The sequence below is a fragment of the Rhinoderma darwinii genome (assembly GCF_050947455.1).
Source record: "Rhinoderma darwinii isolate aRhiDar2 chromosome 1 unlocalized genomic scaffold, aRhiDar2.hap1 SUPER_1_unloc_3, whole genome shotgun sequence".
Taxonomy (NCBI): domain Eukaryota; kingdom Metazoa; phylum Chordata; class Amphibia; order Anura; family Rhinodermatidae; genus Rhinoderma; species Rhinoderma darwinii.
The window spans coordinates 1-109,936 of record NW_027461667.1 but is presented as its reverse complement, the minus strand read 5'-3'; the positions used below and the strand labels follow the sequence as shown (position 1 = coordinate 109,936).

Here is a 109,936-nt window from a genome sequence, read left to right as displayed (position 1 = left end):
CCTGACCCACCTTCTATGATCTCCATTTCTACTAAAGGCTTGCAAAAGATTATCGAGAAAACCCTACAACCTGTAATGCGAGAACTTGCCGATATTAATCAGGAAGTCCACCACATTGGAGCTAGAGTTGAGCTACTTGAACAAACTGCTCTTCTCACTCACGGAGACGCGACCTCCTCGGCTCTTCAGGCTTGTCAAACTCATCTGAATTCTCTTCACACCTATCTGGAAGATCAGGACAATAGGGGGAGGCGCAATAATTTGCAGATAAGGGAAATGCCGGAAAACTTCCCTCCGCATGAGACCATGTGCATGACTAAGAAAATCCTGGACTTTGTCCTCAACCGTGATTCGCCCCCAGACCTACAGATTGAAAGAGCACATAGGGCTCTACGTCCAAAACCCAAACAAGGTGAACCACCAAGGGATATCGTATGCAAGCTACTGTCTTTTCCTGTCAAATAAGCGGTGCTCCGCAAGACACGGGATATGCCTGACCTTATGTTTGAGGGACATAAACTGACTTTCTTTCAGGATATTTCCCCGACCACCCTATCCAAACGTAGGTCTCTAGGGATCGTCACGGACCGCCTCCGATCCCTAAAAATACCGTACAAATGGCTTTTCCCTTTTGGACTATCCTACCATTTCCAAGATCGGTTGTTCATTGTTCGCTCAGCGGAAGATCTAGAGAAAGCTTGCCCTCCACTAGACCGCGACCATACCGCCATCCCCTTTTGGCAACCTTACACGGATGTAGCCTATCTTCCCTCTCTGCCTAAGCCTGATGTCTGGCTGAACCCCAGACCCGCCCAACTAAGAGACCGGCAAATAACCCTCCATGATAGACTTGCGGCCCTGCTTAGGATTGTGTTTTATTTGAATCCATGCTAGGTCTGTCTAGGGATATGTTTGTGTACGGATTTATTGTCCTAACGTCAATTTTTTTTTCTTCAGGTGGTTTAAAATCTGTGCTTTAACCCCTTCCCGCTCCTTGACGTACTATTACGTCATGGCAGCTGTATCGTTAGCGCTCCATGCCGTAATAGTACGTCTCGGGAGTAACGGCCGTTTCGGCCGTCCTCCCGACACATACAGGAGCTGTGACGCTGCTGTCTTGTTCAGCAGCTGTCACAGCTCCTACAGCGGGGACCGATCGCTGTGTCCCCGCTGATTAACCCCTTAAAAGCCGCGTTCTATAGAGATCGCGGCTTTTTAGGGGTTAAGCTGCCATCGCCAGCCTGCTACGCGATAGCGGCCGGCGATGGCGACTATGGCAACCGGACACCAAACAATGGCGTCCGGCTATGCCATCGACGGAAGCCTAGTGGGTCCTGACAACGTCAGGACCCACTATGCTTGCTTCAGTCAGCAGCTGACAGTTCTAATACACTGCACTACGCATGTAGTGCAGTGTATTAGAATAGCGATCAGGGCCTCCTGCCCTCATGTCCCCTAGTGGGACAAAGTAATAAAGTTAAAAAAAAGTTAAAAACAGATGTGTAAAAATAAGAAAATAAAAGATTTAAAAGTAATAAAAGTAAAAATCCCCCCTTTTCCCTTATCAGTCCTTTATTATTAACAAAAATATATAAACAAACAAATAAACTATACATAATTGGTATCGTCGCGTCCGTAACGGCCTGAACTACAAAATTATTTCATTATTTATCCCGCACGGTGAACGCCGTAAAATAAAATAATAATAAACCGAACCACAATCACAATTCTTTGGTCACTTCACCTCCCAAAAAATGGAATAAAAAGAGATCAAAAAGTCGCATGTACCTAAAAATGGTACTGATAGAAACTACAGTTCGTTACGCAAAAAATAAGTCCTCGCACGGCTTTATTGATTGAAAAATAAAAAAGTTCTGGCTCTTAGAATAAGGTAACACAAAAAGTGAATGATTGTTTACAAAACGTATTTTATTGTGCAAACGCCATAAGACATAAAAAAAAACTATAAACATCTGGTATCGCCGTAATCGTATCGCCCCGCAGAATAAAGTGAATATGTCATTTATAGCGCACGGTGAACGCTGTAAAAAAAAAACGAAAAAAAAAACAATCGTACAATTGCTGTTTTTTAGTCACCACGCCACCTAAAAATAGAATAAAAACTGATCAAAAAGCCGCATGCACCCCAAGAAAACTACAATGGATTCCTCAAGGGGTCTAGTTTCCAAATTGGGGTCACTTTTGGGAGGTTCCCAATGTTTTGGCACCACAAGACCTCTTCAAACCGGACATGGTGCCTAATAAAAAAGAGGCTTCAAAATCCACTAAGTGCTCCTTTGCTTCGGAGGCCGGTGCTTCAGTCCATTACCGCCCGAGGGCCACATGTGGGATATTTCTCAAAACTGCAGAATCTGGGCAATACGTATTAAGTTGCGTTTCTCTGATAAATCCTTTTGTGTTATAAAAAAAATGGTATAAAGAGGATTTTCTGACAAAAAAAAAATGTAAATTTCACCTCTACTTTGCTCTAAATTTTTGTGAAACACCTAAAGGGTTCATAAACTTTCTAAATGCTGTTGTGAATACTTTGAGGGGTCTAGTTTCTAAAATGGGGTATTTGATAGGGGTTTCTAATATATGGGCCCCTCAAAGCAGCTTCAGAACTGAACTGGAACCTAAAAAAATAAATAAATGAGGCAATACTTCGCTTCTTACATTATACTGATAAGGAGCCGTGCCCACCCAGAGATGACCCCAGTTTTGACCGTTTGTATAAACGGAGACCCCTATTAGACCGTTTCAGTGCCCGGTTTTCCCAAGCATTCACCCCCGAGAGGTGTATTTCTATTGATGAGTCCCTGGTACATTTTAAAGGGAGGGTTCAATTCCGCGAGTACCTGCCGGGTAAGAGGGCAAGGTATGGCGTGAAGATGTATAAGCTGTGTGAGAGTGCATCAGGGTATACATACAGGTTTAGGATATATGAAGGAAAGGCCACCCCCAAACCAGACTGCATCCTGGACTACAATAGGTACATGGGAGGGATGGACTTGTAAGATCAAGCCCTGAAGCCCTACAGCGCCATGCGGTGTGGTATAAGAAGCTGGTCGGGCACATCATACAGATGACATTGTACAATGCGTACGTGCTACGTCGATGTGCAGGCCAGACGGGAACTTTCCTGGAATTTCAAGAGGTGATTATCAAGAACCTAATCTTTAGGGACCAAGAAGGGGGGGCACCCAGTACTTCTGGAAGCGAGCCCACACGCATCGTACCAGGGCAACACTTTCCAGGAGAAGTTCCCCAAACTGGCAAGAAGGGAAAAAGTCAAAAGAGGTGCAAAGTCTGCTATAAGAGGGCGATAATGGATGACACAATATATCAATGTGACACGTGTCCCGAATAACCAGAGCTCTGTATGAAAGTGTTTTACAATTTATCATACATCCCTTTGTTTATAATTTACCCCAATTTTACTTACCCTGATGCACTCCGCACAGCTTATCCCACCTCGTCTTTCCCCTCTGGGCCCTGCTGTGTGTCCAGGCGGCTGATAACAGCCACATGTAGGGTATTGCCATACCCAGGAGAACCCACATTACAGTTTATGGGGTGTAGGTCTCCGGTCAAAATGCTCACTACACCTCTAGATGAATGCCTTAAGGGTGTAGTTTTTAAAACGGGGTCACTTCTTGCGGGTTTCAAATGTACTGGTACCTCAGGGGCTTCTGCATACATGACTTCGCACTAGAAAATCCCCAGTAGGCCAAATGGTGGTCCTTTCCTTCTGAGCCCTCCCATGGGCCCAAACGGCAGTTTATCACAACAAATGGGGTATTGCGGCACTCAGAACAAATTGCGCAACAGAATGGGGTATTTTGTTTCTTGTGAAAATAAGAAATTTTCAGCCAAAACTACATATTATTTGAAAAAAATAATTTTGTTTTCATTCCCAGCCCAATTCAAATAAGTTCTGTGAAAAAACTATGGGGTCAAAATGGTCACAACACCCATAAATGAATTCCTTGAGGGGTGTAGTTTCCAAAATGGGGTCATTTGTGGTGGGTTTCCATTGCTTTGATACCTCTGAGGCTCTGCAAATGCGACATGGCACCCGAAAACCAATCCAACAAAATCTGGACTCCAACAAACATATAGCGCTCCTTTCCTTCTGAGCCCTCCCATGGGCCCAAACGGCAGTTTATCACCACAAATGGGGTATTGCCACACTAAGGACAAATTGGGCAACAAAATGGGGTATTTTGTTCCCTGTGAAAATAAGAAATTTTTATCACAAATGACATTTTATTGGAAAAAATGAAATTTTTTTCATTTCAGAGCCCAATTCAAATACGTGCTGTGAAAAAACTGTGCGGTCAAAATGGTAACAACAACCCTAAATTAATTCCTTGAGGGGTGTAGTTTCCAAAATGGGGTCACTATTGGGGGATTACTACTGTTTTGGCACCTCAACACCTCTTCAAACCTGGTATGCTGCCTAAAATATATTCTAATAAAAAAGAGGACTCAAAATGCACTAGGTGCTTCTTTGCTTCTAGGGCTTGTGTTTTAGTCCACGAGCGCAGTAGGGCCACATGTGGGACATTTCTAAAAACTGCAGAATCTGGACAATACATATTTAGTAGTGTTTCTCTGGTAAAACCTTCTTTGTTACAGAAAAAAAATGAATAAAATTGAAATTCAGCAAGAAAAATGAAATTTGCAAATTTCACCTCCACTTTGCTTTAATTCCTGTGAAATGCCTGAAGGGTTAAAAAACTTTCTAAATGCTGTTTTGAATACTTTGAGGGGTCTAGTTTTTAAAATGGGGTGTTTTATCAGGGTTTCTAATACATAGGCCCCTCAAAGCCTCTTCAGAACTCAAGAGGTACCTTAAAAAAAAGGCTTTTGAAATTTTCTTAAAAATATGAGAAATTGCTGTTTATGTTCTAAGCCTTGTAACGTCCAAGAAAAATAAAAGAATGTTCAAAAAACGATGCCAATCTAAAGTAGACATATGGGAAATGTGAACTAGTAACTATTTTGAGTGGTATAACCGTCTGTTTTACAAGCAGATGCATTTAAATTCTGAAAAATGCAATTTTTTCAACATTTTCTCTACATTTTGCAATTTTTCACCAATAAACACTGAATATATCGACCAAATTTTACCACGAACATGAAGCCCAATGTGTCTCGAGAAAACAATCTCAGAATCGCTTGGGTAGGTTTAAGCATTGCGACGTTATTACCACATAAAGTGAAATATGTCAGATTTGAAAAATGGGCTCTGAGCCTTAAGGCCAAAACTAGGCTGCGTCCTTAAAGGAACAGTGTCATGGCAAATAATTTTTTTATATGTTAAAGATGTTAGTGCTGTAATAAAAACGTTTATATTCATTTGTGTGTTTGTGTTTTACTGTTTCTTATTTTTACACTTTTTCTTCCCTATGGGGGCTGCCATTTTTTGTTCCATTTCTGTGTGTGCCGATTAACGACACACACAGACATGGAACACGGCAGCCACAGTCCCATAGGGACTGTGAACGGCTCCCGTCCCATTCACGTCCGTGTACGGCGTCTGTGTGGGAACTGCGCATGCGCCGCTCCCACACAGTCCTATTCGAAATTGGCGCCGTCCGGCGCCATTTTCCTGTGGACCGGAAGTCGCGGCCGGACAGTAATATTACTACTTCCGGTCGCGGCTTCCGGACTTGTGCACATGGAACAGCGGCAGCAAACGGAGCGGACGGGCCAGAGGGAGCCGCGGCGGCAGGAGCAGGTAAGAGATTTCAATGTATGTTAGTGTTTGTGTGTGTTTACTACTGTATGTAAACCTACTACACTGTGGGTTACCTCAAAAAATGGCGACACGCAGTGTAGCAGGTTAAACCTTTCAAACCCCTCGTTTATCCCGGCACTAGCCAGGATAAAGGAGGGGGGGATGCTGAGAGCTCACTAGAGCGAGGGCTTTTAACCCAATGTTGCAATGCTGCAATTTTGGGAACAGCCCCATCTAGTGGCCAAAAATGGGTAGTATTATAAATTAGAAATAATTTATAATATTACATGGCTCGTGCCAAAAAAAAAAAAATTTGAACAATGTTTAATCACCCACACACTAAATGTTTAATTTTTAAAAAAAAAACATGTTTTTAGGGCAACACCATGCCTTTAACCCCTTAAGGACGCAGCCTAGTTTTGGCCTTAAGGCTCAGAGCCCATTTTTCAAATCTGACATATTTCACTTTATGTGGTAATAACGTCGGAATGCTTAAACCTACCCAAGCGATTCTGAGATTGTTTTCTCGTGACACATTGGGCTTCATGTTCGTGGTAAAATTTGGTCGATATATTCAGTGTTTATTGGTGAAAAATTGCAAAATTTAGAGAAAATTTTGAAAAAATTGCATTTTTCAGAATTTAAATGCATCTGCTTGTAAAACAGACGGTTATACCACCCCAAATAGTTACTAGTTCACATTTCCCATATGTCTACTTTAGATTGGCATCGTTTTTTGAACATTCTTTTATTTTTCTTGGACGTTACAAGGCTTAGAACATAAACAGCAATTTCTCATATTTTTAAGAAAATTTCAAAAGCCTTTTTTTTAAGGTACCTCTTGAGTTCTGAAGTGGCTTTGTGGGGCCTATGTATTAGAAACCCTGATAAAACACCCCATTTTAAAAACTAGACCCCTCAAAGTATTCAAAACAGCAGTTAGAAAGTTTTTTAACCCTTCAGGCATTTCACAGGAATTAAAGCAAAGTGGAGGTGAAATTTGCAAATTTCATTTTTCTTGCTGAATTTCAATTTTATTCATTTTTTTTTCTGTAACAAAGAAGGTTTTACCAGAGAAACACTACTATATATGTATTGTCCAGATTCTGCCGTTTTTAGAAATGTCCCACATGTGGCCCTACTGCGCTCGTGGACTAAAAGACAAGCCCTAGAAGCAAAGAAGCACCTAGTGCATTTTGAGTCCTCTTTTTTATTAGAATATATTTTAGGCAGCATGCCAGGTTTGAAGAGGTGTTGAGGTGTCAAAACAGTAGGAATCCCCCAATAGTGACCCCATTTTGTAAACTACACCCCTCAAGGAATTCATTTAGGGTTGTTGTTACCATTTTGACCGCACATTTTTTTCACAGCACGTATTTGAATTGGGCTCTGAAATGAAAAAAATGTCATTTTTTCCAATAAAATGTCATTTGTGATCAAAATTTCTTATTTTCACAGGGAACAAAATACCCCATTTTGTTGCCCAATTTGTCCTTAGTGTGGCAGTACCCCATTTGTGGTGATAAACTGCCGTTTGGGCCCATGGGAGGGCTCAGAAGGAAAGGAGCGCTATATGTTTGTTGGAGTCCAGATTTTGTTGGATTGGTTTTCGGGTGCCATGTCGCATTTGCAGAGCCTCAGAGGTATCAAAGCAATGGAAACCCACCAAAAGTGACCCCATTTTGGAAACTACACCCCTCAAGGAATTCATTTATGGTTGTTGTTAGCATTTTGACCGCACAGTTTTTTCACAGCACCTATTTCAATTGGGCTGTGACATTAAAAAAATGTCATTTTTTCCAATAAGATGTAATTTTTTACCAAAATTTCTTATTTTCACAGGGAACAAAATACTCAATTTTGTTGCCCAATTTCTCCTGAGTGCATCAATACCCCATTTGTGGCAATAAACTGCCGTTTGGGCCCATGGGAGGCCTCAGAAGGGAAGGAGCGCTGTGTGTTCTTTGGAGTACAGATTTTGCTGGTTTGGTTTTCGTGTGCCATGTCACATTTGCAGAGCCCCAGAGGTATCAAAGCAATGGAAACCCACCAGAAGTGACCCCATTTTGGAAACTACACCCCTCAAGGAATTCATTTATGGGTAATGTGACCATTTAGACCCCATAGTTTCTTCACAGAACTTATTTGAATTGGGCTGGGAATTTAAAAAAAATATATTTTTTCCAATAATATGTCATTTTAGCTCAAAAATTCTTATTTTCACAAGAAATAAAATACTCAATTTTGTTGCCCAATTTGTCCTGAGTGCGGCAATACCCCATTTGTGGTGATAATCTGCCGTTTGGGCCCATGGGAGGGCTCAGAAGGAAAGGAGCGCTGTGTGTTCTTTGGAGTACAGATTTTGTTGGATTGGTTTTCGTGTGCCATGTCACATTTGCAGAGCCCCAGAGGTATCAAAGCAATGGAAACCCACCAGAAGTGACCCCATTTTGGAAACGACACCCCTCAAGGAATTCATTTATGGGTAATGTGACCATTTAGACCCCATAGTTTCTTCACAGAACTTATTTGAATTGGTCTGGGAATGAAAACAAAATTATTTTTGTCAAATAATATGTAGTTTTGGCTGAAAATTTCTTATTTTCACAAGAAACAAAATACCCCATTCTGTTGCGCAATTTGTTCTGAGTGCCGCAATACCCCATTTGTTGTGATAAACTGCCGTTTGGGCCCATGGGAGGGCTCAGAAGGAAAGGACCACCATTTGGCCTACTCGGGATTTTCTAGTGCGAAGTCATGTATGCAGAAGCCCCTGAGGTACCAGTACAGTTGAAACCCGCAAGAAGTGACCCCGTTTTAAAAACTACACCCTTAAGGCATTCATCTAGAGGTGTAGTGGCCATTTTGACCGGAGACCTACACCCCATAAACTGTAATGTGGGTTCTCCCGGGTATGGCAATACCCTACATGTGGCTGTTATCAGCTGCCTGGACACACAGCAGGGCCCAGAGGGGAAAGACTAGGGGGGATAAGCTGTGCGGAGTGCATCAGGGTAAGTAAAATTGGGGTAAATTATAAACCAAGGGATGTATGATAAATTTTAAAACACTCATACAGAGCTCTGGTTATTCGGGACACGTGTCACATTGATATATTGTGTCATCCCTTATCGCCCTCTTATAGCAGACTTTGCACCTCTTTTGACTTTTTCCCTTCTTGCCAGTTTGGGGAACTTCCCCTGGAAAGTGTTGCCCTGGTACGATGCGTGTGGGCTCGCTTCCAGAAGTACTGGGTGCCCCCCCTTCTTGGTCCCTAAAGATTAGGTTCTTGATAATCACCTCTTGAAATTCCAGGAAAGTTCCCGTCTGGCCTGCACATCGACGTAGCACGTACGCATTGTACAAAGCCATCTATATGATGTTCCCGGCCAGCTTCTTATACCACACCGCATGGCGCTGTAGGGCTTCAGGGCTTGATCTTACAAGTCCATCACTCCCATGTACCTATTGTAGTCCAGGATGCAGTCTGGTTTGGGGGTGGCCTTTCCTTCATATATCCTAAACCTGTAGGTATACCCTGATGCACTCTCACAGCTTATACATCTTCACGCCATACCTTGCCCTCTTACCCGGCAGGTACTCGCGGAATTGAACCCTCCCTTTAAAATGTACCAGGGACTCATCAATAGAAATACACTTCTCGGGGGTGTATGCTTGGGAAAACCGGGCACTGGAACGGTCTAATAAGGGTCTCCCTTTAGACAAACGGTCAAAACTGGGGTAATCTCGGGGTGGGCACGGCTCATTATCAGTATAATGTAAGAAGCGAAGTATTGCCTCATTTATTTATTTTTTTAGGTTCCAGTTCAGTTCTGAAGTTGCTTTGAGGGGCCCATATATTAGAAACCCCTATCAAATACCCCATTTTAGAAACTAGACCCCTCAAAGTATTCACAACAGCATGTAGAAAGTTTATGAACCCTTTAGGTGTTTCACAAAAATTTAGAGCAAAGTAGAGGTGAAATTTACATTTTTTTTTTGTCAGAAAATCCTCTTTATACCATTTTTTTTATAACACAAAAGGATTTATCAGAGAAACACAACTTAATACGTATTGCCCAGATTCTGCAGTTTAGAGAAATATCCCACATGTGGCCCTTGGGCGGTAATGGACGGAAGCACCGGCCTCCGAAGCAAAGGAGCACCTAGTGGATTTTGAGGCCTCTTTTTTATTAGGCACCATGTCCGGTTTGAAGAGGTCTTGTGGTGCCAAAACATTGGGAACCCCCCAAAAGTGACCCCAATTTGGAAACTAGACCCCTTGAGGAATCCATTGTAGTTTTCTTGGGGTGCATGCGGCTTTTTGATCAGTTTTTATTCTATTTTTAGGTGGCGTGGTGACTAAAAAACAGCAATTCTACTATTGTTTTTTTTTCGTTTTTTTTTACAGCGTTCACCGTGCGCTATAAATGACATATTCACTTTATTCTGCGGGGCGATACGATTACGGCGATACCAGATGTTTATAGTTTTTTTTTATGTCTTATGGCGTTTGCACAATAAAATACGTTTTGTAAACAATCATTCACTTTTTGTGTTACCTTATTCTAAGAGCCAGAACTTTTTTATTTTTCAATCAATAAAGCCGTGCGAGGACTTATTTTTTGCGTAACGAACTGGAGTTTTGATCAGTACCATTTTTAGGTACATGCGACTTTTTGATCTCTTTTTATTCCATTTTTTGGGAGGTGAAGTGACCAAAGAATTGTGATTGTGGTTCGGTTTATTATTATTTTATTTTACGGCGTTCACCGTGCGGGATAAATAATGAAATAATTTTGTAGTTCAGGCCGTTACGGACGCGGCAATACCAATTATGTATAGTTTATTTGTTTGTTTATATATTTTTATTAATAATAAAGGACTGATAAGGGAAAAGGGGGGATTTTTACTTTTATTACTTTTAAATCTTTTATTTTCTAATTTTTACACATCTTTTTTTAACTTTTTTTTCACTTTATTACTTTGTCCCACTAGGGGACATGAGGGCAGGAGGCTCTGATCGCTATTCTAATACACTGCACTACATGCGTAGTGCAGTGTATTAGAACTGTCAGCTACTCACTGACAGCAAGCATAGTGGGTCCTGACGTTGTCAGGACCCACTAGGCTTCCGTCTATGGCATAGCCGGACGCCATTGTTTGGTGTCCGGTTGCCATAGTCACCATCGCCGGCCGCTATCGCGTAGCAGGCCGGCGATGGCAGCTTAACCCCTAAAAAGCCGCGATCTCTATAGAAAGCGGCTTTTAAGGGGTTAATCAGCGGGGACACAGCGATCGGTCCCCGCTGTAGGAGCTGTGACAGCTGCTGAACGAGACAGCAGCGTCACAGCTCCTGTATGTGTCGGGAGGACGGCCGAAACGGCCGTTACTCCCGAGACGTACTATTACGGCATGGAGCGCGAACTATACAGCTGCCATGACGTAATAGTACGTCAAGGAGCGGGAAGGGGTTAAGGGGTTAAAACTGTTTGCTTTGAATTTTAGTCGCCTGGTTGCCGGGATGACAAGAGTTCACGGGTGCATATTCTTATTCACTCGTTCACTCTTCTCCCCGCCGCCACGCCTCTCCGTCAGTCAGTGCTTAACGGACTAATACCGCACTGTGGATCAGTGCAAATATCTTTACTAAAACATTTGAAAACAATTTACTTCTTATTGTTCTCTTTTCTGTGTTTCTCATCTTTTCTCTTTCTCTCTTCATACTGGTGCATTTATGTCACGTATTCAGGTTACGACATTGAACGTCAAGAGTTTCAACTCCCTACTAAACGCTCCCAGGTCATACACTCCCTTAAGAAAATGGATTTGTCTGTGCTGCTGCTACAGGAAACCCACTTTTTGAAGGGTAAAGTTCCAAACCTTCCTAAAATTGCCTTACACTACATGGTTCCATCCATGCAATGATAGTGGCAAACGTAACGGAGTCAGTATAGCTCTAAGGTCTGATATTCCCTTTGAATTTGTCTCCCAGATTGCTGATGGCGCAGGCCGCTTTCTTTTCATAAAAGGTAGAGGGGCGAACACCCTGACTACCATTGGGAATACTTACGCCCCAAACTCGGGTCAGATTCCCTGGCTATCTGCGACATTTTCTCAGTTCTCTGAGGGCCTAACGCTTCTGGGAGGGGACTTCAACATTGCGCTTCAGTCCCTTCTGGACTCCTCTATGTGAACCTCCGCTCACAGCTACTCAGGTCTGATGAAAATCCGTAGACTCCTAACATCTTTACGATTGATGGATGTGTGGAGATCCTTCCATCCCACGGCTAGGGACTATACCTTCTACTCCCACCCCCACCAATCTTACCATAGACTAGATTACCTGTTCATCACGGATAGCTAACTTCCTTTAATAGATTCCCCCTCTATAGGCAACATTCCCCTGTCTGACCATGCCCCAATGTCCATGTTCCTCAACATACACACTCTTTTGCTTAGGCAATATAACTGGAAACTTAATGAAACTCTCCTATACTCTTCGCGCAATAAGCAGCGAGTTGAGGTGGCACTGAAGTCCTACTTTGTTGAGAATGATACACAGGATGTCTCCGCTAGCACTATATGGGAGGCCCATAAGCCAGTGATCAGAGGAATCCTCATAAGCATAGGTTTGTTTATGAAGAGAGAGCGGAAACGGGAGATTGATGACCTTCTTTCCCGAATATCTGACCTTGAAAACCAGCATAAATGGTCCGCAGCTCTAGGGGTTCTCTCCTCGCTTATACTTTACAGAGAAAGACTCAAACAATGTTTGAATTTGAGCACGGCAAAGGCATATACCTCTGCTACTCACAAACACTACATGCATGGTGATAAGGGGAGCAAACTCATGGCTTACTTAGCTAAAAAGAGAAGAAAGCAGAACTATATCTCCAAAATCCAGTCTCCTACTGGAGCTGTACTTGAGGACACCAATGACATTGTTGCTGAGTTTTGCTCCTTCTATCAAACACTGTATGACCTATGTCCTGGGGAGACGCCCAAGGAGCTTGCGGACAGAACTGAGATAATTGAGTCTTTCCTAGACTCCCTTTCTCTTCGTACCTTAACTGCTACGCAAAAAGCCCAACTAGAATCCCCTTTTACACTTAAAGAAATCCGTGATGCGCTCTCCAGTATGCCCTCTAGTAAGTCCCCAGGTCTTGACGGACTTCCAGCCTCATACTATAAGCAGTTTGGAGACGTCCTGCTGACATTCTGCCTCAGAGTATGTAACTCTCTTAACGCTTCTCAACATTTCTCTCCTTCAGCGCTCGAAGCACATATTTCGGTATTACCAAAAGAGGGTAAAGACCCGTCGCTATGCGGTAGTTATCCCCCTATATCACTTTTGAATGTGGATGTTAAATTATATGCGAAAATCATAGCTAACAGGATGCAATCCTTACTCCCTGTAAAGGATCTGCCAGACACAGCGCCCGTGGTTAATCAGTCTGCACCTGCTCCTAGGTCTGATAGCGTGACTGGATCTGCTACCACTCAGGCTGGTATTCTTAGGAGTGGGAGAACCTATCACAGCCTGGCCAGACGGTTCTAGCTCCCGCCCTCGGTCTATTTATACCTTCATTTCCTGCTGGTCTTTGCCTGTGATTCTTTCTTGTTTCCTGGCTCTGCTGCTCCTGCTATTACTATTGACCTCTGCTTCTTATCGACCCTTGCTTTACTGACTAAGCTCCTGCCCTGCGTTTGGTACCTCGTACACTCCTGGTTTGACTCGGCTCTTTCACTACTCTTGTTGCTCACGGTGTTGCCGTGGGCAACTTCCCCATTTCCCTTAGCTTCTGTGTACCCTTGTCTGTTGTGCACATATTGAGCGTAGGGACCGTCGCCCAGCTGTATGCCGTCGCCTAGGACAGCCCGTGCAAGTAAGCAGGAACTGAGTGGCGGGTAGATTAGGGCTCACCTGTCTGTCTCCCTACCCCGACATTACACTCCCATTCCTGATTGACCCAGAGGAGACGGGTTTTGTTAAGGGGAGAGAGAGTAAACACAATACTACGCGAGTTCTCTATCTGATCCAGTACACCAGGTCGAGAAATATCCCTTTGGTTCTATTGTCTACTGATGCAGAGAAGGCTTTCAAACGGGTGGACTGGACCTTTATTGTCAAGGCGCTTTCCCGTTTCGGCTTCCCACAACTCTTCATTCACAAAATCCTGTCTCTGTACACTTCCCCACATGCTAAGGTTAGAGTAAATGGCCACCTAGCACAGCCTTTCCAGATCTGGAATGGAACAAGACAGGGTTGCCCACTCTCCCCCCTCCTTTTTGTCCTCACAATTGAGACCTTAATCCAGAGTCTGCCTCAGGAGCCACTTCTGTCAGGGGTCTCCATTGGTGACAGAGTGCATTGCACAGCGGCTTTTGCCGATGACTTGCCTATTTTCATCACTAACCCCTCCACAGCTCTACCACGACTTCAAGAGATGCTTACCCATTTTGGTGACCTATCCAATTTTAAAATGAATTCTAGCAAATCCGAGGGACTATGTGTCTCCTGCACTCCGGCTCTGTTAACGTCTCTGAAACACAGCTCCCCCTTCCTACTGCGCTCATATTAGTATAAAATACCTAGGAATTAATTTAACTCCCTCACCTGAACACTGGTATCAACGCAATTACACACCCATACTCTCAGAGATTAAAGCCACTATCCTGTCTTGGCATATCCCATATATTTCATGGATTGGTAGAACCAACTTACTTAAAATGATTATTCTCCCCAAACTCCTTTATCTATTCCAAACTCTCCCGATTCCCCTCCCTAGAGCCTTTTTTGCTGCCATTAGACAACAGTTTTCTAAATACATTTGGAATAATACTAAACCCAGAATAGCATTTCACACTCTTATCCGTCATAAACGCTCAGGGGGGATAGGGCTTCCGGATATTGAATCCTACTACCACTCCGTACAATTAGTCAGGATAACTAAGTGGTTTGATCATACCTCAATCAGACTCGGGGTTCCCATGGAGGAGGCCACTCTAGGAATGTCCCTTACCGCCCTTCTGTGGCTTGACAAACCCAACGCAGCCTTTTTTTTTTGTCTCGCAACTCTCTAACCTCTGGTTCATATCAGACATGGATGAAAGGTGAGGGGATAAAATCTCTGCACCAAATTCCGTCTCCCCTGATGGCGGTTCGTGACCTTGTGCAGTTGCTATCTGAGAGATTTCGAGATTGTTCTTCCCTTCCCAGAACAGCATCCTGCAGCGCATACGATTCCATACTGACTAACGGGGCTGTTCCTACCCTCCCTGAATTGCGGTCTCAACCTGGTTTCTCGTCTGTCAATTTTCTCACTTACACTCACCTCAAAAGGTGTTACCTGGGAGCGTTTAGGCAGTGACCAATATACCGCCTGTTATCCTGGTTGGAAGCAACCCTCCTCCTTCGACAACCACCTAACAAGCTTATTACACTATACTATAATAATCTCATTGATGAATTCAACAATACAGCCCTCCTTTCTTAAAGCTTGGGAGTTGGAACTTAAAGGAATAGTGTCGTCGCAAATAATTTTTTTATATGTTAAAGATGTTAGTGCTTTAATAAAAACGTTTATATTCATTTGTGTGTTTGTGTTTTACTGTTTCTTATTTTTACACTTTTTCTTCCCTATGGGGGCTGCCATTTTTTGTTCCATTTCTGTGTGTGTCGATTAACGACACACACAGACATGGAATACGGCAGCCACAGTCCCATAGGGACTGTGAACGGCTCCCGTCCCATTGACTGCCGTGTACGGCGTCTGTGTGGGAACTGCGCATGCGCCGCTCCCACACAGTCCTATTCGAAATTGGCGCCGTCTGGCGCCATTTTCCTGTGGACCGGAAGTCGCGGCCGGACAGTAATATTACTACTTCCGGTCGCGGCTTCCGGACTTGTGCACATGGAACAGCGGCAGCAAACGGAGCGGACGGGCCGGAGGGAGCGGCGGCGGCAGGAGCAGGTAAATGATTTCTATGTATGTTCGTGTTTGTGTACGTTTACTACTGTATGTAAACCTACTACGCTGTGTGTTAGCTCAAAAAATGGCGACACACAGTGTAGGAGGTTACACCGTTCAAACCCCTCGTTTATCCCGGCACTAGCCAGGATAAAGGAGGGGGGGATGCTGAGAGCTCACTAGAGCGAGAGCTTTTAACCCAATGTTGCAATGCTGCAATTTTGGGAAATAGCTCCATCTAGTGACCAAAAATGGGTAGTATTATAAACTAGAAATAATTTATAATATTTCCTGACTTGTGAAAAAAATAAAAAAAATTTGAACAATGTTTAATCACCCACACACTAAATGTTTAATTTAAAAAAAAAAAACATGTTTTTCGGGCAACACCATGCCTTTAAGACTACTTTTTCTGACGAGGACACCAAGGAGGTTTTTAGAAATTCCCTTGGGACCTCAAGATGTATTAATTTGCAAGAATCCTCATACAAACTGACCTTTAGGTGGTACAAGACTCCCTGGGTATTGCATAAAATGTGTAACAAAATCTCCACAGACTGTTGGAGGTGCCATAAAGACCCGGGAATATATCTACACTTGTGGTGAGAGTGTGAGAAAATCTCCCCCTTTTGGTCCAGATACAAAATGTCCTCAACACCATAACTCATTCCTCTATTGTTATTACCCCTCGTGTAGTGTTCCTAAACCTGTGACCAACATTCCCTGGGGTGGCCCCCAAGGAGCTATGGTTACAGCTCTTCGCGGAGGCCAAATCTCTACTACCGTTGTATTGGAAGACCGAGGTTGTGGCACCAATAAGCCATTGGCTTAGGAAGGGAGCCCAGCTTGTGAGAATGGGGGAGCTCTCGCATCCTGAGTATCACTCTCATTTCAAATACCAAATTATCTGGGCACCCTGGTTTGAATTCTGTAAAAATAACTCCTTTCAACACCTCTGGGGTGCAGAACCCCCCCCCCCCCCCCCTGTGTTGGATAATGTCGATTGATATTCTAGTTTGGGAATACTTTCTAAACATTCCCACAAGGCCTGATGTTCTTGGAGACCTCTCTCCTTGAGCGTTTCTTTTCCCTCCTTCTCTATTGCCTTCTTCTCTACCCCCTCCCCCTTGACGTTGGGTGGATGTGGTGAGAACATACAACAAGATGCTCATACTTCTTTAATGTTCTGTTTGTATGATTTGTTCTGTTTAATATTGAGATAACGAATTGTACATACGATTCTTCTTATTGTGAATTCTAACAATTACCCGTATATTGTATGTAGTGTGGCTCTTATGCATATTGTAACTCACATATTGCCTCTCTGTAAAACCTCAATAAAATGTTATTTAAAAAAAAAAAAAAAAAGAACAAAATGGAATAAAAAGTGATTAAAACCTCGCAGGTGCCCCAAAATGGTTTTATTAAAAACTACAACTTGTCCCGCAAAATATATGCCCTTATGCCGCTTCAATCGACGAAAAAATTAAAAAGTTATGGCTTTTGGAAGGTGGGGAGGAAAAAATGAAAATCTGAAAAAATGGCTGTGGCGGAAAGGGGTTAAAATGTGGGCGTGGTCTAAATGAGATGACATCATGACGTGTGGGCCAGTCCCACCCTGGCAGGAGAAGACTCACGTGATGAATTACCCTCCCCACAAATGTGCACAGATGTGTAATGTAATGGCCCCCACATCACAGATTTACAGCAGGTGTTCTCAACATGGCTTCAACATGGCCGCTAGTCCAGTCTGTGTCCACAGTAATGCCAAACATACATTTATATCTGTCTCGTTACCTTGTAATGTGCGCGGCCGGTAGTTCTCCATCATGACATCCTCGTACAGATCCTTGTGTCCTTCTAGATACTCCCACTCCTCCATGGAGAAATATACAGCGACATCCTGACACCTTATAGGAACCTGACATACACAATGATACAGTCATCACCCAGACACCTCCAGTGCTGTTACTGTAGAATTTCCCAGCATTCCCAGCAGTGTCACCTCTCCAGTCAGCAGCTCCGTCATCTTGTAGATCAGGTCTAAGATCTTCTTCTCATGTATCCGGGAGTGAGGGGGAGGCTCTGTGATGGGACTACTGCTCCATCCTCCTGACTCATGGATGATGGGAGTCGTACAGTCACCCGATGTCTTCTTCACTATTGTGTACTCCTGTGTATGGAGAGAGACACTTAGAGAACTGAACACAGTATTCCCCCCTCAGTAGAAAGAGGGAGATTGTGACCCCGCTGTATAGAGCTCTAGTGACCCCACATCTGTAATACTGGAGACCTCATCTACAAAAAGACATTGAGAAAATAGAACGAGGCCAAAACTAAAGAGGAAATAATATTAGGGGTACAAGATGGACCATGTGCTCTCCTCCTGCCGTCATCTCCTATGTTTCTATATAGAGGTCATCCTGATCCTCCTGGTTCCTGGTCATTCTCATTGCTCTACAACATTACTATTGCTTCACTGGTGACATGACACATAAGTGACCATATTGGTGGCTGATCTTCAGCTTTTCTGCTGTTGGCTTGACATCACTTGGAAGGTCTGGACGCTGTTATACAGGACAATGGATTATTCCTATAACGTATTGTCCTTTCCCTATGTGTGACTTGTTCTATAGTGTAGAAAAGTTTACCTCTCCACTCAGCAGGTAGATGATCTCCAAGGTGAAGTTTAATATTCTTCTGCTCATCTCATTCCTGTCCTTGTCCATCCTTGGTGGGTCTTTCAGGAGAAAGAACGTTGTGGAGGAGAACATGGGGAAACTGGAGGAACTGGAGGATCTAGTACTGCAGACGTCTTTATGAGGAGAAGATGGAAAATCATACAGGGGACAACATCATGTGTAAAAAATAAACAGAACCTCACTTATTGATCATTGAGAGAAACATCTTCACAGAGCCGTCACGACATGGATTAAAAGGGGTATGCCCAACATGGAAATTTCTCCGCAGGATATGCCAGAAATGTCTGATAGATGCGGCTCCCACCTCTGGCCGTGCTCGGCTGTTTCTGGAACTCCTATACAAGTGAATGGAGAGAGTCGTGCACATGTGTGGTCATTTCTTCACCTGGATGTAGTCATCACCTCACCAGGCTATTTGGGGCACCCCGTTCTCCACATACAGGTGGGACCCCAGTTATCAGACATTTATGGCATCTCTCTCAGGTGAGAATTTGCAGCTTAGAAAAGTAAAATGAAGACATTTCCCCACACAATGAAGACCTGACTCCTTACAACTTGACACATGGCGGATACTGGGGAGACATTGCTCGCATCTCACAAGACATGATACACTATGCAGTCAGTGATTGATATGAACTTTGAGGTTCTGCAGCAGCTGAGGTGACATTATAAATAAAGGGAACAGCAGTGTGATCTCTTATGTTATGGCGCAGAAGTAGTTGAGCAGATAGATAACAGAATTTTTGTACTTACCAGTAAAATCTTTTTCTCGTTGAATTCACTGGGAGACACAGTATCATGGGTATAAGCCGCAGTCACTAGGAGACTGATACTAGGTAAGTATGAAAAAAAGTGTGGCTCCACCCAGTGGGCTATAACCTCTGTTGAACACTCAGCTCCTCTTGTACCAGGAGCAGTAGAGGAGCAGAGAAGATTTAACACAATATGTTTTCCATGAGAAAAGCAACCTCAAGAAGCCCAAAAACATAACAGTAAAGAAATAGGGCGGAACCTGTGTCCCCCAGTGAATTTAACGAGAAAGAGATTTTACTGGTAAGTACAAAAATCCTGTTTTCTCGTTAAAGTACTCACTGGGGAACACAGTACCATTGGACATCCTAAAGTAGTCCATTAGGGTCGGAAAAAAGAATCATAGCCATGCGAGCAGCCTAAACAATGGCTGTTTGCAACACAATCCGACCCAAACTGGCATCGGCAGAGGCCAAAGAATGGATCCAGTAAAACCTCAGAAAAATATGTAACGAGGACCAGGTTACAGCTTTACGAACCTGAAGGACAAAAACATGATAGAACACCTCCCAGGAGGCCCCAACTGCCCTGGTAGAATGAGCAGTGACCCGGAAGGGAGGTTATCAACCCTTAGCAGAGTAGGCACTTTTAACGGCCAACCAGATCCAGCTAGCAAAGGTGGCCTTTGAAGCTGGGCCAATCTTATGAGGGCCCTTAGGAACAACAAATAGGGAGTCCGACTTTCGGAAGGACTTCATAGCTGCAATGTGGACCCGGGTGGCTGTGACGACATCCATCCAATGTTAGGCACGTTCACGTGGATGAGAACGTTTAGAACAAAACGAAGGAAAGACAATGTCCTCATTAAGTTGGAAGGAGGAAGCCACCTTAGGAAGGAAAGATGGAAATGGACGTAGCACGACCTTGACCCTATGAAAAACTGTAAACGGAGGTTTGTAGGACAAGGCTGCCAGCTCATAAACTACGGATAGAGGTGATCGCCACAAGGAGAACTACCTTCCAAAATAAGATCCTGAGAGAAACTTCCCACAAAGGTTAGAAGGGTGCAGCCTGGAGAGCGTCAAGGACCAGATTGTGATCCCATGATTCGAGAGGAGATGGATAAGAAGGAGCACAATGTGTGACTCCCTGCAAAAAAGTATTAATTGGAGCGCGGAAAGTCATTAAGTGTTGGAAAAACTAGATAGTGTTGAAACTTGCCCCTTTATAGAGTAGCCAATCTAAGTCCATGAGCCAAGCCAACGTGGAGGCAGGCCAAAATTTGTGAGATGGAAAAACGGAGGGGGTGGAGCTGATGGGATTTACACATCTACAATAAGCCAACAAATCGCAATGGTAAATTCTTTGGGATTGAGTCTTCTGGGCCTTAATCATGGTCTGAATGACCGGATCAGAGAAACTTTTGAACTTCAAAACCGCAAATTCAATAGCAAAGCCGTCAAAAGCAGCCGAGATAAAACAGAGTGGAACATTGGACCTCTGGAAAAGAGGTTGTGCCGCTGAGGAAGCGGCCATGGGGCATCTGCTAACATGAGCATAAGATCCGCATACCAAGCCCTGCGAGGCCAGTCTGGGGCCACCATAATGGCTGGGATTCCTGCGTCCTTGACCCTTTTCAGCACTCGAGGCAGGAGTAGTAGGGGAGGAAAAAGATAAAGGAGGTTGAAGGATGACCAGGGTAGAACCAGAGCGTCGGCTCCTATGGCCCTGGAATCCCTGGTTCTGGTGACGTAGTCCGGGCACTTGTGATTAAGGTGAGAGGCGAAGGGATCCACGTCTGGGAAACCCCACCGAATGCAAATGCGCTGAAAATCTCTGGATGAAGAGATCATTCTCTGGGATCCAGGCATTCCGCCATCCAGTTGTCTACTCCTGGGATGTTGTAACGGTGGCAGCCGCCGATCATCACCGTCCTACTTCCCCTGGCGGGCGCCAGCTTCTATCACCTCCGTGCCTGCATCCTCCACCTCCTTTCCGGGGATGCCGGGGTGTTCTGGCCTCTGTCACTGCTGCTCATAAGGTGCACTCGCTCGCTCCTGGCCTTAAAGGGCCAGCACGTGCACCAGGAAAATCTCCCCAACCTATCCCAGCATACTAGGAACTAAAAAAGTGACTCTGCCCATTCATTCCTTGCCAGAACAATGTTGTGTCTACCCATGTTTGTCTAGCAAATGGTTCCTTAGCTGTATTCTGTTTTCCTGTATCCAGTATCTGTGTCCAAGTCAAGTCAAGTGTTTGAAATGACTGGTGAAGTCAAGTCAAGTGTCCGTGTCAAGTCTTCTATTCAGGTACTCTAGTCCTAAAGACTATCATTGACCCTTGTTTGGCCAGCTGCTACTTCGCGACAACGGGCCGGCCCAGTGAGTTCACATTCTCCACGAGGCGTGACAGATGTGCACTGCTGAGATTTCTGGGACATTTTGTTCCGTCCAGTGAAGGATCTTAGGGGTTTTCTTCCATACAGTCCTCTTTCCTGTACCTCCGTGATGATTGAGGTAAGCCACTGCTGTAGAGTGGTCTGTCTGTATCCGCACTGGAAGAGTCTGGAGACGAGACTTCATGTTGATCTGTAGCGGAGCTTCCGAATCGGATCAGATGCCCTGGACTGTGAGGCAGCCAAAGAAACCCCCCCCCCCCCCCATCCAGACAAACTTCCATCCGTTGTGATGACTTGCCAGTTGATAGTTGTAGGGTTTTTCCTGAAAGATGCCTGGGAAAGACATCCACCACAGCAGCTCCTCCTTGACTGAAGGGGGCAGACGGATCATCAGATCCAAGGACTCCGGAGACTTGTCCCAACTAAATAGAATAGCCAGCTAGAGATCGGGAATAAAATTTAGCAAATGGGACTGCCATGAAGTCCCCAAGACTTTCATGAAGCGAATGGAGCATTCCTGTGGAGTACTGTCACTGTCCTGTTTGAAAGGAGCCTTCACCAGAAGATCGTCCAAGTATGGGATAACCGCTATCACCCTGGATCTGGGAATAGCCATGGGCACCGCCATGACATTGGTGAAGACCCTTGGAGCTATGGCCAGCCCAAAGGGGAAGGCCATAAACTGGAAATGCTCTGAACCTACTGCAAAGTGCAAGAAACGCTGATGTACTTGAACAATGGGAACATGAAGAGAAGTATCCCTGATATCTATTGAGGACAGGAACTCTTCGACCTCCAAGGAAGAGACCACCAAATCGAAGAGACTCCACGCAAAACCTTTGAATCTTCAAATATCGATTGAGACGTTTTACATCCAAAATGGGTCGAAGAGATCCGTCCTTCTTTTGTACTCTAATAAGGGTTGGAATAAAACCCTTTGAACAGTTCTGGAGTTCATACTGGGACAATTGCTCCTTGATGGAGGAGGCTTTGAATGGCTTGAGAAAAAGCTTGGGCCATGGAGGGGCACCGAGGGGGCGTTGACAGGAAAAAACACCCAGGAGGGCGAGAAGAAAACTGTATTTTGTAGCCGGTCGACAATCTCCCGCACACAGGCGTCTTCAATGTCTTCGAGCCATGTCTCCTGGAAGAAGAGCAGCCGTCCCCCAATACAAGGGAGCAGCTCAGATGAGGGCAAATTTTAAGTATGTGGTAGCCCACTGTGCCGGAGCAGGTCTAGCGGGTCTGTTGCAAGGCTGCCAGGAGTTTCTACACCGGAAAAAATGTCTGTGCGTTTGGAAGGGAGTTCTGCCTCTGACGTGGGGCCGAGTACCAAAATGAACGAAATCATCTTTCTCTGCTGACTGAGGGAACTGGGCGTCGTCTTTGACAACATTGTTGAAGTAAAGTGCTTCTTCTTCCTGTAGCCTCAGAAATGAGTTCGACCAGGCCATGTCCATAAAGGAGATCCTGGGCAAACGGAAGAAGGTTTTCGTCCTTCATAGGGTCACTTCCTAGAGACACTGTCAGTATCCCAGTTCCTAGTCCAAATGGCCCAGTGGACAGCTACCGCATTAGCCAAGGCCTTAGCCGACCTTTGGGCAGCTTAGACAGAGACATCACAGATGCATTTAGACATCTGCAAAAGCTCTGCAGCCAGCAGGGAATTATCCACTTGGGAGTCCCCCGAATCAATTGTGTCCTGTAGTTGAGTATTAGTTCAATACTAGCCATGCTAAACAAATATGCTGCAAAAGGGAGTCTGACTGAAGCTGCGACCATGCTGAAAGTGGCTTTAGCCATAGACTCCACTTCAGCATCAACATGAACCTTTAAGGCGGAAGCATCTGCAAACGGAAAGATATTATCTTCATAAAGCCGGGCCATTGTAGCATCTACCTTGGGGTGAGCTGACCCTTTGGCAATACACTCATCAGAGAAAGGAAACATAGTCTGCACTGTTGTACAGATGCATAGACCGGTCAAAGTGTTTCCATGAATCAGAAAACAATGTCAAAACCCTTGTGATCTGGAAAGACCAGAGAGGGTTGCCTGTGGAGCTGCAATAACTCAAAGAAGTTGGTTCAGATATAGCTCTTGAATGAAAAGAATGGAGGACGCCTGTAGCATTTTTGTCCAAAGAGGAAACAAAGGAAGAATGATATTGTTTTGATTTCCGGGCCCGCTTTCGGGATGCACTGGGAGAACTAGAACGAGTGCAATCCAGGGAAGAACGTCTGGGGGCCTAAATGGACTGTGGTGCCTGAGAGGGATCAGACAATTGGGACGCTAACTGCTGAGGAAGGCGTTGTAAGGCATCCGCCATGGCCTGAGAAAGACGGGCGAGTTTATCTACCTCCTGGGTGAGCGAAGCCGTCCATTGGGGGGCAATATGCTCATTAACCATGCGAGATGGGGAGTCCGGTGATGCTTTAGGTGGAGTGCACTGAACACAGACTGGGTCAGCCTGCTCGCATGGAAACTTAGTACTGTACCACGAACACACAAGGTGCGTAACAATAGTGGGGGTGTTGGGGGTCTTAGTAGCTTTTCCCTTTGATGACATATTATGAGCATTTTACAAAAAAACACCATAGCCAATGGCTATCCTACCAGACCCCGTAGGTGCTGGGTCCCCCGTACAGCAGGAATGTTTCCAGCGCTGTATGACTTCTGTATACCGCTCAGTGTACTATGGCGTTCACTACTGGTAAGAATTATCTGACGAGAACAGAATTACCCCTCTCCTCCATCCAAAAACCTGCGCCGTGCTGATTGTACAGGGCAGGCATGTGACTCAGGTCCTGCTTGGTGAGCAATCCAAACGGGAAAATGGTGCAGGAACACAGTGGGGCGGGGAGGAGAGTGCAAGGGGCGTGGCCAGCTTGCAACCTAGCAGAGAATCAATGGCGCAGTCCGTGGAACGCCGTGGCTTGTAGTAAAAAGCAGAAGATAATGCTTAAGTACGTCTGCCAGCAAATGTGTTAGAAACCTCATTAGTAAGGACACAACATCCGAGAAAAAAACAACCCTCTATATATAATGCCGCAAAGCCTGCTGACATAGTCTGAATGCTCCCCCACCAAAGAGGCTCCCAATGGCGGCGGGAGAACTTAGCTGTCAGTCACCCTATAGGAAAACGCACACAAGTAGTGCGGCTGTCCGGCATCCTCAACCGTCGAGGGCGCTAATAGGGAACTGGGTGACCAGAGCGGTAACATTCAACAGAGGGGTGGGGATTCACCGATGTGGAAATAGCATCCGCCAAAATGCCGGGCATTCACTGAAAGGGTGGGAATCCCTACCGCTCAGCGCCCGCAGGGGAGTCAGCAAGTGGAACACACGAGGGACTCGTACCCTGAACCTGAAAACGAAATAAAAATAAAATATCTAGCAAAATGTCTGCCTCCTACGGACACTAGGCTAAAACTGAGGAGCGGGGTGCTCAGCAGAGGGTACAGCGGAGCCAAATATTATTTTTATATTTACCTAGTTTCCTAGTGACAGCGGCCTCTACCCATGGTACTGTGTCCCCAGTGAATACTTTAACGAGAAACATTGTTTTGTGGGATAAGATTCAGTATAAACTTGTATTTTACTCATTTAACCCCTTCCTGCACAGGACATTTACCGCTCAGGACTCAGTCACATGACATAGGGAAGACCGGAAACCATGCTGCAAAGGCCGGAAACCTAAAAGAACTGCGATTACGGCCATTTAACCCCTTCAATGCTGTGGTCAATAGTGACTGAGGCACCTAAGTGTTTGGGAGGGGGCTCCTTGTAAGACCCTCCTCACCTGGAGATTGTGGAGTAATGAGGAGTTGTCAATTTCAATTGTGTACAGAGAAAAAAAAAAAATCATAATAAAACATTTTGGAAGGTGAAGTTTTTATCGCCCCAAAAATAATGACAGGACTTATGAATTACGATGTTTTACGACTTCTTTCAGCGTGAAGTTTAAGGAGTTTAGAAACATTATTGTAAAGTGTCTTCCCATTTGCGGTCAGGACTGGATGACATTATTCGGGATGGTGTAAGAATTATTCCAGAGAGACCCCAACACGAGGACAACGTCTCCCCCGAGTTTATGTGAGGGTGAAATACGGAGTCAGACTTGTCTCACCACTGAAGGTTATTTCCACCGTGGTCATAAAAAGCCGATCCTGGAATTATAACAAAGCTACAAATAGTTCTTCGTCTTGTACAGATAACGGGGTCACTAGTAAGACAGATATAGATTATAACACATCACGTCATTTATCTCATCCGCTCTCTACAATGTCAGGTTCAATATGTCGGTTGTATAACATTAACTCCTTCCTGACCGCACACTGTCTTTTGGCGTCGCTGTAGATCAGGCTGATGAGCGCTCGCGTGTAACAAACAGCTCCTGATCCTAGACAAGCCTCCTGAACACAGCTGGGGTCGGAAAACATTCCAACCCCAGCTGTTTAACCCTTTGATTACCACTGTCCCTGTCCGTGACCGCTGCATGATCAAAGGGAATTCCGCTCTTTGATTGCATCACCAGGATTCCGGATCCCTCTGCAGTCAGTCCTGGGGACCTACAAAGGACCCCAGGGCTGTCTGTTCTGTTTGCCTGATGTTCGGGCACGCCATGTGCTGCCCGATCAGCAGCCTGTGTCATAGTGACACAGTGTAATGTATTATCATACAGGCGTATGCGAATACATTAAAAGTAAAAAAAAAAAAGTTATAAATAAAGTTCTCTCTTAACCTGTTCCCGCGATTGGGCGTGACTGTACGTCCAAATATAAAGTGAGTTCCCGCACTCGGGCGTACAGTCACGCCCTGGAGATAAAGCGAGCACAGGAGCTGTGCGCGCTTTATCTTCAGCGGCTGTCAGCTGTTATACACAGCTGATATGCCGCTGCAATGGCTGTTACCGCCGATCGCAGCCATTTAACCCCTTCAATGCGGTTGTCAATGACGTCCGCCGCATTGAAGTGGTTTACAGAGGGAGGGAGCTCCCTCTGTATCCCCCGGGCCCCCCGCGATGGATCGCGGGTGGCGATTGTTGCTATGGCAGCCAGGAAGCCGTTACTAGGCTTCCTGGTTGCCCAGGTACGTTAGCCTATTAGGTCCTGCCCGAGGCATGACCTAATACGCTAACTGTCAAATGAAGAATGACAGTTACGAAGCTCTGAACTACATAAGTACATACATAAGTAGTGCAGTGCATCGTACCGGGGATCAGCAGACCAGATCTTCAAGTCCCCAGGTCAGTGGAAAAGAAAAAGTAAAAGATGTAAAAAAAAATGTGAAACAGAAATAAATAAATAATAAAAACAACACTTGCCCTGTTTCCCTGATCAACTCCTTTATTATTAGAAAAAAAATGAAAACATGAAAAAAAACTATAAATAATAGGTATCGCCGCGTTCGGAACGGCCTGATCTACAAAAATGTCACATTATTTTTACCGCACGGTGAACACCGTAAAATTTTTTAATAAAAAACAATGACAGCATTTTATTTTTTGGTCATATTGTCTCAAGAAAAATGTAAGAAAAAGTGATCAAAAAGTTGCAAGTAACACAAAATGGTACCAATATAAACTACAGTTCGTCACGCATAAAACAAGCCGTCCCGCAGCGATATCAACGAAAAAATAAAACAGTTACGGCTGTTAGAAAATGGCGACACTAAAACATGATTTTTTTTTAGAAAAGAGTATTATTATTGTGGGAACGCAGCGAAACGTAAAATAACGATATAAATTTGGTGTCGCTGTAATCGTCTCGCCCCGCAGAATAAAGATAACATGTTGTTTATACTGCACGGTGAACACTGTAAAAAAAAAAAATAAAAACCGTGCTGGAATGGCTGTTTTTTGGTTTCCTCATCTCCCAAGAAATGGCATAAATAGTGATAAAAAAATCACATGTACCCCAAAATGGAACCAATAAAAATTACAGCTCGTTCCACAAAAAAGCGCGCCCTCACACAGCTCCGTCACCGGAAAAATAACACGTTATGACTCTCAAAACGCAATGATGCAAAATGACGGCCCAGACTCATTTTTAGGTCCAGTAGAATTTGACTAAATACCCCACATCGTCATTTGCTGGACCCCACAGGAGGACCCCGTAGATGCAGCGGAGATGAGGAAACTTTAGGGCCTTGTGCGGCTTATAGGTCTAGTGAAGAAGTCAAAGATTAGGCAATACTGGAGCGCAGATATTCTGTATAATACCCAATAATCCCGGCCTGTGTATAAAGGATTGGTTCAAAGCGACACCAATCCATGGAGTATTCATTCACCGCATTATTACATCATCCCATTATGCCCTGATGTACTCCGCCCATCTTACATATACTCTGATGTACTCCTCACATATTACATATACCCTGATGTACTCCACACAGCTTACATATACCCTGATGTACTCCTCACATATTACATATACCCTGATGTACTCCTCACATATTACATATACCCTGATGTACTCCTCACAGATTACATATACCCTGATGTACTCCTCACATATTACATATACCCTGATGTACTCCTCACATATTACATATATCCTGATGTACTCCTCACATATTACATATACCCTGATGTACTCCTCACATATTACATATACCCTGATGTACTCCTCACATATTACATATATCCTGATGTACTCCTCACATATTACATATACCCTGATGTACTCCTCACATATTACATATACCCTGATGTACTCCTCACATATTACATATATCCTGATGTACTCCTCACATATTACATATAACCTGATGTACTCCTCACATATTACATATATCCTGATGTACTCCTCACATATTACATATACTCTGATGTACTCCTCACAGATTACATATATCCTGATGTACTCCTCACATATTACATATACCCTGATGTACTCCTCACATATTACATATACTCTGATGTACTCCTCACATATTACATATAACCTGATGTACTCCTCACATATTACATATATCCTGATGTACTCCTCACATATTACATATACCCTGATGTACTCCTCACATATTACATATACCCTGATGTACTCCTTACAGATTACATATATCCTGATGTACTCCTCACATATTACATATATCCTGATGTACTCCTCACAGATTACATATATCCCGATGTACTACTCACAGATTACATATACCCTGATGTACTCCTCACATATTACATATACCCTGATGTAGTCCTCACATATTACATATACCCTGATGTACTCCTCACATATTACATATACCCTGATGTACTCCGCACATATTACATATACCCTGATGTAGTCCTCACATATTACATATACCCTGATGTACTCCTCACAGATTACATATACCCTGATGTACTCCTCACAGATTACATATACCCTGATGTACTCCTCACATATTACATATACCCTGATGTACTCCTCACATATTACATATACCCTGATGTACTCCTCACATATTACATATACCCTGATGTACTCCTCACATATTACATATACCCTGATGTACTCCTCACAGATTACATATACCCTGATGTACTCCTCACATATTACATATACCCTGATGTACTCCTCACATATTACATATACCCTGATGTACTCCTCACAGATTACATATACCCTGATGTACTCCTCACAGATTACATATATCCTGATGTACTCCTCACAGATTACATATACCCTGATGTACTCCTCACATATTACATATACCCTGATGTACTCCTCACAGATTACATATATCCTGATGTACTCCTCACAGATTACATATACCCTGATGTACTCCTCACAGATTACATATATCCTGATGTACTCCTCACAGATTACATATACCCTGATGTACTCCTCACATATTACACATACCCTGATGTACTCCTCACAGATTACATATACCCTGATGTACTCCTCACAGATTACATATACCCTGATGTACTCCTCACAGATTACATATACCCTGATGTACTCCTCACATATTACATATACCCTGATGTACTCCTCACAGATTACATATACCCTGATGTACTCCTCACATATTACATATACCCTGATGTACTCCTCACATATTACATATACCCTGATGTACTCCTCACATCTTACATATATCCTGATGTACTCCTCACATCTTACATATATCCTGATGTACTCCTCACAGATTACATATACCCTGATGTACTCATCACATATTACATATACCCTGATGTACTCCTCACATCTTACATATACCCTGATGTACTCCTCACATATTACATATACCCTGATGTACTCCTCACATATTACATATACCCTGATGTACTCCTCACATATTACATATACCCTGATGTACTCCTCACATATTACATATACCCTGATGTACTCCTCACATCTTACATATACCCTGATGTACTCCTCACAGATTACATATATCCTGATGTACTCCTCACATATTACATATACCCTGATGTACTCCTCACAGATTACATATACCCTGATGTACTCCTCACAGATTACATATACCCTGATGTACTCCTCACAGATTACATATACCCTGATGTACTCCTCACATCTTAAATATAACCTGATGTACTCCTCACAGATTACATATATCCTGATGTACTCCTCACATCTTACATATACCCTGATGTACTCCTCACAGATTACATATACCCTGATGTACTCCTCACATATTACATATACCCTGATGTACTCCTCACATATTACATATACCCTGATGTACTCCTCACAGATTACATATATCCTGATGTACTCCTCACATCTTACATATACCCTGATGTACTCCTCACATATTACATATACCCTGATGTACTCCTCACATCTTACATATACCCTGATGTACTCCTCACATCTTACATATATCCTGATGTACTCCTCACATCTTACATATACCCTGATGTACTCCTCACATATTACATATACCCTGATGTACTCCTCACATATTACATATACCCTGATGTACTCCACCCAGTTTACATATACCCTGATGTACTCCTCACAGATTACATATACCCTGATGTAGTCCTCACATATTACATATACCCTGACGTACTCCTCACATATTACATATACCCTGATGTACTCCTCACAGATTACATATACCCTGACGTACTCCTCACATATTACATGTACCCTGACGTACTCCTCACATATTACATATACCCTGATGTTCTCCGCACAGATTACATATACCCTGATGTACTCCTCACATATTACATATATCCTGATGTATTCCTCACATTTTACATATACCCTGATGTACTCCTCACATATTACATATACCCTGATGTACCCCTCACATATTACATATACCCTGATGTACTCCTCACAGATTACATATACCCTGATGTACTCCGCACAAATTACATATATCCTGATTTACTCCTCACATATTACATATACCCTGATGTACTCCTCACATATTACATATACCCTGATGTACTCCTCACATCTTAAATATAACCTGATGTACTCCTCACAGATTACATATATCCTGATGTACTCCTCACATCTTACATATACCCTGATGTACTCCTCACAGATTACATATACCCTGATGTACTCCTCACATATTACATATACCCTGATGTACTCCTCACATATTACATATACCCTGATGTACTCCTCACAGATTACATATATCCTGATGTACTCCTCACATCTTACATATACCCTGATGTACTCCTCACATATTACATATACCCTGATGTACTCCTCACATCTTACATATACCCTGATGTACTCCTCACATCTTACATATATCCTGATGTACTCCTCACATCTTACATATACCCTGATGTACTCCTCACATATTACATATACCCTGATGTACTCCTCACATATTACATATACCCTGATGTACTCCACCCAGTTTACATATACCCTGATGTACTCCTCACAGATTACATATACCCTGATGTAGTCCTCACATATTACATATACCCTGACGTACTCCTCACATATTACATATACCCTGATGTACTCCTCACAGATTACATATACCCTGACGTACTCCTCACATATTACATGTACCCTGACGTACTCCTCACATATTACATATACCCTGATGTTCTCCGCACAGATTACATATACCCTGATGTACTCCTCACATATTACATATATCCTGATGTATTCCTCACATTTTACATATACCCTGATGTACTCCTCACATATTACATATACCCTGATGTACCCCTCACATATTACATATACCCTGATGTACTCCTCACAGATTACATATACCCTGATGTACTCCGCACAAATTACATATATCCTGATTTACTCCTCACATATTACATATACCCTGATGTACTCCTCACATATTACATATATCCTGATGTACTCCGCGCAGATAACATATACCCTGATGTACTCCTCACATATTACATATACCCTGATGTACTCCTCACACATTACATATACCCTGATGTACTCCTCACATATTACATATATCCTGATGTACTCCTCACATCTTACATATACCCTGATGTACTCCTCACATCTTACATATACCCTGATGTACTCCTCACATCTTACATATAACCTGATGTACTCATCACAGATTACATATATCCTGATGTTCTCCTCACATATTACATATACCCTGATGTACTCCTCACAGTTTACATATATCCTGATGTACTCCTCACAGTTTACATATATCCTGATGTACTCCTCACAGATTACATATATCCTGATGTACTCCTCACATATTACATATACCCTGATGTACTCCTCACATATTACATATACCCTGATGTACTCCTCACATATTACATACACCCTGATGTACTCCTCACATATTACATATACCCTGATGTACTCCTCACAGATTACATATACCCTGATGTAGTCCTCACATATTACATATACCCTGATGTACTCCTCACATATTACATATACCCTGATGTACTCCTCAGATTACATATACCCTGATGTACTCCTCACATATTACATATATCCTGATGTACTGCTCACAGATTACATATACCCTGATGTACTCCTCACATATTACATATACCCTGATGTACTCCTCACATATTACATATACCCTGATGTACTCCTCACAGATTACATATACCCTGATGTACTCCTCACATATTACATATACCCTCATGTACTCCTCACATATTACATATACCCTGATGTACTCCTCACATATTACATATATCCTGATGTACTCCTCACAGATTACATATACCCTGATGTACTCCTCACAGATTACATATACCCTGATGTACTCCACCCAGCTTACATATACCGATGTACTCCGCACAGTTTACATATACCCTGATGTACTCCGCACAGCTTACATATGCCCCGATGTACTCCTCACAGATTACATATACCCTGATGTACTCCTCACAGATTACATATATCCTGATGTACTCCTCACATCTTACATATACCCTGATGTACTCCTCACATCTTACATATACCCTGATGTACTTCTCACAGATTACATATACCCTGATGTACTCCTCACAGACTAAATATACCCTGATGTACTCCTCACAGCTTACATATAACCTGATGTACTCCTCACAGATTACATATATCCTGATGTACTCCTCACATATTACATATATCCTGATGTACTCCTCACAGATTACATATACCCTGATGTACTCCTCACATATTACATATATCCTGATGTACTCCTCACAGATTACATATACCCTGATGTACTACACACAGCTTACATATACCCTGACGTACTCCTCACAGATTACATATACCCTGATGTACTCCTCACAGACTAAATATACCCTGATGTACTCCTCACAGATTACATATACCCTGATGTACTCCTCACAGATTACATATATCCTGATGTACTCCTCACAGATTACATATACCCTGATGTACTCCTCACATATTACATATACCCTGATGTACTCCTCACAGATTACATATATCCTGATGTACTCCTCACAGATTACATATACCCTGATGTACTCCTCACAGATTACATATATCCTGATGTACTCCTCACAGATTACATATACCCTGATGTACTCCTCACATATTACACATACCCTGATGTACTCCTCACAGATTACATATACCCTGATGTACTCCTCACAGATTACATATACCCTGATGTACTCCTCACAGATTACATATACCCTGATGTACTCCTCACATATTACATATACCCTGATGTACTCCTCACAGATTACATATACCCTGATGTACTCCTCACATATTACATATACCCTGATGTACTCCTCACATATTACATATACCCTGATGTACTCCTCACATCTTACATATATCCTGATGTACTCCTCACATCTTACATATATCCTGATGTACTCCTCACAGATTACATATACCCTGATGTACTCATCACATATTACATATACCCTGATGTACTCCTCACATCTTACATATACCCTGATGTACTCCTCACATATTACATATACCCTGATGTACTCCTCACATATTACATATACCCTGATGTACTCCTCACATATTACATATACCCTGATGTACTCCTCACATATTACATATACCCTGATGTACTCCTCACATCTTACATATACCCTGATGTACTCCTCACAGATTACATATATCCTGATGTACTCCTCACATATTACATATACCCTGATGTACTCCTCACAGATTACATATACCCTGATGTACTCCTCACAGATTACATATACCCTGATGTACTCCTCACAGATTACATATACCCTGATGTACTCCTCACATCTTAAATATAACCTGATGTACTCCTCACAGATTACATATATCCTGATGTACTCCTCACATCTTACATATACCCTGATGTACTCCTCACAGATTACATATACCCTGATGTACTCCTCACATATTACATATACCCTGATGTACTCCTCACATATTACATATACCCTGATGTACTCCTCACAGATTACATATATCCTGATGTACTCCTCACATCTTACATATACCCTGATGTACTCCTCACATATTACATATACCCTGATGTACTCCTCACATCTTACATATACCCTGATGTACTCCTCACATCTTACATATATCCTGATGTACTCCTCACATCTTACATATACCCTGATGTACTCCTCACATATTACATATACCCTGATGTACTCCTCACATATTACATATACCCTGATGTACTCCACCCAGTTTACATATACCCTGATGTACTCCTCACAGATTACATATACCCTGATGTAGTCCTCACATATTACATATACCCTGACGTACTCCTCACATATTACATATACCCTGATGTACTCCTCACAGATTACATATACCCTGACGTACTCCTCACATATTACATGTACCCTGACGTACTCCTCACATATTACATATACCCTGATGTTCTCCGCACAGATTACATATACCCTGATGTACTCCTCACATATTACATATATCCTGATGTATTCCTCACATTTTACATATACCCTGATGTACTCCTCACATATTACATATACCCTGATGTACCCCTCACATATTACATATACCCTGATGTACTCCTCACAGATTACATATACCCTGATGTACTCCGCACAAATTACATATATCCTGATTTACTCCTCACATATTACATATACCCTGATGTACTCCTCACATATTACATATACCCTGATGTACTCCTCACATCTTAAATATAACCTGATGTACTCCTCACAGATTACATATATCCTGATGTACTCCTCACATCTTACATATACCCTGATGTACTCCTCACAGATTACATATACCCTGATGTACTCCTCACATATTACATATACCCTGATGTACTCCTCACATATTACATATACCCTGATGTACTCCTCACAGATTACATATATCCTGATGTACTCCTCACATCTTACATATACCCTGATGTACTCCTCACATATTACATATACCCTGATGTACTCCTCACATCTTACATATACCCTGATGTACTCCTCACATCTTACATATATCCTGATGTACTCCTCACATCTTACATATACCCTGATGTACTCCTCACATATTACATATACCCTGATGTACTCCTCACATATTACATATACCCTGATGTACTCCACCCAGTTTACATATACCCTGATGTACTCCTCACAGATTACATATACCCTGATGTAGTCCTCACATATTACATATACCCTGACGTACTCCTCACATATTACATATACCCTGATGTACTCCTCACAGATTACATATACCCTGACGTACTCCTCACATATTACATGTACCCTGACGTACTCCTCACATATTACATATACCCTGATGTTCTCCGCACAGATTACATATACCCTGATGTACTCCTCACATATTACATATATCCTGATGTATTCCTCACATTTTACATATACCCTGATGTACTCCTCACATATTACATATACCCTGATGTACCCCTCACATATTACATATACCCTGATGTACTCCTCACAGATTACATATACCCTGATGTACTCCGCACAAATTACATATATCCTGATTTACTCCTCACATATTACATATACCCTGATGTACTCCTCACATATTACATATATCCTGATGTACTCCGCGCAGATAACATATACCCTGATGTACTCCTCACATATTACATATACCCTGATGTACTCCTCACACATTACATATACCCTGATGTACTCCTCACATATTACATATATCCTGATGTACTCCTCACATCTTACATATACCCTGATGTACTCCTCACATCTTACATATACCCTGATGTACTCCTCACATCTTACATATAACCTGATGTACTCATCACAGATTACATATATCCTGATGTTCTCCTCACATATTACATATACCCTGATGTACTCCTCACAGTTTACATATATCCTGATGTACTCCTCACAGTTTACATATATCCTGATGTACTCCTCACAGATTACATATATCCTGATGTACTCCTCACATATTACATATACCCTGATGTACTCCTCACATATTACATATACCCTGATGTACTCCTCACATATTACATACACCCTGATGTACTCCTCACATATTACATATACCCTGATGTACTCCTCACAGATTACATATACCCTGATGTAGTCCTCACATATTACATATACCCTGATGTACTCCTCACATATTACATATACCCTGATGTACTCCTCAGATTACATATACCCTGATGTACTCCTCACATATTACATATATCCTGATGTACTGCTCACAGATTACATATACCCTGATGTACTCCTCACATATTACATATACCCTGATGTACTCCTCACATATTACATATACCCTGATGTACTCCTCACAGATTACATATACCCTGATGTACTCCTCACATATTACATATACCCTCATGTACTCCTCACATATTACATATACCCTGATGTACTCCTCACATATTACATATATCCTGATGTACTCCTCACAGATTACATATACCCTGATGTACTCCTCACAGATTACATATACCCTGATGTACTCCACCCAGCTTACATATACCGATGTACTCCGCACAGTTTACATATACCCTGATGTACTCCGCACAGCTTACATATGCCCCGATGTACTCCTCACAGATTACATATACCCTGATGTACTCCTCACAGATTACATATATCCTGATGTACTCCTCACATCTTACATATACCCTGATGTACTCCTCACATCTTACATATACCCTGATGTACTTCTCACAGATTACATATACCCTGATGTACTCCTCACAGACTAAATATACCCTGATGTACTCCTCACAGCTTACATATAACCTGATGTACTCCTCACAGATTACATATATCCTGATGTACTCCTCACATATTACATATATCCTGATGTACTCCTCACAGATTACATATACCCTGATGTACTCCTCACATATTACATATATCCTGATGTACTCCTCACAGATTACATATACCCTGATGTACTACACACAGCTTACATATACCCTGACGTACTCCTCACATATTACATATACCCTGATGTTCTCCGCACAGATTACATATACCCTGATGTACTCCTCACATATTACATATATCCTGATGTACTCCTCACATTTTACATATACCCTGATGTACTCCTCACATATTACATATACCCTGATGTACTCCTCACAGATTACATATACCCTGATGTACTCCTCACAGATTACATATACCCTGATGTACTCTGCACATATTACATATATCCTGATGTACTCCTCACATATTACATATACCCTGATGTACTCCTCACAGATTACATATACCCTGATGTACTCCTCACAGATTACATATACCCTGATGTACTCCTCACAGATTACATATACCCTGATGTACTCCTCACAGATTACATATACCCTGATGTACTCCTCACAAATTACATATATCCTGATGTACTCCTCACATATTACATATACCCTGATGTACTCCTCACAGATTACATATACCCTGATGTACTCCTCACAGATTACATATACCCTGATGTACTCCTCACATCTTACATATACCCTGATGTACTCCTCACATATTACATATACCCTGATGTACTCCTCACAGATTACATATACCCTGATGTACTCCTCACAGATTACATATATCCTGATGTACTCCTCACATATTACATATACCCTGATGGACTCCTCACATATTACATATACCCTGATGTATTCCTGACATATTACATATATCCTGATGTACTCCTCACATATTACATATACCCTGATGTACTCCTCACAGATTACATATATCCTGATGTACTCCTCACATCTTACATATACCCTGATGTACTTCTCACAGATTACATATACCCTGATGTACTCCTCACAGACTAAATATACCCTGATGTACTCCTCACAGATTACATATATCCTGATGTACTCCTCACATATTACATATATCCTGATGTACTCCTCACAGATTATATATACCCTGATGTACTCCTCACATATTACATATATCCTGATGTACTCCTCACAGATTACATATACCCTGATGTTCTCCGCACAGATTACATATACCCGGATGTACTCCTCACAGATTACATATACCCTGATGTACTACACACAGCTTACATATACCCTGATGTACTCCTCACAGATTACATATACCCTGATGTACTTCTCACAGATTACATATATCCTGATGTACTTGTAAAGGATCTGCCAGGCACTACGTCTGTGGATACTCCCAGGATTAATCAGTCGACACCTGAGGCCAGACCTCTTAGACTGACACCGGCTCCCACCAATCAGGGTGGCAGGCTCAGGAGTGGGAGAGCCTATCGCGGCCTGGTCAGTCGGAGTTAGCTCCGCCCCCTGTCCATTTATACCTGCCGTTTTCTCTACCTCATTGCTTGTTATTCTTCTTGGATTCCTGGCCCCACTGCTGCCTTGTACCAGCCTGCTTCTGCCGTGCGTCTGCCTTGCTTCAGTTCCCGCTTATCCTGCTTCGCTCTGCCCCTGGCTTGCTTCCTGCTCCGTGCTCTGCGTTTGTATACTCCACTACATTCCGATCCTGACTGGCTCGTTCACCTCTCCGTTTCCTCACGGTGTTCCGTGGGCTACTGCCCCTTCCCTTGCTTGTTCCCTGTTTGTATCCCCTTGCACTTAGTCAGCGTAGGGACCGCCGCCAAGTTGTACCCCGTCTTCTAGGGCGGGTCGTTGCAAGTAGGCAGGGACAGGGCGGTGGGTAGATTAGGGCTCACTTGTTCCCTTCACCTCCTTCCTGCCATAACAATACTCCTCACAGATTACATATACCCTGATGTACCTCTCACAGATTACATATACCCTGATGTACTCCTCACAGATTACATATACCCTGATGTACTCCTCACAGATTACATATACCCTGATGTACTTCTCACATATTACATATACCCTGATGTACTCCTCACAGATTACATATATCCTGATGTACTCCTCACACATTACATATATCCTGATGTACTCCTCACACATTACATATATCCTGATGTACTCCTCACACATTACATATATCCTGATGTACTCCTCACACATTACATATATCCTGATGTACTCCTCACACATTACATATACCCTGATGTACTCCTCACAGCTTACATATACCCTGATGTACTCCTCACAGATTACATATACCCTGATGTACTCCTCACAGATTACATATACCCTGATGTACTCCTCACAGATTACATATACCCTGATGTACTCCTCACATATTACATATACCCTGATGTACTCCTCACATATTACATATACCCTGATGTACTCCTCACATATTACATATACCCTGATGTACTCCTCACAGATTACATATACCCTGATGTACTCCTCACAGATTACATATACCCTGATGTACTCCTCACAGATTACATATACCCTGATGTACTCCTCACATATTACATATACCCTGATGTACTCCTCACATATTTCATATATCCTGATGTACTCCACATATTACATATACCCTGATGTACTCCTCACATATTACATATACCCTGATGTACTCCTCACAGATTACATATACCCTGATGTACTCCTCACATATTACATATACCCTGATGTACTCCTCCCATATTACACATACCCGGATGTACTCCTCACAGCTTACATATACCCTGATGTACTCCTCATATACCCTGATGTACTCCGCACAGATTACATATACCCTGATGTACTCCTCACATATTACATATACCCTGATGTACTCCTCACAGATTACATATACCCTGATGTACTCCTCACATATTACATATACCCTGATGTACTCCTCACAAATTACATATACCCCGCACAGCTTACATAAACCCTGATGTACTCCTCACATATTACATATATCCTGATGTACACCACATATTACATATACCCTGATGTACTCCTCACATATTACATTTACCCTGATGTACTCCTCACATATTACATATATCCTGATGTACACCACATATTACATATACCCTGATGTACTCCTCACATATTACATTTACCCTGATGTACTCCTCACAGATTACATATACCCTGATGTACTCCTCACATATTACATATATCCTGATGTACACCACATATTACATATACCTTGATGTACTTCTCACATCTTACATATATCCTGATGTACTCCTCACATATTACATATATCCTGATGTACACCACATATTACATATACCTTGATGTACTCCTCACATATTACATATATCCTGATGTACTTCGCCCATCTTACATATACCGATGTACAACACACAGCTTACATATACCGTGATGTACTCCGCCCAGCTTACATATACCGTGATGTACTCCGCACAGCTTACATATACCGTGATGTACTCCTCAAATATTACATATACTCTGATGTACTCCGCCCAGCTTCCATATACCGTGATGTACTCCACACAGCTTACATATACCCTGATGTACTCCTCACAGATTACATATACCCTGATGTACTCCTCACAGCTTACATATACCCTGATGTACTCCTCATATACCCTGATGTACTCCTCATATACCCTGATGTACTCCTCACATATTACATATACCCGGATGTACTCCTCACAGCTTACATATACCCTGATGTACTCCGCACATATTACATATACCCTGATGTACTCCTCACATATTACATATACCCTGATGTACTCCTCACATATTACATATACCCTGATGTACTCCTCACATATTACATATACCCTGATGTACTCCTCACATATTACATATACCCTGATGTACTCCGCCCAGCTTACATATACCCTGATGTACTCCTCACAGATTACATATACCGTGATGTTTCTTCTCACAGATTACATATACCCTGATGTTTCTTCTCACAGATTACATATACCCTGATGTACTCCTCACAGATTACATATACCCTGATGTTTCTTCTCACAGATTACATATACCCTGATGTTTCTTCTCACAGATTACATATACCCTGATGTACTCCTCACAGATTACATATACCCTGATGTACTCCTCACATATTACATATACCCGGAATATACTCCTCACAGCTTACATATACCCTGATGTACTCCTCACAGATTACATTTACCCTGATGTACTCCTCACATATTACATATACCCTGATGTACTCCTCACATATTACATATACCCTGATGTACTCCTCACAGATTACATATACCCTGATGTACTCCTCACATATTACATATACCCTGATGTACTCCGCCCAGCTTACATATACCGTGATGTACTCCGCACAGCTTACATATACCCTGATGTACTCCTCAAATATTACATATACCCTGATGTACTCCTCACAGATTACATATACCCTGATGTACTCCTCACAGCTTACATATATCCTGATGTACTCCTCACAGCTTACATATACCCTGATGTACTCCACATATTACATATACCCTGATGTACTCCTCACATATTACATATATCCTGATGTACTCCGCCCAGCTTACATATACCGATGTACTCCGCACAGCTTACATATACCCTGATGTACTCCGCCCAGCTTACATATACCGTGATGTACTCCGCCCAGCTTACATATACCGTGATGTACTCCGCCCAGCTTACATATACCGTGATGTACTCCGCACAGCTTACATATACCCTGATGTACTCCTCAAATATTACATATACCCTGATGTACTCCGCCCAGCTTACCTATAACGTGATGTACTCCACACAGCTTACATATACCCTGATGTACTCCTCACATATTACATATATCCTGATGTACTCCTCACATATTACATATACCGTGATGTACTCCTCACAGATTACATATACCCTGATGTACTCCTCCCATATTACACATACCCGGATGTACTCCTCACAGCTTACATATACCCTGATGTACTCCTCATATACCCTGATGTACTCCGCACAGATTACATATACCCTGATGTACTCCTCACATATTACATATACCCTGATGTACTCCTCACATATTACATATACCCTGATGTACTCCTCACATATTACATATACCCTGATGTACTCCTCACATATTACATATACCCTGATGTACTCCTCACATATTACATATACCCTGATGTACTCCTCACATATTACATATACCCTGATGTACTCCTCACATATTACATATACCCTGATGTACTCCTCACATATTACATATACCCCGCACAGCTTACATAAACCCTGATGTACTCCTCACAGATTACATATATCCTGATGTACTCCTCACATATTACATATATCCTGATGTACACCACATATTACATATACCCTGATGTACTCCTCACAGATTACATATATCCTGATGTACTCCTCACATATTACATATATCCTGATGTACTTCGCCCATCTTACATATACCGATGTACTCCGCCCAGCTTACATATACCCTGATGTACTCCGCCCAGCTTACATATACCGTGATGTACTCCGCACAGCTTACATATACCGTGATGTACTCCTCAAATATTACATATACCCTGATGTACTCCGCCCAGCTTGCATATACCGTGATGTACTCCACACAGCTTACATATACCCTGATGTACTCCTCACAGATTACATATACCCTGATGTACTCCTCACAGATTACATATACCCTGATGTACTCCTCACAGATTACATATACCCTGATGTACTCCTCACAGATTACATATACCCTGATGTACTCCTCACAGCTTACATATACCCTGATGTACTCCTCATATACCCTGATGTACTCCTCACATATTACATATACCCGGATGTACTCCTCACAGCTTACATATACCCTGATGTACTCCGCACAGATTACATATACCCTGATGTACTCCTCACATATTACATATACCCTGATGTACTCCTCACATATTACATATACCCTGATGTACTCCTCATATATTACATATACCCTGATGTACTCCTTACATATACCCTGATGTACTCCTCACATATTACATATATCCTGATGTACTCCTCACATATAACATATACCCTGATGTACTCCTCACATATTACATATACCCTGATGTACTCCGCCCAGCTTACATATACCCTGATGTACTCCTCACAGATTACATATACCGTGATGTTTCTTCTCAGATTACATATACCGTGATGTTTCTTCTCAGATTACATATACCGTGATGTTTCTTCTCACAGATTACATATACCCTGATGTTTCTTCTCACAGATTACATATACCCTGATGTTTCTTCTCACAGATTACATATACCCTGATGTACTCCTCACAGATTACATATACCCTGATGTTTCTTCTCACAGATTACATATACCCTGATGTTTCTTCTCACAGATTACATATACCCTGATGTACTCCTCACAGATTACATATACCCTGATGTACTCCTCACATATTACATATACCCGGAATATACTCCTCACAGCTTACATATACCCTGATGTACTCCTCACAGATTACATTTACCCTGATGTACTCCTCACATATTACATATACCCTGATGTACTCCTCACAGATTACATATACCCTGACGTACTCCTCACATATTACATATACCCTGATGTACTCCTCATATACCCTGATGTACTCCGCACAGATTACATATACCCTGATGTACTCCTCACATATTACATATACCCGGATGTACTCCTCACAGATTACATATACCCGGATGTACTCCTCACAGATTACATATACCCGGATGTACTCCTCACAGATTACATATACCCTGATGTACTCCTCACAGATTACATATACCCTGATGTACTCCTCACATATTACATATACCCTGATGTACTCCTCACATCTTACATATACCCTGATGTACTCCTCACATATTACATATACCCTGATGTACCCGCACATATTACATATACCCTGATGTACTCCTCACATATTACATATACCCTGATGTACTCCGCCCAGCTTACATATACAAGATGTACTCCTCACAGATTACATATACCGTGATGTTTCTTCTCACAGATTACATATACCCTGATGTTTCTTCTCACAGATTACATATACCCTGATGTTTCTTCTCACAGATTACATATACCCTGATGTTTCTTCTCACAGATTACATACCCTGATGTACTCCTCACAGATTACATATATCCTGATGTACTCCTCACAGATTACATATATCCTGATGTACTCCTCACAGATTACATATATCCTGATGTACTCCTCACAGATTACATATATCCTGATGTACTCCTCACAGATTACATATACCCTGAAGTACTCCTCACAGATTACATATACCCTGATGTACTTATATAGGAGATAGGACACTTATAATGTGGTGACAGAGCCTCTTTACTTATATAGGAGATAGGGCACTTATAATGTGGTGACAGAGCCTCTTTACTTATATAGGAGATAGGGCACTTATAATGTAGTAACAGAGCCTCTTTACTTATATAGGAGATAGGGCACTTATAATGTGGTGACAGAGTCTCTTTACTTATATAGGAGATAGGACACTTATAATGTGGTGACAGAGTCTCTTTACTTATATAGGAGATAGGACACTTATAATGTGGTGACAGAGCCTCTTTACTTATATAGGAGATAGGGCACTTATAATGTAGTAACAGAGCCTCTTTACTTATATAGGAGATAGGGCACTTATAATGTGGTGACAGAGTCTCTTTACTTATGTACTCCTCACAGTTTACATATACCCTGATGTACTCCTCATATACCCTGATGTACTCCTCATATACCCTGATGTACTCCTCACATATTACATATACCCGGATGTACTCCTCACAGCTTACATATACCCTGATGTACTCCGCACAGATTACATATACCCTGATGTACTCCTCACATATTACATATACCCTGATGTACTCCTCACATATTACATATACCCTGATGTACTCCGCCCAGCTTACATATACCCTGATGTACTCCTCACAGATTACATATACCGTGATGTTTCTTCTCAGATTACATATACCGTGATGTTTCTTCTCACAGATTACATATACCCTGATGTTTCTTCTCACAGATTACATATACCCTGATGTACTCCTCACAGATTACATATACCCTGATGTTTCTTCTCACAGATTACATATACCCTGATGTTTCTTCTCACAGATTACATATACCCTGATGTACTCCTCACAGATTACATATACCCTGATGTACTCCTCACAGATTACATATACCCTGATGTACTCCTCACAGATTACATATGCCCGGAATATACTCCTCACAGCTTACATATACCCTGATGTACTCCTCACAGATTACATTTACCCTGATGTACTCCTCACATATTACATATACCCTGATGTACTCCTCACAGATTACATATACCCTGACGTACTCCTCACATATTACATATACCCTGATGTACTCCTCACAGCTTACATATACCCTGATGTACTCCTCACATATTACATATACCCTGATGTACTCCTCACAGATTACATATACCCTGATGTTTCTTCTCACAGATTACATATGCCCGGAATATACTCCTCACAGCTTACATATACCCTGATGTACTCCTCACAGATTACATTTACCCTGATGTACTCCTCACATATTACATATACCCTGATGTACTCCTCACAGATTACATATACCCTGACGTACTCCTCACATATTACATATACCCTGATGTACTCCTCACATATTACATATACCCTGATGTACTCCGCCCAGCTTACATATACCGTGATGTACTCCGCACAGCTTACATATACCCTGATGTACTCCTCAAATATTACATATACCCTGATGTACTCCGCCCAGCTTGCATATACCGTGATGTACTCCACACAGCTTACATATACCCTGATGTACTCCTCATATACCCTGATGTACTCCGCACAGATTACATATACCCTGATGTACTCCTCACATATTACATATACCCGGATGTACTCCGCACAGATTACATATACCCTGATGTAGTCCTCACATATTACATATATCCTGATGTACTCCTCACATATTACATATACCCTGATGTACTCCTCACATTACATATATCCTGATGTACTCCTCACATTACATATACCCTGATGTACTCCTCACATTACATATACCCTGATGTACTCCTCACATATTACATATACCCTGATGTACTCCTCACATATTACATATACCCTGATGTACTCCTCACATATTACATATACCCTGATGTACTCCTCACATCTTACATATACCCTGATGTACTCCTCACATATTACATATACCCTGATGTACCCGCACATATTACATATACCCTGATGTACTCCTCACAGATTACATATACCCTGATGTTTCTTCTCACAGATTACATATACCCTGATGTACTCCTCACAGATTACATATACCCTGATGTTTCTTCTCACAGATTACATATACCCTGATGTTTCTTCTCACAGATTACATATACCCTGATGTTTCTTCTCACAGATTACATATATCCTGATGTACTCCTCACAGATTACATATATCCTGATGTACTCCTCACAGATTACATATATCCTGATGTACTCCTCACAGATTACATATATCCTGATGTACTCCTCACAGATTACATATACCCTGAAGTACTCCTCACAGATTACATATACCCTGATGTACTCCTCACAGCTTACATATACCCTGATGTACTCCTCACAGATTACATATATAATGTGGTGACAGAGTCTCTTTACTTATATAGGAGATAGGGCACTTATCACAATGGCAAAAAAGAGAAAGGTCCAGCGATGTGTGGTATAAGTGGGGGAAACTCCGTTTCCACTTTATTGAAGATAATACACCAACATACAAAGAGATATGACGGATAACACCAGGAGAATAACGAGGTGGTTGAAATGGCAAGAAATGAAGCCTACGCGTTTCGAGCACTGGCTGTGCTCTTAATCATGGCTAAGACAAATGACCGACTGCAAGGTGAGGAAATAAATGTATCCTGGGAAAATGGGAGGGTGTGCCGAAAACGTAACAACACCCTCATTTATGGTAATTTCAACACCAGGAGACACGTTCAATGAAAAGGTACGTATAAATTGTAACCTGAGTGTATCTAATATATTGGAAATATTTATGAAGGAAATTCAACTAGAAAATGTGTTAGATACGTACTCTAACACAAGTCTCGGGAATATATAATACAGTATATCAATATATTAGATGCTTGCAGAACGTCATGAGTCTAAAACGAATGCATTTAAACAGAGAAATGAAAATAATTTCATGCAAAAAAACATAACATTGTAAGTGAAAATGAAAATACAGAAAAACAGGAATAATAATAAGCACGGAAAACAAAAAGCAAATATACATACGAACATATGATAATTTGACCGGGATAGTAAAGTCGGCAATTAACTGCCGAAAATAATACAAAATTGATACACTAATAAAGAAAATAGATAACCGGATGAAAATAATGATATATATATGCGCAGTACTGTAAATGGCACCAAACTAATAATACATAATGAAAACAATCCATGATCTATCAAATCTGAATACAATATAAGAGTGGGTGCCAGGGTGGAAAACAGAAATGCATATATAAAACCGAAAATATTTATATATAACTAACACCGGCCTAGTAAAAATAAGAAAGAAAAAGGAAAAATATCCATATATAGAGATATGTATAGATATATTAGATAGTTGATGAAATAGCTATAACCTACATATGAAAAATGTTAAAAAGTGTAAAATATAAAAACAAACTATCTTGAAAATGATTTTCAATATAATGTGGTGACAGAGTCTCTTTACTTATATAGGAGATAGGGCACTTATAATGTGGTGACAGAGCCTCTTTACTTATATAGGAGATAGGACACTTATAATGTGGTGACAGAGCCTCTTTACTTATATAGGAGATAGGACACTTATAATGTGGTGACAGCCTCTTTACTTATATAGGAGATAGGACACTTATAATGTGGTGACAGAGCCTCTTTACTTATATAGGAGATAGGACACTTATAATGTGGTGACAGTGTCTCTTTACTTATATAGGAGATAGGGCACTTATAATGTGGTGACAGAGTCTCTTTACTTATATAGGAGATAGGGCAGTTATAATGTGGTGACAGAGCCTCTTTACTTATATAGGAGATAGGACACTTATAATGTGGTGACAGAGCCTCTTTACTTATATAGGAGATAGGGCACTTATAATGTGGTGACAGAGCCTCTTTACTTATATAGGAGATAGGACACTTATAATGTGGTGACAGTCTCTTTACTTATATAGGAGATAGGACACTTATAATGTGGTGACAGAGCCTCTTTACTTATATAGGAGATAGGACACTTATAATGTGGTGACAGAGTCTCTTTACTTATATAGGAGATAGGGCACTTATAATGTGGTGACAGAGTCTCATTACTTATATAGGAGATAGGACACTTATAATGTGGTGACACAGCCTCTTTACTTATATAGGAGATAGGACACTTATAATGTGGTGACAGAGCCTCTTTACTTATATAGGAGATAGGGCACTTATAATGTGGTGACAGAGCCTCTTTTCTTATATAGGAGATAGGACACTTATAATGTGGTGACAGAGCCTCATTACTTATATAGGAGATAGGGCACTTATAATGTGGTGACAGAGTCTCTTTACTTATATAGGAGATAGGGCACTTATAATGTGGTGACAGAGTCTCTTTACTTATATAGGAGATAGGACACTTATAATGTGGTGACAGAGCCTCTTTACTTATATAGGAGATAGGGCACTTATAATGTGGTGACAGAGCCTCTTTACTTATATAGGAGATAGGGCACTTATAATGTGGTGACAGCGTCTTTACTTATATAGGAGATAGGACACTTATAATGTGGTGACAGCCTCTTTACTTATATAGGAGATAGGACACTTATAATGTGGTGACAGCCTCTTTACTTATATAGGAGATAGGACACTTATAATGTGGTGACAGTCTCTTTACTTATATAGGAGATAGGGCACGTATAATGTGGTGACAGAGTCTCTTTACTTATATAGGAGATAGGGCACTTATAATGTGGTGACAGAGTCTCTTTACTTATATAGGAGATAGGGCACTTATAATGTGGTGACAGAGTCTCTTTACTTATATAGGAGATAGGACACTTATAATGTGGTGACAGAGTCTCTTATATAGGAGATAGGGCACTTATAATGTGGTGACAGCGTCTTTACTTATATAGGAGATAGGACACTTATAATGTGGTGACAGCCTCTTTACTTATATAGGAGATAGGACACTTATAATGTGGTGACAGCCTCTTTACTTATATAGGAGATAGGGCACTTATAATGTGGTGACAGAGGCTCTTTACTTATATAGGAGATAGGACACTTATAATGTGGTGACAGAGTCTCTTTACTTATATAGGAGATAGGGCACTTATAATGTGGTGACAGAGTCTCTTTACTTATATAGGAGATAGGACACTTATAATGAGGTGACAGAGCCTCTTTACTTATATAGGAGATAGGGCACTTATAATGTGGTGACAGAGTCTCTTTACTTATATAGGAGATAGGGCACTTATAATGTGGTGACAGAGTCTCTTTACTTATATAGGAGATAGGACACTTATAATGTGGTGACAGAGTCTCTTATATAGGAGATAGGGCACTTATAATGTGGTGACAGCGTCTTTACTTATATAGGAGATAGGACACTTATAATGTGGTGACAGCCTCTTTACTTATATAGGAGATAGGGCACGTATAATGTGGTGACAGAGTCTCTTTACTTATATAGGAGATAGGGCACTTATAATGTGGTGACAGAGCCTCTTTACTTATATAGGAGATAGGACACTTATAATGTGGTGACAGCCTCTTTACTTATATAGGAGATAGGACACTTATAATGTGGTGACAGAGCCTCTTTACTTATATAGGAGATAGGGCACTTATAATGTGGTGACAGAGCCTCTTTACTTATATAGGAGATAGGGCACTTATAATGTGGTGACAGCGTCTTTACTTATATAGGAGATAGGACACTTATAATGTGGTGACAGCCTCTTTACTTATATAGGAGATAGGGCACGTATAATGTGGTGACAGAGTCTCTTTACTTATATAGGAGATAGGGCACTTATAATGTGGTGACAGAGTCTCTTTACTTATATAGGAGATAGGGCACTTATAATGTGGTGACAGAGTCTCTTTACTTATATAGGAGATAGGACACTTATAATGTGGTGACAGAGTCTCTTATATAGGAGATAGGGCACTTATAATGTGGTGACAGCGTCTTTACTTATATAGGAGATAGGACACTTATAATGTGGTGACAGCCTCTTTACTTATATAGGAGATAGGACACTTATAATGTGGTGACAGCCTCTTTACTTATATAGGAGATAGGGCACTTATAATGAGGTGACAGAGCCTCTTTACTTATATAGGAGATAGGGCACTTATAATGTGGTGACAGTCTCTTTACTTATATAGGAGATGGGACACTTATAATGTGGTGACAGGACATATATATATAGGACATATATATAGTGGAATGTTCCCAATGTAATTTAAAATATGTAGGTTGTGGTGACAGAGCCTCTTTACTTATATAGGAGATAGGACACTTATAATGTGGTGACAGAGTCTCTTTACTTATATAGGAGATAGGGCACTTATGTGATGACAGAGCCTCATTACTTATATAGGAGATAGGGCACTTATAATGTGGTGACAGTCTCTTTACTTATATAGGAGATAGGACACTTATAATGTGGTGACAGAGCCTCTTTACTTATATAGGAGATAGGACACTTATAATGTGGTGACAGAGTCTCTTTACTTATATAGGAGATAGGACACTTATAATGTGGTGACAGAGCCTCTTTACTTATATAGGAGATACAGCACTTATAATGTGGTGACAGAGTCTCTTTACTTATATAGGAGATAGGGCACTTATAATGTGGTGACAGAGCCTCTTTACTTATATAGGAGATAGGACACTTATAATGTGGTGACAGAGCCTCTTTACTTATATAGGAGATAGGACACTTATAATGTGGTGACAGAGCCTCTTTACTTATATAGGTGATAGGGCACTTATAATGTGGTGACAGAGCCTCTTTACTTATATAGGAGATAGGGCACTTATAATGTGGTGACAGCCTCTTTACTTATATAGGAGATAGGACACTTATAATGTGGTGACAGAGTCTCTTTACTTATATAGGAGATAGGGCACTTATAATGTGGTGACAGAGCCTCTTTACTTATATAGGAGATAGGACACTTATAATGTGGTGACAGAGCCTCTTTACTTATATAGGAGATAGGGCACTTATAATGAGGTGACAGAGCCTCTTTACTTATATAGGAGATAGGGCACTTATAATGTGGTGACAGAGCCTCTTTACTTATATAGGAGATAGGGCACTTATAATGAGGTGACAGAGCCTCTTTACTTATATAGGAGATAGGGCACTTATAATGTGGTGACAGAGCCTCTTTACTTATATAGGAGATAGGACACTTATAATGTGGTGACAGAGCCTCTTTACTTATATAGGAGATAGGGCACTTATAATGTGGTGACAGAGCCTCTTTACTTATATAGGAGATAGGGCACTTATAATGTGGTGACAGAGCCTCTTTACTTATATACGAGATAGGACACTTATAATGTGGTGACAGAGTCTCTTTACTTATATACGAGACAGGACACTTATAATGTGGTGACAGAGCCTCTTTACTTATGTAGGAGATAGGGCACTTATAATGTGGTGACAGAGTCTCTTTACTTATATAGGAGATAGGGCACTTATAATGTGGTGACAGAGCCTATTTACCTATATAGGAGATAGGACACTTATAATGTGGTGACAGAGTCTCATTACTTATATAGGTGATAGGGCACTTATAATGTGGTGACAGTCTCATTACTTATATAGGAGATAGGGCACTTATAATGTGGTGACAGAGCCTCTTTACTTATATACGAGATAGGACACTTATAGTGTGGTGACAGAGCCTCTTTACTTATATACGAGATAGGACACTTATAATGTGGTGACAGAGTCTCATTACTTATATAGGAGATAGGGCACTTATAATGTGGAGACAGTCTCTTTACTTATATAGGAGATAGGGCACTTATAATGTGGTGACAGAGCCTCTTTACTTATATAGGAGATAGGACACTTATAATGTGGTGACAGCCTCTTTACTTATATAGGAGATAGGGCACTTATAATGTGGTGACAGAGTCTCATTACTTATATAGGAGATAGGGCACTTATAATGTGGTGACAGTCTCTTTACTTATATAGGAGATAGGACACTTATAATGTGGTGACAGAGTCTCTTTACTTATATAGGAGATAGGACACTTATAATGTGGTGACAGAGCCTCTTTACTTATATAGGAGATAGGGCACTTATAATGTTGTGACAGAGTCTCATTACTTATATAGGAGATAGGGCACTTATAATGTGGTGACAGAGGCTCTTTACTTATATAGGAGATAGGACACTTATAATGTGGTGACAGAGTCTCATTACTTATATAGGAGATAGGGCACTTATAATGTGGTGACAGCCTCTTTACTTATATAGGAGATAGGACACTTATAATGTGGTGACAGAGCCTCTTTACTTATATAGGAGATAGGACACTTATAATGTGGTGACAGAGCCTCTTTATTTATATAGGAGATAGGACACTTATAATGTGGTGACAGAGCCTCTTTACTTATATAGGAGATAGGACACTTATAATGTGGTGACAGAGTCTCTTTACTTATATAGGAGATAGGACACTTATAATGTGGTGACAGAGCCTCTTTACTTATATAGGAGATAGGACACTTATAATGTGGTGACAGAGCCTCTTTACTTATATAGGAGATAGGGCACTTATAATGTGGTGACAGAGCCTCTTTACTTATATAGGAGATAGGACACTTATAATGTGGTGACAGAGCCTCTTTACTTATATAGGAGATAGGGCACTTATAATGTGGTGACAGTCTCTTTACTTATATAGGAGATGGGGCACTTATAATGTGGTGACAGAGCCTCTTTACTTATATAGGAGATAGGGCACTTATAATGTGGTGACAGAGCCTCTTTACTTATATAGGAGATAGGACACTTATAATGTGGTGACAGAGCCTCTTTACTTATATAGGAGATAGGGCACATATAATGTGGTGACAGAGCCTCTTTACTTATATAGGAGATAGGGCACTTATAATGTGGTGACAGAGCCTCTTTACTTATATAGGAGATAGGGCACTTATAATGTGGTGACAGCGTCTTTACTTATATAGGAGATAGGACACTTATAATGTGGTGACAGCCTCTTTACTTATATAGGAGATAGGACACTTATAATGTGGTGACAGCCTCTTTACTTATATAGGAGATAGGACACTTATAATGTGGTGACAGTCTCTTTACTTATATAGGAGATAGGGCACGTATAATGTGGTGACAGAGTCTCTTTACTTATATAGGAGATAGGACACTTATAATGTGGTGACAGTCTCTTTACTTATATAGGAGATAGGGCACTTATAATGTGGTGACAGAGCCTCTTTACTTATATAGGAGATAGGACACTTATAATGTGGTGACAGAGCCTCTTTACTTATATAGGAGATAGGACACTTATAATGTGGTGACAGCCTCTTTACTTATATAGGAGATAGGACACTTATAATGTAGTAACAGAGTCTCTTTACTTATATAGGAGATAGGGCACTTATAATGTGGTGACAGAGTCTCTTTACTTATATAGGAGATAGGGCACTTATAATGTGGTGACAGAGTCTCCTTACTTATATAGGAGATAGGACACTTATAATGTGGTGACAGAGGCTCTTTACTTATATAGGAGATAGGGCACTTATAATGTGGTGACAGCCTCTTTACTTATATAGGAGATAGGACACTTATAATGTGGTGACAGAGCCTCTTTACTTATATAGGAGATAGGACTCTTATAATGTGGTGACAGAGCCTCTTTACTTATATAGGAGATAGGACACTTATAATGTGGTGACAGAGTCTCTTTACTTATATAGGAGATAGGACACTTATAATGTGGTGACAGAGTCTCATTACTTATATAGGAGATAGGACACTTATAATGTGGTGACAGAGTCTCTTTACTTATATAGGAGATAGGACACTTATAATGTGGTGACAGAGCCTCTTTACTTATATAGGAGATAGGACACTTATAATGTGGTGACAGAGCCTCTTTACTTATATAGGAGACAGGACACTTATAATGTGGTGACAGCCTCTTTACTTATATAGGAGACAGGACACTTATAATGTGGTGACAGAGCCTCTTTACTTATATAGGAGATAGGACACTTATAATGTGGTGACAGAGCCTCTTTACTTATATAGGAGATAGGGCACTTATAATGTGGTGACAGAGCCTCTTTACTTATATAGGAGATAGGACACTTATAATGTGGTGACAGAGTCTCATTACTTATATAGGAGATAGGACACTTATAATGTGGTGACAGAGCCTCTTTACTTATATAGGAGATAGGACACTTATAATCTGGTGACAGAGCCTCTTTACTTATATAGGAGATAGGACACTTATAATGTGGTGACAGAGCCTCTTTACTTATATAGGAGATAGGACACTTATAATGTGGTGACAGAGCCTCATTACTTATATAGGAGATAGGGCACTTATAATGTGGAGACAGAGCCTCTTTACTTATATAGGAGATAGGACACTTATAATGTGGTGACAGAGTCTCTTTACTTATATAGGAGATAGGACACTTATAATGTGGTGACAGAGTCTCATTACTTATATAGGAGATAGGACACTTATAATGTGGTGACAGAGTCTCTTTACTTATATAGGAGATAGGACACTTATAATGTGGTGACAGAGCCTCTTTACTTATATAGGAGATAGGACACTTATAATGTGGTGACAGAGCCTCTTTACTTATATAGGAGACAGGACACTTATAATGTGGTGACAGCCTCTTTACTTATATAGGAGACAGGACACTTATAATGTGGTGACAGAGCCTCTTTACTTATATAGGAGATAGGACACTTATAATGTGGTGACAGAGCCTCTTTACTTATATAGGAGATAGGGCACTTATAATGTGGTGACAGAGCCTCTTTACTTATATAGGAGATAGGACACTTATAATGTGGTGACAGAGCCTCTTTACTTATATAGGAGATAGGACACTTATAATGTGGTGACAGAGTCTCATTACTTATATAGGAGATAGGGCACTTATAATGTGGTGACAGAGTCTCTTTACTTATATAGGAGATAGGACACTTATAATGTGGTGACAGAGCCTCATTACTTATATAGGAGATAGGGCACTTATAATGTGGAGACAGAGCCTCTTTACTTATATAGGAGATAGGGCACTTATAATGTGGTGACAGAGCCTCTTTACTTATATAGGAGATAGGGCACTTATAATGTGGTGACAGAGTCTCTTTACTTATATAGGAGATAGGACACTTATAATGTGGTGACAGCCTCTTTACTTATATAGGAGATAGGGCACTTATAATGTGGTGACAGACTCTCTTTACTTATATAGGAGATGGGACACTTATAATGAGGTGACAGAGCGTCTTTACTTATATAGGAGATAGGACACTTATAATGTGGTGACAGAGCCTCTTTACTTATATAGGAGATATGGCACTTATAATGTGGTGACAGAGCCTCTTTACTTATATAGGAGATAGGGCACTTATAATGTGGTGACAGAGTCTCTTTACTTATATAGGAGATAGGACACTTATAATGTGGTGACAGAGCCTCTTTACTTATATAGGAGATAGGACACTTATAATGTGGTGACAGAGCCTCTTTACTTATATAGGAGATAGGGCACTTATAATGTGGTGACAGAGTCTCTTTACTTATATAGGAGATAGGGCACTTATAATGTGGTGACAGAGTCTCTTTACTTATATAGGAGATAGGGCACTTATAATGTGGTGACAGAGTCTCTTTACTTATATAGGAGATAGGGCACTTATAATGTGATGACAGAGCCTCTTTACTTATATAGGAGATAGGGCACTTATAATGTGGTGACAGCCTCTTTACTTATATAGGAGATAGGACACTTATAATGTGGTGACAGAGTCTCTTTACTTATATAGGAGATAGGACACTTATAATGTGGAGACAGAGCCTCTTTACTTATATAGGAGATAGGACACTTATAATGTGGTGACAGAGCCTCTTTACTTATATAGGAGATAGGGCACTTATAATGTGGTGACAGAGTCTCTTTACTTATATAGGAGATAGGGCACTTATAATGTGGTGACAGAGTCTCTTTACTTATATAGGAGATAGGGCACTTATAATGTGGTGACAGAGTCTCTTTACTTATATAGGAGATAGGGCACTTATAATGTGATGACAGAGCCTCTTTACTTATATAGGAGATAGGGCACTTATAATGTGGTGACAGCCTCTTTACTTATATAGGAGATAGGACACTTATAATGTGGTGACAGAGTCTCTTTACTTATATAGGAGATAGGACACTTATAATGTGGTAACAGAGCCTCTTTACTTATATAGGAGATAGGACACTTATAATGTGGTGACAGAGTCTCATTACTTATATAGGAGATAGGACACTTATAATGTGGTGACAGAGCCTCTTTACTTATATAGGAGATAGGGCACTTATAATGTGGTGACAGAGCCTCTTTACTTATATAGGAGATAGGACACTTATAATGTGGTGACAGAGCCTCTTTACTTATATACGAGATAGGACACTTATAATGTGGTGACAGAGTCTCTTTACTTATATAGGAGATAGGACACTTATAATGTGGTGACAGAGCCTCTTTACTTATATAGGAGATAGGGCACTTATAATGTGGTGACAGAGTCTCTTTACTTATATAGGAGATAGGACACTTATAATGTGGTGACAGAGTCTCTTTACTTATATAGGAGATAGGGCACTTATAATGAGGTGACAGAGCCTCTTTACTTATATAGGAGATAGGACACTTATAATGTGGTGACAGAGCCTCTTTACTTATATGGGAGATAGGGCACTTATAATGTGGTGACAGAGCCTCTTTACTTATATAGGAGATAGGACACTTATAATGTGGTGACAGCCTCTTTATTTATATAGGAGATGGGACACTTATAATGTGGTGACAGAGTCTCTTTACTTATATAAGAGATAGGACACTTATAATGTGGTGACAGAGTCTCTTTACTTATATAGGAGATAGAGCACTTATAATGTGGTGACAGAGCCTCTTTACTTATATAGGAGATAGGACACTTATAATGTGGTGACAGAGTCTCTTTACTTATATAGGAGATAGGGCACTTATAATGTGGTGACAGCCTCTTTACTTATATAGGAGATAGGGCATTTATAATGTGGTGACAGAGTCTCTTTACTTATATAGGAGATAGGGCACTTATAATGTGGAGACAGAGCCTCTTTACTTATATAGGAGATAGGGCACTTATAATGTGGTGACAGAGTCTCATTACTTATATAGGAGATAGGGCACTTATAATGTGGTGACAGAGCCTCTTTACTTATATAGGAGATAGGACACTTATAATGTGGTGACAGCCTCTTTATTTATATAGGAGATGGGACACTTATAATGTGGTGACAGACTCTCTTTACTTATATAAGAGATAGGACACTTATAATGTGGTGACAGAGTCTCTTTACTTATATAGGAGATAGGGCACGTATAATGTGGTGACAGAGTCTCTTTACTTATATAGGAGATAGGGCACTTATAATGTGGTGACAGAGCCTCTTTACTTATATAGGAGATAGGACACTTATAATGTGGAGACAGAGTCTCTTATATAGGAGATAGGACACTTATAATGTGGTGACAGAGCCTCTTTACTTATATAGGAGATAAGACACTTATAATGTGGTGACAGAGCCTCTTTACTTATATAGGAGATAGGGCACTTATAATGTGGTGACAGAGTCTCATTACTTATATAGGAGATAGGGCACTTATAATGTGGTGACAGAGCCTCTTTACTTATATAGGAGATAGGACACTTATAATGTGGTGACAGAGTCTCTTTACTTATATAGGAGATAGGGCACGTATAATGTGGTGACAGAGTCTCTTTACTTATATAGGAGATAGGACACTTATAATGTGGTGACAGCCTCTTTACTTATATAGGAGATAGGACACTTATAATGTGGTGACAGCCTCTTTACTTATATACGAGATAGTCCCTGTCACCACATTATAAGTGCCCTATTTAAATGGCTATAACGTTTTTATTTGTTGGGCTAATGACGTGATTTTTGCGCCGTTTTTTCCGTAGACAATGCAGGTATCTTATTTTATCGTTTGTATACACACCTTTTTTGCTATTTTAGAATTTTTATTCATAAAGTTTGAAAATAATAGTAAAAAAATAAGCTTTTTTACGTTTCAGCTATTTTTTTGGTAATAACATAGTTTTACCCTAAAATAGACCTTTTATTTGTGATCGTCTTTGTTTACCGTAACTCTTAATATATTACATGTCTATATTAGGGTGATTGGGTCAGCGCTAGCGTTACAACAATGATTGGCGGGGGGGGAGGGGGGGGCGTTTTTGGGGTGGGTATTTTATGTGTATTTATTATTTACATTTTTTTTTGTACGTTACTATTTTTTTATTATTATGGTCTGTCCCTCAGACGTCAAAAAAAGACCTTTGGGGAACTTTATATATATATTTTCTTTCTTTTACACCATCTTTCCCCTGTAACAGGAGCTGGGGCTGCACAGCAGGGAAATCAGCCCTCTCATAGTGACGATTGTCTAGTTAGACCCAGCAGCAGTCTGTCAGTAACGGCACCCGGTGATCACGTGACCAGTCACATGATCACCGGGAGGAATAGAGACAGCGCCGCTGCTGCTGTCTCTATTCCTGTACACAGCGATCATTCAGCGCTGTGTACAAATGATCAGAGAAGACAGAGGCAGCGAAAGCTTCTCCTATCCTCTCCTCAGGGTCCCGGCAGTCACTGACAGCCGGAGACCCGACATTCAGCTGCCCGATCACGCGGCCAGCAAGTTAAAGCCCGAGCCGTAGAAAGTCTATGGCTTGGATTTTAAGGACCCGTCCCTGACCGCGGTAAAAATACAGCCAGCGGTCGGGAAGCAGTTAATGTGTTCCTATACCGAGCTGTGCGGCGTCACGGCCAAGTAGCCAACCATTTGGGGTGCGCAGTATCAGAACAGTATGGAAGTGTCGATGCATCACGACCCAGAACAGTCATATTTATTTATTAGAAAAAAACAGTCAAATAAAGTTTTCATTTAAGAATAAAAAGAAACTTTCAAATTAAAAAAAACCTCCACAAACGATTTTCCCATTTTTTCTCTAAAGTAACGTAAAAAAACCAGAACCAGAAACATAAGTGGAATAACGGCGTCCGTGAGAGTCAGAAATACAACAGAACGTTATTTACCCGCACGGCGAACACAATAATAACAAACACCACAATGGCGGATTATTGGTCGCTATAAAAAAATATTAATAATGTAGTAAAAAGTGATGAAAATCCACAGCTCGTCCCGCAGAATCTAATCCTCGCGCCATCGACTGACAAATAACAAAGCTATAGATCTGACAAGACGGAGGAAAACACGGAACCCGTCCTGGTGATTAAGGGGTTAACCTGCGGAGCGGATTATAGACACGCAGGATATGGCATTTATACCGCGGATTCGCTGCGCATTTGTTGCAGAATTTCCCCATTAAGTTCAATGGAAAGTCAAGTTCCGCAACAACCGCCATTGTTCCCAGAATCCTCTGCGGCTCCACCGCGTCTTCACAGCAACGATGCAGGTTACACATATATAAAAAAGAAGGCGTCATGTGACCCCTGCAGCCAATCACAGCCCGGAGAGGTCACATGTCATTATAGGGGTCACCTGGACACAGCCGGAAGAGCAGGGACGTGTTGCTATGGTAACGCTCGGAGAGGTGGGGATCGGCCTTGTTGTATTTCTGTAGTAGATATTCGGGGGGATTATACGTCCACCATTTGGGGTGAATATTCGGGGTGATTTCCTTGCGTGTTGTGGGTCGTATTCGCTACGTGTGAACATTCCCTTAAACCGCACGGTGAACGACATTAACAAGAAATGTATAAAAGTCAGTGAATAAGTTGTATGTCCCGAATATTATGTCATTACAAAACACGACTCGTCCCACAAAACACCCGACCACTACAAAGACCAGAAATAACTACTTACCCCAAAGAGGCCGGCACTGGAGGGGTTAAATCCGGGCTAGGCGTCCAGTGGGCGGGGTCACTCAATGATTGATAATTATTTGTATACAGACTCATACAGGGGTGACTGATAACAGAGAACACCCGACCTGCGCTGCTCTCCACCTCGTACACGGCAATAGCGGAAGGCCTCTGATGACGTCACCCCCATGTGACCGGAGCAGGAGGGGCGGAGCTTAGAGTGGAGAATAGACCTAGCGGATAGACCTGACGAAATAAAGATCATGTGACCGCGGCATCAGGGGCGGAGCTTACAAGTGGAAAATTGTTTGATGTATGAAAGTCCTGTGACGAGAATCACGTGACAGGAGGGGCGGAGCTCTGTCCCATCCCGGTCACATGGTAGTGACGTCATCACAGGTCCTTCAGCTGTTGCCGGGTATTCGATGGAGCAACGCTGGTCACGTCTACATGACTTCCGGTCACCGCTGTTGTTTATTCTTCTCTCTGTTATCAGTCAGGAGATTTCCCATGATGCAGTAGTAAGGTAAGGTTACATGAGGTCATTTCTGTCCGGTTTTGGTGCGTTTTTGTCTGGCACAGTGTTGGTAATTATTATTATTTATTATTAGCGCTGTAAATATGAAATACAGGAGGGATTAACCCCTTGGTGACATCAGATCTATAGTATTATGTTGTACGTGCGCCGTCACACTAGAAGGAGCGGAGCCGGCACCGTACACGACTACTGACAGCCGCCGGCAACCGCCAAGATCGGAATACAATGCAATCCTGGCTGTTTAACCCCTCAGATGCCGTGATTAATAGCGACCGCAGCATCTGATCAGTTAGAGATCGCGGCTTCCTCTGTCCTCCGAAGAAATTGTGCGATGCAGACCGGTTACCAGTGTAATACATTGTTTGTTTTTTACAAAAAATGATGTGAACATTAAAAATAAGTAACGGAATCGAAATTATCAAGTTATAACCGGCAGAAATAATTCACAAGTGAACGCCGCGCAATCACCGGAAATATAAACCCCTCACACCGCACAATCCCCGGAAATATAAACCCCCTCACACCGCGCAATCACCGGAAATATAAACCCCTCACACCGCGCAATCACCGGAAATATAAACCCCCTCACACCGCGCAATCACCGGAAATATAAACACCCTCACACCGCGCAGTCACCGGAAATATAAACCCCTCACACCGCGCAATCACCGGAAATATAAAACCCCTCACACCGCGCAATCACCGGAAATATAAAACTCCTCACACCGCGCAATCACCGGAAATATAAACCCCTCACACCGCGCAATCACCGGAAATATAAAACCCCTCACACCGCGCAATCACCGGAAATATAAACCCCTCACACCGCGCAATCACCGGAAATATAAACCCCTCACACCGCGCAATCACCGGAAATATAAACCCCTCACACCGCGCAATCACCGGAAATATAAACCTCCCCCACACCGCGTAATCACCGGAAATATAAAACCCCTCACACCGCGCAATCACCGGAAATATAAACCCCCCACACCGCGCAATCACGGGAAATATAAACCCCTCACACCGCGCAATCACCGGAAATATAAACCCCCTCACACCGCACAATCACCGGAAATATAAACCCCCTCACACCGCGCAATCACCGGAAATATAAAACCCCTCACACCGCGCAATCACCGGAAATATAAAACCCCTCACACCGCGCAATCACCGGAAATATAAATCCCCCCACACCGCGCAATCACCGGAAATATAAAACCCCTCACACCGCGCAATCACCGGAAATATAAACCCCCTCACACCGCGCAATCACCGGAAATATAAACCCCCCACACCGCGCAATCACCGGAAATATAAAACCCCTCACACCGCGCAATCACCGGAAATATAAACCCCCTCACACCGCGCAATCACCGGAAATATAAACCCCCCACACCGCGCAATCACCGGAAATATAAAACCCCTTACACCGCGCAATCACCGGAAATATAAACCCCTCACACCGCGCAATCACCGGAAATATAAACCCCCTCACACCGCGCAATCACCGGAAATATAAACCCCCTCACACCGCACAATCACCGGAAATATAAACCCCTCACACCGCGCAATCACCGGAAATATAAAACCCCTCACACCGGGCAATCAGCAGAAATATAAAACCCCTCACACCGCGCAATCACCGGAAATATAAAACCCTCACACCGCGCAATCACTGGAAATATAAACCCCTCACACCGCGCAATCACCGGAAATATAAACCCCTCACACCGCGCAATCACCGGAAATATAAACACCTCACACCGCGCAATCACCGGAAATATAAACCCCTCACACCGCGCAATCACCGGAAATATAAAACCCCTCACACCGCGCAATCACCGGAAATATAAAACCCCTCACACCGCGCAATCACCGGAAATATAAAACCCCTCACACCGCGCAATCACCGGAAATATAAACCCCTCACACCGCACAATCCCCGGAAATATAAACCCCTCACACCGCGCAATCACCGGAAATATAAACCCCTCACACCGCACAATCACCGGAAATATAAACCTCTCACACCGCACAATCACCGGAAATATAAACCCCTCACACCGCGCAATCACCGGAAATATAAAAGCCCTCACACCGCGCAATCACCGGAAATATAAAAGCCCTCACACGGCGCAATCGCCGGAAATATAAACCCCCTCACACCGCGCAATCGCCGGAAATATAAACCCCTCACACCGCTCAATCACCGGAAATATAAACCCCTCACACCGTGCAATCACCGGAAATATAAACCCCTCACACCGCGCAATCACCGGAAATATAAAACCCTCACACCGCGCAATCACCGGAAATATAAACCCCCTCACACCGCGCAATCACCGGAAATATAAAACCCTCACACCGCGCAATCACCGGAAATATAAACCCCTCACACAGTGCAATCACCGGAAATATAAACCCCCCCCACACCGCGCAATCACCGGAAATATAAAACCCTCACACCGCGCAATCACCGGAAATATAAAACCCCTCACACCGCGCAATCACCGGGAATATAAACCCATCACACCGCGCAATCACCGGAAATATAAACCCCTCACACCGCGCAATCACCGGAAATATAAACTCCTCACACCGCGCAATCACCGGAAATATAAAACCCCTCACACCGCTCAATCACCGGAAATATAAACCCCTCACACTGCGCAATCACCGGAAATATAAACCCCCCCCCCCCACACCGCGCAATCACCAGAAATATAAACCCCTCACACCGCGCAATCACCAGAAATATAAAACCCCTCACACCGCGCAATCACCGGAAATATAAAACCCCTCACACCGCGCAATCACCGGAAATATAAAACCCTCACACCGCGCAATCACCGGAAATATAAAACCCCTCACACCGCGCAATCACCGGAAATATAAAACCCCTCACACCGCGCAATCACCGGAAATATAAAACCCCTCACACCGCGCAATCACCGGAAATATAAAACCCCTCACACCGCGTAATCACCGGAAATATAAACCCCTCACACCACGCAATCACCGGAAATATAAACCCCTCACACCACGCAATCACCGGAAATATAAACCCCTCACACCGCGCAATCACCGGAAATATAAACCCCCCCCCCCTCACACCGCGCAATCACCGGAAATATAAACCCCCCCCCCCCTCACACCGCGCAATCACCGGAAATATAAACCCCCTCACACCGCGCAATCACCGGAAATATAAACCCCCCCCTCACACCGCGCAATCACCGGAAATATAAACCCCTCACACCGCGCAATCACCGGAAATATAAACCTATCACACCGCGCAATCACCGGAAATATAAACCCCTCACACCGCGCAATCACTGGAAATATAAACCCCCCACACCGCGCAATCACCGGAGATATAAACACCCTCACACCGCGCAATCACCGGAAATATAAACCCCTCACACCGCGCAATCACCGGAAATATAAACCCCTCACACCGCGCAATCACCGGAAATATAAACCCCTCACACCGCGCAATCACCGGAAATATAAAACCCCTCACACCGCACAATCACCGGAAATATAAACCCCCCCACACCGCGCAATCACCGGAAATATAAAACCCCTCACAGCGTGCATTCACCGGAAATATAAACCCCCCCACACCGCGCAATCACCGGAAATATAAACCCCTCACACCGCTCAATCACCGGAAATATAAACCCATCACACCGCGCAATCACCGGAAATATAAAACCCTCACACCGCGCAATCACCGGAAATATAAACCCCTCACACCGAGCAAACACCGGAAATATAAAACCCTCACACCGCGCAATCACCGGAAATATAAAACCCCTCACACCGCGCAATCACCGGGAATATAAACCCATCACACCGCGCAATCACCGGAAATATAAACCCCTCACACCGCGCAATCACCGGAAATATAAACTCACACCGCGCAATCACCGGAAATATAAAACCCCTCACACCGCGCAATCACCGGAAATATAAAACCCCTCACACCGCGCAATCACCGGAAATATAAAACCCTCACACCGCGCAATCACCGGAAATATAAAACCCTCACACCGCGCAATCACCGGAAATATAAACCCCTCACACCGCGCAATCACCGGAAATATAAACCCCTCACACCGCGCAATCACCGGAAATATAAACTCCTCACACCGCGCAATCACCGGAAATATAAAACCCCTCACACCGCGCAATTATCGGAAATATAAACCCCTCACACCGCGCAATCACCGGAAATATAAAACCCCTCACACCGCGCAATCACCGGAAATATAAACCCCCTCACACCGCGCAATCACCGGAAATATAAAACCCCTCACACCGCGCAATCACCCGAAATATAAACCCCTCACACCGCGCAATCACCGGAAATATAAACCCCCTCACACCGCGCAATCACCGGAAATATAAAACCCCTCACACCGCGCAATCACCCGAAATATAAAACCCCTCACACCGCGCAATCACTGGAAATATAAAACCCCTCACACCGCACAATCACCGGAAATATAAACCCCCCACACCGCGCAATCACCGGAAATATAAACCCCTCACACCACGCAATCACCGGAAATATAAACCCCTCACACCGCGCAATCACCGGAAATATAAACCCCTCACACCGCGCAATCACCGGAAATATAAACCCCCCACACCGCGCAATCACCGGAAATATAAACCCCTCACACCGCGCAATCACCGGAAATATAAACCCCCTCACACCGCGCAATCACCGGAAATATAAACCCCCTCACACCGCGCAATCACCGGAAATATAAACCCCCTCACACCGCGCAATCACCGGAAATATAAACCGCACAATCACCGGAAATATAAACCCCTCACACTGCGCAATCACCGGAAATATAAACCCCCTCACACCGCGCAATCACCGGAAATATAAACCCCCTCACACCGCGCAATCACCGGAAATATAAACCCCCTCACACCGCGCAATCACCGGAAATATAAACCGCACAATCACCGGAAATATAAACCCCTCACACTGCGCAATCACCGGAAATATAAACCCCCTCACACCGCGCAATCACCGGAAATATAAACCACTCACACCGCGCAATCACCGGAAATATAAACCCCTCACACCGCGCAATCACCGGAAATATAAACCCCTCACACCGCGCAATCACCGGAAATATAAACCCCCCCACACCGCGCAATCACCGGAAATATAAACCCCTCACACCGCGCAATCACCGGAAATATAAAACTTTCTGTCTCACAAAATGGCTACGCAAAACTGTTTTTTCTTTTTTGAACAAATTTTTATTTCCTTGTAGAAGATAAATATATAAATTTGGTGTCGTCGTAATTGTATTGACCCGGAGAATAAAGGTAATAAGTCATTTCTACCGCATGGTGAACGCTGCAAAAACGAAACCTAAAAATCAATAGGATTCACTGCATTTTCCGCTATTCCAGCCCACAATTGTCTTCTCTTACCCAGCACATTATAGGGGACATTAAAGGGGTTTTCCACGATCGGACAACTGATGACCTCCACCGGATAGGTGATCGGTATATGATCTGTGGGGGTCTGACACCCGAACTCTGCACCGATCATCTGCTCCAGCTGCCTCCGGGCACCAGACGTCCATGCTGAAAGCAGATGCTCCGGTCACGGAATAGAGCGGTCGTGCTGCTGTGTTAAAGTGAATAGGAGCAGAGCATTTAGTTCTGCAGAACGGCCGCTGTGCAGTGGTCGGAGCCATTTGCTTCCGGCTCCAACTACTGCCTACCGTTCAAAACATCCGGCAGCCGGAGCAGCTGATCTGTTCGGGGTCTGGGTGTCGGACCCCCACCATCATAAACTGATGACCTATCCAGTGGAGGTCATCCGTTGTCCGATCGTGGAAAACCCCTTTTAAAATTACTTCACGTCCAGCACAAGACATGTTCTCATACGGCTATGTCAACGGAAAAACAAAAAAGTTCTGGCTTTTGGAAGGAGGGAGGAAAAATTTGAATTGGCTGCGTGTCCAAGGGGTTAAGTACATGAGAAAAGAAAAGGAGGAAACCTCCAGCTCACCAGTAGTTGCGTCTCCAGACACCTCGCTGGATCCCCGCAACGGCCAGCGGTAGAAGTATCAGGAAAAGGAGAGAAAAATCCAGCGCTGTGTTGATTTTAAAAAGGAAATATATTCACAATTTTATTGCAAAAACGATTTAAAAAACACACGGAGACGCAGTCTCAAAGTGTATGTGGTAGTGGGCTGTATAGCCTTAGCCACATACACTTTGAGACTGCGTCTCCGTGTGTTTTTAAAATCGTTTTTGCAATAAAATTGGGAATATATTTCCTTTTTAAAATCAACACAGCGCTGGAGTTTTCTCTCCTTTTCCTGATACATAAGAAGAGACAAACATTAATGAATGACAGACTGATCCAGATGGAGAGAGACCCTGCCCTCGTAGACTGCACTCTACAAGAGAAGGAGAGACCCTGCCCGTGTAGACTACACTCTACAAGAGAAGGAGAGACCCTACCCGTGTAGACTGCACTCTACAAGAGAAGGAGAGATCCTGCCCACATAGACTACACTCTACAAGAGAAGGAGAGACCCTGCCCGTGTAGACTGCACGCTACAAGAGAAGGAGAGACCCTGCCCGTGTAGACAGCACTCTACAAGAGAAGGAGAGACCCTGCCCACATAGACTGTACTCTACAAGAGAAGGAGAGACCCTACCCGCGTATACTTCACTCTACAAGAGAAGGAGAGACCCTGCCCACATAGACTACACTCTACAAGAGAAGGGGAGACCCTGCCCGTGTAGACTGCACTCTACAAGAGAAGGAGACCCTGCCCACATATACTGCACTCTACAAGAGGAGAGACCCTGCCTGCGTAGACTGCACTCTACAAGGGAAGGGGAGACCCTGCCCGTGTAGACTGCACTCTACAAGAGAAGGAGACCCTGCCCACATAGACTGCACTCTACAAGAGGAGAGACCCTGCCTGCGTAGACTGCACTCTACAATAGGAGAGAGACCCTGCCTGCGTAGACTGCACTCTACAAGAGAAGGAGAGACCCTGCCCGCATAGACACTACAAGAGGAGACAGTAGTTGAGGGTAGAAGCTGGTCATCCGGTGGAGTAGTGGCAGCCGGTTATTTTAGGGTGTAAGCTTTTCTGAAGAGGGGGTGTTCAGGTTACTAGTGAAGGTTTGGATGGTGGGAGAGATCTGATGTGTTGGGTTAAAGAGTTCCAGAGTATGGGGGATGCACGGGAGAAATCTAGATGATGATGTGAGGAACAGATAAAATGAAAGCAAAGAAGGTCTTGTGAGGACCGGAGATTATGTGTGGGGAGGTATTGGGAGATTAGGGCAGAGATGTATGGCGGGGACGGGTTGTTGACAGCCTTGCATGTCATTTTTAATATGTATAACTTAATTTAGTAGGTAATGGGTGGCCAGTGACCGCAGAGGTGGAATGAGGGGAGAGGTAGATTTACCCTTGCAGCTGAGTTGAGAATGGGTAGGAGGGGTGCAATAGTCTTAGATGGGAAGCAACAGAGAAGGATGTTGGAGTAGTCTAGACAGTAGATGATGAGGGCATATATACTAGCATGTTTGTCTGTTCGAGGAAAGACGGGTTTCAAGAGGTTTTTGAGGTTGAGGCAGCAAGAAGTGGTAAGCGCTTGGCTGTGCTATTTTAAATTAAGGGTTATTTCAATGTAGCAGTCCTGTGAGACGGGGAAAAGAGTGGAGCCATTAACTGTGATTTGATAGTTCTGGTAAGGGGGTTGAGTGAAATGGGGAAAAGATGATTCCGTTTTCTCCATGTTAATCTTAAGGAAGCGGGAGGAGAAGGAGGAGATAACTGTTAGACACTCTAGATAGCAGGGAGGTAACATCAAGACCAGAGGTAAATTTGACCAAAATTTTAGATGGAGAAGAGTTAGGGTATGTTCACACGGCCTATTTACGGACGTAATTCGGGCGTTTTTGCCCCGAATTACGTCTGAAAATAGCGCCTCAATAGCGCTGACAAACATCTGCCCATTGAAAGCAATGGGCAGACGTTTGTCTGTTCACACGAGGCGTATATTTACGCGCCGCTGTCAAATGACGGCGCGTAAATAGACGCCCGCGTAGAAGAAGTGACCTGTCACTTCTTTGGCCGTAATTGGAGCCGCTATTCATTGACTCCAATGAATAGCAGCGCTAATTACGGCCGTAATTGACGCGGCGTTCAAGCGCCTGCACATGCCGGTACGGCTGAAATTACGGGGATGTTTTCAGGCTGAAACATCCCCGTAATTTCAGCCGTTACGGACCCCCGCCGTGTGAACATACCCTAAGGGATTCAGAACACTGAGACCCATAAGGGAGCGATAGTAAATCTTTAGTTGGTAAGGTATGAGGAGATCCAGGAGAGGGCCAAGTCTAGAAGGAAGAGCACAGAGTAATGTAGAAGCAGAGGACAGGTGTAGAAGGAGGAGCACAGAGTAATGTAGAAGCAGAGGACAGGTCTAGAAGAAGGAGCACAGAGTAATGTAGAAGCAGAGGACAGGTCTAGACGGAAGAGCACAGAGTAATGTAGAAGCAGAGGACAGGTCTAGAAGAAGGAGCACAGAGTAATGTAGAAGCAGAGGACAGGTCTAGACGGAAGAGCACAGAGTAATGTAGAAGCAGAGGACCGGTCTAGAAGGAAGAGCACAGAGTAATGTAGAAGCAGAGGACAGGTCTAGAAGAAGGAGCACAGAGTAATGTAGAAGCAGAGGACAGGTCTAGACGGAAGAGCACAGAGTAATGTAGAAGCAGAGGACAGGTCTAGAAGGAGGAGCACAGGGTAATGTAGAAGCAGAGGACAGGTCTAGAAGGTGGAGCACAGAGTAATGTAGAAGCAGAGGACCGGTCTAGAAGGTGGCGGACAGGTCTAGAAGGAGGAGCACAGAGTAATGTAGAAGCAGAGGACAGGTCTAGAAGGAGAAGCACAGAGTAATGTAGAAGCAGAGGACCGGTCTAGAAGGAGAAGCACAGAGTAATGTAGAAGCAGAGGACAGGTCTAGAAGGAGAAGCACAGAGTAATGTAGAAGGCGAAGGACAGGTCTAGAAGGAGGAGCACAGAGTAATGTTAATCTTAAGGAAGCGGGAGGAGAAGGAGGAGATAACTGTTAGACACTCTAGATAGCAGGGAGGTAACATCAAGACCAGAGGTAAATTTGACCAAAATTTTAGATGGAGAAGAGTTAGGGTATGTTCACACGGCCTATTTACGGACGTAATTCGGGCGTTTTTGCCCCGAATTACGTCTGAAAATAGCGCCTCAATAGCGCTGACAAACATCTGCCCATTGAAAGCAATGGGCAGACGTTTGTCTGTTCACACGAGGCGTATATTTACGCGCCGCTGTCAAATGACGGCGCGTAAATAGACGCCCGCGTAGAAGAAGTGACCTGTCACTTCTTTGGCCGTAATTGGAGCCGCTATTCATTGACTCCAATGAATAGCAGCGCTAATTACGGCCGTAATTGACGCGGCGTTCAAGCGCCTGCACATGCCGGTACGGCTGAAATTACGGGGATGTTTTCAGGCTGAAACATCCCCGTAATTTCAGCCGTTACGGACCCCCGCCGTGTGAACATACCCTAAGGGATTCAGAACACTGAGACCCATAAGGGAGCGATAGTAAATCTTTAGTTGGTAAGGTATGAGGAGATCCAGGAGAGGGCCAAGTCTAGAAGGAAGAGCACAGAGTAATGTAGAAGCAGAGGACAGGTGTAGAAGGAGGAGCACAGAGTAATGTAGAAGCAGAGGACAGGTCTAGAAGAAGGAGCACAGAGTAATGTAGAAGCAGAGGACAGGTCTAGACGGAAGAGCACAGAGTAATGTAGAAGCAGAGGACAGGTCTAGAAGAAGGAGCACAGAGTAATGTAGAAGCAGAGGACAGGTCTAGACGGAAGAGCACAGAGTAATGTAGAAGCAGAGGACCGGTCTAGAAGGAAGAGCACAGAGTAATGTAGAAGCAGAGGACAGGTCTAGAAGAAGGAGCACAGAGTAATGTAGAAGCAGAGGACAGGTCTAGACGGAAGAGCACAGAGTAATGTAGAAGCAGAGGACAGGTCTAGAAGGAGGAGCACAGGGTAATGTAGAAGCAGAGGACAGGTCTAGAAGGTGGAGCACAGAGTAATGTAGAAGCAGAGGACCGGTCTAGAAGGTGGCGGACAGGTCTAGAAGGAGGAGCACAGAGTAATGTAGAAGCAGAGGACAGGTCTAGAAGGAGAAGCACAGAGTAATGTAGAAGCAGAGGACCGGTCTAGAAGGAGAAGCACAGAGTAATGTAGAAGCAGAGGACAGGTCTAGAAGGAGAAGCACAGAGTAATGTAGAAGGCGAAGGACAGGTCTAGAAGGAGGAGCACAGAGTAATGTAGAAGCAGAGGACAAGTCTAGAAGAAGGAGCACAGAGTAATGTAGAAGCAGAGGACAGGTCTAGACGGAAGAGCACAGAGTAATGTAGAAGCAGAGGACAGGTCTAGAAGAAGGAGCACAGAGTAATGTAGAAGCAGAGGACAGGTCTAGACGGAAGAGCACAGAGTAATGTAGAAGCAGAGGACCGGTCTAGAAGGAAGAGCACAGAGTAATGTAGAAGCAGAGGACCGGTCTAGAAGGTGGCGGACAGGTCTAGAAGGAGGAGCACAGAGTAATGTAGAAGCAGAGGACAGGTCTAGAAGGAGAAGCACAGAGTAATGTAGAAGCAGAGGACCGGTCTAGAAGGAGAAGCACAGAGTAATGTAGAAGCAGAGGACAGGTCTAGAAGGAGAAGCACAGAGTAATGTAGAAGGCGAAGGACAGGTCTAGAAGGAGGAGCACAGAGTAATGTAGAAGCAGAGGACCGGTCTAGAAGGAGGAGCACAGAGTAATGTAGAAGCAGAGGACAGGTCTAGAAGGAGGAGCACAGAGTAATGTAGAAGCAGAGGACAGGTCTAGAAGGAGAAGCACAGAGTAATGTAGAAGGCGAAGGACAGGTCTAGAAGGAGGAGCACAGAGTAATGTAGAAGCAGAGGACAGGTCTAGAAGGAGGAGCACAGAGTAATGTAGAAGCAGAGGACAGGTCTAGAAGGAGAAGCACAGAGTAATGTAGAAGGCGAAGGACAGGTCTAGAAGGAGGAGCACAGAGTAATGTAGAAGCAGAGGACAGGTCTAGAAGGAGGAGCACAGAGTAATGTAGAAGCAGAGGACAGGTCTAGAAGGAGGAGCACAGAGTAATGTAGAAGCAGAGGACAGGTCTAGAAGGAGAGGCACAGAGTAATGTAGAAGCAGAGGACAGGTCACACTTTACAAAAGTCAGTGTGTAAGATGTGACTGCTAAGTGATAAGATGATGCAGAGATCCTGCACACACCGCACAATACATGCTGCTTCCTCACACTAAATTACCAGGACCTTCCATAGATACACACTGGACTGGCGGGACCTTCTCGCACATGCACACTGGACTGGCGGGACCTTCCGCACATGCACACTGGACTGGCATGACCTACCACACATGCACACTGGACTGGCGGGACCTTCCGCACATGCTCACAGGACTGGCGGGACCTTCCGCACATGCTCACAGGACTGGCGGGACCTTCCGCACATGCTCGCAGGACTGGCGAGACCTTCCGCACATGCTCGCAGGACTGGCGGGACCTTCCGCACATGCTCGCAGGACTGGCGGGACCTTCCGCACATGCTCGCAGGACTGGCGGGACCTTCCGCACATGCTCGCAGGACTGGCGGGACCTTCCGCACATGCTCGCAGGACTGGTGGGACCTTCCGCACATGCTCGCAGGACTGGCGGGACCTTCCGCACATGCTCGCAGGACTGGCGGGACCTTCCGCACATGCTCGCAGGACTGGCGGGACCTTCCGCACATGCTCGCAGGACTGGCGGGACCTTCCGCAAATGCACACTAGACCGCCGGGTCCCATTAACCATGGTTAGTATCTGTCTTTCAGATGTGAATAAAGTTACTATCCGGTAAAATAATCTACAAGGAAAAGGGGAATACTATAATAATTAAGAATTTTAGATGTTTCTGATGATCCAGGATCTCTGAGGTAACTTCTAATATCTGTAAAAACGTATATTAGGGGTGTATTCATTCATAAAGGGCATCTGTCACACTGACCACCAGTCTGATCTGTTGGCAGCAGATTATATAGCAGGGGGACCTGAGCAGATTGTGTCTCTCCATTCACTTCTATAGGAGTTACAGGAACCGCCTAACAAGGCCACCCAGAGGTGGAGCCGCATCTATCAGACATTCCTGGCTTATCCTGGGGAGAAATGTCCGTGTTGGGAATACCCCTTTATTCCATGTGGTGACGGCTCTGAGAAGATGTTTCTCTCAATGATCAATAAGTGAGGTTCTGTATGCCACACATGATGTTGTCCCCTGTATGATCTCCATCTTCTCCTTTCTTCATAAAGACGTCTGCAGTACTAGATCCTCCAGTTCCTCCAGTTTTCTCGTCTTCTCCTCCACAACGTTCCTTCTCCTGAATGACCCACCAAGGATGGACAAGGACAGGAATGAGATGAGCAGAAGAATATTAGACTTCACCTTGGAGATCATCTACCTGCTGAGCGGAGAGGTAAACTTTTCTACATTATAGAACAAGTCCCACATAGGGAAGAGACAATACATAATAGGAAGAATCCAGTGTCCTGTATAACAGCGTCCAGACCTTCCAAGTGACGTCAAGAAGCTGCAGATCAGCCACCAATATGGTCAGTTATGTGTCATGTCACCAATGCAGCAATAGTAATGTTGTAGAGCAATGAGAATGACCAGGAACCAGGAGGACCAGGATGACCTCTATATAGAAACATAGAAGATGACTGCAGGAGGAGAGCACATGGTCCATCTAGTCCCCCCAATATTATTTCCTTTTTAGTTTTGGCCTCGTTCTATTTCCTCAATGTCTTTTTGTAGGTGAGGTCTCCAGTATTACAGATGTAGGGTCACTAGAGGTCTATACAGCGGGGTCACAATCTCCCTCTTTCTACTGAGGGGGGAATACTGTGTTCAGTTCTCTGTGTCTCTCTCCATACACAGGAGTACACAATAGTGAAGAAGACATCGGGTGACTGTACGACTCCCATCATCCATGAGTCAGGAGGATGGAGCAGTAGTCCCATCACAGAGCCTCCCCCTCACTCCCGGATACATGAGAAGAAGATCTTAGAACTGATCTACAAGATGACTGAGCTGCTGACTGGAGAGGTGACACTGCTGGGAATGCTGGGAAATTCTCCAGTAACAGCACTGGAGGTGTCTGGGTAATGACTGTATCATTGTGTGTGTCAGGTTCCTATAAGGTGTCAGGATGTCACTGTCTATTTCTCCATGGAGGAGTGGGAGTATCTAGAAGGACACAAGGATCTGTACGAGGAGGTCATGATGGAGGACTACCGGCCCCGCACATCACAAGGTGAGAAGAGACAGATATGTATTGGCATTACTGGGGGCACAGGCTGGCATTGGCGGCCATGTAGAGAACATCTGCTGTAAATCTGTGATGTGGGGGCCATTACTACATTTGTACGGAGGGTAATTCATGTGCGGAACAAGAAAATCATGGAGTCTCCTTGTAGTATTTGTCCCACCACAGACCACGTGGCTTGTAGTACATCATTTCCACTGATCTCCGTGGCCTTCCGGCTTTTTTCAGATTGGACACCAGCTGTTGCAAAACTAAAACCCCCAGTGTGTCTCTCAGGACATGCTGGGAGTTGTAGTTCTGCAGGTTGGTGAACTGATTTCTACAAAGGTTTAATGAAAAGGGTAGAACATCAATGACATCCAGAATAAGATCTCATCCGGACCCCCGCCCTCCCCATATAAAGCATCGTATTACAGGATGACGGCGCTGACAGATCACTTGGGCAGATATGACCTCTGTGTTTTTACAAGTTTTGGTTTATTTTGTTAATTGACCCCATTCTGGTCAATTTGATGATGTCACGTCTCATGACACAGCTGTGACCCTGTGACATCTCGCCCACTTGGCACCCATGACCCATGGTGGGGCGTGTTTCCCACGTGGCATTGCATTAGCTATAAAAACATTGAGCGATTCTTCTCTGGAGTCACATATTACACCACTCGCCCCAAAAGCCATGCGGTCTTGGCATGAACACAATTTCGGGTGAGAGTCCATGAACACGCATGTAAATGCCGTGTTGTATGTTTTATGGCTGCGATTCTATATTTTACAAAGTCTGTGGAATTGACCACATTGGTTTGGGAATTCTTTGAGGTGATAGAAACTTTCCCAGAGGGTGTAGTGGGACCCTACTGTCTGTATAAATCTTGCTAAAAAGTCCCTGCGTGTTCTAGTCGGGCCCCCTGACCGCTCCTTACTTAACCCCTTCCCGACCCGTGATGTGCCAGCACATCATCAGGCGGGGAGGGGATGATGTATGGAGCGGGCTCACGCGCTGAGCCTGCTCCATACACTGCAGGTGTCGGCTTCTGACACGCTGCACTACCGGCTAGGAACAGAGATGGCGCTGTTTAACTAGTTAAATACTGCGGTCAATAGCGACCGCGGCATTTATATTGGTTTTCCTACGAAGGACATTTATGACATATGCACAGGTGTAATATCTCTAGAGCGGGGCCCCCTAAGCCCCATTCCATCTTACCCGGCTCCGCGGTCTTCCGGCCACTTCACTTCCTGGTTACATGTTCTGAGCTACGCAGTTTCCGCAACTCCCATAGAACGGAATAGTAGTTACGGCTACAGAGTAGCATGCTACGCTGCTTCTATAACTGACATTCACTACTATGGGAGTTCCGGAAACAGCGTAGCTCAGCGAGTTACGCTGTTTCCGTAACTCATCCATGTATTGCAGTGTATTGTACCAGCGATCTAATGATCACTGGTTCAAGTCCCCTAGGGGAACTAATAAAATGGGTGTAAAAAAAAAAAACATTTCCCATTTTCCCCAAGCACAATGTAAAAACAAAATAATAATAAAATTGGTATCGCTGCATCGGTAAAAGTCCGGAACTATTACAACATAGCATTATTTGACTCACACAGTGAACGGTGTAAATTTTTTTTAATTTAAAACCCCCGACTGTCTGTATTCTTCTACCATATTACGTTATAAATGGCCGCTCTGTTGTAACGGTTCACTGGGATACGCTTCTTGTGATGTCATCTAGAATGTGGGTAGATTCTATTTCTCTGAGCATGACGTCCTCTAGAGAATCTGAGCGTGATGTCATGTGAAGGGCGGGGCCTGTGATCTGCATGTGTTCCGTTTGCACATAATGGCCCTCAGGTTGTGACATCATCAAGTTTATAAATTGGGGTCACACATTGACCGCGGTGTCAGTTTCTCTTGCTGGCTCTCGTCATGGACGTGTCTCATATGAAGAAGAGGAGGATGGTGATGTTTCCAATGATGAGTGTTGTAGAGAAGATGGAAGTTGGCGGACGCCAATTTCCGGAGGACGTGGAGATGGAGGAGGAGGATGAGAGGATGGAAGTTGGCGGACGCCAGTTTCCAGAGGACGTGGAGATGGAGGAGGAGGATGAGAAGATGGAGGCTGGCGGACGCCAGTTTCCAGAGGACGTGGAGATGGAGGATGGGAAGATGGAGGTTGGCGGACGCCAATTTCCAGCTCCTGATGTGGAGATGGACGACCTTTCGGGGGCTACGGTTAACATCAGGGCCTCCAACCCCCGAAAGAGAAAGTGGCCATTTTAGTAACATCTGCCACTTGGGGCCCATTTACCATCAGGGCCCCCAACCCCCGGGAGAGATAGCGGCCATCTTATTTCCATCTGCCGCTCGGGGCCCATTTACCATCTTTAGGTGAGGTAAGTGCCGTCCACTGATGATCTTCTCACCTCACGACTCTTCTACAGCCGCCTGGACACTGAATTTCTGATTTGTTTTGCAGTTGTCACCCCAACATCGTGGTCTTTACCACCTAAACCATCTGAAATTCCCATGAAGACTCCTCCAGTGATGAGCAGACGCGAGATCCGGTAAGTCTGACGTCTTCCGCTCGTCTTCATCTTCTCCTTGTGGTGAAGGTTTTGTGAATTTTTTTGCTTATTTGTATTTTTTCCTTTTCTAGGATCCGACTTTGGAAAATATGAAAAACGTTTTCGGTTTCTTCTGATCCAGGATCGAGCTGTGTAAGGGTGGACTGGCGGCCATATCCACGGGTGAAGAAGGACCCTCCCCCTCTTCATCTCACCGATCATCGCATGTTAAAGGGCCGGAGCCACAGAAAACCGCACACAAATTCTACCAGATTCTATAATAAACAGATTTATTTTTACAATTTTTAGTGTATTCATTTCTAGATTGGGGAATTTATCCAGGGAACCTGTGTTCTATGGGGGTCCGAAGGTCATAGGTGTAATACTCTGCAGAATATATCACTATGTATCTGTCAGGAGGTAGAGGAGCAATGTTCTGCAGATCTGTAGAGAGGTCAGTGGTGTAATAATCTGCAGAATATATCACTATGTATCTGTCAGTAGAGGACAGAGCAATGTTCTGCAGATCTCTAGAGAGGTCAGTGGTGTAATAATCTGCAGAATATATCACACTGTATCTGTCAGGAGGTGGAGAGGACAGGGCAATGTTCTGCAGATCTGTAGACAGGTCAGTGGTGTAATAATCTGCAGAATATATCACTCTGTATCTGTCAGGAGTTGGAGAGGACAGGGCAATGTTCTGCAGATCTGTAGAGAGGTTAGTGGTGTAATAATCTGCAGAATATATCACTCTGTATCTGTCAGGAGGTGGAGAGGACAGAGCAATGTTCTGCAGATCTGTAGAGAGGTCAGTGGTGTAATAATCTGCAGAATATATCACTCTGTATCTGTCAGTAGAGGACAGAGCAATGTTCTGCAGATCTGTAGAGAGGTCAGTGGTGTAATAATCTGCAGAATATATCACTATGTATCTGTCAGTAGAGGACAGAGCAATGTTCTGCAGATCTGTAGAGAGGTCAGTGGTGTAATAATCTGCAGAATATATCACTCTGTATCTGTCAGTAGAGGACAGAGCAATGTTCTGCAGATCTGTAGACAGGTCAGTGGTGTAATAATCTGCAGAATATATCACTATGTATCTGTCAGTAGAGGACAGAGCAATGTTCTGCAGATCTGTAGAGAGGTCAGTGGTGTAATAATCTGCAGAATATATCACTATGTATCTGTCAGGAGGTGGAGAGGACAGAGCAATGTTCTGCAGATCTGTAGAGAGGTCAGTGGTGTAATAATCTGCAGAATATATCACTCTGTATCTGTCAGTAGAGGACAGAGCAATGTTCTGCAGATCTGTAGAGAGGTCAGTGGTGTAATACTCTGCAGAATATATCACTGTGTATCTGTCAGTAGAGGACAGAGCAATGTTCTGCAGATCTGTAGACAGGTCAGTGGTGTAATACTCTGCAGAATATATCACTATGTATCTGTCAGGAGGTGGAGAGGACAGAGCAATGTTCTGCAGATCTGTAGAGAGGTCAGTGGTGTAATAATCTGCAGAATATATCACTATGTATCTGTCAGTAGAGGACAGAGCAATGTTCTGCAGATCTGTAGAGAGGTCAGTGGTGTAATAATCTGCAGAATATATCACTATCTGTCAGTAGAGGACAGAGCAATGTTCTGCAGATCTGTAGAGAGGTCAGTGGTGTAATAATCTGCAGAATATATCACTCTGTATCTGTCTGGAGGCTTTTTGGAATTTTTCTTGAAAATATAAACAATTGCTGGTAAATTTATACATTTTCTAACGACATAAAACAGAAGGACAGATAAAGTAATGCCAACAAGGGACAATATATTACCCCCCCCCCCCATAAAAAGTGGGGGTGAAATGTCCGAATGTTTCTCTTATTCTGCAGATATCATTTTATTCCTTTATGTCACTAACACAGCAGATGATAACAGAGAATCACAGCTCAATATTTATTACCCCGATTCTGCAGTGTTTAGTGATATGACATATGTGGCCCTAGTGTGCCATGTGACTTATTGGACTCTTTGCGGAGCAACTCACGCGGCGGCAGAAACGGGAGAACAAATATGAAAGACCCCCAGTTTGTATAAAGTGAAATTGTGCTGGGCAGCATAAAGCAGCCGTCAGCTGAGTGGACCCCCCTATAAGAGCAGGGGGCCCCGGCATTTGCCCGGTTCGACCATGTGTGTACGGTGGCCCTGATCTGTGTCCTGAGAACGCAGATGTGGTTGAAACCAGGACATGCCAGTGGCCGATCGGGATACCACCTGGAATCTGGGACTGTTGGGAGGTATGGAGACCCTCCCCAAATGACCCCATTTTGGATTCTACACCCCTCAGGGCATTCATTTAGGGCTGCAGTGACCCCACAAGTGTTACATCGATTGTATTAGAATTGAGCAGTGGAAATAAAAAGTAGTTTTAGCTCAAAATTTCTTTATATTCAAAAAGAAAGAAACGATAACAAGGAGTACATCAGGGTATATGTAAGATGTGAGGAGTACATCAGGGTATATGTAATATGTGAGGAGTACATAAGGATATATGTAATCTGTGAGGAGTACATCAGGGTATATGTAATATGTGAGGAGTACATCAGGATATATGTAATCTGTGAGGAGTACATCAGGGTATATGTAATATGTGAGGAGTACATCAGGGTATATGTAATATGTGAGGAGTACATCAGGATATATGTAATCTGTGAGGAGTACATCAGGGTATATGTAATCTGTGAGGAGTACATCAGGGTATATGTAAGATGTGAGGAGTACATCAGGGTATATGTAATATGTGAGGAGTACATCAGGGTATATGTAATATGTGAGGAGTACATCAGGGTATATGTAAGCTGTGAGGAGTACATCAGGGTATATGTAATATGTGAGGAGTACATCAGGATATATGTAATCTGTGAGGAGTACATCAGGGTATATGTAATATGTGAGGAGTACATCAGGGTATATGTAAACTGTGAGGAGTACATCAGGATATATGTAATCTGTGAGGAGTACATCAGGGTATATGTAATATGTGAGGAGTACATCAGGGGATATGTAATATGTGAGGATTACATCAGGGTATATGTAATATGTGAGGAGTACATCAGGGTATATGTAAGATGTGAGGAGTACATCAGGGTATATGTAAGATGTGAGGAGTACATCAGGGTATATGTAATCTGTGAGGAGTACATCAGGGTATATGTAATCTGTGAGGAGTACATCAGGGTATATGTAATCTGTGAGGAGTACATCAGGGTATATGTAATATGTGAGGAGTACATCAGGGGATATGTAATATGTGAGGATTACATCAGGGTATATGTAATATGTGAGCAGTACATCAGGGTATATGTAATCTGTGAGGAGTACATCAGGGTATATGTAAGATGTGAGGAGTACATCAGGGTATATGTAATCTGCGAGGAGTACATCAGGGTATATGTAATCTGCGAGGAGTACATCAGGGTATATGTAATCTGCGAGGAGTACATCAGGGTATATGTAATATGTGAGGAGTACATCCGGGTATATGTAATCTGTGAGGAGTACATCAGGGTATATGTAATATGTGAGGAGTACATCAGGGTATATGTAATATGTGAGGAGTACATCAGGGTATATGTAATATGTGAGGAGTACATCAGGGTATATGTAATATGTGAGGAGTACATCAGGGTATATGTAATATGTGAGGAGTACATCAGGGTATATGTAAACTGTGAGGAGTACATCAGGGTATATGTAATCTGTGAGGAGTACATCAGGGGATATGTAATATGTGAGGATTACATCAGGGTATATGTAATATGTGAGGAGTACATCAGGGTATATGTAAGATGTGAGGAGTACATCAGGGTATATGTAATCTGTGAGGAGTACATCAGGGTATATGTAATCTGTGAGGAGTACATCAGGGTATATGTAATCTGTGAGCAGTACATCAGGGTATATGTAATCTGTGAGCAGTACATCAGGGTATATGTAATATGTGAGGAGTACATCAGGGTATATGTAAGATGTGAGGAGTACATCAGGGTATATGTAATCTGTGAGGAGTACATCAGGGTATATGTAATCTGCGAGGAGTACATCAGGGTATATGTAATCTGTGAGCAGTACATCAGGGTATATGTAAAATGTGAGGAGTACATCCGGGTATATGTAATCTGTGAGGAGTACATCAGGGTATATGTAATATGTGAGGAGTACATCAGGGTATATGTAATATGTGAGGAGTACATCAGGGTATATGTAATATGTGAGGAGTACATCAGGGTATATGTAATCTGTGCGGAGTACATCAGGGTATATGTAATCTGTGCGGAGTACATCAGGGTATATGTAAGCTGTGAGGAGTACATCAGGGTATATGTAATATGTGAGGAGTACATCAGGGTATATGTAATCTGTGCGGAGTACATCAGGGTATATGTAATATGTGAGGAGTACATCAGGGTATATGTAATATGTGAGGAGTACATCAGGGTATATGTAATCTTTGAGGAGTACATCAGGATATATGTAATATGTGAGGAGTACATCAGGGTATATGTAATATGTGAGGAGTACATCAGGGTATATGTAATCTGTGAGGAGTACATCAGGGTATATGTAATCTGTGAGGAGTACATCAGGGTATATGTAATCTGTGAGGAGTACATCAGGGTATATGTAATCTGTGAGCAGTACATCAGGGTATATGTAATATGTGAGGAGTACATCAGGGTATATGTAAGATGTGAGGAGTACATCAGGGTATATGTAATCTGTGAGGAGTACATCAGGGTATATGTAATCTGCGAGGAGTACATCAGGGTATATGTAATCTGTGAGCAGTACATCAGGGTATATGTAACATGTGAGGAGTACATCCGGGTATATGTAATCTGTGAGGAGTACATCAGGGTATATGTAATATGTGAGGAGTACATCAGGGTATATGTAATATGTGAGGAGTACATCAGGGTATATGTAATCTGTGAGGAGTACATCAGGGTATATGTAATATGTGAGGAGTACATCAGGGTATATGTAATATGTGAGGAGTACATCAGGGTATATGTAATATGTGAGGAGTACATCAGGGTATATGTAATCTGTGAGGAGTACATCAGGGTATATGTAATATGTGAGGAGTACATCAGGGTATATGTAATATGTGAGGAGTACATCAGGGTATATGTAATCTGTGAGGAGTACATCAGGGTATATGTAATATGTGAGGAGTACATCAGGGTAAATGTAATATGTGAGGAGTACATCAGGGTATATGTAAGCTGTGAGGAGTACATCAGGGTATATGTAATATGTGAGGAGTACATCAGGGTATATGTAATCTGTGCGGAGTACATCAGGGTATATGTAATCTGTGCGGAGTACATCAGGGTATATGTAAGCTGTGAGGAGTACATCAGGGTATATGTAATATGTGAGGAGTACATCAGGGTATATGTAATCTGTGCGGAGTACATCAGGATATATGTAATATGTGAGGAGTACATCAGGGTATATGTAATATGTGAGGAGTACATCAGGGTATATGTAATCTGTGAGGAGTACATCAGGATATATGTAATATGTGAGGAGTACATCAGGGTATATGTAATATGTGAGTTGTACATCAGGGTATATGTAATCTGTGAGGAGTACATCAGGGTATATGTAATCTGTGAGGAGTACATCAGGGTATATGTAATCTGTGAGGAGTACATCAGGGTATATGTAATCTGTGAGGAGTACATCAGGGTTTATGTAAACTGTGAGGAGTACATCAGGGTACATGTAAAATGTGAGGAGTACATCAGGGTATATGTAATCTGTGAGGAGTACATCAGGGTATATGTAAACTGAGGAGTACATCAGGGTATATGTAAGATGTGAGGAGTACATCAGGGTATATGTAATATGTGAGGAGTACATCAGGGTATATGTAATCTGTGAGGTGTACATCAGTGTATATGTAATATGTGAGGAGTACATCAGGGTAAATGTAATCTGTGAGGAGTACATCAGGGTATATGTAATATATGAGGAGTACATCAGGGTATATGTAATCTGTGAGGAGTACATCAGGGTATATGTAATATGTGAGGAGTACATCAGGGTAAATGTAATCTGTGAGGAGTACATCAGTGTATATGTAATATGTGAGGAGTACATCAGGGTAAATGTAATCTGTGAGGAGTACATCAGGGTATATGTAATATATGAGGAGTACATCAGGGTATACGTAATCTGTGAGGAGTACATCAGGGTATATGTAATATGTGAGGAGTACATCAGGGTATATGTAATCTGTGAGGAGTACATCATGGTATATTTGAGCTGGGCGGAGTACATCAGGGTATATGTAAACTGGGCGGAGTACATCAGGGTATATGTAATCTGTGAGGAGTACATCAGGGTATATGTAATATGTGAGGAGTACATCAGGGTATATGTAATATGTGAGGAGTACATCAGGATATATGTAATCTGTGAGGAATACATCAGGGTATTTGTAAGATGTGAGGAGTACATCAGGGTATATGTAATCTGTGCGGAGTACATCAGGGTATATGTAAGGAGTACATCAGGGTATATGTAAACTGCGGAGTACATCAGGGTATATGTAATCTGTGAGGAGTACATCAGGGTATATGTAATCTGTGCGGAGTACATCAAGGTATTTGTAAGCTGTGAGGAGTACATCAGGGTATATGTAATCTGTGCGGAGTACATCAGGGTATATGTAATCTGTGCGGAGTACATCAGGGTATATGTAAGCTGTGAGGAGTACATCAGGGTATATGTAATATGTGAGGAGTACATCAGGGTAAATGTAATATGTGAGGAGTACATCAGGGTATATGTAAGCTGTGAGGAGTACATCAGGGTATATGTAATATGTGAGGAGTACATCAGGGTATATGTAATCTGTGCGGAGTACATCAGGGTATATGTAATCTGTGCGGAGTACATCAGGGTATATGTAAGCTGTGAGGAGTACATCAGGGTATATGTAATATGTGAGGAGTACATCAGGGTATATGTAATCTGTGCGGAGTACATCAGGATATATGTAATATGTGAGGAGTACATCAGGGTATATGTAATATGTGAGGAGTACATCAGGGTATATGTAATCTGTGAGGAGTACATCAGGATATATGTAATATGTGAGGAGTACATCAGGGTATATGTAATATGTGAGTTGTACATCAGGGTATATGTAATCTGTGAGGAGTACATCAGGGTATATGTAATCTGTGAGGAGTACATCAGGGTATATGTAATCTGTGAGGAGTACATCAGGGTATATGTAAACTGTGAGGAGTACATCAGGGTATATGTAAAATGTGAGGAGTACATCAGGGTATATGTAATCTGTGAGGAGTACATCAGGGTATATGTAATATGTGAGGAGTACATCAGGGTATATGTAATCTGTGAGGAGTACATCAGGGTATATGTAAACTGTGAGGAGTACATCAGGGTATATGTAAGATGTGAGGAGTACATCAGGGTATATGTAATATGTGAGGAGTACATCAGGGTATATGTAATCTGTGAGGTGTACATCAGTGTATATGTAATATGTGAGGAGTACATCAGGGTAAATGTAATCTGTGAGGAGTACATCAGGGTATATGTAATATATGAGGAGTACATCAGGGTATACGTAATCTGTGAGGAGTACATCAGGGTATATGTAATATGTGAGGAGTACATCAGGGTAAATGTAATCTGTGAGGAGTACATCAGTGTATATGTAATATGTGAGGAGTACATCAGGGTAAATGTAATCTGTGAGGAGTACATCAGGGTATATGTAATATATGAGGAGTACATCAGGGTATACGTAATCTGTGAGGAGTACATCAGGGTATATGTAATATGTGAGGAGTACATCAGGGTATATGTAATCTGTGAGGAGTATATCAGGATATATGTAATCTGAGGAGTACATCAGGGTATATGTAATATGTGAGGAGTACATCAGGGTATATGTAATATGTGAGGAGTACATCAGGGTATACGTAAGATGTGAGGAGTACATCATGGTATATTTGAGCTGGGCGGAGTACATCAGGGTATATGTAAACTGGGCGGAGTACATCAGGGTATATGTAATCTGTGAGGAGTACATCAGGGTATATGTAATATGTGAGGAGTACATCAGGGTATATGTAATATGTGAGGAGTACATCAGGATATATGTAATCTGTGAGGAATACATCAGGGTATTTGTAAGATGTGAGGAGTACATCAGGGTATATGTAATCTGTGCGGAGTACATCAGGGTATATGTAAGGAGTACATCAGGGTATATGTAAACTGCGGAGTACATCAGGGTATATGTAATCTGTGAGGAGTACATCAGGGTATATGTAATCTGTGCGGAGTACATCAGGGTATATGTAAGCTGTGAGGAGTACATCAGGGTATATGTAATCTGTGCGGAGTACATCAGGGTATATGTAATCTGTGCGGAGTACATCAGGGTATATGTAAGCTGTGAGGAGTACATCAGGGTATATGTAATATGTGAGGAGTACATCAGGGTATATGTAATCTGTGAGGAGTATATCAGGATATATGTAATCTGAGGAGTACATCAGGGTATATGTAATATGTGAGGAGTACATCAGGGTATATGTAATATGTGAGGAGTACATCAGGGTATACGTAAGATGTGAGGAGTACATCATGGTATATTTGAGCTGGGCGGAGTACATCAGGGTATATGTAATATGTGAGGAGTACATCAGGATATATGTAATCTGTGAGGAGTACATCAGGGTATATGTAATATTTGAGGAGTACATCAGGGTATATGTAATCTGTGAGGAGTACATCAGGGTATATGTAATATGTGAGGAGTACATCAGGGTATATGTAATATGTGAGGAGTACATCAGGGTATATGTAAACTGTGAGGAGTACATCAGGGTATATGTAATCTGTGAGGAGTACATCAGGGTATATGTAATATGTGAGGAGTACATCAGGGGATATGTAATATGTGAGGATTACATCAGGGTATATGTAATATGTGAGGAGTACATCAGGGTATATGTAAGATGTGAGGAGTACATCAGGGTATATGTAATCTGTGAGGAGTACATCAGGGTATATGTAATCTGTGAGGAGTACATCAGGGTATATGTAATCTGTGAGCAGTACATCAGGGTATATGTAATATGTGAGGAGTACATCAGGGTATATGTAAGATGTGAGGAGTACATCAGGGTATATGTAATCTGTGAGGAGTACATCAGGGTATATGTAATCTGCGAGGAGTACATCAGGGTATATGTAATCTGTGAGCAGTACATCAGGGTATATGTAAGATGTGAGGAGTACATCCGGGTATATGTAATCTGTGAGGAGTACATCAGGGTATATGTAATATGTGAGGAGTACATCAGGGTATATGTAATATGTGAGGAGTACATCAGGGTATATGTAATATGTGAGGAGTACATCAGGGTATATGTAATCTGTGCGGAGTACATCAGGGTATATGTAATCTGTGCGGAGTACATCAGGGTATATGTAAGCTGTGAGGAGTACATCAGGGTATATGTAATATGTGAGGAGTACATCAGGGTATATGTAATCTGTGCGGAGTACATCAGGGTATATGTAATATGTGAGGAGTACATCAGGGTATATGTAATATGTGAGGAGTACATCAGGGTATATGTAATCTGTGAGGAGTACATCAGGATATATGTAATATGTGAGGAGTACATCAGGGTATATGTAATATGTGAGGAGTACATCAGGGTATATGTAATCTGTGAGGAGTACATCAGGGTATATGTAATCTGTGAGGAGTACATCAGGGTATATGTAATCTGTGAGGAGTACATCAGGGTATATGTAATCTGTGAGCAGTACATCAGGGTATATGTAATATGTGAGGAGTACATCAGGGTATATGTAAGATGTGAGGAGTACATCAGGGTATATGTAATCTGTGAGGAGTACATCAGGGTATATGTAATCTGCGAGGAGTACATCAGGGTATATGTAATCTGTGAGCAGTACATCAGGGTATATGTAAGATGTGAGGAGTACATCAGGGTATATGTAATCTGTGAGGAGTACATCAGGGTATATGTAATATGTGAGGAGTACATCAGGGTATATGTAATATGTGAGGAGTACATCAGGGTATATGTAATATGTGCGGAGTACATCAGGGTATATGTAATCTGTGAGGAGTACATCAGGGTATATGTCATCTGTGAGAAGTACATCAGGGTATATGTAATATGTGAGGAGTACATCAGGGTATATGTAATATGTGAGGAGTACATCAGGGTATATGTAATATGTGAGGAGTACATCAGGGTATATGTAATCTGTGAGGAGTACATCAGAGTATATGTAATATGTGAGGAGTACATCAGGGTAAATGTAATATGTGAGGAGTACATCAGGGTATATGTAAGCTGTGAGGAGTACATCAGGGTATATGTAATATGTGAGGAGTACATCAGGGTATATGTAATCTGTGCGGAGTACATCAGGGTATATGTAATCTGTGCGGAGTACATCAGGGTATATGTAAGCTGTGAGGAGTACATCAGGGTATATGTAATATGTGAGGAGTACATCAGGGTATATGTAATCTGTGCGGAGTACATCAGGGTATATGTAATATGTGAGGAGTACATCAGGGTATATGTAATATGTGAGGAGTACATCAGGGTATATGTAATCTGTGAGGAGTACATCAGGATATATGTAATATGTGAGGAGTACATCAGGGTATATGTAATATGTGAGTTGTACATCAGGGTATATGTAATCTGTGAGGAGTACATCAGGGTATATGTAATCTGTGAGGAGTACATCAGGGTATATGTAATCTGTGAGGAGTACATCAGGGTATATGTAATCTGTGAGGAGTACATCAGGGTATATGTAAACTGTGAGGAGTACATCAGGGTATATGTAAAATGTGAGGAGTACATCAGGGTATATGTAATCTGTGAGGAGTACATCAGGGTATATGTAATATGTGAGGAGTACATCAGGGTATATGTAATCTGTGAGGAGTACATCAGGGTATATGTAAACTGTGAGGTGTACATCAGTGTATATGTAATATGTGAGGAGTACATCAGGGCATATGTAATCTGTGAGGAGTACATCAGGGTATATGTAAACTGTGAGGAGTACATCAGGGTATATGTAAAATGTGAGGAGTACATCAGGGTATATGTAATATATGAGGAGTACATCAGGGTATACGTAATCTGTGAGGAGTACATCAGGGTATATGTAATATGTGAGGATGTAATCTGTGAGGAGTACATCAGTGTATATGTAATATGTGAGGAGTACATCAGGGTAAATGTAATCTGTGAGGAGTACATCAGGGTATATGTAATATATGAGGAGTACATCAGGGTATACGTAATCTGTGAGGAGTACATCAGGGTATATGTAATATGTGAGGAGTACATCAGGGTATATGTAATCTGTGAGGAGTATATCAGGATATATGTAATCTGAGGAGTACATCAGGGTATATGTAAACTGGGCGGAGTACATCAGGGTATATGTAATCTGTGAGGAGTACATCAGGGTATATGTAATATGTGAGGAGTACATCAGGGTATATGTAATATGTGAGGAGTACATCAGGATATATGTAATCTGTGAGGAATACATCAGGGTATTTGTAAGATGTGAGGAGTACATCAGGGTATATGTAATCTGTGCGGAGTACATCAGGGTATATGTAAGGAGTACATCAGGGTATATGTAAACTGCGGAGTACATCAGGGTATATGTAATCTGTGAGGAGTACATCAGGGTATATGTAATCTGTGCGGAGTACATCAGGGTATATGTAAGCTGTGAGGAGTACATCAGGGTATATGTAATCTGTGCGGAGTACATCAGGGTATATGTAATCTGTGCGGAGTACATCAGGGTATATGTAAGCTGTGAGGAGTACATCAGGGTATATGTAATATGTGAGGAGTACATCAGGGTATATGTAATCTGTGAGGAGTATATCAGGATATATGTAATCTGAGGAGTACATCAGGGTATATGTAATATGTGAGGAGTACATCAGGGTATATGTAATATGTGAGGAGTACATCAGGGTATACGTAAGATGTGAGGAGTACATCATGGTATATTTGAGCTGGGCGGAGTACATCAGGGTATATGTAATATGTGAGGAGTACATCAGGATATATGTAATCTGTGAGGAGTACATCAGGGTATATGTAATATTTGAGGAGTACATCAGGGTATATGTAATCTGTGAGGAGTACATCAGGGTATATGTAATATGTGAGGAGTACATCAGGGTATATGTAATATGTGAGGAGTACATCAGGGTATATGTAAACTGTGAGGAGTACATCAGGGTATATGTAATCTGTGAGGAGTACATCAGGGTATATGTAATATGTGAGGAGTACATCAGGGGATATGTAATATGTGAGGATTACATCAGGGTATATGTAATATGTGAGGAGTACATCAGGGTATATGTAAGATGTGAGGAGTACATCAGGGTATATGTAATCTGTGAGGAGTACATCAGGGTATATGTAATCTGTGAGGAGTACATCAGGGTATATGTAATCTGTGAGCAGTACATCAGGGTATATGTAATATGTGAGGAGTACATCAGGGTATATGTAAGATGTGAGGAGTACATCAGGGTATATGTAATCTGTGAGGAGTACATCAGGGTATATGTAATCTGCGAGGAGTACATCAGGGTATATGTAATCTGTGAGCAGTACATCAGGGTATATGTAAGATGTGAGGAGTACATCCGGGTATATGTAATCTGTGAGGAGTACATCAGGGTATATGTAATATGTGAGGAGTACATCAGGGTATATGTAATATGTGAGGAGTACATCAGGGTATATGTAATATGTGAGGAGTACATCAGGGTATATGTAATCTGTGCGGAGTACATCAGGGTATATGTAATCTGTGCGGAGTACATCAGGGTATATGTAAGCTGTGAGGAGTACATCAGGGTATATGTAATATGTGAGGAGTACATCAGGGTATATGTAATCTGTGCGGAGTACATCAGGGTATATGTAATATGTGAGGAGTACATCAGGGTATATGTAATATGTGAGGAGTACATCAGGGTATATGTAATCTGTGAGGAGTACATCAGGATATATGTAATATGTGAGGAGTACATCAGGGTATATGTAATATGTGAGGAGTACATCAGGGTATATGTAATCTGTGAGGAGTACATCAGGGTATATGTAATCTGTGAGGAGTACATCAGGGTATATGTAATCTGTGAGGAGTACATCAGGGTATATGTAATCTGTGAGCAGTACATCAGGGTATATGTAATATGTGAGGAGTACATCAGGGTATATGTAAGATGTGAGGAGTACATCAGGGTATATGTAATCTGTGAGGAGTACATCAGGGTATATGTAATCTGCGAGGAGTACATCAGGGTATATGTAATCTGTGAGCAGTACATCAGGGTATATGTAAGATGTGAGGAGTACATCAGGGTATATGTAATCTGTGAGGAGTACATCAGGGTATATGTAATATGTGAGGAGTACATCAGGGTATATGTAATATGTGAGGAGTACATCAGGGTATATGTAATATGTGCGGAGTACATCAGGGTATATGTAATCTGTGAGGAGTACATCAGGGTATATGTCATCTGTGAGAAGTACATCAGGGTATATGTAATATGTGAGGAGTACATCAGGGTATATGTAATATGTGAGGAGTACATCAGGGTATATGTAATATGTGAGGAGTACATCAGGGTATATGTAATCTGTGAGGAGTACATCAGAGTATATGTAATATGTGAGGAGTACATCAGGGTAAATGTAATATGTGAGGAGTACATCAGGGTATATGTAAGCTGTGAGGAGTACATCAGGGTATATGTAATATGTGAGGAGTACATCAGGGTATATGTAATCTGTGCGGAGTACATCAGGGTATATGTAATCTGTGCGGAGTACATCAGGGTATATGTAAGCTGTGAGGAGTACATCAGGGTATATGTAATATGTGAGGAGTACATCAGGGTATATGTAATCTGTGCGGAGTACATCAGGGTATATGTAATATGTGAGGAGTACATCAGGGTATATGTAATATGTGAGGAGTACATCAGGGTATATGTAATCTGTGAGGAGTACATCAGGATATATGTAATATGTGAGGAGTACATCAGGGTATATGTAATATGTGAGTTGTACATCAGGGTATATGTAATCTGTGAGGAGTACATCAGGGTATATGTAATCTGTGAGGAGTACATCAGGGTATATGTAATCTGTGAGGAGTACATCAGGGTATATGTAATCTGTGAGGAGTACATCAGGGTATATGTAAACTGTGAGGAGTACATCAGGGTATATGTAAAATGTGAGGAGTACATCAGGGTATATGTAATCTGTGAGGAGTACATCAGGGTATATGTAATATGTGAGGAGTACATCAGGGTATATGTAATCTGTGAGGAGTACATCAGGGTATATGTAAACTGTGAGGTGTACATCAGTGTATATGTAATATGTGAGGAGTACATCAGGGCATATGTAATCTGTGAGGAGTACATCAGGGTATATGTAAACTGTGAGGAGTACATCAGGGTATATGTAAAATGTGAGGAGTACATCAGGGTATATGTAATATATGAGGAGTACATCAGGGTATACGTAATCTGTGAGGAGTACATCAGGGTATATGTAATATGTGAGGATGTAATCTGTGAGGAGTACATCAGTGTATATGTAATATGTGAGGAGTACATCAGGGTAAATGTAATCTGTGAGGAGTACATCAGGGTATATGTAATATATGAGGAGTACATCAGGGTATACGTAATCTGTGAGGAGTACATCAGGGTATATGTAATATGTGAGGAGTACATCAGGGTATATGTAATCTGTGAGGAGTATATCAGGATATATGTAATCTGAGGAGTACATCAGGGTATATGTAAACTGGGCGGAGTACATCAGGGTATATGTAATCTGTGAGGAGTACATCAGGGTATATGTAATATGTGAGGAGTACATCAGGGTATATGTAATATGTGAGGAGTACATCAGGATATATGTAATCTGTGAGGAATACATCAGGGTATTTGTAAGATGTGAGGAGTACATCAGGGTATATGTAATCTGTGCGGAGTACATCAGGGTATATGTAAGGAGTACATCAGGGTATATGTAAACTGCGGAGTACATCAGGGTATATGTAATCTGTGAGGAGTACATCAGGGTATATGTAAGCTGTGCGGAGTACATCAGGGTATATGTAAGCTGTGAGGAGTACATCAGGGTATATGTAATCTGTGCGGAGTACATCAGGGTATATGTAATCTGTGCGGAGTACATCAGGGTATATGTAAGCTGTGAGCAGTACATCAGGGTATATGTAATATGTGAGGAGTACATCAGGGTATATGTAATCTGTGCGGAGTACATCAGGGTATATGTAATATGTGAGGAGTACATCAGGGTATATGTAATATGTGAGGAGTACATCAGGGTATATGTAATCTGTGAGGAGTACATTAGGGTATATGTAATCTGAGAGGAGTACATCAGGGTATATGTAATCTGTGAGGAGTACATTAGGGTATATGTAATCTGAGAGGAGTACATCAGGGTATATGTAATATGTGAGGAGTACATCAGGGTATATGTAATCTGTGAGGAGTACATCAGGGTATATGTAATCTGTGAGGAGTACATCAGGGTATATGTAATCTGTGAGGAGTACATCAGGGTATATGTAATCTGTGAGGAGTACATCAGGGTATATGTAATCTGTGAGGAGTACATCAGGGTATATGTAATCTGTGAGGAGTACATCAGGGTATATGTAATCTGTGAGGAGTACATCGGTATATGTAAACTGTGAGGAGTACATCAGGGTATATGTAAAATGTGAGGAGTACATCAGGGTATATGTAATATGTGAGGAGTACATCAGGGTATATGTAATCTGTGAGGAGTACATCAGGGTATATGTAAACTGTGAGGAGTACATCAGGGTATATGTAAGATGTGAGGAGTACATCAGGGTATATGTAATCTGTGAGGTGTACATCAGTGTATATGTAATATGTGAGGAGTACATCAGGGTAAATGTAATCTGTGAGGAGTACATCAGGGTATATGTAATATATGAGGAGTACATCAGGGTATACGTAATCTGTGAGGAGTACATCAGGGTATACGTAAGATGTGAGGAGTACATCAGGGTATATGTAATATGTGAGGAGTACATCAGGGTATACGTAAGATGTGAGGAGTACATCAGGGTATATGTGAGCTGGGCGGAGTACATAAGGGTATATGTAAGCTGGGCGGAGTACATTAGGGTATATCTAATCTGTGAGGAGTACATCAGGGTATATGTAATCTGTGAGGAGTACATCAGGGTATATGTAATCTGTGAGGAGTACATCAGGGTATATGTAATATGTGAGGAGTACATCAGGGTATATGTAATCTGTGAGTAGTATATCAGGATATATGTAATCTGAGGAGTACATCAGGGTATATGTAATATGTGAGGAGTACATCAGGGTATACGTAAGATGTGAGGAGTACATCAGGGTATATTTGAGCTGGGCGGAGTACATCAGGGTATATGTAAACTGGGCGGAGTACATCAGGGTATATGTAATCTGAGGAGTACATCATGGTATATGTAATATGTGAGGAGTACATCAGGGTATATGTAATATGTGAGGAGTACATCAGGATATATGTAATCTGTGAGGAATACATCAGGGTATTTGTAAGATGTGAGGAGTACATCAGGGTATATGTAATCTGTGCGGAGTACATCAGGGTATATGTAAGGAGTACATCAGGGTATATGTAAACTGCGGAGTACATCAGGGTATATGTAATCTGTGAGGAGTACATCAGGGTATATGTAATCTGTGCGGAGTACATCAGGGTATATGCAAGCTGTGAGGAGTACATCAGGGTATATGTAATCTGTGCGGAGTACATCAGGGTATATGTAATCTGTGAGGAGTACATCAGGGTATATGTAATATGTGAGGAGTACATCAGGGTATATGTAATATGTGAGGAGTACATCAGGGTATATGTAATATGTGAGGAGTACATCAGGGTATATGTAATATGTGAGGAGAACATCAGGGTATATGTAATCTGTGAGGAGTACATACAGAAACGTTAACGAAGTGTCGGGATTGTGAATAGACATCGCGTCCTGGCTGGAAGGAATGTCTATTCACTGTCTAAACACTTCAGTAACGTTAATGTGTCAGTAGAAGACAGCACATAGTGAACAACGCAGTGTCACTATGCACTGACTAAATGAATGGAAAGAAATGCATGACTCTGATTGGTCACTGATTGGTCAGCGTCATACACTCCTCTGTACAACGCCCACTTGTTCTAAAGTAAAAACACGCCCAGTTGGGCATTAAGAAAGTGATTAACATAAATCTAAAATCGCTCCTAACGTGGTAAATATAGAATGTTTTTCTAAATAAAAAAGCATTACTGTCACCGACATTACAGCGCCGATCTCCTTATGTAGGAAATGGGGCACTTATAGTATGGTGATAGAACCTCTTTACTTATATAGGAGATAGGGCACTTATAATGTGGTGACAGAGTCTCTTTACTTATATAGGAGATAGGACACTTATAATGTGGTGACAGAGCCTCTTTACTTATATAGGAGATAGGGCACTTATAATGTGGTGACAGAGCCTCTTTACTTATATAGGAGATAGGACACTTATAATGTGGTGACAGAGTCTCTTTACTTATATAGGAGATAGGACACTTATAATGTGGTGACAGAACCTCTTTACTTATATAGGAGATAGGACACTTATAATGTGGTGACAGTCTCTTTACTTATATAGGAGATAGGACACTTATAATGTGGTGACAGTCTCTTTACTTATATAGGAGATAGGACACTTATAATGTGGTGACAGAGCCTCTTTACTTATATAGGAGATAGGACACTTATAATGTGGTGACAGAGCCTCTTTACTTATATAGGAGATAGAACACTTATAATGTGGTGACAGAGTCTCTTTACTTATATAGGAGATAGGACACTTATAATGTGGTGACAGAGTCTCTTTACTTATATAGGAGATAGGGCACTTATAATGTGGTGACAGAGCCTCTTTACTTATATAGGAGATAGGGCACTTATAATGTGGTGACAGAGTCTCTTTACTTATATAGGAGATAGGGCACTTATAATGTGGTGACAGAGTCTCTTTACTTATATAGGAGATAGGACACTTATAATGTGGTGACAGAGTCTCTTTACTTATATAGGAGATAGGGCACTTATAATGTGGTGACAGAGTCTCTTTACTTATATAGGAGATAGGACACTTATAATGTGGTGACAGAGCCTCTACTTATATAGGAGATAGGGCACTTATAATGTGGTGACAGAGCCTCTTTACTTATATAGGAGATAGGACACTTATAATGTGGTGACAGAGTCTCTTTACTTATATAGGAGATAGGACACTTATAATGTGGTGACAGCCTCTTTACCTATATAGGAGATAGGGCACTTATAATGTGGTGACAGAGTCTCTTTACTTATTTAGGAGATAGGACACTTATAATGTGGTGACAGAGCCTCTTTACTTATATAGGAGATAGGACACTTATAATGTGGTGACAGCCTCTTTACTTATATAGGAGATAGGACACTTATAATGTGGTGACAGCCTCTTTACTTATATAGGAGATAGGGCACTTATAATGTGGTGACAGAGCCTCTTTACTTATATAGGAGATAGGGCACTTATAATGTGGTGACAGCCTCTTTACTTATATAGGAGATAGGACACTTATAATGTGGTGACAGAGTCTCTTTACTTATATAGGAGATAGGGCACTTATAATGTGGTGACAAAGTCTCTTTACTTATATAGGAGATAGGACACTTATAATGTGGTGACAGCATCTTTACTTATATAGGAGATAGGGCACTTATAATGTGGTGACAGAGCCTCTTTACTTATATAGGAGATAGGACACTTATAATGTGGTGACAGAGCCTCTTTACTTATATAGGAGATAGGACACTTATAATGTGGTGACAGAGCCTCTTTACTTATATAGGAGATAGGACATTTATAATGTGGTGACAGAGTCTCTTTACTTATATAGGAGATAGAGCACTTATAATGTGGTGACAGCCTCTTTACTTATATAGGAGATAGGGCACTTATAATGTGGTGACAGAGTCTCTTTACTTATATAGGAGATAGAGCACTTATAATGTGGTGACAGATCCTCTTTACTTATATAGGAGATAGGACACTTATAATGTGGTGACAGAGTCTCTTTACTTATATAGGAGATAGGACACTTATAATGTGGTGACAGAGCCTCTTTACTTATATAGGAGATAGGGCACTTATAATGTGGTGACAGAGCCTCTTTACTTATATAGGAGATAGGGCACTTATAATGTGGTGACAGCCTCTTTACTTATATAGGAGATAGGACACTTATAATGTGGTGACAGAGCCTCTTTACTTATATAGGAGATAGGGCACTTATAATGTGGTGACAGCCTCTTTACTTATATAGGAGATAGGGCACTTATAATGTGGTGACAGAGCCTCATTACTTATATAGGAGATAAGGCACTTATAATGTGGTGACTGTCTCTTTACTTATATAGGAGATAGGGCTCTTATAATGTGGTGACAGAGCCTCTTTACTTATATAGGAGATAGGGCACTTATAATGTGGTGACAGAGCCTCTTTACTTATATAGGAGATAGGACACATAATGTGGTGACAGAGTCTCTTTACTTATATAGGAGATAGGGCACTTATAATGTGGTGACAGAGCCTCTTTACTTATATAGGAGATAGGACACTTATAATGTGGTGACAGAGCCTCTTTACTTATATAGGAGATAGGACACTTATAATGTGGTGACAGAGCCTCTTTAATTATATAGGAGATAGGGCACTTATAATGTGGTGACAGAGCCTCTTTACTTATATAGGAGATAGGACACTTATAATGTGGTGACAGTCTCTTTACTTATATAGGAGATAGGACACTTATAATGTGGTGACAGAGCCTCTTTACTTATATAGGAGATAGGGCACTTATAATGTGGTGACAGAGCCTCTTTACTTATATAGGAGATAGGGCACTTATAATGTGGTGACAGAGTCTCTTTACTTATATAGGAGATAGGACACTTATAATGTGGTGACAGAGCCTCTTTACTTATATAGGAGATAGGACACTTATAATGTGGTGACAGAGTCTCTTTACTTATATAGGAGATAGGACGCGTATAATGTGGTGACAGAGCCTCTTTACTTATATAGGAGATAGGGCACTTATAATGTGGTGACAAAGTCTCTTTACTTATATAGGAGATAGGACACTTATAATGTGGTGACAGAGCCTCTTTACTTATATAGGAGATAGGACACTTATAATGTGGTGACAGAGTCTCTTTACTTATATAGGAGATAGAGCACTTATAATGTGGTGACAGCCTCTTTACTTATATAGGAGATAGGACACTTATAATGTGGTGACAGAGCCTCTTTACTTATATAGGAGATAGGACACTTATAATGTGGTGACAGAGTCTCTTTACTTATATAGGAGATAGAGCACTTATAATGTGGTGACAGCCTCTTTACTTATATAGGAGATAGGGCACTTATAATGTGGTGACAGAGTCTCTTTACTTATATAGGAGATAGAGCACTTATAATGTGGTGACAGAGCCTCTTTACTTATATAGGAGATAGGACACTTATAATGTGGTGACAGAGCCTCTTTACTTATATAGGAGATAGGGCACTTATAATGTGGTGACAGAGTCTCTTTACTTATATAGGAGATAGGGCACTTATAATGTGGTGACAGAGTCTCTTTACTTATATAGGAGATAGGGCACTTATAATGTGGTGACAGAGTCTCTTTACTTATATAGGAGATAGGGCACTTATAATGTGGTGACAGAGTCTCTTTACTTATATAGGAGATAGGACACTTATAATGTGGTGACAGAGCCTCTTTACTTATATAGGAGATAGGACACTTATAATGTGGTGACAGCCTCTTTACTTATATAGGAGATAGGACACTTATAATGCGGTGACAGAGTCTCTTTACTTATATAGGAGATAGGACACTTATAATGTGGTGACAGAGTCTCTTTACTTATATAGGAGATAGGACACTTATAATGTGGTGACAGAGACTCTTTACCTATATAGGAGATAGGACACTTATAATGCGGTGACAGAGTCTCTTTACCTATATAGGAGATAGGACACTTATAATCTGGTGACAGAGTCTCTTTACTTATATAGGAGATAGGACGCTTATAATCTGGTGACAGAGTCTCTTTACTTATATAGGAGATAGGACGCTTATAATGTGGTGACAGAGCCTCTTTACTTATATAGGAGATAGGACACTTATAATGTGGTGACAGAGCCTCTTTACTTATATAGGAGATAGGACACTTATAATGTGATGACAGAGCCTCTTTACTTATATAGGAGATAGGACGCTTATAATGTGGTGACAGAGTCTCTTTACTTATATAGGAGATATGGCACTTATAATGTGGTGACAGAGTCTCTTTACTTATATAGGAGATAGGACACTTATAATGTGGTGACAGAGTCTCTTTACTTATATAGGAGATAGGGCACTTATAATGTGGTGACAGAGACTCTTTACCTATATAGGAGATAGGACACTTATAATGCGGTGACAGAGCCTCTTTACTTATATAGGAGATAGGGCACTTATAATGTGGTGACAGAGTCTCTTTACTTATATAGGAGATAGGACGCTTATAATCTGGTGACAGAGTCTCTTTACTTATATAGGAGATAGGACGCTTATAATCTGGTGACAGAGTCTCTTTACTTATATAGGAGATAGGACGCTTATAATCTGGTGACAGAGTCTCTTTACTTATATAGGAGATAGGACGCTTATAATGTGGTGACAGAGCCTCTTTACTTATATAGGAGATAGGACACTTATAATGTGATGACAGAGCCTCTTTACTTATATAGGAGATAGGACGCTTATAATGTGGTGACAGAGCCTCTTTACTTATATAGGAGATAGGGCACTTATAATGTGGTGACAGCCTCTTTACTTATATAGGAGATAGGGCACTTATAATCTGGTGACAGAGTCTCTTTACTTATATAGGAGATAGGACGCTTATAATGTGGTGACAGAGCCTCTTTACTTATATAGGAGATAGGGCACTTATAATGTGGTGACAGCCTCTTTACTTATATAGGAGATAGGGCACTTATAATGTGGTGACAGAGCCTCTTTACTTATATAGGAGATAGGGCACTTATAATGTGGTGACAGAGTCTCTTAACTTATATAGGAGATAGGACGCTTATAATGTGGTGACAGAGCCTCTTTACTTATATAGGAGATAGGGCACTTATAATGTGGTGACAGCCTCTTTACTTATATAGGAGATAGGGCACTTATAATGTGGTGACAGCCTCTTTACTTATATAGGAGATAGGACACTTATAATGTGGTGACAGAGCCTCTTTACTTATATAGGAGATAGGGCACTTATAATGTGGTGACAGCCTCTTTACTTATATAGGAGATAGGGCACTTATAATGTGGTGACAGAGCCTCATTACTTATATAGGAGATAAGGCACTTATAATGTGGTGACTGTCTCTTTACTTATATAGGAGATAGGGCTCTTATAATGTGGTGACAGAGCCTCTTTACTTATATAGGAGATAGGGCACTTATAATGTGGTGACAGAGCCTCTTTACTTATATAGGAGATAGGACACATAATGTGGTGACAGAGTCTCTTTACTTATATAGGAGATAGGGCACTTATAATGTGGTGACAGAGCCTCTTTACTTATATAGGAGATAGGACACTTATAATGTGGTGACAGAGCCTCTTTACTTATATAGGAGATAGGACACTTATAATGTGGTGACAGAGCCTCTTTAATTATATAGGAGATAGGGCACTTATAATGTGGTGACAGAGCCTCTTTACTTATATAGGAGATAGGACACTTATAATGTGGTGCGGAGTCTCTTTACTTATATAGGAGATAGGACACTTATAATGTGGTGACAGAGCCTCTTTACTTATATAGGAGATAGGACACTTATAATGTGATGACAGAGTCTCTTTACTTATATAGGAGATAGGACGCGTATAATGTGGTGACAGAGCCTCTTTACTTATATAGGAGATAGGGCACTTATAATGTGGTGACAAAGTCTCTTTACTTATATAGGAGATAGGACACTTATAATGTGGTGACAGAGCCTCTTTACTTATATAGGAGATAGGACACTTATAATGTGGTGACAGAGTCTCCTTACTTATACAGGAGATAGGACACTTATAATGTGGTGACAGAGTCTCTTTACTTATATAGGAGATAGGGCACTTATAATGTGGTGACAGTCTCTTTACTTATATAGGAGATAGGACACTTATAATGTGGTGACAGAGCCTCTTTACTTATATAGGAGATAGGACACTTATAATGTGGTGACAGAGCCTCTTTACTTATATAGGAGATAGGGCACTTATAATGTGGTGACAGAGCCTCTTTACTTATATAGGAGATAGGACACTTATAATGTGGTGACAGCCTCTTTACTTATATAGGAGATAGGGCACTTATAATGTGGTGACAGAGTCTCTTTACTTATATAGGAGATATGGCACTTATAATGTGGTGACAGAGTCTCTTTACTTATATAGGAGATAGGACACTTATAATGTGGTGACAGAGTCTCTTTACTTATATAGGAGATAGGGCACTTATAGTGTGGTGACAGAGCCTCTTTACTTATATAGGAGATAGGACACTTATAATGTGGTGACAGAGTCTCTTTACTTATATAGGAGATAGGGCACTTATAATGTGGTGACAGAGTCTCTTTACTTATATAGGAGATAGGGCACTTATAATGTGGTGACAGGGCCTCTTTACTTATATAGGAGATAGGACACTTATAATGTGGTGACAGAGCCTCTTTACTTATATAGGAGATAGGACACTTATAATGTGGTGACAGAGTCTCTTTACTTATATAGGAGATAGGGCACTTATAATGTGGTGACAGGGCCTCTTTACTTATATAGGAGATAGGGCACTTATAATGTGGTGACAGAGTCTCTTTACTTATATAGGAGATAGGGCACTTATAATGTGGTGACAGGGCCTCTTTACTTATATAGGAGATAGGACACTTATAATGTGATGACAGAGTCTCTTTACTTATATAGGAGATAGGGCACTTATAATGTGGTGACAGAGTCTCATTACTTATATAGGAGATAGGGCACTTATAATGTGGTGACAGAGCCTCTTTACTTATATAGGAGATAGGACACTTATAATGTGGTGACAGAGCCTCTTTACTTATATAGGAGATAGGACACTTATAATGTGGTGACAGAGTCTCTTTACTTATATAGGAGATAGGGCACTTATAATGTGGTGACAGAGCCTCTTTACTTATATAGGAGATAGGACACTTATAATGTGGTGACAGAGCCTCTTTACTTATATAGGAGATAGGACACTTATAATGTGGTGACAGAGTCTCTTTACTTATATAGGAGATAGGGCACTTATAATGTGGTGACAGAGCCTCTTTACTTATATAGGAGATAGGACACTTATAATGAGGTGACAGAGCGTCTTTACTTATATAGGAGATAGGACACTTATAATGTGGTGACAGAGTCTCTTTACTTATATAGGAGATAGGACACTTATAATGTGGTGACAGAGCCTCTTTACTTATATAGGAGATAGGGCACTTATAATGTGGTGACAGGGCCTCTTTACTTATATAGGAGATAGGACACTTATAATGTGGTGACAGCATCTTTACTTATATAGGAGATAGGACACTTATAATGTGGTGACAGCATCTTTACTTATATAGGAGATAGGGCACTTATAATGTGGTGACAGAGCCTCTTTACTTATATAGGAGATAGGACACTTATAATGTGGTGACAGAGCCTCTTTACTTATATAGGAGATAGGGCACTTATAATGTAGTAACAGAGCCTCTTTACTTATATAGGAGATAGGGCACTTATAATGTGGTGACAGAGCCTCTTTACTTATATAGGAGATAGGGCACTTATAATGTGGTGACAGAGCCTCTTTACTTACATAGGAGATAGGACACTTATAATGTGGTGACAGAGCCTCTTTACTTATATAGGAGATAGGGCACTTATAATGTGGTGACAGAGCCTCTTTACTTATATAGGAGATAGGACACATAATGTGGTGACAGAGTCTCTTTACTTATATAGGAGATAGGGCACTTATAATGTGGTGACAGAGCCTCTTTACTTATATAGGAGATAGGACACTTATAATGTGGTGACAGAGCCTCTTTACTTATATAGGAGATAGGGCACTTATAATGTGGTGACAGAGTCTCATTACTTATATAGGAGATAGGACACTTATAATGTGGTGACAGAGCCTCTTTACTTATATAGGAGATAGGACACTTATAATGTGGTGACAGAGCCTCTTTAATTATATAGGAGATAGGGCACTTATAATGTGGTGACAGAGCCTCTTTACTTATATAGGAGATAGGACACTTATAATGTGGTGACAGTCTCTTTACTTATATAGGAGATAGGACACTTATAATGTGGTGACAGAGCCTCTTTACTTATATAGGAGATAGGGCACTTATAATGTGGTGACAGAGCCTCTTTACTTATATAGGAGATAGGGCACTTATAATGTGGTGACAGAGTCTCTTTACTTATATAGGAGATAGGACACTTATAATGTGGTGACAGAGCCTCTTTACTTATATAGGAGATAGGACACTTATAATGTGGTGACAGAGTCTCTTTACTTATATAGGAGATAGGACGCGTATAATGTGGTGACAGAGCCTCTTTACTTATATAGGAGATAGGGCACTTATAATGTGGTGACAAAGTCTCTTTACTTATATAGGAGATAGGACACTTATAATGTGGTGACAGAGCCTCTTTACTTATATAGGAGATAGGACACTTATAATGTGGTGACAGAGTCTCTTTACTTATATAGGAGATAGAGCACTTATAATGTGGTGACAGCCTCTTTACTTATATAGGAGATAGGGCACTTATAATGTGGTGACAGAGTCTCTTTACTTATATAGGAGATAGAGCACTTATAATGTGGTGACAGAGCCTCTTTACTTATATAGGAGATAGGACACTTATAATGTGGTGACAGAGCCTCTTTACTTATATAGGAGATAGGGCACTTATAATGTGGTGACAGAGTCTCTTTACTTATATAGGAGATAGGGCACTTATAATGTGGTGACAGAGTCTCTTTACTTATATAGGAGATAGGGCACTTATAATGTGGTGACAGAGTCTCTTTACTTATATAGGAGATAGGGCACTTATAATGTGGTGACAGAGTCTCTTTACTTATATAGGAGATAGGACACTTATAATGTGGTGACAGAGCCTCTTTACTTATATAGGAGATAGGACACTTATAATGTGGTGACAGCCTCTTTACTTATATAGGAGATAGGACACTTATAATGCGGTGACAGAGTCTCTTTACTTATATAGGAGATAGGACACTTATAATGTGGTGACAGAGTCTCTTTACTTATATAGGAGATAGGACACTTATAATGTGGTGACAGAGACTCTTTACCTATATAGGAGATAGGACACTTATAATGCGGTGACAGAGTCTCTTTACCTATATAGGAGATAGGACACTTATAATCTGGTGACAGAGTCTCTTTACTTATATAGGAGATAGGACGCTTATAATCTGGTGACAGAGTCTCTTTACTTATATAGGAGATAGGACGCTTATAATGTGGTGACAGAGCCTCTTTACTTATATAGGAGATAGGACACTTATAATGTGGTGACAGAGCCTCTTTACTTATATAGGAGATAGGACACTTATAATGTGATGACAGAGCCTCTTTACTTATATAGGAGATAGGACGCTTATAATGTGGTGACAGAGTCTCTTTACTTATATAGGAGATATGGCACTTATAATGTGGTGACAGAGTCTCTTTACTTATATAGGAGATAGGACACTTATAATGTGGTGACAGAGTCTCTTTACTTATATAGGAGATAGGGCACTTATAATGTGGTGACAGAGACTCTTTACCTATATAGGAGATAGGACACTTATAATGCGGTGACAGAGCCTCTTTACTTATATAGGAGATAGGGCACTTATAATGTGGTGACAGAGTCTCTTTACTTATATAGGAGATAGGACGCTTATAATCTGGTGACAGAGTCTCTTTACTTATATAGGAGATAGGACGCTTATAATCTGGTGACAGAGTCTCTTTACTTATATAGGAGATAGGACGCTTATAATCTGGTGACAGAGTCTCTTTACTTATATAGGAGATAGGACGCTTATAATGTGGTGACAGAGCCTCTTTACTTATATAGGAGATAGGACACTTATAATGTGATGACAGAGCCTCTTTACTTATATAGGAGATAGGACGCTTATAATGTGGTGACAGAGCCTCTTTACTTATATAGGAGATAGGGCACTTATAATGTGGTGACAGCCTCTTTACTTATATAGGAGATAGGGCACTTATAATCTGGTGACAGAGTCTCTTTACTTATATAGGAGATAGGACGCTTATAATGTGGTGACAGAGCCTCTTTACTTATATAGGAGATAGGGCACTTATAATGTGGTGACAGCCTCTTTACTTATATAGGAGATAGGGCACTTATAATGTGGTGACAGAGCCTCTTTACTTATATAGGAGATAGGGCACTTATAATGTGGTGACAGAGTCTCTTAACTTATATAGGAGATAGGACGCTTATAATGTGGTGACAGAGCCTCTTTACTTATATAGGAGATAGGGCACTTATAATGTGGTGACAGCCTCTTTACTTATATAGGAGATAGGGCACTTATAATGTGGTGACAGCCTCTTTACTTATATAGGAGATAGGACACTTATAATGTGGTGACAGAGCCTCTTTACTTATATAGGAGATAGGGCACTTATAATGTGGTGACAGCCTCTTTACTTATATAGGAGATAGGGCACTTATAATGTGGTGACAGAGCCTCATTACTTATATAGGAGATAAGGCACTTATAATGTGGTGACTGTCTCTTTACTTATATAGGAGATAGGGCTCTTATAATGTGGTGACAGAGCCTCTTTACTTATATAGGATAGGGCACTTATAATGTGGTGACAGAGCCTCTTTACTTATATAGGAGATAGGACACATAATGTGGTGACAGAGTCTCTTTACTTATATAGGAGATAGGGCACTTATAATGTGGTGACAGAGCCTCTTTACTTATATAGGAGATAGGACACTTATAATGTGGTGACAGAGCCTCTTTACTTATATAGGAGATAGGACACTTATAATGTGGTGACAGAGCCTCTTTAATTATATAGGAGATAGGGCACTTATAATGTGGTGACAGAGCCTCTTTACTTATATAGGAGATAGGGCACTTATAATGTGGTGACAGAGTCTCTTTACTTATATAGGAGATAGGACACTTATAATGTGGTGACAGAGTCTCTTTACTTATATAGGAGATAGGACGCGTATAATGTGGTGACAGAGCCTCTTTACTTATATAGGAGATAGGGCACTTATAATGTGGTGACAAAGTCTCTTTACTTATATAGGAGATAGGACACTTATAAAGTGGTGACAGAGCCTCTTTACTTATATAGGAGATAGGACACTTATAATGTGGTGACAGAGTCTCCTTACTTATACAGGAGATAGGACACTTATAATGTGGTGACAGAGTCTCTTTACTTATATAGGAGATAGGGCACTTATAATGTGGTGACAGTCTCTTTACTTATATAGGAGATAGGACACTTATAATGTGGTGACAGAGTCTCTTTACTTATATAGGAGATAGGACGCGTATAATGTGGTGACAGAGCCTCTTTACTTATATAGGAGATAGGGCACTTATAATGTGGTGACAAAGTCTCTTTACTTATATAGGAGATAGGACACTTATAATGTGGTGACAGAGCCTCTTTACTTATATAGGAGATAGGACACTTATAATGTGGTGACAGAGTCTCCTTACTTATACAGGAGATAGGACACTTATAATGTGGTGACAGAGTCTCTTTACTTATATAGGAGATAGGGCACTTATAATGTGGTGACAGTCTCTTTACTTATATAGGAGATAGGACACTTATAATGTGGTGACAGAGCCTCTTTACTTATATAGGAGATAGGACACTTATAATGTGGTGACAGAGCCTCTTTACTTATATAGGAGATAGGGCACTTATAATGTGGTGACAGAGCCTCTTTACTTATATAGGAGATAGGACACTTATAATGTGGTGACAGCCTCTTTACTTATATAGGAGATAGGGCACTTATAATGTGGTGACAGAGTCTCTTTACTTATATAGGAGATATGGCACTTATAATGTGGTGACAGAGTCTCTTTACTTATATAGGAGATAGGGCACTTATAATGTGGTGACAGGGCCTCTTTACTTATATAGGAGATAGGACACTTATAATGTGGTGACAGAGCCTCTTTACTTATATAGGAGATAGGACACTTATAATGTGGTGACAGAGTCTCTTTACTTATATAGGAGATAGGGCACTTATAATGTGGTGACAGAGCCTCTTTACTTATATAGGAGATAGGACACTTATAATGTGGTGACAGAGCCTCTTTACTTATATAGGAGATAGGACACTTATAATGTGGTGACAGAGTCTCTTTACTTATATAGGAGATAGGGCACTTATAATGTGGTGACAGGGCCTCTTTACTTATATAGGAGATAGGACACTTATAATGTGGTGACAGAGCCTCTTTACTTATATAGGAGATAGGACACTTATAATGTGGTGACAGAGTCTCTTTACTTATATAGGAGATAGGGCACTTATAATGTGGTGACAGGGCCTCTTTACTTATATAGGAGATAGGGCACTTATAATGTGGTGACAGAGTCTCTTTACTTATATAGGAGATAGGGCACTTATAATGTGGTGACAGGGCCTCTTTACTTATATAGGAGATAGGACACTTATAATGTGATGACAGAGTCTCTTTACTTATATAGGAGATAGGGCACTTATAATGTGGTGACAGAGTCTCATTACTTATATAGGAGATAGGGCACTTATAATGTGGTGACAGAGCCTCTTTACTTATATAGGAGATAGGACACTTATAATGTGGTGACAGAGCCTCTTTACTTATATAGGAGATAGGACACTTATAATGTGGTGACAGAGTCTCTTTACTTATATAGGAGATAGGGCACTTATAATGTGGTGACAGAGCCTCTTTACTTATATAGGAGATAGGACACTTATAATGTGGTGACAGAGCCTCTTTACTTATATAGGAGATAGGACACTTATAATGTGGTGACAGAGTCTCTTTACTTATATAGGAGATAGGGCACTTATAATGTGGTGACAGAGCCTCTTTACTTATATAGGAGATAGGACACTTATAATGAGGTGACAGAGCGTCTTTACTTATATAGGAGATAGGACACTTATAATGTGGTGACAGAGTCTCTTTACTTATATAGGAGATAGGACACTTATAATGTGGTGACAGAGCCTCTTTACTTATATAGGAGATAGGACACTTATAATGTGGTGACAGCATCTTTACTTATATAGGAGATAGGACACTTATAATGTGGTGACAGCATCTTTACTTATATAGGAGATAGGGCACTTATAATGTGGTGACAGAGCCTCTTTACTTATATAGGAGATAGGACACTTATAATGTGGTGACAGAGCCTCTTTACTTATATAGGAGATAGGGCACTTATAATGTAGTAACAGAGCCTCTTTACTTATATAGGAGATAGGGCACTTATAATGTGGTGACAGAGCCTCTTTACTTATATAGGAGATAGGGCACTTATAATGTGGTGACAGAGCCTCTTTACTTACATAGGAGATAGGACACTTATAATGTGGTGACAGAGCCTCTTTACTTATATAGGAGATAGGGCACTTATAATGTGGTGACAGAGCCTCTTTACTTATATAGGAGATAGGACACATAATGTGGTGACAGAGTCTCTTTACTTATATAGGAGATAGGGCACTTATAATGTGGTGACAGAGCCTCTTTACTTATATAGGAGATAGGACACTTATAATGTGGTGACAGAGCCTCTTTACTTATATAGGAGATAGGGCACTTATAATGTGGTGACAGAGTCTCATTACTTATATAGGAGATAGGACACTTATAATGTGGTGACAGAGTCTCTTTACTTATATAGGAGATAGGGCACTTATAATGTGGTGACAGGGCCTCTTTACTTATATAGGAGATAGGACACTTATAATGTGGTGACAGAGCCTCTTTAATTATATAGGAGATAGGGCACTTATAATGTGGTGACAGAGCCTCTTTACTTATATAGGAGATAGGACACTTATAATGTGGTGACAGAGCCTCTTTAATTATATAGGAGATAGGGCACTTATAATGTGGTGACAGAGTCTCTTTACTTATATAGGAGATAGGGCACTTATAATGTGGTGACAAGACTTTACCTATATAGGAGATAGGACACTTATAATGCGGTGACAGAGCCTCTTTACTTATATAGGGAGATAGGGCACTTATAATGTGGTGACAGAGCCTCTTTACTTATATAGGAGATAGGGCACTTATAATGTGGTGACAGAGTCTCTTTACTTATATAGGAGATAGGACACTTATAATGTGGTGACAGAGCCTCTTTACTTATATAGGAGATAGGACACTTATAATGTGGTGACAGAGTCTCTTTACTTATATAGGAGATAGGACGCGTATAATGTGGTGACAGAGCCTCTTTACTTATATAGGAGATAGGGCACTTATAATGTGGTGACAAAGTCTCTTTACTTATATAGGAGATAGGACACTTATAATGTGGTGACAGAGCCTCTTTACTTATATAGGAGATAGGACACTTATAATGTGGTGACAGAGTCTCTTTACTTATATAGGAGATAGAGCACTTATAATGTGGTGACAGAGCCTCTTTACTTATATAGGAGATAGGCACTTATAATGTGGTGACAGAGTCTCTTTACTTATATAGGAGATAGAGCACTTATAATGTGGTGACAGAGCCTCTTTACTTATATAGGAGATAGGACACTTATAATGTGGTGACAGAGCCTCTTTACTTATATAGGAGATAGGGCACTTATAATGTGGTGACAGAGTCTCTTTACTTATATAGGAGATAGGGCACTTATAATGTGGTGACAGAGTCTCTTTACTTATATAGGAGATAGGGCACTTATAATGTGGTGACAGAGTCTCTTTACTTATATAGGAGATAGGGCACTTATAATGTGGTGACAGAGTCTCTTTACTTATATAGGAGATAGGACACTTATAATGTGGTGACAGAGCCTCTTTACTTATATAGGAGATAGGACACTTATAATGTGGTGACAGCCTCTTTACTTATATAGGAGATAGGACACTTATAATGCGGTGACAGAGTCTCTTTACTTATATAGGAGATAGGACACTTATAATGTGGTGACAGAGTCTCTTTACTTATATAGGAGATAGGACACTTATAATGTGGTGACAGAGCCTCTTTACTTATATAGGAGATAGGGCACTTATAATGTAGTGAC

General features: G+C 41.7%; 2 protein-coding genes across 2 annotated transcripts; one reads left to right on the top strand and one right to left on the bottom strand.

Annotated features, from left to right (window-relative positions):
• Positions 1–17,437: 17,437 nt before the first annotated feature.
• On the bottom strand, positions 17,438–60,877 carry LOC142673163 (gastrula zinc finger protein XlCGF66.1-like). The gene is made up of 4 exons (XM_075847174.1): positions 60,607–60,877; positions 18,372–18,535; positions 17,726–17,893; positions 17,438–17,641 (listed from the first exon to the last, which is right to left on the bottom strand). Exons 2-4 carry the CDS (start codon positions 18,492–18,494, stop codon positions 17,438–17,440), a joined length of 495 nt encoding a protein of 164 aa, XP_075703289.1. The 5' UTR covers positions 18,495–18,535; positions 60,607–60,877.
• Positions 60,878–60,991: 114 nt separating this feature from the next.
• LOC142673161 (gastrula zinc finger protein XlCGF66.1-like) lies at positions 60,992–77,471 on the top strand. Its single transcript, XM_075847172.1, has 6 exons — positions 60,992–61,131; positions 73,592–73,755; positions 74,220–74,387; positions 74,472–74,595; positions 77,082–77,169; positions 77,262–77,471. The coding sequence occupies exons 2-6, from the start codon at positions 73,678–73,680 to the stop codon at positions 77,281–77,283; spliced, it is 480 nt and encodes a 159-aa protein (XP_075703287.1). The 5' UTR covers positions 60,992–61,131; positions 73,592–73,677; the 3' UTR covers positions 77,284–77,471.
• The last annotated feature ends 32,465 nt before the right edge of the window (positions 77,472–109,936 follow it).

What these genes read in the sequence shown, in the direction of transcription:
- LOC142673163 (XM_075847174.1), bottom strand. Translation starts at nt 18,494, where the DNA reads ATGTTCTCCTCCACAACGTTCTTTCTCCTGAAAGACCCACCAAGGATG. An exon ending in TCTACCTGCTGAGTGGAGAG is followed by an intron (nt 17,894 to 18,371) that starts GTAAACTTTTCT and finishes CTCCATACACAG; the next exon opens with GAGTACACAATAGTGAAGAA. An exon ending in CGGAGCTGCTGACTGGAGAG is followed by an intron (nt 17,642 to 17,725) that starts GTGACACTGCTG and finishes TGTGTATGTCAG; the next exon opens with GTTCCTATAAGGTGTCAGGA.
- LOC142673161 (XM_075847172.1), top strand. Translation starts at nt 73,678, where the DNA reads ATGGACAAGGACAGGAATGAGATGAGCAGAAGAATATTAGACTTCACC. An exon ending in TCTACCTGCTGAGCGGAGAG is followed by an intron (nt 73,756 to 74,219) that starts GTAAACTTTTCT and finishes CTCCATACACAG; the next exon opens with GAGTACACAATAGTGAAGAA. An exon ending in CTGAGCTGCTGACTGGAGAG is followed by an intron (nt 74,388 to 74,471) that starts GTGACACTGCTG and finishes TGTGTGTGTCAG; the next exon opens with GTTCCTATAAGGTGTCAGGA.